At 50.0% G+C, this 144,179-nt stretch overlaps 1 protein-coding gene across 1 annotated transcript; it reads right to left on the reverse strand.

The window, feature by feature from the left end:
- Positions 1–11,260: 11,260 nt before the first annotated feature.
- BACE2 (beta-secretase 2) lies at positions 11,261–84,019 on the reverse strand. The gene is made up of 9 exons (XM_070407173.1): positions 83,611–84,019; positions 54,873–54,961; positions 47,100–47,316; positions 41,068–41,196; positions 39,534–39,668; positions 38,071–38,172; positions 33,343–33,492; positions 28,169–28,337; positions 11,261–12,977 (listed from the first exon to the last, which is right to left on the reverse strand). Exons 1-9 carry the CDS (start codon positions 83,908–83,910, stop codon positions 12,724–12,726), a joined length of 1,545 nt encoding a protein of 514 aa, XP_070263274.1. The 5' UTR covers positions 83,911–84,019; the 3' UTR covers positions 11,261–12,723.
- Positions 84,020–144,179: the final 60,160 nt, after the last annotated feature.

The following is a 144,179-nucleotide window of genomic DNA, read 5'->3' on the forward strand; positions in this document are numbered from 1 at the left end:
CCCAGTGGGGACCCCCACCCTAAAGGGGGTGTGACCAGATGCAAACAGCCATCATCCCTTCACCCAGGCTGGCCAGGCACCCAAGCAGGACCCCCACCCTGAAGGGGGTGTGACCAGATGCAAACAGTCATCATCCCCTCACCCAGGCTGGCCAGGCACCTAAGCGGGACCCCCACCATTCGTGACAGGGGGGAGCTCCTCAACCCGCTGATCGGCCCTGCTCTGTGCGTGACAGGCGGAAGCTCCCCAACCCCCTGATCGCCCTGCGGCTCTGTGTGTGACAGGGTGTGGTGCCCCAACGCCCCCCCCCCCCATCTTCCCTGCCCTGAGTGTTACAGTGGTGGCACCCCAACCCCCTGATCCGCCCTGCTCTGTGAGTGACAGGGGGGAGCTCCTCAACCCCCTGATCGGCCCTGCTCTGTGTGTGACAGGGGGGAGCTCCCCAAACTCCTGATAGGCCCTGCTCTGTGCGTGACAGGGGGGAGCTCCCCAACCCCGTGATGGGCCCTGCTCTGTGCATGATAGGGGGCAGCGCCCCAACCCCCTGATCGGTCCTGCTCTGTGCGTGATAGGGGGTGGCGCTGCAACCTCCCTATCCACCCTGCCTTGAATGTGACAGGGGGCGGTGCCCCAACCCCCCAATCGGCCCTACCCTGAGCGCGACTAGGGTTGGCATCGCAACCTCCCGATCCGCCCTGCTCTGTGCATGACAGGGGGCAGCGCCCCAACTCCCCAATCCGCCCTGCTCTGAGCCCGACCAGGGGCTGCACCTAGGGATTGGGCCTGCCCTCTGCCACCCGGGAGCAGGCCTAAGCCAGCAGGTCATTAACTCCCGAGCGGTCCCAGACTTCGAGAGGGCACAGGCCGGGCTGAGAGACCCCCTCTCCCCCCCTGAGTGCACAAATTTCTGTGCACCGGGCCTCTAGTGATAATATAAGAATGAACCCTGTGTTTTGTGTACTTACAACTGTAAACTTACTTTTGCCCCACCCTGTATTTAGGAAATACAGAATTTTTAAAAGAATATTTAAAATCACCTGTAATTCTGTTGGAGAGAGCGGCTTCAGTCTCTCTTTCTGTACATGTGGGCCTGTGTATGTTTGTGTGGGCATGTGTATGTGTGTGTGTGTGTGCGTGCATGTGTATGTGTGTGCATGTGTGAGAGTCCATGTGTATGTGTGCGTGTATGTATTTGTGGGTGTGTGTATGTGTGTGGGCATGTGTGTGGGGCATATGTGTGTATGTATAGAAGCATGTGTGTATGTATAGAGGTATGTGTGTGTATATGTAGGCATGTATGTGGGCATGTGTATATGTGGGTAGGTGTATGTGTATATGTGAGTACGGGTATGTGTATGTGTGTATATATGGGTGTGCATTTAAAATTGTTGATCTCACTGCATAGAGAGTTTGTTATTTTCCTCTTGATATAATATAATATAATCATTTCCTGATCTTTAAATTATTAAAACACTAGAGGCCTGTTGCATGAAGATTCGTGCAATAGGCCTTCCTTCCCCTGGCTGCCGGCACCCGTTTTCCTCCGGCACCCAGGACCCAGGCCTTCGCTCCAGCCGGCGCCGCCTCCAAGCCTTCACTGCTCCGGCCAGAGCTGCCTTCAGTCTTCACTCCGCCGCTTCTCGCCTACGTATGCAAATTAACCGCCATGTTTGTTGGCGGTTAATTTGCATATCTTGCTGGTTAGCCCATGGAAGGTGTAGCAAAGGTACGGTCAATTACCATGTTTGTCTATTATTAGATAGAATATTTTACATGGCTGCGGAGGACTCTACCCTGTGGGTGCTTCTTTCCTGTGGAACAGTTAGATCACTTTCCTTCCACATTGAACAGCACAGCAATGAATATGTTTAATAAACCTTTATGTTTCAATAAAAAAGTTTTAAAATATTCAAATAACCTAACTGAGACATTTCTGTAGTAAAAAACCCAAAACAACAAACCCTTAAACTGATGTTTAAATACATACGATAAAAATCGAAGGCCAAACTTCCAGTATGAACACGGAGCTCAGCAACTTCCTCCTTCTTCTCTTGGAAATCACAGAAGAGAAACAAGGAAAACGAAACAAAACAAATGAATCACAAGCCACAAAGCCTGCACTTTTAGTGAAAGTAGGAGGGAGAGATGAGATGCAGACTGCCCTGACTATGCGGAAACTGCCAGAAGCAGCGGAGAGAAGCGGGCAGAGGCAAAGGCCAGCAAGGGGCCTTGGGTCCCCCAGCTGCCAATCTCAGGAGACACCAGAAAACATTCTGTTTCCTGAGCAGAGGCTCCTCCTGCAGTCAGCCTGGCTCCCTCTCTCCAGCAAGAGGCAGGGAAGGAGGGTGAGCAGGGCCCAGGGCACCTCGCAGGGGCTCAGGAGAGAGGGCTGTGAAATGATGCACACACACGTTCCCCGTGTCCAGAACACAGTCCTCTTGCTCAGAGAACGGGAAATATGACTGTTGCGAACCTGGGAGGTCAGGTGGAGCCTATTTCCTTGCTCCATCGGAACCGCCTGCAGACAGCTGGCCCACAATTCCACAGTGAGTGTGAGAGAGATTGGAAAAAGGATCTCAAGCAGAACTGATGAGTAAATGCTCTTTAAAAAATGTAGGAAAGAGCAGCAAAACTTACCATTGAATGAAGGCATCAGAGAAAGGTCTTCAGAGAGCAAGAGAAAAACATGCATTTAATCACAAATTTAAAACACACACATAAGATGGAACTGCCATTGGACCCAGTGATCCCACTTCTAGGCATATTTCCTAAGAAGCCAGAAACACCAGTCAGAAAGGACACATGCACCCCTTTGTTCATAAAGCGCAACTTACAACAGCTAACATCTGAAACAGCCCAAGTGCCCATCAGTAGAAAATGGATAAAAAAGTTGTGGTACATTTACACAATGGAATATTATGCACCTGTAAAAAAGGATCTCTTACCCTTTGAGGAAGCATGGATGGACCTGGAGAGTATTATGCTAAGCAAAATAAGCCAGTCAGAGAAAGACAAGTACCATATGATCTCACTTATATGTGGAACCTAATGAACAAAATAAACTGATAGACAAAATGGACCTAGAGACACTGAAGCATGTAACAGAGGGAAGGGGGAGGGACAAGATCAACCAAAGAACTTACACGCATACATTCATAGCCCGTGGACACAGACAATAGTGGGGTGAAGGCCTGGGGAGGGGCTGTGAATGGAGAGAGGTGTCAATGGGGGAACAAGGGGGACACCTGTAATACTTTCAACAATAAAGATAAATTATAAATAAAAACCAAAACATTTTGGATCCATTTTTTCAACAGAGGCCCATAATGAAGAAAAACAAAAATTGGGGGAAGATACCAAAGTAACAGGAGATGAAATTCAAGCTGACCAAATTCCAGAGAGACAGAAAGAAAAAAAAAAAGACAAAGTCATGAGAAGCCCTAGAGAGCATAGATCTTGTGAAAACATAGAAAGGAATACAGTAGATAGAAATGAGGCAAGTGAAAAAATGTATGAAAATAAAGAAATATGCTTGAAATACTATAAAATGACAGACATAGAAGATAAGCAAAGCAGATCTAACATATGTAAAATTCAAGTCCACATAAGAAGAGGGAGAGGCTCTAGCAATAGAAGAGAAGAAATATTGAACTTTCCTGCGCCAGGAAAGTTGATTCCAAATGGATAGCATGAGCCTTCTCTCCTAGGCTTTAAAGATAAGAAAAGTATATTCTGGGCAGCTAGAAAAAAAAATGTCAAGTCACTTAAAATAAGAGGAGCCCGTAGAGCTGATCTCAGTTTCCCCCAAAGCAATGTTTAAATCAGAAGGTAGGGATGCCATACAACTTCCAGGACGAACACGGAAGAAAGGAAACCCAGAACAAGGCTTTTATATCCAGCCAAAGCTTCCTTTATATATAAAGGATGCAGGTGTGTTTTTTTTTCTTTTGTTAATCCCCACTCAAGGATATTTTCCCATTGATTTTTAGAGAGAGTGAAAGAGAGCGAGAAAGACAGAGAGACACATCGATGTGAGAGAACCACATCAATTGGTTGCCTCCTCCATGTCCCTCTACCAGGCCGGGGCCAGGGAGGAACCTGCAACCAGGGTACGTGCCCTTGACTGGAATCAAACCCGGGACCCTTTGGTCTGCAGGCTGCCAACACTTTATCTGCCAGGGTTCTTGTCCCTGCATCAAGAAGGGTTCAGGAAATCTGGAGAAGGCTGTGCATAGATGAAATAGGAGTCCAGAGACGAAATATAATTTTGAAAGGCATTTGGGGGTCAGAGGAGCCTAGTTTATAGGAAACTAAGATCTCCTGTCTCAGGACCCCATGCTTTTTATTGACACAATTTGTCCTGAGATGAGGCAGAGATATACACTTCAAAGGGTCAGGGTTTCATACAGAGTCCATTGTCAGAATGGGGAGAGTTAGCCTACGGCTGTTCAGGTGTTTGGCCAGTAGGAGGCAATAACATGTAGATTAAGATGCCCTGAGCTGTCTGGCAGCAAGCAATCAATTTAATGCATCCTTTTCTGGTTTGGGGAAATGCCATCAGCCATTCCCAGATGCAGCCCTGCTGTCATGCTGGAATTGGCTTCCGGCATTATCCACTGAACCAAACTGGCTAGGGCGTGGCTTCACGTAGTTTTAACAACAAGGACTCAAACTGTTAGAAGTCCTTTTTGAGGAGACTCCTGGAAGGACTCTATCCAATCCAGATGCAATTGGGGAAACTGGCAAAAATATAATGCTGAACACCCAGGGGTAAAGAAATATTTTTAGTAGCAATGTGTACCTGCTAGGGCTGTTCTGAGGAGAAATGTCGTCATATACCTAATATGCATAGCTAAAATTTGCTGTTTAATAAATGTTAGCTCCCATCCTTCTATATTTGTTACACATATTTTCTCCATTATTTCCCCCTGTAGCATTTTGACTGCAGCATACACCATTCTCAATTTTAAAAGTAATTTTCCTTTCAATTTCCAATGAGAAACCTTATGAAGACAGTAGCATAATGGTTGAGGTCAGATAAGCTGTTTATGGACCTGGACTTTGCCACCCACGGGGAGAACCTGGAGACTTCATGGCACCTCCGTGACTCAGCTTCCTTCCCTGCGGGACAGCGGGGTAGACAGGCCAGGGCTGGACATGTGTAGTGTGGATTACCTCCAAGATTTACTAGACATCTAGCCAGCATGTTTGCAGATCTGTATTTAAAAGAATGGAGGACTGGGCAGCTTTAACTAGCTGATGGGGTGTAGTTTAATGACATGCACACACTTGGTAAAAGCTGCCTTTAAAAGCCACACAGAATGGGGAAAAAAACAATAGCACAAACTTCCCGCCACAAAGTTTCACAACAGCACCACCTAGTGATAAACACACAAAATCACACCTGCAATGCCACCCGCAACTTAAAAGATGGCAAAATACAACAATCCGGCAAAAAAAAAAAAAAAAAAAAAAAAAAAAAAGAAAGAAAGTGAAAACTCACATCAAATGATCCCCTTCATTATTAGAAAGCAGATTTCCTATTCTGTTTCTCCAGTAACTATTGCTTCACCTCCTAATGGTTTGAAATGTCTTTTTTTTTTCATCTTGTCTGGGTATCGTCAAAGTGTCCAGTCATCAAAATAAACCTATTTCTCAAGGATTGGTTAGATCACAGCTTATGGACGGTGTCCATCTCCATTAATCAAGTATTTCTGACTCGCCCGACTCGGTGCAGACCCCTCCAGAGTGACCCACTAGGGGGACCCTTCCGCTCCGGAAGGTGAGGGCCAGCACCGTGAGGGCCAGCACCGGGGTGAGAGTGGGTGCAGACCAGATGTGCTTTGGGGGGGGGCGGGAGCGGGTGCACTCTCACAGCACACACTTGTCTTGGCTGTTTTGCTGGGCATGCGACTAGGAGCGGGTTTCTTGTCTAGAATTTGGAGAACACCATGTCCCTGCAGAGGGTTGTGTGTGGGGGGGGCGGGGGAGGAGGCGGGGAGCACAGGTGCCCCCCGAGCGGCCACATTCAGTCTCAGCGCTGGGCTGACTGCCCCGTCCCATCTTACGACACTAACCGTGCTTACTCGGTGTCTTTTCCACAGGCGCTCTCTCTCCACTCCCAGGATGGTTCTCACACTCCAGCTACTTTATTTCCCTCCCATTTTCAGTATACTCTACACCAGTGGTTCTCAACCTTCCTAATGCCTTGCGCGCGTGACCCTTTCATACAGTTCCTCATGTTGTGGTGACCCCCAACCATAAAATTATTTTTGTTGCTACTTCATAACTGTAATGTTGCTACTGTTATGAATCGTCATGTAAATATCTGATATGCAGGATGTATTTTCATTGTGACAAATTGAACATAATTAAAGCATAGTGATTAATCACAAAAACAATATGTAATTATATGTGTGTTTTCCGATGGTCTTAGGCGACCCCTATGAAAGGGTTGTTCGACCCCGAAAGGGGTCGCGACCCACAGGTTGAGAACCACTGCTCTACACCTTAAGGATCGAGCCTGGACCTCCCTCCATTTGATTTCATCTCTGCTCCTTCCTGGGAACCTACATCCAGTCGTGGAGGTGCGGGGACCATGACGCATCACCCACGGTCCCTTCAGAACCACGGCTTGAACTAGGTATTAAAAAAAAAAAAATTCCAAGCCCAACGTGTTGGAAGTATTATTTATTCAAACAAACCAAAGTCTTTTATCTCCTTTTCAATGGTTTACCCTTAAACTGGTGGGACATACAAGGACAAAAACACAATCACTTTAGAAAACTCGCTTTGAAGCGCACAATTTGGACGGTGTCTGCAGAGCACCCTTCGAGATGGAGCGAACACCTCCTTCCCCAGCTCTTGGTCCTACCGCGACTTTAAATCAGCGCCGTGTACTAAAGGCAGAGGGGAAATTCCAGAAGGGAGACACAAAATACTCTCAAGCATTTAGGAAAAATACAAGTTACACTTAAGAATTCTGAGAGATGCACAATACATTTTGCAAAGTGCAACCCCTGGCGGCTGCGTTAGAACCCAGGTTTGCAGCCTTCCTAAGGAAAACACGAGTGTCTGCTGTAAGTGGCAGAGCACAGGGACTTTCCACTTTCAGTATATTCATCTGTGCAATTAGCAGAAATAGTAGGACATACGCCATTTTAGATTACAAGAATCCAGCTTTCATTACATGACAAATCTGATTTCTTCTCTCTCTTCTCACAGGTACTAATGGCTACACCGAGAATTCCCGATCCCCACTGAGGAGAACATGCGTCTGCAATTAGGAGAGTGAGGGAAAAAATGCCAAGTTGATAACACTAGCAACAAAGAACACAAAATTATATAAGAAATGGGAGTTGAGGGAGTTTATTTTGGGTGGTTTTCATTATAGAGACCCTTCACGGACTTGGATCCCTTTTTCTTTATCACAAAAAGAGAAACATTTAATGTTTTCTTAACTTTCACTCAGAGGCGTTAACTTCAAAACTGCCAGGCTCCTGCAAAATTTCACTCCAGCAGATAGAGTGAACGGAGCTGAAACCTTGGTTCTCTTAGCGACCTTAGCCACCAGGCGCACATCCAGCCGACAAACACGCCCTGTGCCTGGGGAGACCCTGCCTTCTCAAATACCCTGATCCTGATCCGTGCCTCCATCACGAGTCAAAATACAAACATTCCAACCGAAATGAAGAACATTCTGTGGGAAAACACGAATGGTAAGGAGGCTAGGTTTCAAGGTACTGGAGGGTGCAAGGCCCCTTTCTGTGATACCAATAAGATGACAGCTGGGCTCAACGGACTCGCAATCTATTTCACAAACCTGTCACTTGTAACTACACAATCACACGTCTATAGTGGCAAAATACCCTCCTCAGATTGACCTGGGTGGGGTACCCATGTGGAACCTACAAATTTAGGCTTCGCCCAGTTGGTCTTATACAAATAATTTTCCACCTGCAAAGAGAGCCGCCCACTTGTCATCACTGCTTCGTAGGCACCGCAGACTCCATCCAGCAGGTATGGAGGGGCCAGACCGCCCTGGGACATCAGAGACCAGGTGTCCATGGTCACTCTCTCCTGGGCTGGGTCTGAGTTTATCAGGAACCTTTCCTTGCCTCATGGCCCAGCCCGATCTGACCCACGCTTGTTAAGAGCAAGCGTGCTGTGAAATCACACAGTACAATGCAGTTTAGAAACACTGGCCATCTGCATGTAATCATATCTGATTATAAGAAACCCAGAGAAGTTCGGGGGTCGTGGAGAAAACACTGTATTGATTGGTTGCAGCTGGTGTCCTCACCCATACAGGGATGGGCAAAAGTAGGTTTACAGTTGTGAGTTTAGTCTTGTATTATTATTTACTAACTAGAGGCCTGGTGCACAAAATTTGTGCACTGGGGGGTGGAGGCCCCTCAGCCCAGCCTGTGCCCTCTCACAGTCCAGGAGCCCTCAGGGGATGTCCCTCAGCTGGACAACCTTAGCGCTGCCACGGAGGCGGGAGAGGCTCCCGCCACTGCCACTGTGCTCGCCAGCCATGAGCCCAGCTCAGGACTTCTGGCTGAGCGGCACTCCCTCTGTGGGAGCACACTGACCACCAGGGGGCAGTTCCTGTGTTGAGCATCTGCCCTCTGGTGGCCAGTACGCATCACAGCGACCAGTTGTTCTGCTGTTTGGTCAATTTGCATATTAGGCTTTTATTATATAGTATTGTTGTATTATTTTCCCATACAAACAACTGTAAACCTACTTTTGCCCCACCCTGTATTTAGTTCCAGTAGCTGAAGGAACTAGAGGTTTGGCAGACACTCTGATGTCACTAGCAGGCCTGGCTCTGCTCTCACTTCCACACTCCACGGATGAGGCTGGCGACCACGGCAGGCTGTCTCTACCCGCCCATGATAGCAATCACGCTGACCCAGGGCCTTGCCCGAGGCCAGAAGCATGTCTGGGCTCACTAGAGTCACCTGGGGATGCTCATCCCCTGGCCTGGGCCATGCACAGTGCAAAGGTCCACCTTTCTCGCTGCCCATGCCGACACGGGGCACATGACCCCAGCTGGAATATTCCTGATGTTTGGGGTTGGCGGCTGTATAAAATAATTTGCACCTCCAATCAATTCAGCAACTTTAAGGGTAAAAGACATCCGTGGGTTCCTGGAATTGAAGCCACTTTTTTAAAAGAGTCAATTCTGCTTATTTTGTTCCATACGGTTATTTTTAAATTTTCCTTCCCCACTCTCAGCATGCCTTTTCCCCTCTGTTGTGTAATTGGTAAACAGCCATGAGTTTGAATGTGACATTCTCACGGCCCAACAGAAACATGCACAGTAAGTTCTGTTGCATGCAGTTTTCTTGGCACTAAACATCTAGTATCTTTCTTGGCAAAACTGTAATTTTATATTTTATGGTGTTTAGTTTTTTTTCCCCTAAAAAATAAAAATTCTCTTCGTGGCAGTTGTGTCATCAATTGTGATAAGTTTGCACAAACACACTGCGATCCCAGGCAATTATCTGGTTTCCCTTAATGAGGATCAAGTCTGTGAAACTAGATTCTTGTTGTTGATGAAGCGGGCTGCGGGTGGCGATTTATTCCCAGTGACATCACGTGGCACCAGGCCAGAGCTGAGAAGAGAACCAGGCTTGGCAGCTCCGCCACGTGGAGGCCCGGACAGGGGAAATTAACAAATTTCCATCCTCCCAGGGAACCTATTAAATAATGAAACACTCCTTCCTCACCTTTTAGATGAGATAATGCAATCACAACTGCTTTGCAAAATCTAGGACCCGGAGCTCCACGGAGTGAGGGATGCATTGCTGGGAGCGACTTTCGTAATTTTGAAACACAGTTAGTTAACCCCACATTGATCTCCAACCGAAACCTCCGCATTTCACGATGCATCAGGTAAAATCCTTCCCGATGTTAGGGGGCGGACTACGTTCAGAAAACCCCGGCTGTCACACGCAGGGATCTCTCACGCTGCGCACTTGTTTCAGGTTCAGAAGGAATACAGAATAGCGCACGGCACGTGCCAGATGACCCCGAGCCATCACTTGTCGTGCTTTCCAATTCCCGAGGAGAGAATGGGCCTGTTCTATTTCATAAACAGTTTTAGCTGCTGAAGACAGGGTTTCGTTTCAGGCTTCCAAACACTTCATCGGGATTACAGAGCATTGTTCCCGTAGAAGCAGCCATTGCCCACCAGAGAGCTGGCAAGGGTTTGACAACAGCCTCATGCTAAGCTGCAAGAACCATCTCCCAGCATTTCGCACAGTGTGTCACCAGCTAAGAATGACACCCTCAAACGGCTGCTACTTCCTTTCCTGCTCAAAACAAGCTCCTCGAAGGTGTCCCGAGCCAAGTCTCAATTTACGTAACGGGAGGAGGTGGGAGCCACTCACCGGGTTTTGACTCAGGGTCTAATTTTCGGCGGCAAGCTATGCCAAGAAAATGTCCCGCGTCCAATTGTCTATTTCATTCTCGGTGCTAAATTAGGCTTTTGTAATTTAAGTATTCCCATTAAAATGTCACATCCAATGACACCAGAGATGAAAAGGTAGAGAAACGTGAGACGAAATACAGAGAATTACAGCACACTTCATTCACACACGCCAGCTTGAAATCTAATTTGCTCTTATCACGTACGCCGGGAACGGTGTCTGCTAATGGGCTGCAATAGAAATATTCTGAGCTCAGACACCTAACGAGGGAAATGCCATGGAGGACACCTGCCCGAAGACACAGGAAGCAAAACTAACCAGGTCACACCGGCAACTCTCTCCTTACTTCAGGGGTTCGGGCTTTTCGAAGCAAGGGGAAGGTGCCATGGAGGGGCGCTGCCTTCCCTTCTAGGCAAAGTGGCCTGTGAGAAGGCCAATAAGGCAAGAAGAGGATTAGGCTTCCAGAGAGTTCTAACTCTGAAATGTATCTTACCTGTATTAACTAGCTGAGACCAGACATGATGACGAGCATCTGATAACAGTTTTACCCCACCATCCCCTTCCTAAGAGGCTCATTCCTGCCGTGCTTGAACTGGAGCGAGAATAACACAGGAAAGTCACGTTTTCCCGCACAAGTACCTGTGAGAGCTGGTCTGCGAGGCCACCGTGACAGGCAGTAAGCGACCTCCCATCTCTTCGGCACCGGCATATATTTCTAAATAGGGAGGTGACCCTGGGATCCAGTGAGCAGAGCAGGTGGCTGACCACCCACAGGCAGCCTATTTCGAACACAAATAACACGCCAGCCAGAGGAGATCCTCCACAGTTAGCCCTTCCAGTGGGATTTTATTATACATCCAACTCGCTGCAACAGCAATGCAGAGTGAACATTGAACTTGGCACACAGACAAGAGAGAAGGGAGGCTGGCCTTGAGCCCTTCTCTCAGTTACATCAGATCATATAAGGCTGATTATATCGAGTTACAGGTTTTTTGCTTTTCTTTGGCAAAGGCCTCAAATGATAGCAAGAGGGAATTTCCCCAAATAAAGACACCCCTGCACACGCAGCGGGGCACCAAAGACAGAACGCGCCCACGGGGAGAGCATGTGGGTCACCCGCTCAACCGGTTGGTTTAAGCAGATGCAGGCGGGTGTGCTGGAGTCCAAGGGGTTCTGCAAACGGCAACACGTGGTTTCCAAGCACAGGAATAACAGAAGGTCCCTCCAAGTCCTTGGCATGTCTTGCGTCTTCCTTCCCCTGAGAGCTGGTCAGAAGTGCAGGCATTTAGCCGTTTCCTACTTCTCAAAAGGGTGACCATCAACCTACCTTCGTAGAAGATTTGGGAAAAGGAACCACTAAGCCAGTGACATGGACTGTGTTTCTCTCACTGAAACGCTGTTTACTGACTTTAAATGAGCATATGAGCTAGAGCCCGGCGTGGTGGCGGAAGCTCCTGACGCACGTGCGGTTCAGAGCCAGCCGCCGGCCAGCTGGAAGGAAGGTTCTTTCAGGACAGGGCGATGGCTGGAACCAGCCTCCTGCACCCCCACCTGGGGTAGGACCCCGGGCGGAGTCTCGGTGGAGGTAGCGTCTGTCTTTTACCTTCACGCCAGCAACACTATGGAAGCACTGAGTACAACAGGGCGGGCTTCCTCCTCACTCCATCGCGATGGGCGAAGGCCTTGCATCTTCAGAGAGGCTGGTGAGGACCACTGGGTGCCGATCTCCATTCAGGGCCCAGAAACGGGCCTGCTGCTGTCTCCGACTCAGAAGGGTGGACGGTTCTATCATCAGGCCCCAGGCTGCTTCTCCTGCCATCGTGTCGTGAGCCTTCTTGGACCCCTGGGACCCTGGTGGACGCCTGGTGCAGGACACCCTTAAGTGCAATGGGTGCCAAGCTTCCCGGGAGCCGAGAGGAGAGATGGACTATATGCCCTCCCTTCTCCAGAGATGGGAGCGGAGTGCGGCGCGCCAGCCACGGCTTGCTTTTGATTTCGAGGCACATCGAGACGGTGTGGTATGCCAGTCCCATGGTCTGAAGCCCAATGCACTCTGTTTTGGTTTAGAATGAGGTGGTTTTTATTATCATTTTTCTCGGAAGAAGGACGCTAAGAAATCAAGAATCAAAATACAGTGAATCTGGAAGGCATCTGGGAGCAGAAGAGAGATTTAAGAGTAATGGACACAGGGAGCACCCTGGCCGGGCGCCTCCTGCCTGCTGCACTTAGGACTTAATTCTCTTAGGAGCTGAGTTCAAGGTTGCTGGAGTTCAGGCTTTGCTCTTCATTTCCAGCGATGCCGGACCAGGGAGGACTCATCGTTGACAACTTCGGGGTCCCGGGGGCAGTGCCGACACCGGACCGGGAGGAGTAGCAGGATGATTAAGGTAAGAAGGATGATTCCACACACACTCATGAGAGTATAGGAGACGATCCACAAGATGGGCTCGTTCAAAGGCAGGGTGGGGACACAGTTGCTGGCTATGTCGTCTGTTGAGAAAGGCCCAGAAATTTCAGACACCGGGGTACCTGCAATTTCTGAGGAGACAGAAGGGGGAAATGCACAGCTGTGAGATGGGCACTCCATCACTAACATACGACAAAAGACTTTTACCAAGCCACAGCCACATGGCACCAGGCGCAATGGCTCAGGAACCTGGGCGAGCCCTGGGGGAGTCTCGGTGGCAGCGTGCCTTCAGCAGGTCCTTCCCCTGGGTCTGGAATGACAGCAGGTTTCAAGGTTCAGGTGGGGAAACCGCCTGGTAGGAGGGCACCAGGGAAGCACCAGGCACGCCACAAGGGCAGGCGAGAGCATCGGTCCATGCCTGGCAGGCCCAGTTGGGCTGGTTGGTTTTGAGAAAGGAAGAGAGCAGCAGTACCCACAGCCGAAAGCTCAGCTGAACCCGCCTGCTTCCTGGGGACCTCCCTGGTGGGGTCACCTGGGTCCACGCTCTGGAGGACCCTAATTCTACAATGTGATAGTTTTACTTTTAGTTTTTAGAGGAATCTCTACACTGCTTTTTCATAATGGCTGCACCATACGACCCACCAATCCCACTTCTGAGTAGTTCTCCAAAGAAAAGACAAACACTAATTCGAAAAGACATATGCACTCCTGTGTTTATTCGGCATTATTTATGACAGCCAAGACATGGAAGACATCTGGGTGTCCATTCATAAATGAATTGACCAAGACATGGTACATATGTACAATGGAATACTACTCAGCCATAAAAAACAAACAAATAAACCAACAAACAAAAAAATGTAATCTTGCCATTCATGACAACATGGGTGGACCCAAAGGGTATTACGCTAAGTGACATAGATCAGACAGAGAAAGACAAATACTGTATGATTTCACTCATATGGGGAATCTAAAAACACCCACAAAATGAAACAAAACAAAAACCAAACCAAAAAGCCTCCAAACAGACAAAAAAACAGAGATCAAAATGGCCAGAGTGGACGAGGGCAGAGGGATGGGTGAAAAAGGTGAAGGGGGATATAGTGAGTGAATACTGTGATGTTTGCATGATGACAGAGGATCGCTAGACTTAATGTGCTGAGGTATGTAGACGTCAAATCGCTGTGTTGTATACCTAAAGCTAATATAATATTGTGTCAACTATACTTGAAGACAGTACTTAAAAGAGTATATTCAACAACCACAAAACCTCTACAATGGGCAGTGTCCGTGCTTCAGCCTGACCCACACTCTTCATGGAGTCCATGACCACCTGGGTGACACTGGCCCAGGTGCTCCTTCTCTACCCCACACTGGTCCGACGTCACACATACAGCGTACGGAGGACCCAGAATCGAGAGTGGTAAATGAGTGCACCGTGGAGTTCATGGCGAGTGGTGAACAAAGAGAAAGCCGGGTAAAACCGATCCCGTGGCTTCTGCTGGCCGATACTTAGACGAATCTCTCACCGGGGAGGCAGTTGCAAATGTCTTTTCACAGTAGGTCATCTGTCTTTTAAAACATTTATTTGCTTTATAAATAGAGATGCTTTAACACACGCAATTATGAGAGTGGAACATGCATAGTGCAAAGACCCTAATCCAGGAAGGCATAAAGAACTTAAAATGACCTGAAATCACTTCTGTTTCCAGACAAAACGGAGTAGGAGGGACCAGATTTACCCTCCCACCTGAAATAACTCAGAAACTGGACAAAGTGTATGGAAAGAAAACACTGGAGATCTTGGAAGCTGGGTGAGGAGCGACAGCAAGTCCTGAGAGGCAGGAAACAGACGAAGCGAGGACAGTCGCTCAGCTTACTGACTCGGGAAAGGTTCCGGGTTGTGGCGCAGGGAACAGAGACACGGGCAGAAGCCAGCAGAGCTCCCCGCGCTGGGGAGACAGTAGACGAAGCTGGTAGAGTTTGCAGGGAGTGTCAAGGACAGAGGGCAGCTGTGTAGAAGAAAATGCCACACTTCTCAGGGGCCTTCATCTGGGTGCTGACCAAAAAAAAGAGTGACGTCCAGGGCAAGAACCACTGGAGAAGATTAGAAGACAGTGCTTGGGGCTCACATAGGGCTGAGAAGAGTGCCTATTGCCAACTGTTTCCTGTTCACTCTCTTTCCCAGAGAGCAAGAGAAAGAACAAACCCAACTCACAGGGTATTCCTGAGAGCACTAAGAGTCTTTTGTCTGTCACAGGAAAAATTAACCATAGATTAAACACCACTCTCATATCATCGCATGATGCTCAAAGGCAAGACAGGACAGGATCAACACTTTTTAAGTAACTTAACCGATCAAGAACAAATCTCAGGAATATTTGTCCAGATACAAAAGTATTGAGCACTCTTTTGGGTTCCTGAGCCCAATTTCAACGTGCGGAGGGAGTGGTTCCAACACCAGTAAGCAATTCTTTCACCGTCACAGGGTGCCCAAGGAGTCAACTCAATGCTGACACTAGCTACTTTTAGAAAAGACCTAAATCAAACTTCGAGATAAAAACTGCAATGTGCGAGATGAAAAATACACTGTACAGTATTAATAGCAGATTATACACTGCAGAAAACAAGACTAGTGAACTTGAAAACATAATAGAAGCTATCCAAAATGAAATACAGAGGAGCAAAACATTTAGAGAAGCTCAGTAACTTGTGGGACTACTTAGAGGGGCTGAATATGCAATTAGACTACCTAAATGAAAGAAGGGGGTGAGGAGAAAAAAATACTTGAAGATCTAATATAATTTTTCTAAATTTGATGGAAACTAAAAACCACAGATCCAAGAGGTTCAAAGAACCCCAAGCACAAGAAACATGAAGTAGACTACACCAGTGGATCCCTGAAAACCAGTGGTGAAGAGAAAATCTTAATAGCAGAGAGAGAAAAAAGAAATATTTTGTACAAAGAGACAAAAAGAATTAAAGAAGATTTCATGTCAGAAATAATGCAAGCTATAAGACATGGGGTGGGGGATGGTGATGGGGGGAAACATTGCCAACCTAAATTTTATGCCAAGCAAAAATATCTCTCAAAAATAAAGATAAAATACATTTTCAGACACACATAAGCTGAAAGAATTCATCACAAGAAGATGCACACACACATACACACTGGAATATTATCCAGTTTAAAAAAAGAGGAAACCTTGTCATTTGTGACAACGTGAATGGACCTAGATGATACTATGCTAAGTGAAATAAGCCAGACACAGAGAGCAGATCTCTGTGCTGGGAGATCTCACTTATATGTGGAATCTGAAATAGTCGAACTAAGCAGCCAAGAGTAGACTGGTGGTTGCCAGGGGCTGGAGGGAGGGGGAAATGGGGAGATGTGGGCCAAAGGGTATATAGTTTCAGGTATGTGAGATGATTGAGTCCTAGTGATGTAATGTACAACACGGTGATTGTAGTTAACAATATTATATTGTATACTTGAAATTTGCTAAGAGGGTAGATCTTCAATATTCTTACCAACACCACACCCCCCCCCCCCCACCCAAAAAAAGAAAGAAAATGGCAACTGTGTGAGGGGATGAATGTGTTCGTTAGTCTGATTGTGGTGATCATTTCATAATGCATGTGTATACCAAAACACTGAGTTGTGCACCTCAAATATATATATCTTTTATTTTTCACTTATACCTCAATAAAGCTGAAAAAAAGAAAAAAAAACACATTACAGCTGACCTGCCCTATAAAATTCACTAAAGGAAGCTATTCAAGCAGAAGATCAATGATATCAGGTGGAAATCTGGATCTACACAAAGAAATGATAAACACCAGAAATGATAACTCGGCGGCCATTCGAACACCTGCATGCTTGACTGTAAATAGGTAAGAAGATAACCGACTTAAAGCAAGAACAAGGACAATGTCCTGGGTGGGTTAACATAAGGGAACTGTAGGACAGTGACCACGGTGGGGGGTGGGCAGTGGGGCGAAGCGGAGGTATACGGTTGTGGGTTCTTCTAGTGTATGAAGGGGCAGACTGTGATAAGGTGTACACCAGTGGTTCCCAAACTTATTTGGCCTACCGCCCCCTTTCCAGAAAAAATATTACTCAGCGCCCCCTGGAAATTAATTTTTTTTAAATTTTAATAGCAATTAAACAGAAAGATATATGTATTAATGTTTCTACCTTTTTCGTAAAATATAGTAAAGAAAGGTGTAAATTAGAAACATTGAAGTTTGAAATTATGAAACTATTTATTGAACTCAGAATAGAAAGGTAATACAAAAAAAGTTAAAACAAATGCACCTGTGGCCATCACCGCCCCCCCCCCCCTGGATCGCTGCAGCGCCCACCAGGGGGCAGTAGCGCCCACTTTGGGAATCACTGGTGTACACTATAAACCCTAAGGCGACCACTAAAGTAACACAACAAAGAGTGGTAGCTAATTCACTAGCTGAGGAGATAAAAAAAGAAATAGAACCCAAAAGACAGGAGAAGAGGAAAACAGGTGGAAAAAGAACAGACGAGACAGAGAAAACAAGTAACAACACGGTAGACTGAAACACAAGCATACCGATCATCACATTAAATACAGTCTACACGGGGGCTGGCACACTTTCTCTGTGAGGCCCACATAGAAAACATGGTAAGCTTTTTGGGCCACATACAATTTCTATCATGATCCTTTTTACATAAGCCCTTTAAAAATGTAGAAACTATTCTTGGTTCAAAAACAGGCTGCATGCCAGATTTGGCTGGCACACTGTTGTCTGCCAATCTGTGGTCTAAACACCCCAACGAGAAAGCAGAGGTTGTCAGATGAGATAAAAAGCAATATTTAGTTTCATGACTATATGCTGCCTACCAGTAACCCATTTTAAATGTAAATACTCAGAGATATTAAAAGATAAAGGATGGAAAAAGATGTCTCACGCTAATGCTAATCCAAAGAAACCCAGAGTGGCTATATTAATACTAAACAGAGTAGGTTCAGAGCCAAGAATATTGCCGGGGATGAGGATGGTAACTTCATAATGATAAAATGTTCAATCATAAATAGGACATAGCAACACTAAATGTTTATGTACCTAATAAGAGTTTCAAAATACATGGGAAAAGAATGATGAAACTGCAAGGAGAAATGAACAAATCCACAAAAATAGTCAAGAGATTTCAACATCCCTTTCTCAATAATAGATAGAGCAAGTGAACAGAAATAAGTAAGGACACAGACTACCTTACCAGCACTACCAATCAGCTTGACCTAATTGACAATTGATAGAATACGCCACCCACACAGCTGAATAGACATTGTTTTCAAGAGCAGATGAAATATTTAACAAGATGGGCCCTATTACAATCTATCAAACAAGTTTCAATAAACTTAAAAAGGCTGGGTTTATACTATGTCCTCTGACCACAGTTGGAATTAAATTAGAAGTCAATAACAGAAAGATATCTGGAAAATCGATAATCACCTGGAAACTAAATAACCCAGTTCTGAAACTGTAAGAATTCTATAAGGAAACACAGGAGGGAAAGTCCTAAAGTTAGGCAAAAAATGTCTTAGTTACAACACCAAAGAGTACCAACCGTAAAGGAAAAAAAGAATAAGTTTTACTTTATCCAAATTAAGACCTTCTCTTTGAAAGATGATATTCAGAGACAGAAAAGACTGGGAGAAAAATACTTGCAAGTTACATTTCTTATAAAGGATTTGAATTCTGAACATACAGAACTCTGAAAACTCAATAATGAGAAGGCAAAGAATTCAATATAAAAATGGGCAAGAAAATCTGAAAAGACACTTCAGCCAAGATGTGTGAACGGCATATACACACGTGAAAAGAAGCTTGAGGTTATTAAGGAAATGCAAATTAAAACCACAATGAGATAGCACCCAGTAGCTATTAGAATGGAAAAGGCTGACCAGCTCTGGCCGGTGTGGCTCAGTTGGTTGGAGCATTGTCCTCCTTGGGTGAGGATTTACAATTTTTTAAAATTAATTTTATAGAAAAGACTGAGCTCTGTTCAGCATGGCTTAGTGGTTAGAGGTTGGCCTACACCCCAGAGGGTCTCAGGTACGATTCCTAGGCAAGAGCAGGTACCAGGCTTGCAGGTTCCATCCATGGCCCCAGTTGGGGCACGTGCAGGAGGCAACCAGTCGATGTGTCTCTCTCACATGGAAGTTTCTCTCTCTCTCTCTCTCTCTCTCTCTCTCTCTCTCGCCCTCCCCGCCCCCCGCCCCCCCCCCCCCCCCCCCCCCCCCCCGCCATTCTCTCTAAAACTCAATGGAAAGAATATCCCGAGGTGAGGACTAACAACAACAACAAAAGGCCGACCATCTCAAACGTTGGTGGAATGTAGAGGAAGTGGAAGGTAACTTTGGAAAAGTTTGGCAGTTTCTTAGGAAGTGAAACATACCTGTCATATGAACTAGCCATTCCCCTCATGGATTTACCCAGGAAGAATGAAAATACATGTCCGAGGACGTCTACCACTAATGGAGAGCAGGGTGGTGACTGCATAACTGGTGATGGAAAAAATTAAATAAAAGAAAATAAATAAATAAACAAAAACTAGAATGGCCAGATCTTTTTCACCGTAGCATGCAAAAGCAAGTGGACAGTTTCCAAAGACTCGGTCCTGAGGTGGTTTCTGAGGAGGGCTCTGGACCTGCAGGACAGACATCTGGACCCAGGGCCATTTGCTCCGCAGGCACGTGAAAGCCACTGTTGCTGGGGCGCCGTGGTCCCTCCTGTGAAGGGAGGAAGCAGGGCTGCCCAGACTCTGCCCTTGGGGCCCTGTGGCTTTGACATCTTTTTTAAAATATATTTTTTATTGATTTCAGAGAGGAAGGGAGAGACAGAGAGATAAAAACATCAATGATGAGAATCATTGGTCAGCTGCCTCCTGCACGCCCCCTACTGGGGACTGAGCCCACACCCTGGGCATGTGCCCTGACTGGGAATCGAACTGTGACCTCCTGGTTCATAGGTCGATGCACAACCACTGAGCCACACCAGCTGGCTTTGACATCTTTTGATTGAATTCTAAGTAGAAGGCAGAGCACAGCTCTGCAACTCTGTTCTTGACAGCGAATGTTCCTATTTTTACACATGAACATGTACCAGATGATCCACTTTCAACCTGCAGCAAAGCAAATTCACAGTGACGACTGCCAAATCCACGATGCCTCCAGCTGTACAAGCTGAAATCCACACGGCGCTGGTGCCGAATGTCTCCAGCTGTAAGAAGAGCTGGGTGGTATTTCAGAAGCTGTGGACACAGGGAGAGAGTTGTCCATGTGAACGCTAGTGTTGTCCTGGCTGGAGGACGCTTGGCCCAGGAGACACGGGCCGTTGAAAGCCCGTCTCCAGGATCTGTGCCAGGCGTGGGAGACTATCTGCTGAGGATCCAGGTTGGCCAGCTCCGTGCCGCACCGTGACTGCCACCTTTTCTATCTGGCTCTGATCGGAGGCTGGAAGAGTGCCTCTCTGCAGGGTGTGGCCAGGGGGGCAGTTGAGAAGAGGCAGGGCAGCATAACAGAAGCATCTGGGGATCTTTTCCCCAAATGCCCACCACCCTCCTACCCACCGCCATCCTTGATAGACCTTGGCTGAGACAGCGGGTGAGGACGTGGGCCACGGGCATTGATAAAGCTCCCCAGGAGGTGAGCTCTCACTCACTGGCCTCCTTCCCACCTTGCCCCAACCCTCACCGGGAAGCCCAGTCCTATGAGCTAAGTGTTGTCTGTCAGACACAAATGAGTATGAAAACCAAAAGACACTGCGAGAGAAGGGCAGCTCCAAAGGGTTTTGGCTCCACCGTGTGCTGGTTGGCACAAAGGTGGCACTTCCTCCAACGATAACACACAGAAATGAGGATAAAACCTAATTCCCATTGTTTAAATATGTAGCTGAGCTCAGATATAGGCCCTAGGGATTACAAAGCCCAGGGGTGTGTGGGGGTGGGGATTACAAAGCCCAGGGGTGTGTGGGAGTGGGAATTACAAGGCCCAGGGGTGTGTGGGGGTGGGGATTACAAGGCCCAGGGGTGTGTGGGGGTGGGGATTACAAAGCCCAGGGGTGTGTGGGGGTGGGGATTACAAAGCCCAGGGGTGTGTGGGAGTGGGAATTACAAGGCCCAGGTATGTGTGGGGGTGGGGATTACAAGGCCCAGGGGTGTGTGGGGGTGGGGATTACAAAGCCCAGGGGTGTGTGGGGGTGGGGATTACAAGGCCCAGGGGTGTGTGGGGGTGGGGATTACAAGGCCCAGGGGTGTGTGGGGGTGGGGATTACAAGGCCCAGGGGTGTGTGGGGGTGGGGATTACAAGGCCCAGGGGTGTGTGGGGGTGGGGATTACAAGGCCCAGGGGTGTGTGGGGGTGGGGATTACAAGGCCCAGGGGTGTGTGGGGGTGGGGATTACAAGGCCCAGGGGTGTGTGGGGGTGGGGATTACAAGGCCCAGGTGTGTGTGGGGGTGGGAATTACAAGGCCCAGGTATGTGTGGGGGTGGGGATTACAAGGCCCAGGTATGTGTGGGGGTGGGAATTACAAGGCCCAGGTATGTGTGGGGGTGGGGATTACAAGGCCCAGGGGTGTGTGGGGGTGGGGATTACAAGGCCCAGGTGTGTGTGGGGGTGGGGATTACAAAGCCCAGGGGTGAGTGTGTGTGCAGGTGGGGGGCAGAAGATGACCCCAGCATCAAGGAGATGGACCCTAGAGCCGAGATGCCAGTGATATCCTGATCTACTGGTGGAAGGAGCTGGAAAACTACCAACATGGAAGGCTAACTGTCCGAGGACAGTTATGAGGAGTGTGTGTGTGGGGGGGGGGGGGGGGCGGGGGGGGGGAGGAGGGAGGGGGCGGAGGACAAGAAAGAATCTCCATGACAAATGGCGCCTCCAAACACAGCCTCAGGGTTCCAGGGCTGGTGCAGAAACCCTGAAGTTTTCACGATCCGAGGACACTCAGCAGAAGCAAATGCAAAAGTGCTTTTTTTCATAAAAAATGTGTTTTATTGATTTTAGAGCGAGAGGAAGAGAGAAATATCGACGAGACAGAAACACCACCAATCGACTGCCTTTTGCATGCTCCCCACAGGGGATGATGGAGTCGCACCCGGGCGTGTGCCCTGACTGAGAACCGAACTGATAATCTCCTGGCGCACGGGGTGATGCCCAACCCACTGAGCCACGCCAGCCGGGGCCAAAATTGCTTTTTAGCGACACTTTACAACCCAAGGTGCACTACAGTGAGGGCGGGGTGGGGACGCCCACTAAATAAACTCACAGCAAAAATTGCAGACCGAGTGAGAAAAAGTCCACCGAGAGAACAGTCAGCAGACACAAAAAGGAGGAGATTAACCACCCATCGATGACAGAAAAATACAATCGGCTGCTTGAGATTATGCAGTAGCCGTGTTTAAAGTGATTGAAAACTCACTAACAGACCAATAAAAAATTTTCTAACTAAACAAGCTGATTCAAAAGTTCACGAAGGAAAGGAAATTAAGAAAGACTAGGAAGGAAGTTTTGAAAAGAAAATAATAAAAAGAAACTAATACTATAAGACATGTCAATGGAACCGAATTGAGAAATACATAAATAAATATGTATCCTAAATATTTACTGGAATTTAATGTGAAATCATAGCGGGATTTCAAATTAATAAAGAAAAGATGGATTATTCAGTGTTATAGGCGCAATGGGGTAGTCATCTTGGGATAAAATAGTTCGCATACTGAGTACATTCTATGCCAAAGTAAATCAAACATGAAAGTCCTTCAATAAATCACAAAAAAATTTTAGTGAGAAAGACCATTTAACACATGACATGAAACCTAAGAGCCTTAAAGCAAACAACTGATATATTTAAATACATAAAAGCAAATATTTTCTATTAAAATTCATTATACGTTCAAAAATAACTTACCATTGAGATATGAATTAAAGTTTTTTTTTCTCCAAATGATTAATTTCTTAACTACAGAGGGAGCTCCTACAGATAAATACAAAAAACCAACAACAACAAAAATACACTAAAAACCTAACAGGAAAAAAAAAATGGGAAAAAGATATGAGTGGATAAGAAAAGGCAAAACAAATGCCCTTAGAAATACAAAAATAAACTCAACCTCACCCATATAAAGTAAAACAAATTACAGTCACACTGAGATCATGTTCTACGCCTATCAGATTGGCACAATTCCCCAGCATGTGGTGATACCACGGCGGCGAGGCTGCCTGGAGAAACAGGCCGAGAGAACCGGCATAGCCAGATATAAAGAAGCATCCCTCTACCGCAGCCATGGGACCACATTCATCACGGTTACGGATGAATCCCCTTTCACCCAGCAACTCTACTTCTAATCCTCTCGCCGAGAGGTACACTCCCGTGTGTGAGCAGACAGATATAAATGGTATCCATTGTTTCTAACAACAAAAGATTGGAAACAACCTAAGTGTCTACAAATACTGATTGGTCAAATAGGTTAGGGAACATCCACATGCTAGAAGACCACAAGGCTGAAAAAACAATCACGAGGGAGGCCTTTATGTACTCATATGTTTGTCCCTGAGCAGGGCACTGTATGATTCATTGTAGCTCTTGACTATTACCTAGGCAACTTTTCAAATTAAATTAAAAATGATAACGGAGATAAAGGAAATAGAAGCCACAACAAACTATAGAGCACTACAAAAACTGAGCTAGTAGGGTTGAAAAAGTGCAAAATAGTATTTCTAGAATGAAAAATATAGTCGATGCAATTAAAAACTCACTGAATAGGTTAAACAGAGTGGACACGGCGGAAGAAAGAATGGCCAATACATACATTAAAATTTTTCATAATAAAATATTGAGAGGAATCAGAGGGGAAACTATATATTCAGTAAATGATGCTGAGAAAATTGAATATCCTTATAAGAATTAGATTCCTATTTCACATGTTAGAAGAAAAAATTTAGAAAGTATATAGTATCTTTAAAAGCAACAACTCTATTTTCTTAGATTAAGGAAGAATTTCTTAAATAAGAGCAGAGTAAAACCATAAGAAAGATTAGTAAATTTTATTTCACTAAATTTAAGAAAAAATGTAAATAAAAGACACCAAAAACAAGCAAAAAAAAAAAAAAAAGGCCAGAGAGATCAGAAGAGATTCACCATGCACACAGGCCAGAAAAATTAATCTCAAATATAGAAATAATTCATATGTCAATAAAAAAGTAGAAATCCATGCAAAAGCTGTTAATAGAAAAATTCACCACCTGAGAAAAAGCTCAAACATTCCATACACAGATCAAAAGGTAAGTCATCTCAGATGTAATCAATTAAAATATGATACTATTTCACCCAGATTGGCAAAAACCAAAACAACTACCATAATACTTTGACAGAATGGAAATTCTGGTATAATTCTGGTGGTCCAGCTACTTCGAAGACCAATTTGACAGTCGCCAGTAATGCTGACGCCCGGCACACCAAGTCACTTAGAAATTCCATTTCCAGATCTCGTCTGCGTGCACAAGAGGGTCACCAAGTATTGTTTATACTCGCAAACGTTAGAAACCACCAGATGTAAATGAAGGCGGCACTGGGTAAGAGATCTGGGTATACTCCCGAAATGGAATACTATACAGCGGTCAGAATGAACGACCTAGAACTCATAGGAACATGGGGAACCTAGGAAAAGTAATGGTGAACAGTAACGCAAGAAGACAAAGGACATCCACCATACAGCAGCAATCGTGTAAATTACAAAATACCAAGAAACCCAACGACCAACTTGTGTTTTGTTGTAAACACTATTGATAGGTATATGATGGCCAGCTTCTAGGATGACCTTCAATGACACCGCTTCTGGTATTTACTCTTGTGTACTCCCCTCCCCCATCTACCAAAGGAATAGGGCAGAAGTGACACCATGTCACTTCCAAGATGCGTTTACAGAATGACTGCGGCTTCTGTCTTGGGTGCTCTGTTGCACACTCTCTCTGGGATCACTTGTTCTGGGGTGACCAGGAACCCATCGTGGGGACATTCAGATAGGCCTGTAGCAAGGTCCACATGGCAAGGAATGGAGGGGCCCTGGCAACCACATGACAGAGCTTGGAAGGGGACCCTCCAGCCTTCAGGTGCTGTAGCCTTAGGGGAGACCCTGGACCAGAATGGCCCAGCTAAGTCCCTCACCCCTTGATTCCCCACCCTCCCTCCATACAGGCTCGTTAAGTGCCGCTATACTGGGGGCAAGTTATTGCATAGCAATAGATCACAGTCCAGGGTACTTGTAGCGATGCAGTGAAATTATGAGAATATACACCAGCTTCAGGATAAGGGGTAACTCTGGGGAGTGCAGTGAGGTGGGGCTTTAGCTATACTTATTTTTTTACTATTATTTCTATAACAAATTTTTGAGGATGACAAAATGATAGCATTTGTTATATCTGGGTGTTCAGTAAGTACACGATTTCCTGTGATTTCAAGCATTTTATTTGTTACTTAAAACATGTTTTAGCCCTAACCGGTTTGGCTCAGTGGATAGAGCAGCGGCCTGCGGACTCAGGGGTCCCAGGTTCGATTCCAGTCAAGGGCATGTACCTTGATTGCAGGCATATACCCAGTGGGGAGTGTGCAGGAGACAGCTGATCGACGTTTCTAACTCTCTATCCCTCTCTCTTCCTCTCTGTAAAAAATCAATAAAATATATTTAAAAAAACAAAACAAAAAACAAACAAACATGTTTTAGCCCTGGCAGGTATAGCTCAGTTGGTTGAGTGTCGTCCTGTGCACCGAAAGGTCACCGGTCCGATTCCCAGTCAGGGCACATGCCCAGGTTGTGGGCTTAATCCCCACTTGGGGCATGTATGGGAGAACAGATGAATGTTTCTCTCATAGATGTTTCTTTCTCTCCCTTCCTTTCGCTCTCAAATCAATAAAAACATATTAAAGTAAATAAATAAAAAGTAAGATTGAAAAAATGTTATAAATAACCACTTGAAATAGAACAAAAGGCAGCACTTCATTCTGTTTATTATGGTACCACAGACCATGCCTGGCTCCTAACTGCAGCCCTGAGGGGAGCCATTACTTTAATGGCTAAGCGATTTGCACCGAAGAGGAGACTCAGCATGCATTCCCACCGCTGCTCAAATCGAAGGGCTGAGTGCCCACACCTTAGATATATTTTCAACAAACAGCAGAACCAAACTTCAATACAAACACCTGACCAGGAATTCAGGATGGCTCGCAGGAAGACGTCTCTGCCTCGAGAGGCTTCGTGTTAGCTGTGCCCACAGCACTTCCCGCAGCAGCAGACGGGATGGCGGGCTCCACGGCAGCCACTAAAGTGGACGATGTGGCGGCTGTTGCCATAGCAGCCTCCATCTACTTCGGTGGGTGGCGTTTAACCAGGGAACGGGAATTGTGGGGAAACTGCTTTGGTTCTGAGATTCCCTGGTTTTAAAGAAGTAAAACGCCCACAGTTGGGAGACACGGTGTTCCAGGTTGTGCGGCCCCAGGGAACGCAGGGAGAGAGGACCCCCTCAGTGGACAGCAAACGGGCTGGAAGAGTTAGCGCCCGTCTGAAAGGGTCACCTTTGCTCAGGACCAAGATTCAGAAACGACAAGTCTCCAGCCCCCGAGTCTGGTCACAAAGACAAGTCGAAGAACTCTGCGCTGACATTTAAGAAGGTACATCACAGCACCGCCCATACCTTCATGGATGGGGGGATTTTATTTATGTAGAATGGGAACTGGCCTAAGGATTCCAGAGGTAATTTTCCCTTCTCACATTTCTCTCCTGTTCTCCACATTCCTTTACTTTGTGGGGATGGCAGTGCGCTGGGACAAGAATATGACGCATCACTTGCCAACTTTATTTCCCAGGACTCCCATTTTGAGACCACGACTTCGGCAGCAAGAAATAACAGCTGGAATCTCTCCCTCCTGAACAAATCAGCCGTGAGAATTCCCGCTCACCCTCCTCTCCATGACTCTCCCCCAAACTCTGGTTAATTTTATTTTTTATTTTTGTTTTTTTAAAAATATTTTTTATGACAATTTTTAGAAACATCAATGATGAGAGAGAATCATTCATCAGCTGCTTCCTGCACACCCACTACTGGGGATCGAGCTCACAACCCCGGCATGTGCCCTGATTGGGAATTGAACTGTGACCTCCCGGTTCATAGGTCGATATTCAACCACGGAGCCAGACCAGCCAGGCAAACTCTGGTTAATTGTAGATCAGAGTGAAGGTCTGGTTGGTTAGCGTTCCTGCCTGTCCTACAACTATGTCTCAAGTTTAAGGCTTTCTTTCATCAAATTCCTGTTTCCTTTCCTCCACTACATGGTGATCGTGTATTTCACTTCACCCCAGTTTTCTTCTGTTCCACCTCCTGTCATTAGTTCTTTTTCCTACCTCACATCTGCTTAGTTGTTCTATCCCTGAGCACTTCATTCATTCTGTTCCTGACCCTGACCGACGCCCCAGACCTTTTCAGTCCTCTGACACCCGACTGGAGACACGGTGGCCTGACACACACTTCCTGGGGCACGCGCTTCCTCCACTGGTCTCCCGCTCTCCATCTATGACTTGCCTTTTCCTTACCAGCTCGACTGTTAGTCGGGAGTACCTGTGTGTGGTGGGGACACTCCATCTCAAGCCTACTGTCAACTCTGAAGACATTTTCAAGTTTAAGGAGTGTCACCATCCTATCAACTTGACTGTGCTCTTGTGGCTTCTCCGTAGATCTGGCTAAGCCTCAAGCCAGGCTTCGCAGAACAATGCTGCTCTGTCACCGTCATGCCATCTCACAAAGGACTTCTGTCAGAAGAACGGGCTCCTTGGTCTCATTATTTTAGGTTTTTGAGAAATAGCTGTGACAAGCATTGATTTCTTATTTTATAGGATTTCTTTGAGGAAAAAATATACATAGCTTATCTGTGAATTTTCTGTTTCAGTCCTTTCACTTTCACTGTCAAACACTGACGTTCCACCCCCAGGCCCCTTGGAGTATTTTTATTCCTGGGATGAGGTGCCCATGCAAGTTTAATATGAGGGAACAGGAATGCCAACACTTACTAGCCTTTTCCATGTGCCAAGAACGGCACTCAAAGTCTTACATGGGTGAACTCGCTTTTTCCTCTCAGCAAACCCCAGAACATTTTACCAAAAAGATTTTGATCACGATTACAGGCATGAGTGGATGAATTCAACACAACTGACTTGTTGAGAAGTGCTCCCAAGTGAGTGAACTGACAAAAGCTCTGGAGGCAGGGCTCCCTGTCCGACGCCAGCATCACTCACCTGCACAGGTGCTTGCGGCGAAGCCCACCCTCTTCCGAGCTCTGTCGAAGATCACGTAGAAGCCCTCCATCACGGTAGCACCAATCACCAGTGCGTTCGTGGAAGGTGAAATGCCGAATCGGTAGCACTCATAATTCAGGCCAGCCCTCATCATGGGCTGGATGTAAAGCTGTTGTTTAAGAGGAAAGAGGAAACAAGCAAGAAAAAGCACAAATCAGTCAACATCACACAACTGTCATGGTCACAGGGGGCTCAGAACTCTCCAAGATGCTATGGGGCGCTACAGATCTAGGAGCTGAAACCGTAAGCATGGTGGTGATAAACATTAGTGAGAGTGACAGGAACATGTACACCACCTGTAACTATATACAGGGACAACCATAAGCAGACTTCCATCCACCTATCTATTTAGTCATCCATTCATCAAGTCATCCATCCATCTAGCCATCTGCCTGTCTGTTTGCCCATCCATCCATCCATCCATCCATCCATCCACCCACCTATTCATCTATCCATCTGTCCTTCCATCCATTCAACCATCTGCCAACCAGTTATTTTTTGAGCCTAGACACTGCTCTTGGTACCAGCACTAGAAGGACGAATAACACATGGTTCCTGTCCCAGCCAAGCTTCCCACCTAAGGGGGAGACAGGTAAGTAAATATTGAGTCAGAAGTGTTCCAACAGTCCCTTCTATTGATAATGTTGACCTACTAGTTCTCTCGTCAAAACTCTCTTCCCTTCATCTCTAAGAGAGGGTCCTCTCTCCCTCCTCCTAACTCACTGGCTACTCCCTCGCAGGCGCCTGCACTGGATTTGCTTCACCTTCCTCACCTGTCCGTATCCGGGAACTGCGGAGCTCTGGCCTCCTCTCTCTTTCCTCCCAGGTGGCTCATGCAGCCCCACGGCCCTCAGTACCTCCCCCGCGCTCTATGCCGAGACCCCCAAATCTCTATGTCCAGCCCAGATCTCTGCTGCCACTGCCACGTGCTTCTGTCCACCTGCCCACCCACTCATCGCTCAGTTGGCATCTCAAATGTACCACTAAGAAAATGACACTGAACTTTGGCTATTGCCCCGATCTGCTCATCTCAAGGCTCTCTATCTCAGTAAATCCACACACAGCCTTTACTCCAGTCTCAGAGCACCAGGTCAGTATCTCTGACCTCCCATCGAAACCGCACACAGCGCCTGCAGCCTTCCTTTGAGACAGAACCTGAATCTGATCACTTCGCCCATCTCCATCACCACCACCCTGGACCAGGTCATCGTTGGCCCCTTCTGTCCTGATCTAGTACCACAAAGGTTCCTAACTGGCTCCAGGATACCACCTTTCCAAAGTGATGGTGTCTTCTAAGAAAGAGTCAGCAGGCACAGGTAGGATGATTCCCTCAGTGCGAGAGGGGAAAACCGTCAGAAACAGAGAGAAGACAGGGCATCCACGGATAAGAAGTTCTGACATGTGTGAGGCCCATGTCCTGAGGTCCCCAGGAGGCAAGAGTTACTGGGGACATGAGTTAAATCTTAAAACAATCAGTGAGCCAATCAATATCATATTAGTAACAATTCCTCTGTTTTTTAATGGAAAAGTATTAAAATGTAGGCAGTTAAGAAGAGAGAATGGCTTGGTATGACATGACAAATATTTGGGGGAGGGAGGAAAGCAATAAAGCACAAAATAAGTGAGGAGGACTTTACCCTAAAGGATGAAAGCGCTAAGAAAAACTTGGAGGAACAAGGCACTACTCATAGATAGGCAGTCTCGGGCCTTGTGGGGATGTGAGAGGGAGGGATTTTGGAGGGAGGAGCAAAGATTGAAAGGAGACCAGTGGGAGGGGCTTCCATATGATGATTGATGGAGGTGGAGGAGGAGGCAGACTGGGCCCTGCGTGGGTCTTTTGGATTGGTGGGCACAAGAACAGTATTTAAAATCTGAACAGAAAAGGAAGCCAGAAGTTGTGCTGGCGAAAACATAAGTGATCAAACTGACCCTGAGGAAGGTGAACGTCACTGTACTTCACCTGCAGGGCAGATGGGAGGGAGAGGAGCTGCAAGGCAGAGAGGGGAGCGAGGACACATGGTGGCAGTGCCTGGAGTAACCGACTGCTAGGCATCAAGCAGCTGCTGTGTCCAGGCAGCTGTTCCGGCAGGTAGAACCCTGCACTGATTGGTTTGTCTGTCTGCAAACCCTTCTTCCAGGCCAGGCATCATTCTATTCCTCCCCGTGTGCCCGGCGCCTAGGCACCCAGTTAATGCCAGGCATATAGGAAGACCTCAATAAATGCGTGTCAAATGAATGAGTGGGGCTAAGCTTTGATCAGTGTTAAATTAAGAAAAGGTGGGGGGGCGGGTGGCTTAGCTGTCACAGAAACAGAAACACACACACACACACACACACACACACACACACACCCCTACCTTTGAATGAACTAATTCCATAATGAAAGTATGATGCAACTGACGATACTGATGCAAACAGAATTTGTATCTTTTCCTCTGGCCTTTCTGTGGGTCCCAGTCGACTCCCAATAAAAATTCCAGACTGCAGATCTGTCACATGCTGGGAAAGCTGTGGTATTTCTGGATCTCAGAAGAAACTGTCTGCCTTCAACTGAGTACAAACGGGCGAACCAGTGGCACCAAGACTGAAACTATTTACACGTACAGGGTTATGTGAAAAAGAAATCAGAATTTGTCTGAGAGCTGGAAATGGATTTTTGAACAGGCCAAATAGAATTCAGCTAGTGTGTGTTTGGAAAATGGTGTTGGTGACAAACCGGACTCCCCTGCTCTGACTGCTGGTGCCTGGAAGGTCCCAGGTAGGGACCCCAGTCTAATGCTGCGGCGACAAGGAGCCCTGTGATTGCCCTGAATGTTAGGAAAGGGGTTGGGCAGGCAGAGCTGAGGTGTTAGATGACCCCAGTGCGACCTCGAGGGGTGTGGCCAGCATATGGAGTGTGTGTGGTTCTCAGCAGGGGATGGTTCCAACCGCCCATCCACGTCCCTCCCAGCAGGCACCGGGAAGCAAACATGGTGATGTTGAATAAAAACTCAGAAAAACAATGGGGAATGTCGGTTTTTAAAAATCGAAAATGTGAACATGTCAAAGTCAACCCCCCAAAAATCTAAGTGAGAATAAGACTGGATTCTTACTCAGAGATACCCACATGGATGCCACCTTCCCAACCTGCCTCCTATGTCCCCACACTCACCCCGTGCTCGACCTAGGAGCACTGACAATCCCCAGTGAACCTTCAGCTTCGGCGGCTATTACCTGTTCTGGACATAATAGGTTTTTCCCTGGTTGCCTGCTTTTCCCCTCCTGCTTCTTGTGAGTCCCTGCCTCTGCCAACCACCCACATGCCATTTATTTGCCAGAACACATCCACCTGTGTCCTCAAGCTAGGCTTTAACTTTAGTTACAAACCACACTGATGAAATAATGTCCACATTTGGCGGTTGGCAGGCCAACGTATAATCAGAAAGAGTACATTATTTTAAAGATGCTGAAAACACAGTCCAACATCACTCTTTGCAGTGCCGTTCATCCAAAGACATGGCCGTCTTCTGAAAATGGAAAATGCCACTGAAAGTATTACTATTTCTCCTTCATAGTTAAAGAGGCAGATGCAGACAGGGCGAGTACGTTCAAGGCAGTGCCCTCTGGCGGGCTGTATTTCAGTCTTTTCCCCAACAAGTGCCCATTTCTGGAATGCCACCCCCTCCCACTATGTAAAGTTGAAAATGGAGACAAGGCAGTATTATCACTTACTTCTTTCTTCTGAAATCATTCCTCCTTTCCTACCTCCCAGCCACACTCTTTTATCTCAAATTCACCAGATTATATGGCAAAGACACAAGGGCTTAGCCATTTAACAGTTACAGGGCCCTACCCTCCACTGCATGGCAGTGTTGGGGAAGGGAGGGTGGTCTTCAAAACTCATGGTTCTCATCTTCAAGGAAATAATTGAGAAAGAAACAGAAGTGTGTGTGTTTTTTCAGAAAACAGAAGTCAAAGGAAAAAAGGCAACGGCATAATATACACCCTAAAGACATGGCCCCGTGCCCGATGAGTAGCCTGGAAAACTCGCATTATGGGTTTGAAGGGCAAGCTCACAAATGGGTTATTCTGCTCAGCAGAGGTTCGACAAAAGATGGGTTGTTTGAGTCGGGTCTTCGAGGATGGGAAGAATTTAGATACACAGATGGAGTGGGGACCAGAGGGCATTTCAGGCGAGGGGTGGGGAGTGGCGAGGGGTGGGGACGGGCGAGGGGTGGGGAGTGGCGAGGGGTGGGGAGTGGTGAAAGCGAAGGTTAGGAGTTGGAGCAGGCACAGTCACCAATCAGTGGAGGGTCAAGGGTGCAGCAGGAAATAGGCAGGAAAGCAAGGAAGGGCCCAGCGAGGAGGTCCTGGAAGGCCACACCAGGGAAAGAGACCATCAGCATGTAAATAGTGGCACTGAAAGCTGCAGTTCAGGAATATTGACCTGGAATAGCTGTAAAGGGAAACATAGCGGTGACATGGGTGCCTGGAGGACACGCTGGAGGTTCCTGAGGTGATGGAAGGGGGAGTGAGTGACATAGTGAGAGCTGTGGGAAGAGATGAGAACATGACTAAGGAACACCAGGTCACGACCACGTGCTGGGCAGTGTTACCCTCTATCCCAGTGATGGCGAACCTTTTGAGCTCGGCGTGTCAGCATTTTGAAAAACCCTAACTTAACTCTGGTGCTGTGTCACATATAGAAATTTTTTGATATTTGCAACCATAGTAAAACAAAAATTTATATTTTTGATATGGATTTTATATATTTAAATGCCATTTAACAAAGAAAAATCAACCAAAAAAATGAGTGTCATAGGTTCGCCATCACTGTCCTAGACTAAGGCCAACCTAGACCAAGACCATCCTAGACTAAAGCCAACCTAGACCCAGCCAACGCCAGCTGACCAGACACAGGTGAGCAAGCCCAGGAGATCAGCAGACCCACCCAGGCTCCTGAGCAGGAATTAACGCTCACTGATAAAGCTGCTGCTATTCGTGCCTGTTTGTCACTCGGCACCACTGTATATCTGTGCCTGTGTTAGGTATCGATGATTAGATACTATGCATGAAGGGCTTTACTTTTGCATGTTACACGTTGAAGAGAGAAAAGCCCAAATCCAAGCTCATACCTGAGGCAGGATAGTGATGCGGAAGGATCTGCTGGAGTTCTCCTCTCTCAGGTAGATGGAGATTTTCGGGAAGTAAGACCAAGGTGTTTCGGAATTCACCCAGCATGCCAGCTGGGACCCAGTCCAGAAACCATCCGAGAATTCTGGAATCTAGACAAAACACGGTAACGTGAGAACTAATGACTAGTCTGGCGCGTCAACAGGAAACAGCTCCCGGCTTTTCTCGTCACCTCGCCAGATGCCCACGGGGATAAACAGGGTTTAATTTGGACAGCGCGGCGGAGCCATCAGTCCTCTGGGGGGTAACGGTGCTGACAAATAACAATTATTAAAACACTGAGGCTTGTGAAGCACTCGCCGGCATCAGGCACCTTTATAAGCGCTTTGCAGTCATAATTACATCAATCCTCAAACACCACCATCAGTGCGGTAACATTACCCCCTCTACTTCACAATGAGGACACCAAAGCACAGAGAGGTGAAGCGGCTTGTCCAAGGTAACACAGTAGTTGGCAATGACCCTTTAAAAGAGAGGCCAGATCCTAAATGTGGCCCTCAGGACCTTCCAGGCATCCCCTCTCCTTTGAATTCCCCGTGCCCAGCGAGCTTCCTCCAGGAGCAGAGCCCCTTGTGAGCTCTCCGCTCTTCTGGAACATCCTTCTCCTCTCCAGATCTCAGCTCAGATGGTGCCTCCTCCAGGAAGCCCTCCCTGACTCCCCCACATAATGCTGGTCCTCCACTGGGTATTCCCCTGTAGCAGTTATTTTGACATTTACTGTGTTTGGTTCACTTCTGTTTTCTGCACTAGGATCTGAGCCCTCTAAGGACAGAGGCCTGCTGTCTGCATCCACTTCCGGTCCTAACACCTAGCCCATCAGAGATTCAGGAAAGATTGTGGGAAATATGAATGGGCGGGAACACAGAACGTCCACCTGTGCCTCTCGTCAGGGGACTGGAAGGACAGTCACCCAGCATGTCTACTAGTTGCTGAATCTTTAAGTGAATGACAAGTTCCAGCCACGCCATCTCGCCAGGACCAGCAAAGGCACCAGAGCAGGCCTGCCGGCTCCCCGAGGGAGGACTGTGTGGGAGGCTCCTCGGCTACCACGCGTGCCCCTTCCAGCACAGAGCCCTGCTCGGGCGTTAGCTGGGGGCGTATGTGGTGGGGACAGAGCTAGGAGAGTACCAACGGGGAGGAAGGTGGGTGTTTATCCCTGAGGTAGGAATACCTGGGCTGAGTTGAGGGACGAAAGGGCGAAAGGGTGTTGGTGAGGTATGGTGCAGGGGGAGGGCAGACGAGAGCACTGGGGACACGGACAACAGCCACGGAGGCTGGTGCAGAGGACAGGAAGGCGCATGAGACAGGCACAGAGAGAACCAGGGCACCCCTGTGCATTTATCAGAAATCGTTTCTCAGAGGCCTGGGCTCCCTGGCACACCGGTGTCATTGCGGCACTCGAGTGGGACATGCAGGTCACTTGTTGCCGGAGTCCAGACTCTGGGGGCCGAGCCAGGGCGAGACGCTGAATTCCAGAGTCCCGGACAGGAGGGTGGGACGCGGTGATGTGGCCGTGGACAGACCACTTGGGGCCTAGGACCCACCCAGAGAAATGGGCAGGGAGAGAGACCCCCCAAGAGGGCCCAGGGCTGGGAAGAGGTGCCGGGAGGAGGGTGTGATGGAAGCCGAGGCAGTAAGCACGCAGCCGTGGAGAACACGTGGGGCAGGTACAGAGGACACCGTGGCGGGACAGCATGAACCGGGGTGTGTCCCTTGCTACACAACCGCACACACAGGCGCCAGCCCTCCGTCCCGCCGGGTACAGAGCGAGAAAATATCCTGTGTCTCTCCATCCATGAAGGCTGCCCCCTGGACCGCCCAGGAGTGACCTGCAAGTTCTCTAATGCGGGCTTTAATGCAGTTTCTCCTTTCAGAAAAGGGAAGTGGATTGGAAATGGGCATCCTAGGGACGATGATGAGGCGGGGCAGTCATTTTGCTGGAAAGGGTGGCTCGGCTGCCCCACGACCCACAGCTCTAACGTCAGCACTAAGAGCAGGTCCGGCCACAGATGGCGAATGGGGCTCAGAGAGGCCAAGTCACTGGCCTGAGGGGCCCAGCTCAGAACTAGCTCCCGGACCACCTGCCTCCAAAGGAGTCTGGAAAGCCTCCGGGGGCTAAGCCACGTGGGGGTTCAGGCCTCAGGTCACAGAGCTCTAATGCCAGAAGTCATCTGGAAGCGGGGTCCTCTGCTTGTGCGTGTTAGAGGTGCAGAAGCACGCGGCCTGAGACGCAGGGCGCCACAGCTGGGCAGGAGCGGAGCCCAGGCTCGGCCATACACAAATCCCCACTGGGCTCATTTCAAAATACAGACCCACCCACCATGCATTTCTAAAATCCAAGGTGACAGTCCACGCAGGAGCCAGAGCCCAAGGTTCGTCCTGTGTTCCCTCTCCAAGGCCAGCTTTCCCTGACCCGAAAGAAGACCAGGCCGGGGCGGCTCCCAGGGCCTGGCTGAGAGAGAACAAACGCGCCTTTGGTGCGCACACAAAGGCCCGCAGAGCAGCGCACACCCTGCCCCAGACAAACCGCCTTCCCAGGTTGCTCCTCCTGACGCAGGCTCCGGTTCACGGGATCTGTGGCGACAAGGCAAACAATGTCGTAACTGCCTTCCTCCACCTCGTGGTTTTCCTACAAAGCCAGGCACTGCCCAACCCGTGATCCGATGACCTCGGGGTGCCAACACCTGCCAGCCACAGCGGGCACTTCCTTGGCCCAGGGGAAGCGTTCATAGCTCAGAGCATTACACCTGACCAGCCTCCTGTGGACTCTGCTGCGGACATTTTCACTGTTGAGGGAAATGGGCAGATGGCTCCGTAATTCGAGCATCCAGCCTGGTCTGATCTGCCGCCAGCATTCTGAATGTCAGGCTCTAAAACTTCACCGCCGTTTCTTGTCTGATTCAGCGGATATTAGACGGCTCTGGGCTGCCACCTTGAAGACTTTTCAGTTCCAAAAGGGCCTCCACGTTCTTGCTTTTTTATTTCCGCTCTGCATTCTTTTTGTTTGCCTGCTGCTCTTCCCAGGGCAGTTTTATGTCTGTCTGTCTGTCTGTCTGTCTATCTATCTATCATCAATCCTAACTATCATTAATCCTATCTATCTATCTATCTATCTATCTATCATTAATCCTTACCGGGGAAATTTTTCCCATTGATTATTAGGGAGAGTGGAAGGGAGGGAGGGGGAGAGAGAGAGAAACATCAATGTCAGAAAGAGACGTTGATTGGTTGCCTCCCGCATGCGCCCCAACTGGGGCCAGGGAATGAACTTGCAAACCAGGTATGTGCCCTTGACCAGGAATACCCTTCAGTGCACAGGTCAATGCTCTACCACTGAGCCACACCGGCCAGGGCCCCATGGCAGTTTCAGGCTTTTGAAGTTTCTATTCAGGACAAGCCCTCTCTCCCTTCCCAGGTTCCCGCCATCACCTGTAATAAAGCAAGTGCTATGGCTTTTCCTATCAATCATCCCAGCGGAGCAGTGAGATAACCAGCCAAGTTAGTAACAGGATAACGACTCTGTGGGAAACACTCATTTCTGGTGACTTTGCCAGGGTGGCCCTGCGTGGACAGATGCTTATGATAAAACACCCAAGCAGCTGGGGGAAATGTGCATCTTGCATTCACACAGTAGCAGCACCGCAGTGTGGACACTGGCTAGCAGCTCCTCTTTCCCGAGCACCTGGGTGCCAGGCACTGGACCCCAGACTTCAGCACAACCCCGCTGACAACATGGAGCTCTCAGAGGGCCCAAGACCCTCCCCCAGGCACCCTACCCATACAGCCAGAAACCAGACTAACTTCAATTCCATCTCACCCCAAAGCTGTGTCCTTCCCAATCGATGCCAGCTGGTCCACTCCGATGCCCCTAACTGGAAAATTGGGATCACCCTGGGAATACCACCAGCCAGGTCCCCAAAAGGTACTTGTCTTTGACCGCGTTTTCAGTTGTGTTACTGAACGTGACAATACAGTAATGATTATATTGGCCAACTAGTCCTGGTCACCTATAAATCACATCCTTTTACAACAGAATTAAAATCCCAACATGGCTTTAATGAGGCCTGAAAGGAGTATGATTTTTGGTTTATTTCTTTAGTTTTAAAGGCTACACGCATATTCCTGGTTTACTATTTATTTTAACGTAGTATATTGCCAATTTTTTTTCTTAGATTAAAAAACTGTATTGCACCATCATTTGAAATACAAAAAAAGGCGCTGCACCTTCAAATCCCAGTTCTCCCAGGTTAAAATGAAATAAGTATTTGCCAGTTAACATCAAATAATAAGATTGTGAACTTAATAAGTAATAGTTAAAAAACACACAACCCTTAAACCCTCAGAGGGAGACCATTAGAGCAGTGATGGCGAACCTATGACACGCGTGTCAGAGGTGACACTCGAACTCATTTTTTTGGTTGATTTTTCTTTGTTAAATGGCATTTAAATATATAGAATAAATATCAAAAATATAAGTCTTTGTTTTACTATGGTTGCAAATATCAAAAAATTTCTATATGTGACACGGCACCAGAGTTAAGTTAGGGTTTTTCAAAATGCTGACACGCCGAGCTCAAAAGGTTCACCATCACTGGAATAGAGGGTAACACTGCCCAGCACGTGGTCGTGACCTGGTGTTCTCCAAGGTCCATCCGCGCCCTGAGACTCACCAGAGACGCGCGGGCCACGCCTTCGACCACCGCATCGAACACCTTGTGGGGCAGGCGCAGCAGTGTGGTGCCGCTGTCCACGATGGCCTTGTCCGCGTTATACTAAAAGGGGAAGGAGGGGAGAGAAGGCGCATGAGTGACACGGCACCAGCCCGCCATCACTGGGCATCCGTTACGTACAAGTTCGGGCAGCCACGGCCCCTCCTTGGTGGTTACAATGAATTTTACATTCTCAGAACTAACTTTTAGCCCATTCTCATTTCACAGATGAAGAAACTGAGGCCAGAAAAGGGAAGTGACGTGACCAAAATCCACAGCCCTCCCCGTGCAGAGCCTGTTCCTTATGTAGAGGAGCCCAAATGCCCTTGCCTGGGAGCCTCCCCGGGCGACCAGGGAAGACCCCCTTGTCCTCAGAGGGTGCGATGGCATATTAAATGCCATTTGCACACCTCACACAAGCCAACCCTCCCTTATGCTGCCCATGGAAAGAGAACCAGAGCCACATTCAGTCAGAGCATCACACACCCGCACACAGTCTGTATTTTATTTCAGGCCCTGGGGTTCTACCACTGGATTCCTTCATGGCCAGTAAGTGCCCTCTGACCTTAAACACAGAGCGGTGGACGCACAGTCTCGGTGGAACGGACCGCCATCTATCCCGTCTCCGTGGGTTTCTCAGAGGCGTCTGTGTGCATGGGCCTTTGTGGGGGACTGTGATGGGGCGTATGAAAGGGTGGGATGCCGAGGTTGGAGGCATGAGGGAGGGATATAATGAAATGCTGGGGGTTTTCATAAATCATTATGAGAATATGGTAGCAGACGAAGGCTCCCTCAAGTCATCATAATCATGATGCCATCATGTGCCACAAATACGCCACCATGCCGTGAGCAGTGTGAGCGGTGTGAGCAGGTTCGTAATGGCTCTGGTCTTGCAGCCCTGCACACCTGCCTCCTTTTAGCATAGCAAGCCATTCCCATCCTTAGGGCATAACTTTCCTCTGAGTGAGAATTATATAGGGGGGTGGGGGATGGTTAACTCTGAAGGAAAGATAAAGCTGATGATTCATTTTTGCTTTCATTCGGCTTATTTCTGTCCCCCTCTGTCCCTGACACTGATGAAACCCATATAATGCAGCCTCTTCAGCAGAGTCAGGGACCACCAGCCCCGTAGGAATGGCGAAGGTGTAGCTCCAGGTACTTCTCCTCACTCACCAGGTTGTGCTAATTTTTTCCTATTAAGCCAAGTGATGGTGAAAAAACATTTTTATTTATTATTTTAGAGAGGGGTCGATTTCAACTTGTCATACAACTAGAGGCCCTGTAACTTTTAATGTCATGAATCTTTCATTTATCTTGTGGTGTAATGTACCTTCTGATTTTTCATATGCCGGTCCCAGCTGCCATATTTAGGTGCCTCGGGCACACACAGACAGGTAGGCACAAAGAGCTCACAGGGTAGGTACCTCTCTGCAGTCCAGATTAAGGCTCTGGCCTCCGACTTCCAATTTCAGAATTTCGATCTGATAATACCACTCCTCCTTGATCGGGGTATACCAGATGTCTCCTTTGTACAAACTTGGTTCAATTCCTCCCAGGACCTAGGAAGGAAAATAGTAACAGGGATGAGAGAGAGAACACCCAGGCATACAGCACGTGACACCAAGCAGCGTGCCCTGGTAAGTCAGTCCCTCATTGGAATCGTACTTTCACTTCAGCCTGATGTCTCACAACAAATATACTAGTATATGCCTGAAAAGTGAACAGGGACCGTTAAGGGCCTAGTAGCCACAGGTCAGACAACACTCTGCCCCGGTCTAATCAAGATGCTCTGGGGTTTCCCTCCCCGACAGGAAGCACACGTAACTCCAGCTTCACCGTACGCAGACTGTGCCCCAAAGAAATGCAGTGAAGTGGTTAACCACCCAGCCCGACCGTGGCTTAGCCCTCAGAACAGAGGATGCCCTCCTCCCCAACACAGTGCTCGGAAGCAGAACACAAGGGAGCTTCCTTAATCAAAACTTCATTTTGCAAAAGTACAGAACCTTGCTCCACAAATCCTAGGCCCCCCTCTCCCCTGAAGAGGGGGTAACCAGGTATTAAAAGCAGCTGCACTGCCCTAACCGGTTTGGCTCAGTGGATAGAGCATCGGGCTGCGGACTGAAGGGTCCCGGTTTTATTCTGGTCAAGGGCATGTACCGGGGTTGCGGGATCCACTGGGTGCAGGAGGGAGCCAATCAATGATTCTCACTCATCATTGATGCTTCTATCTCTCGCTCTGCCTCTCCCTTCCTCTCTGAAATCAATACAAATGTATTTTTAAAGGAAAGAGCAACTGCACTGATAGCAAATGCAAGTGGCCGAGCCTGCTTCTCACAGCTGGAGAGCAAAGGCGTAGGCAGCACCCACCCTGAGGAAGGCGCCCTCCTGTGCATTCACCTGTCACCTCCTGCTTGAGACATCAGGGCGCAGGTTCCATCAAGGGACACTCAGGGCTGATGGCGTTGAATGATTCTGTTTCACTAACTAACACTTTAGCTCTGTGTGTGTGTGTGTGTGTGTGTGTGTGTGTGTGTATTGGGGGGGGGGGACATACAGGTGTTCTTGTCTCCCCAAACGTATGAAACCACAGGCACTGCCTTTGCGTCCCCTCCCCAGATTGAGGCCCACCTGCATACCCCCTACTATTTCTCACCTGCCCCTCCCTCACCCATCCAAACCAGTTACCTTTCAAAGGAAAACTTTAAAAAAGCTTTAATGGAATTGGGGGAGCCATGAGAATCATCTTTGGGATGGCAGGACAATTAGGAAAGGTAAAAATAATAGCTAATTTTCTTCATTTTTAAAAAGGTTCCATAATAAGGATTATCAAACTCTTCCAAGACCTGTGTTTGCCTACATGTCTAGTATTTCTATCAGGGTCTTTAATAAAATAAAATAAAAAGGAGCCCCAGTGGTTTGTGAGTTTCTTTCGCCTCTTTCAGACGGAAAGATACCCACAAGACTACCTCCGTTGGTACCAGATCCGTCCACGGGCAGTCCCGCCCCACACATCTGCATGGAGAAAACGTTGGGGATCCCAGCTTGCGTCACGAGGGAATCGAAGAACGTCTCCAGAGAACTCGATGGCTGCGGAGGGAGGACAGGGACAAGGTTTCAGACTCACAGGCCGGACGAGGAGTGACCCAGGGTCGACACCACTGCGTATTAATATTTCACGTTTCTCGCGGCTGAACAATAAACAAGCTTAGGATTAAGTACCTTCAACAATGACTCACAACCCTCCAACAGGACTTCCTACCACGTGGCATTTTTCCTGTTGGTTGTAGGAGTTAGCGTGTTCCCGGAAGCTATGGGAGGCTGTCCCATTTATCATCACGACTGCCCGGCGAGGCGGCGTGAGAAGCTGGGGAAGTGGGTTTCCGCGGTAGCGGGTGGACTCTAACTGCAGACATTTCGGAGGAAGGAGAGAGCAGGGTCTCCCGGGCCGGAGGTTGTCTGCACCTCTTTCAGCCACAGTTGTCTGTCCATCATGCAAGTCAGAGGTGCTGGACCGAGGGGACAGTTTGTCTCAGATCCCAGACCGTGGGACAGGGCGTGGCTCGGCCAACTGTCTGCTGAACTCTGGTGAGCGGGGATTTAGCAGAAAAGGAGCATTGCTCTGCTCCTTAAGTTACAGAGCTGGGTCACTGATTCCCCACCGCTGAATTTCACTCTATGCCTTCCTTACACGTAGCCATCCATGCCGAGGACGCCCCCATTGCTCCAGGACTCAGAAGAGAGAGGGACAGTCTACAGACAGCTCTGAGGTGGGGGTGGGCCACGGGTGCTGGTGGTCACAAAGGAAGGTCATAGGCTTGCATTTAGATTTTGGCTTTGACAGCTGGGAGATAGGAGAGTTAGTCACTGTGAGGGTTAGTTTTTGGTGGAAACTTAACTGTAGTAGCATGGATGCTATAGGCATATCCCAACAACGTGTGGCTCACAGAAGGCACGGTCATTTATTATCTACAAGATAATAAAACTTATGATCTATAATTCTTCAGGGAGGAAGGAGAGAGCCCCCGTAGCAAACATACATCTTCCCATTTGTTGAGCTCATTTGCACTGTCTCCCACTCAGCTCCCGTGGAGTCTGGCGAGTCTGGGACCATGTCTCTATGTCGTTGTTGTAGGACTTTGTGTTTGGGTCAGTGAGTGAGATGAAGTCGTCTCTGGACACGGGTTGGACTGGTGCTGACCCAGGGGGTGTGGACACGGGTTGGGCTGGTGCTGACCCAGGGGGTGTGGACACGGGTTGGGCTGGTGCTGACCCAAGGGGTGTGGACACAGGTTGTGCTGGTGCTGACCCAGGGGGTGTGGACACGGGTTGGGCTGGTGCTGACCCAGGGGGTGTGGACACGGGTTGGGCTGGTGCTGACCCAGGCAGGTGTGGACACGGGTTGGGCTGGTGCTGACCCAGGCAGGTGTGGACACGGGTTGGGCTGGTGCTGACCCAGGTGAGTATTATCCTGTCGTCCATCTCCCTGAGAGGCAGCAAGGTAACCACTGGGCAAGACTGAATCCTCACTCCACCCTTGCTTAACCCTGGGACTTGCCCCTTTGTTTCCCAATCTGTAAAATGGGATGATAATGGGCTCCTAGAGCAGTTCTCAGCTTAGATGGGTGTTATCTCATAAAGGCTGGGCGCAGAGCCTGGCACAGTCAGGGGTCTGTTACGATTCCATCAGGTCACTTTCAGTAGGACTGTGCCCAGCGCCCCTGTAGAGGTTTCAAAGCACACCGTTCCCACGACCAACAGAACCTGGTTCAGGGGTGTGCTTGGACCTGGGCATCTGCAGGAGGGGAGCCCCCGTGGGTGGTTCCTCGGTGGGAAGCATCTGGGGTCCACCAGGGACTGCCACACACCATGGCCACCACTCACTGTTCGTCAACCCACTTGGGGCCACCACCCAACCGCCCTGCCTGTCCCTGCTCCCTACACATCCTCTCTCTCTGTCTCCCCAGCTCCACGAGTGTGGGGCCAACTGTTGCTCGTCTTGGAATTTCACAGATGAAAAGATAAAAGGTCACGTGGAAAGTCTGGAAACCCCCACGGAGTCATTCCCAAGGGAAGTTTCACATGTTAGTCATTCCGGATCATTTAGCTCGCCTCTACCGTCTTCCAAATAATCAGCATGAAAACAGACCCACGTCTTTCACTTGCAAAGTCACGTGAAGATGGAATGTTTTGCCCGGGGTCACATGGTTGGTGAAAATATATTAAGAAATGAAAGTCACGCAAATCTCATACTAAGCTCAGCCTATGCTACCGAGAAAAGAGGGGGGTCCGGAACCGGTCCGGGCCCCACAGACAGTGAGACACGGCAGCTGGGGCTCTGACTGCCCTGGGCGAGCGGGACCTCCGATCCTCAGTAAACACACCTCAAAAGTGGGGTAAAGAGCTCGCGAGAACTGACATCTTTGATGTTCTCAGCCGCCTGTCTCAGGGGAGTCTTTCTCCTTGAGAAACCACAGGGCTAGGGACCCCCCGCCCCCCCCCCGCCCGCTCACTGTCCCCCTACACCCCCACCCTCCCCCGCCCGCTCACTGTCCCCCCTACACCCCCACCCTCCCCCGCCCGCTCACTGTCCCCCTACACCCCCACCCTCCCCCGCCCGCTCACTGTCCCCCCTACACCCCCACCCTCCCCCGCCCGCTCACTGTCCCCCTACACCCCCACCCTCCCCCGCCCGCTCACTGTCCCCCTACACCCCCACCCTCCCCCGCCCGTTCACTGTCCCCCCTACACCCCCACCCTCCCCCGCCCGCTCACTGTCCCCCTACACCCCCACCCTCCCCCGCCCGCTCACTGTCCCCCTACACCCCCACCCTCCCCCGCCCGCTCACTGTCCCCCTACACCCCCAACCTCCCCCGCCCGCTCACTGTCCCCCCTACACCCCCACCCTCCCCCGCCCGTTCACTGTCCCCCTACACCCCCACCCTCCCCCGCCCGTTCACTGTCCCCCTACACCCCCACCCTCCCCCGCCCGTTCACTGTCCCCCTACACCCCCACCCTCCCCCGCCCGTTCACTGTCCCCCTACACCCCCACCCTCCCCCGCCCGTTCACTGTCCCCCCTACACCCCCACCCTCCCCCGCCCGCTCACTGTCCCCCCTACACCCCCACCCTCCCCCGCCCGCTCACTGTCCCCCCTACACCCCCACCCTCCCCCGCCCGCTCACTGTCCCCCCTACACCCCCACCCTCCCCCGCCCGCTCACTGTCCCCCCTACACCCCCACCCTCCCCCGCCCGCTCACTGTCCCCCCTACACCCCCACCCTCCCCCGCCCGCTCACTGTCCCCCTACACCCCCACCCTCCCCCGCCCGCTCACTGTCCCCCTACACCCCCACCCTCCCCCGCCCGCTCACTGTCCCCCTACACCCCCACCCTCCCCCGCCCGCTCACTGTCCCCCCTACACCCCCACCCTCCCCCGCCCGCTCACTGTCCCCCCTACACCCCCACCCTCCCCCGCCCGCTCACTGTCCCCCCTACACCCCCACCCTCCCCCGCCCGCTCACTGTCCCCCTACACCCCCACCCTCCCCCGCCCGCTCACTGTCCCCCTACACCCCCACCCTCCCCCGCCCGTTCACTGTCCCCCCTACACCCTCACCCTCCCCCGCCCGCTCACTGTCCCCCCTACACCCCCACCCTCCCCCGCCCGCTCACTGTCCCCCTTACACCCCCACCCTCCCCCGCCCACTCACTGTCCCCCCTACACCCCCACCCTCCCCCCGCCCGCTCACTGTCCCCCCTACACCCCCACCCTCCCCCGCCCGCTCACTGTCCCCCTTACACCCCCACCCTCCCCCGCCCGCTCACTGTCCCCCCTACACCCTCACCCTCCCCTGCCCGCTCACTGTCCCCCCTACACCCCCACCCTCCCCCGCCCGCTCACTGTCCCCCTACACCCCCACCCTCCCCCGCCCGCTCACTGTCCCCCCTACACCCCCACCCTCCCCCGCCCGCTCACTGTCCCCCCTACACCCCCACCCTCCCCCGCCCGCTCACTGTCCCCCCTACACCCCCACCCTCCCCCGCCCGCTCACTGTCCCCCTACACCCCCACCCTCCCCCGCCCGCTCACTGTCCCCCTACACCCCCACCCTCCCCCGCCCGCTCACTGTCCCCCTACACCCCCACCCTCCCCCGCCCGCTCACTGTCCCCCCTACACCCCCACCCTCCCCCGCCCGCTCACTGTCCCCCCTACACCCCCACCCTCCCCCGCCCGCTCACTGTCCCCCCTACACCCCCACCCTCCCCCGCCCGCTCACTGTCCCCCTACACCCCCACCCTCCCCCGCCCGCTCACTGTCCCCCTACACCCCCACCCTCCCCCGCCCGTTCACTGTCCCCCCTACACCCTCACCCTCCCCCGCCCGCTCACTGTCCCCCCTACACCCCCACCCTCCCCCGCCCGCTCACTGTCCCCCTTACACCCCCACCCTCCCCCGCCCACTCACTGTCCCCCCTACACCCCCACCCTCCCCCGCCCGCTCACTGTCCCCCCTACACCCCCACCCTCCCCCGCCCGCTCACTGTCCCCCTTACACCCCCACCCTCCCCCGCCCGCTCACTGTCCCCCCTACACCCTCACCCTCCCCTGCCCGCTCACTGTCCCCCCTACACCCCCACCCTCCCCCGCCCGCTCACTGTCCCCCTACACCCCCACCCTCCCCCGCCCGCTCACTGTCCCCCCTACACCCTCACCCTCCCCCGCCCGCTCACTGTCCCCCCTACACCCCCACCCTCCCCCGCCCGCTCACTGTCCCCCCTACACCCCCACCCTCCCCCGCCCGCTCACTGTCCCCCCTACACCCTCACCCTCCCCCCGCCCGCTCACTGTCCCCCCTACACCCTCACCCTCCCCCGCCCGCTCACTGTCCCCCCTACACCCTCACCCTCCCCCGCCCGCTCACTGTCCCCCTTACACCCTCACCCTCCCCCGCCCGCTCACTGTCCCCCTTACACCCCCACCCTCCCCCGCCCGCTCACTGTCCCCCCTACACCCTCACCCTCCCCCGCCCGCTCACTGTCCCCCTACACCCCCACCCTCCCCCGCCCCTGCACCATTTGCTAGAAACTTGAGCTGGAACAAATGTCCTTATGAGGTGAGAGAGCAGGCCCTCCCTCTGGGATCCTCAGGGACCCTGGACTCTGTGGTCAACGGCCTGCTGCTCCTGCCTGGGCTCCCACCTAGCTCTGCTCAAAGCCTGACCCTGAGGGAGGAGGTGTGGTGCCCTGGCACAGGCAGGAGGGGTGACCTCCTTCTGCTTTGCTCAGGTGTCTGCAGACCTGCCCAGAGGTGCTCAGTGTCTAAGCCGCCTGCCCTTGGCAGCCCTTCCCTGTGGAAAGTCCCCGGCCTTGGCCTCGGCCAGCCCGCCACCTCCCGCCCGCCAGTGGCGCTTCCTCCATGGCAAACACTGGAGAGCGTGCAGCCCTGCCCCTCCTGCTTGCGAAGGTGCTGATGCTGCCGAGAGCAAGGGTCCCCCTTTTCCTCGGCCTGTGACTACTTCCAGTGGCCGGTGGTGCCAAGGCAGGCTCGCTCCCCAGGTGTCCCTGCTCCGGCCGCAGGTGTCCCTCACAGGCCCTCTCAGCCTGCCGGGCCACCCCCTGCCGAGGTCCCCGTGTCCCCTGTAGCTTCCATCTTCATAGGAGCGTCTGAATGTAATAAATGTGTTTTCTCTGATCCCTACACTAATAAAAACTCCTAAACAAAACCACAGAACGATTCAGGTTCTCAGTATTTTCAAACTATACGAGCAAAATAGATAAAAACAAAAGACGAACAATATGTAATGGTACCAGGTTATCTTGCAGGAAGGTTCAAAAATTGTGCCATGAACCTTTCATTTTAAAAATGCTTAGAAATTTCATAAACGGTATGATCATCTCCGACGGCCTGGACCCGTTCACCAGCTCCTCTGATGAGGGGTTTGCGGAACCTCCTCCCATCACTCCGTTCCTTCGGCCCCTGATGACGCTCACCTTGGCCAGGGCCGCGTAAGCGAGCCCCAGGATCCCATTCCACTGAATGCCAGGCAGGAAGAAATTCTCCGACTCGAAGATGGTGGCGACGTTGACGAGGAAGGAGGCGTTGAAGCCCTTTGTGATGGTGACCAAGTCCTCCCCCACGGAGCCCGTCCAGCTGCCTTGGGTGTACTTCACGGTGACATCGAAGTCCTTGGGGCGGTAAGTGCTGGACCTGGAGGGAGAAGAGAAGGCAGGGTTGTGTTCTGCCTGGTGTCCGTGTCCCGCCGGCCAGCCGTGGTGGCTGACAACTGTCCTAAACCCAGTCAGCTGCAAGTGGTTCCCACCAGTGCGCAGTGGACACAGCCACGTCTCTCCCACACGGACCGCTACTACTGTGTGGGTGACAGCTGTAGCAGGAAATACTGGGTTAACATGTGGCCCCTATGCATACCCCTCTCGCACCCCCGTAAAGGCCCACAGGCCCGCTGCTTCACGTTACTGCGTCAGCCTGTGAAGGCACAACTGAGCGTGGGCACCTGCCTGGCCGTCTGGCTGGGTGGGGGCCCTGCACCGGGCTTGGTGACAGAGGGAGGGGTGAGCAGTGCCACCAGCTTGTGCCAGCAGCGGCCGAGGGCTCAGATTCACACAACCAGTGAAGTGAGTAAAGACGAAGCCATTCCAGCCAACGCCACAGGCCTCCCTCCCACTCAGGCCCCACACTACCCCCTGATGTCCCAGGTTCCTTCAGGGCTCCCCCCAATGCCCCAAAGTTGATTAGACTCACAGTAGAATGTGGGGGGTGAAGCAATGGCATGCTGATACAAATCATTGCGACACCATCTCCCACCCCATATACATACAGCCCTAAACGTAGGAATTACTCAAACACAGTGACAGAACGAGGTAAGGCCATGGACAGGACGAATGACACAGACAACAGGTAAGTGAACACATACAACTCCTGTGATGAGAGCTGTCCAGGGGATAGAGCTACAGCAAGCATGTCAAACTCAAGGCTCACACGGGCCAAGTAAACATGGTTTAAGTTTATGCGGGCCGCAAAAAAACAAAAGCTTCAATTTTCATAGCAACGTGGGTTTATTTCGATAGAGACACAGCGAGTACAAAGGACTGAAATAAATGAGTCATCGTTAACATAAAATAATAGAACATTTTAATAAAAATTAATATTTTTTTCTTGAACATTAACTTACCAGACACTGAATAACTGCACAAATTAATAAGCGTAATGCAAATAAACCTATTTTTCTTGTTCTCCGAAAGTGAAATATTTCCTGTTGCGCACACCAAACAAGTCAGTCCAAGACTAATGCCATGGCCATCGGCTGCTAAAATATTCACTGCTGGTATTAGTGGAGAGAAATGGTGCCCCTGCGCATCAGACATGTGAGGGAAGTGAATGCAACACGATGATAGTAATCAGTCATTAGCGAATGTTATAGTTCATTATTAATAATTATGTATAACAGGATATTGTAAAAATTAAGTTACAAAATTTGTATTAAAACATTTCTTACATACCGTTATATTGACTGGGCCGCAAAAATATTCGTTGTGGGCCACATGCGGCCTGGGGTTTGTGAGTTTGACATGCTTGATCTAGACTCTAGATTCTAGAGTGTTCTTGGTGGCCTCCAGTTTTCATCCCCCCTCTGTCCTAATATTAAGTCTCTAAACATTAATGTTAACACGCCTTTGTGTTAGAATTCCAGGAATTAGTGCAGTCCTCTTTGGAGTCGGGAAGCAAAGTTAGTCAGAGATGACAAGACCTTCTTTTTTTTGGTACATCAGAGAGGTTTTAAAATAATGGCCTTTGATTCAGTAAATTGCACTCCTGAGACTCTGACCCTAAGGAGACACCCAGGAAACAGACAGAGGTTTATGTACAAAGACAGTCATTATGTTTTACTGAGAACAGTAAACAACTGGAAACCACCCACATGCCCAGGAGCTGCTTAGTAAATTATCATACACCCATATGATGGAATATTACACAGCACTAAAAAACAGTATTTACTGAGAAATTTCCAATGACAAAAAAAAAAAATTAAGGTAAAAAAATGTATACATGTGGCAGAATCTTCTTCAAGAAGCACAGTGGGGTTTGTGGGGGAAATGCTTGCTCCTGTGGTTAGGCCTTCATACACGTAACTTTTATATTTAGGAGAACATAAGTAACTTTTTAAAATATGTTTTTTATTGATTTCAGAGAGAAAAAGGGAGAGGGAAAAAGAGATAGAAACATCCATGATGAGAAAGAATCATCAATCAGCTGCCTCCTGCGCGCCCCCTACTGGGGATCGAGCCCGAAACCTGGGCATGTGCCCTTGACTGGGAATCAGACTCGGGGGACCTCCTGGTTCATGGGTTGACACCCATCCGGGCGAGAGAACCCGTAACTTTTATAATTAGGGGAATATATAACTTTTAAAAATATCTTCCCCCGAGGGTATGCTTACTGATTTTAGAGAGAGTGGAAGGGAGGGAGGAAGAGGGAGAGGGAAAGGGGGAGAGAGAGAAACACTGATAAGCTGCCTCCCATACCTGCCTCCACCAGGGATCAAACCGGCAACCTAGGTATGTGCCCTGACTAGGCATCAAACCTGCAACCTTTCAGTATATGGCACAAAGTTCCAACTCACTGAGCCACACTGGCCAAGACTACAACTTTCATATATGTATCCTTTATAATTAGGGGAAAATTATTTATAACTTTTGTCATTAGGGGATATATATATATATGTATATACATATATGTGTGTGTGTATATATATAAAACTTTTATAATTAGGGGGAAAAGTTATTTTAAGAATGTCAAGGCAGACAGATTTTGGAAAGACTTAATTCATTCTAACTTTGTAATGGAATGTAGACTATGAAGAATGCATAACTTTAATATTTACTACGTTAGCTCACATCCTTAAAGTGAGAGCTGCATGACGTGCACAGTCCTGACAAGGGCAGGTACAGAGGACACTCGAGAGTGGGGAGCCCTGGGCCTCTCCAGAAATGACTTAGGGAATGTGCAGAGTCTGGTCAGGGAAAGGTGGGCGCCTGAGGTCTGGTGAAATGCCAAGCGTTAGTGCCGACAGAAATTCAGGTGTGCTTGGCAGACAGCCGGGGCTGCATTCGTTTACGCTGAATAGTAATAAAAACAGTGAATTATTCAGTCCCTTCTGACAATTCGGGGTCATCCCTCAAGTTAAAAAACACACGACTGCTAACAGAAGATGCTAATTATTTTGAAATGCTCGGAGAATGTGATCTAGCACAGGGTCGGCACCCCCTTTCTGTAAAGGGCCAGAAAATACATGGTTAAGTTTTTGTGGGTCACATGACCTCCGTTTCAGCTACTCGGCTCTGTGAGGATAATGAGCAAGCAGCCTCTGACAATACATAAGCAAATGTGCCTGGCTGGCTGTGTTCCAATAAAACTTTATTTACAAAGCAGACAGCTAGTTTGCCAGCTCCTGATCTTGGAGATCAGCTATCTTCCCCAAACAGTGGAAAAGTACCATCACTTTCTTTTGAGAAATGGTTTTACTTTCACTGCGTCCAGGCTACAGAGAACAACAGAATCTGCTCATGTTCGCGCTGAGAGCCTGAACATCTACTGAATGTGTCTTCTGTAGTTTTCCGACCAGGCTGCCAGTCCTCTCTTGGCGGGGGACAATCTGGATGTTTTGTTGTCATTTGCAGAGAGATGAGAGGCAGTTGCAGCTACACTGCTCAGGTTCAAATACCAGTGCAGCCACTTATCAGCTGTGTGGCCCTGGGTCACGTCATTTAACCTCTCCATGCCTCAGTTTCCTCAACTCAAAATGGGGAGAATACAGCACCATACCTTGTGCGGTTAATTTTGAGGATTAAAGAGTGAACATGTAAAGCACTTGGAACAAAACCCTGGGACACAGCAGGTATACAATAAAAATAGCTGCTGTTATAATGATCTAATCACTTGTTACCTTTACTCAATGTATGAATTATTAGAGAACGTAGGAGTTTTTCCCCCTAGAAAATCTTCTGTAGAGCTACTCTTACTGAATATCCAAAACTGTCTCATTCTGAGGTCTAGCCACCCCCACTGGAGGGGGGAAGTGTGTGGGGAAGGCTTGGTTAAGGCGGCCAGGAAAGTGGAGGAGCCTTGCAGGTTTATAGACGGTACAGTTGGCCCTGGCTGGTTTGACTCAGTGGATAGAGCACTGACCTGCGGATTGAAGGGTCCCAGGTTCTATTCAAGGGCAAGTGCCCGGGTTGCAGGCTCGACCCCTAGTGGAGGGTGTGCAGGAGGCAGCCAATCAAGGATTCTCCCTCATCACTGATGTTTCTATCACTCTCTCCCTCTCCCTTCCTCTCTGAAATCAATAAAAATATACATATTTTTAAAAAGGTACAGTTGTGTTTCAGACCAGCACTGCCCACGAGACCTTGCTGTGAGAAATAGTCTCTGGATGCCGTCCCATACGGCAGCCATGGTGGCTATGGAGCACTTCAAAAGTGATTGTGGTGTGGCTAAACACAGAACATTTACTGAACATTAATTAAGGAGCCACACGTGGCTAATGGCGGCCCTTGCGGAAAGCACAGCTCCAGACAAAGGGAGAAAACACTCCTAAACCATATCCCCTGAGACCCGCAAACCCAACCAAGGGCCCAGAGACGAACCGTAAGCAGCTCTGCGGGTCATCAGCGCACAGTTTCCAGCACTAAATTAAAAAACAAGTGCGTTCCTTGCTCTTCAGGTTCCAACGTCCTACCTCTTGGCATTAAAAAGCCTTGGCTCTCAACTGCTCTGCACATTAATTAACCAAATCGAGAGGGAGCCCAGATCGGCTTCTTCTTGATAGCATCCCTCTGCGTGCCCAGAAACAGCAATCCATCAAGGATGCGGGGAGCCAGGAAAAAGTCCACGCACCGCAATAAAATCGCTTTGAACCAAATTCACTCTGATAAGGGTGTTCAGGGAACTTGGGATTGAAAAGTGAAATCAATGGGATGGAGGAGAAGAGAGCCCAGCACATGTTGTTATTGCAAAAGAAACCTGGATGGTTTCAGAAAACATGAAAGAGGAGGAGAGCTCTCCTGAGTCACGCCACCCCGGAGAGTCCCGCAGGACTCCGCCGACTCCTTCCTGGGGCGTCTCTGCACATTCCAGAGTTACCTTCAGGGTGGTTGGCCTGACCCGGGGACCAGATCCCCCCCTGACTCTTCCACGGTCCTGGAAGTGACTGGAACAGTGGGTCGCAGAAGGCCTGAGGGCTCTCAGTGAGCCTGCCTGACCTGGTGGTTCATCAGCATTCTCAACAATGACACATGCGAGTGGACTCCAATAGGGCCAGTCCCCCCGGCCACTCAAACAACGGGGCAGGGTCAATACCTTATCTAAAAAGTCAGACAAGCCTGGCCGGTGTGGCTCAGGGGTTGAGCGTCCACCCATGAACCCAGAGGTCACCATTTCAATTCCCAGTCAGGGCACATGCATAGGTTGCGGGCTCTATCCCCAGTAGGGGGAGTGCAGGAGGCAGCTGATTGAGGATTCTCTCTCATCATTGATGCCTCTCTCTCTCCCTTCTCCTCTCTCTAAAATCAATAAAAACATATTTGGGGGGAAAATGAATGAGACAGAAATGTCTGTCACTGTCACATGGACAAAGGAGGCATTTGGGCTCAGCCTCCTTCAGGTCACCAGGTACTTCTCGCATATTCTAACTCCACTGGCAGGCCCCTGTCGAGGAAAGAAATTGCTCCTGTGCCTCGCTGATCTGCGGGCTCCACCCCAGGTGGAGTGTGGGAGGCGGGGAAATGCTAATAGAATTATACTTAATTTCCTGAATAGATTAGTAGGTCAGGAAGGATGAGTCTATTGAATCTCTCATCGAGCCAACTGGCTGGAGGCTGTTTTATTGGCTAAAAAAGAAGCACATTTTGAAAAGCACACCGTCTCCCTTTTGCTGCAGAGTAGCTCGCGGGACACTCGCCGCCCTGGGCAGCGGGCCTCTGATGGGAACGCGGCACACAAATGACTCACGGTAGCCTGACGTCTCATCTCATAAATCAAAGAGACCTTGTCAAAGAGCCCCAAGCCCAATCCCCAATTACTGGGGAAATGCTTCAGGAAGCATGAAGCCTGAATACCCCATGTCTGGGGGACTTGAATCGGAGGCCGACAAACCCAACCGAGCCTCGTTATAACCGAGGGAGATCAGAGGGCCAAGCAAACAGAGGCATCACCGCGCAGGCGCCAAGCTCAGAGCAGAAGCCTCTGAAAAACTGGGGAAGGCAGCGAGAACCTCCTCCTGGCCTCCACCGAGTGCGATGGTGGCAAGTGTGCCTGAGGCCAAATGCCATCGTCACCTGAAAGCGGCAGACAAATGCATCACACAGCCTTTACGTTCACGGTCCGTAGCTTTGCAATAATAAATCTGTGTTCCTATAAGTCCATGAAAGCCTGGGAGATGGAGGACAGGAGAGGGAGGAAGGCAAGGTAAGCTGGGGGGGGGTTGCGGGGGGGCGGGCAGCTGACGACAAGACGCGCCTGCAGGTCAGCGATGAGCCGCCTCGATCGGGCTCAGCTGAGAGCAAACCATGGCCTTGCTGGAGAAGGTTCTCTTTACAAGAAAGGTGGGCTCAGGGACAGAGGCCCCAATGTGAGCAATGTTCGAAGGTTCTAAGGACATCTCAGGCCCTCGCCAGTTTGGCGCAGTGGGCAGAGCGTTGGGTCGGCCTTCGGACTGAAGGGTCCTGGGTTCGATTCGGGTCAAGGGCATGTACCTCGGTTGTAGGCTACTTCCCGGCCCGAGCCCTGGTCGGGGCTCCTGCAGGAGGCCACCCATGGCTGTGTTTCTCTCACATCGATATTCCTCTCGGTCTTTCCCTCTCTCTTCCACTCGCTCAATGGAAAAATATCCTCGGGTGAGGATTAAAAAAAAAGAAAAGGAAAGCTCAGTAATACTATCAAGCGAGTAAATCCAGCTGAGGTTTGAATGACAGAAGTGCCCATGGGACGAACTCCATGGGGGAACATCACCAAGACTCTGTGCCGATGAGGAAAATCCCGCCATCTCCCCAGGCTGCTCTGCGTGCCGGGTCTATCTCGGTCTGCTTTCTACCAGCCCGCTCTGGGCACCGGGTGCCCGCGGTGAGCTCACAGCCTCCCCTGCAGCACGCGTCTCCGACTGCAGTCGAACCGGAGTGTCTGCATATTGAGGCCCTGATTCCTTCGCTATAAATGACCCCCTTTTCCTCCCCAATGTAACATCAGGGCAATCAGAGCTGCACATGTAGGGAGGTCACATCACCTCTGCATTACTTGCAGGGCACCACAAAGAAACTCATCATAAAAACTCAGGGCAACACAAAGGCAATGTTCCCAGCAGGCCAAGCCCTGCGCAGTCTCCCGCTCACCTCTGGGGCCTCTCCCGGCCCCAATTCACCTCCACTTTAGGACCAGAGAGGCCACAGCAAACACTAAGGACCATGAGCTCTCTGCTCTCGGGTGTAACCACAAAGCTGCTGACTTGCACTTTTCTAAAGCGAATCTCATGAGCACGTACAGAGATGATTAGAATTTCCTATGGATTCCCCTGGAATGAACACAGATGCATTCACACACACACACACACACACACACACACTCACAAACGTATACACATACACACAACTATATACACACATATATCTTCCTTAAGAGGAAACAGGCTGTTTTACTCCAGGGAACTTTGAAGTATTGGTGTGGTGCCCCCAAGCCTGGCCAGACCCATCACTCACCTCTGGGTGTCAAAGTAGGAGTCTATGTAAGGATGCGGGGCGCCGGCCACGGCGAAGTTGCTGCTCCCGGTGTCAACAAGAATCTGCAGCTTTTATTTTTAAAGGGAAAAGAGAGAGACCATCAGGTTACTTGAATAAGACCATACTCTTGAATGATTCTTCTAAAAATTAACTCCTAATCATGTATTGCTTGGAAACACTTGTATCGATTAGAAAATTTTTAAAAAGCTGTTATAAAACTGACATGTGAACACAGCCCATGAAGAAACTTGCAGCAGGGAGGGGAAATGGTTTTGCCTCCGATCCACAGCAAGCCTTCCAGAGAACAAATTCCACAAAATAGCGGGGATTTCCTTCCTAAGCCATTGGCACGAACAAGGCAGACCCTTCTCACTCCGGCTGTTGTCCAGGTCTGTCACCTGGCTGGGCTCACCCACTCCCGCCTTTCCCATCTCACTTGGAAATCCTGATCCTGCATAGCACCTGGGAACTCTGGTCACAGGTCCCATTTTTTGTTTTAATGAGGTATAATTTACATATAATACAAAAGCAAGATCTTAGATTTTCCACTGATGCGTTTAGACATGATGTCCACTCAAACCAAGATAGACATTTCTACTCTTTCCAAAAGGTCCCTTTACGCCCCTTCCCAGTCAACCTCTTCTGTTCTGCAATTCCGATCACTTCCTATGTCATTTAGAGTTTTTATGGAGGCCTCACACTGGGCATAATTCACGAAATCTTTGGCCATTGGTGACTGATTCAGCTTCTAACCCCTCTCTCCCCCAGGGGGGTGAGGCTGAAAGTTCCAGTCCTCTATCCCAGGTAGCTCCCCATCCTCAGGGGCTCTCCAAAGGCCAGCTCTGCAAGGGTGTGGCTGAAAGGGGCTTGTTAGGAATAACAAAAGGCACCTTTATCCCCCTAGTCCAGTGATGGTGAACCTTTTGAGCTCGGTGCGTCAGCATTTTGAAAAACCCTAACTTAACTCTGGTGCCATGTCACATATAGAAATTTTTTGATATTTGCAACCATAGTAAAACAAAGACTTATATTTTTGATATTTATTTTATATATTTAAATGCCATTTAACAGAGAAAAATCAACCAAAAAATGTGTTCGCGTGTCATAGGTTCGCCATCACTGCTCTAGTCACTTAGGAACTTGCGAGGGTTTCAGGAGTGCTGCCAGGAACTGAGATGAAGACCAAGTATATGTTTCTTTCTTACACATCACAATAGCACACGTGATCCGTGAGAAACAGCAAGGGCCCGACCTGATCCGCCATCAGAATGAAGCTTGCCCAGCACCAGGGCCACTGTCCCAACAGGGGACGCTGGGTCCAGGCAACATGAGCGAATGCAGAGTGTCCCCCAAAAAGTATACAAAAAAACAGCTCAATTCTCGGAATGAAATGTATTTTAATAAACACTGCCTTTATAATGATTCAATGTGTGTGTACCCATTTTGGGGGGACACCCTATATATGTAGCTCCCAGGGCCCTGAGTCTGCATGGCTGTCTCCAGGGTTTAAATGTTTACTGGAGGCCAGGTGAGCTCTTCAAGTTGCCCGGGTGGGAGCAGCAGAGACGTGGAGGAGGAGGGGGAACAAAACACCATAATCCCTTCATGAGGCCAATTCAGGAATTTCAGGCCTTTCAGAGAAGGGAGCGCAGTGAGGATTCCTCTTTCTTAGTCATTAAAAGTCCCAGATAACAACATACAGATACCGGTACCAACATCCCTCCTCTCCGAGCTGGTGGTCGGTGAGGAAAGCGAGCCATTTCAAGTTCCCTGAGTCTTGCTGGCAACCACACAGCCGACAGCCCAGCAGAACTCTGGTTCCCAGGCTGGCATTCCACATCCCCGCCCCCGGCGCCTGCGCACGGGTGTGGCCAAAGTGGACACAAGACTATTGTCCTTGGCACAATGGCCCCAGTGACTGACGGGGACTGTCTTGGCAGACATTGCCCTTCTTTCCTGGGTGTGGAATTCCACCCACAGCCTCTGCATCATATCAGAACCACGTCCTGACACACCCCCGTCCTCAGGATCCTGCCACGCCACACACTGTGCCTGCTTCACAGAGGCAGGGCCACAAGAGTGGAGAAAGCTCCCCAAACACAGGCTGCGTGACTTCACAGACGACTCCAGGTGCCCGGGCCTTCTGTCCAGCCTTCCCGGCCAGCTCAGCAGAAGCCGGCTTTCAAGAAAATTCAGAGCCACGGCTCGGCAACGTTGGTCACTGCCTCGGCCGTTCCTCAGTGCGATTCAAGGAGACAGATCACCCCGATAATTGAGGCAGCCACCCCATCAGGCGAGGGATGGACATCCAGGGAGCAGTAAACACGCGGGAGGTGGGGGGTAGGGGTAGGGTTGCTTCTAGTAATGTTTCTGAGCAGTAAACCAGCCAACCCCTTCTCCTGCTCCATGATGCTGGGAATGGACATTTCTCAGGTTGATTTCTCCCCAGGGCCAGGGCAAGTAATGTCAACTGAAAAGGAAAAAAAATAAAAAAGGATGCCACTTGCCCTATAATTGTGCGCGATCCACTGTAAAGGGTCGGAACGCGGAGGCTCGGGGTGCAGGTTTCGTCTGGACACCACACCCCACTCCACAGGCGAGCAACGTCGCCTGCTGCTTCCTTTATCCCCGGAATTCCCCAAACCATTTCCTGCCTCCTCGGGTTCGACGCCACACACACGACAACCTCACCCCAGAACACACCAGTCAGCCCCGTAAGGGACACTGAAAGACACGCAGCCTCAGATTCGTGGAATGTTTTGTGCTTTCGAAGCACAACCATGCCTGAGAAGCACCTGAGGAAGATATTATTCATGTCCCACAAGGAGGAAGGCAGAAATGCACTATTTATTGTAAGTGTGTTGAGTGACCAGGAAAGGGCTTGGAGATGAAATTTGAAAAAGGGAAGCAGCAGAGATGGGAGACGTGTCCTGGCCCCTGCAGTTAGGAACCCGGCCGGGAGGAATGAGGTGCCCCCGGCCTTTCCCTAAAACCTGCCTGTGATCCCAGTGGCAGGACCCAGAAATGCTCAGAACTAAGGGCAGGAGCTGATGGCAAATTGTGGGTCCACTTCTTAAAAAACAAACGGCAACACCCCAAACACGCTGCCTCCAGCTCCTGCCTCTCCCCCTCTGCCTGGCCGAGCATCCGTGGGCCTCTCCTGTCTCAGTTCTCTCTCCACAACCTGCTGGGACTGGGCTTCTGCCTCATTGTCCAATGCCAGCCAAGGTCACACTGACCTCTGCGCACTCACCCCATCTCCCCCGCCTCCAGCCTTCCAGCACCACCGGCCACTATGGACCAGTCCCTCCTGGAAGCTCTGAAAACCCCACCTCCCGAGCCCCCCAACAACCCCCTTCCCAGCCGCTGTGGCAGATGTCTTCCTCATCGAACCTCACTCTTGGAAACACCTTCCACGTTGTTCCTAAGAATTCTCGGTCCCCAGACCCTGCTGTGTCATTTTCACACTGCAGCCCCACTGTCTTCTCCAGATTACGCTCCTCTCTGTGAGAGTGGGGCCCTGAATGGCTCATCATTTCCTCTCCAGCACCTCGGACAGTGTCCAGGGCTTAGTAGGTGCTCAAGAAAGAGCTGAATAAAGGAAGGAAACTAGGGGATAAGACAGCCTTACGCTGAGTGGAGACTACGTAGCAGAAATACATATTCTGGGGAAAAGGAATGTGCTTGTACATTTACGGCACAAATCTGCACGGCACCCCTACCAATCAGACACAGAATACTGAGAGGGCAAAAGGGTCTGAAACAATCTATTCCCAAGACGGGAGATAAGATCTGTGGAAATTCTATTACCCACCCCCAACAAAGGCTTTCTTCTTGGACAGTATCCTCAGTCCTACCGAAACCTGCACAATAAGAGCCTACGACCATGAATCAAGAGCCACCATCACATCCACGTTATAGGTGGTGGGAACTGGACACCTTTAGAACATGACAGGTTTTTCCTCCCATGTTGAGAGTGCTGCCTTCACGCCCACTGGCTCTTCACTCAGCGGAGCAGTATAGGCCACAGGGCCTGCCTGGGTCAAGGCCACTCCACCACTCAGAGCAGGCGTCTGGGCAGGTTCTTCTCCTGCTTGTGTCCGCTCCTTCGTTGGGGAGGGGGGTGGTCAACCCTCTCACGGGTGCTCATGAGGAGTAAACACAGTCACGTGAGCTAACTGCAGGCTCTCGGCCAGTGAGCGATAAATGCGAGTGTTGATGATAAGCCCAGCTTCAGCAGGAGGGGGGAAGACTGAGATCGGCCACTGGCGGCCATCGAGGCAAACTCCACGACATCCCAAGGAACTCTGGCCAAGGACTGGCTCCGGAGAGACTGGAATCCAATGACCCTCAGGAAGAGGCCTTTAGGAACATCGTTGGGGACAGTCAGGATGTTATCACCACGCCTTGCTCTGCCTGGACAAAGCTCACTCATCTTTAAAATGAAGTATTTTGTAGGGCTTTATTTTCCTCACTAGAGGCCCGGTGCACGAAATTCGTGCACAGGTAGGGCCCTTAGACCTGGCTGATCAGGTCTAAGGGCCGATCAGGTTCCCCGCCTCCCCACCTCCTCCTTCCCTCGCCACCAATGCAGCCACTGGTGCGCCGCCACCACAAGTTCCCCCCACCTCCACGTCTCCCCCTTCCCTTGCTCCCTCAGCGCCCCGCCACCGCTGCTAGTCACCTGCCATGTTCCACACCACCCCCTGGTGGTCCACGCACATCATACCAAGCAATCGAATTCCCGGTCTCCCGGTCGAACTCCCGAAGGGACACTTTGCATATTAGCCTTTTATATATAGATTTTGTTTTGATGCATTTTGTCACCTTTTGTGACAACATTTATTGCCTTTGACTTCCTCCAATTTGCCTATGTTTTCGCTCAGTGAGCTCCTGCATTGCTTGAGGACAACGTCCTTTCTCTTTGTCTCTTTCTGATGATCCCCAGGGCAAAGGCCAGAGGGACCCACTAATCCCCGTCCCTCAGATGAGGAGGAAGAGGTGGGAGCTCCCAGTGGGGGTGGGGGAGAGGCAGACAAAGAGGCCACACCTGCCAAGAAGCTGGAAGAAGCGGAGAGAGCTCACCAGGCCGAATTCCCACTCCATGTGTGCCAACATTTTACTTGGATTTTCTAGAACTGGCTAGGATGGACTACCTTAACTAAGGTCCCCGCTGCTCTATACATAAAGCTCTTAATTTTCAAAGGATAGCCACCGAGAAGACAAGGGAGGTGCTGGAGGTGCCCACCACGTGCCCTGGCAGCTTGCTCTGGCTGCAGGAGCAAGCCCCTCCAGCGTCCAGGGCCGGCTGAAGTGAGGGTCACGGAATAAACATTCCGGGGAACAGCTCTCACCCCCAAACACACAGCAGCTGATGGACCGGGACCTCCATTTGCTCGCTCCTCTGGTGGACAGCTTTGAGTGTGCCCATGCCGCTCCCTAGAAGTCCCCCAGCAGGATGGGCCCAGGTGCCCACGGCTCCTCCTTTCTGCCTCAGCTCTTTCCTCCATGCCTGTCTCAAGGGCAGAGAGAGGAGAGGAAAGGACGAGTCATGCACACCTCGCCTTATGCACCCCAAAGTCCAAATATCCTGTAACTCAGACCCAGAACAAAGCAAAACCAGAGTGGTCGGGAGGCTAAGATCCTCCTGGGGCGAGGAACCAGCCACCACACCGCACGCCTGCCACCGGCTGCCACCTGCACGCGGGCTGCATGCCTCCCACGGCCCCTTCTCCCCTCCTGGGGATGCTGGGGCAATCACCACACCGAAGGCCACGCGCTAATTGCCGCAATAGGTAAAGTGCTGCATTCAGGGGAAGAACTGGTTATGGATCCAGTTAGCGATAAGCAGCCCGAGACTTCTCAGATATCGCTGTCTCTTTTTCAGCAGGTTAATAGGAAAATTAGCAGATAATTTAAATAATGGCTCAGTTAACACAACGGCTCCTAATTACATGAGCAGCCCATCTGCCAGCGCCTGCTGCCAGAGCCCCCGCGCAGCGGCCTTTCCGGCCCAGCCACGCGGGCTGTTTGCCCACAGTTTTTCCACGGGATTGTCGGCGCCGGTCTGGTTAATCAGGTCCTTTCAGCGCTTCGGCTCTAGAAATGCATCTCATTCACTTCACACATCTTGTTAAAGAAGCAAAAATAACTGCCACGCGCCATCTCTCCACAATCTGAATTGAAATTGAGGTTGTTTCTCTAAAGAAGGGGGGAACCACTTCCAAAAGGGCTCCGCTTCACACAGACAGATGTTGAAGAACTTCGCGAGGAAGAGCTGGATGGTGCGGTTTATCCCGGCTCGGCACGTGCACGTGCGCGCGCGCACACACGCCTGTGCTTCTGCTATTGCGCCATGGGCCCGACTAGAAAAACACGTGTCAAGAGTCACGCCTTGGCTCCTTGAAAGACCACAGCTGCCAAGGGCACGGTGGGGAGAGGAGGGCCAGGCCCAGCTGCCTGCTTCGGGCGCGGTCCCAGCTTTCCAAGGAATGCCGAGCGCGTGGCAGGTGAAGACGGGCTGCAGAGGGTGAGGCTGAGAACAGGCTCTCGGTGTGGGAGGGTTGGTGCTGGGTCCCCGTTGGAAGAGCACGCCCAGATCAGAATCCTTCTGGACACGGGAGCCGCCACCGCCTCTGTTGCCGAAACCTGTTCCCGGGGTGGTGGGGCGGTGACTGGAGGGAGGGGTGCTCCCCGAGTTCTGGAACTTTCCAAAGCACCCCTCGCTGGTAGGAAGCGTAGAAAGGGTAAGGTGGCGAGATGTGATCACGGACCCATAGCTGGCGAAGACGGTCCATTCCTACCCAGGGTGCTGCTCTAAGTCCATCTCCCACCTGTGGCCCCAGGATGCACCCTGCAGTGTTTCTGAAGCGGAACAGCTTGAAAAAGTCCAGCGTAGGGTCTGCCACACCTGGGTCTGAGCCCGGGCTTCGCCTCCGTTGGCTGTGGAACCTCAGGGACATGGCACACCCTCTCTGAGCCTCAGTGTCCTCACCTGTAAAGTGGGGTCAGGAAGGGTGCTGCTCTGAGGAGCACCTGGCGTAAGAGTGATGCACCCAGGACAAGGCCTGGCCACTGGGGAGCTTTCATTCCTCAGAGAGGGCGGGGTGCCTCTGTCTTTCCTCGTTACAGGGCTGACTTCTCCCATCACTGTGCCGCCCGGCCTGTACCACACCACCCACCAGACCTCACTGGGGTCCAGGTGCAGATGGGAAGTGGGCGCACCAGCCGCACACCTGGCGAGTGTGCCCAGTGGTCCTTCCTGGGCACAGCGGCTGGTCCCGCAGCAGGTGAGGCCGAGATGGAGGTGACCGTGTGCCCGCCCTCAACCGGGACAGGCAGAGCTCCACTCAAGAAGCTCTAGTCCCAGAGTCACCCATTCTGTCCACCTTGCCTGCCTTTTCTCCCCACCCTGGTCAGCGGCCACCCTCTCGCCTGGCTGCCTAAGCTCCTCCATCCCATTTCCCCTGCCTCCGCCTCCATGGATCTGCATGTCCTGTCCCTCTACCTCTGGAATCTCCCTGTGGCTGCCCACGTTCCCTTTCCCTGGCTGCGCCATGAGTCACCCTGTGGCTCCGTGTTGTGGGCCCTGAGCACAGAGCTGGGCACACAGTGAGTGCTCAGGGAAAGCTGCTGAATGAATGAATGGACAGAGAATGAATGAATGGATGAATGGATGGATAATGAATGGATGAATGGATGGATGGATGGATGGATGGATGAATGGATGGATGAATGGATGAATGAATGGATGGATGGATGGATGAATGGACAGGGCCCGGACGCCACTGAGGCATCCTGTCCAGTCAGTTTGTGCTCTCTGGCCCAGGTTTCTCAGGGTCCTATGCCCTCCCGGGATTCTGGTGAGTCCGCGCCTTCCCATCCCAGAGCACCCTGGGCTCTGAGGATATAGTTTAACAGTAGCATAGTGACATCATCGCAGCAATCCAGAGAAGGAAGAGAAAACCACCCCTAAACCCACCGACTCCATGAAGCTGTCCGGTGTCCAGCTCCGGGTCTCATCCTGACATGTGAGAGCTGACCCCTGGCTTCCTCACTTAATATTCTAGGCTCCAGCTGTCCATTCAGGCTGTTGAGACTCAGAAAAGACATCCACACACAAGTCCCAGGGGTGTGAACACGCATCCAGGGCGGCCCCCGGGCCAGAGACCAGCAGAACCAGGGCCAGAACGGGGCACCGATGCACCACTCAGAGCTCACGGAGCAGCCAGGGCCACACCTGAAGGAGGCGTCCGGTTTGCTGTGGTGGCTGCAGGTGGGAGAGTTATCCTCAGGGATCCCAACATCTGGTGCCTGGTTCTCTGCCTCTTGGACGGAGAAGCCAAGCAGGGGCTAAAGGGGAGGTGATGTGTGCAGCCTCATGTGGGCCAAGCCTCTGGAAGTCAGAGCGGGAAGCGCTTGTTTGTTGGCAAGAAGACGCTCTGGGACAGGGGGCTGGCTGTTCCTGTCTGCTCGTCTGCGGTAGGGCCCTCCCTCCCTGTAGGTAAACTCGGGACAGGGCTGGGAAGCAGAGATGAGCATGGGGGGGCACCCTCTCCATGGAGCATGTCGGGCCCCCTGAGCACCTCTGCCTGGGCCGCAGGCGTCTCCCTCAGCCTCCGAGGTTATACAATGTACCTGCTGGCAGGATGCCACCCCGTTGATGGAGGAATGAAGGCGGATATTTAAATAAGTCACGAGTGAGAGTCACAAGGCTGGGCCTCACTGACGCCAGTGAACATAAGGATCCTTTTTCCCACGTTCATGGTAACCCGCGCCTCAGAGAGCGCCAGCCAAAGGGACAAACGCAGGTTCGTCCCCATGTTCTGGTGATTATAGGGGGAAGGGGACAAGCAGGGAAACCTCTATTAACAGAGGGCAAGCTAGTCTTTTCTTCCCCAAAGAGACAACTAAAAACACCCCCCAAACCCTTCCCGCCTTTTCAGGGATTTTTAGAAAATGTCACTTTAGCTAAAAATCAGCTCTTTCTGCTCATTTCCCACAGGAGCTGAAACAGATTCCCATCCAAGGTGCAGTGTCTTAACCGCAGGCTATTTCTGCAGGTGCCTTTAGCTTGAGTTGGTCATGGCAACAGAAAAGGATTTTAGGTCTGAACTTTCATTTAAAAACACGGGATTAACTTCATCTATTTCCCCACATTCAGATATTGTTAGCTTTTAGTAAATGTTGAAAAAAGGAAGATAACGCGTACACACTGCAGCAGCAGCAGGCACGATTTTCAAGTTGCTATTCCAGTCAACCTCAGTTCTGGAATGTCTCCCAGCTCCAACAGTTTGCTTCTCAGCCCGGTAACCCGTCATGCCCATACCTGTGTGACCAGCCAGTGTCTCTCAGGTGACAAACAAAGGAGAGAATGCACAGGTGTGGGTGGGTCAGCTACCGCTAAACCCCGCGTGGTTAACATCTCAGGAAATTGTGCTGTGAGTATTTTCATGTTTTTTGTTTGTTTGTTTGTTTGCTCTCAGAGGTCTGGAATGGATTAATTCAATTTACGTGATTTCTAATGGGAAAAACGATGTGGTTGGTTTCAAACAAATTGCTTCTCGAACGAATTAAGTTGGAGAACCCTAAGAGACAACTAAAACAGTGGTCCACTCCCCACTATTTGCTCACTCCTCACTATCATTCCAGGAATTAAGATTTCTTTTCGTTGTGGTAAAGGACACGAAACATACCATTTACCATCGGAACCAGTTCCGAGTGTACAGTTAAGTAGCGCTACGTCTAGTATTCACATGGTTGTGCAACCACCGCCACCATCCATCAACGGAACGCTTTCCTCTTGTAAAACTGAACCTGTCCCATTACACAAGTCCCGTTCCCCCTCCCCAGTGCCTGGCACCCACCCGTCTGCTTTCTGACTCTATGAACTTGACTTCTCTATGTCCCTAATGAGTGACTGGCTTACTTGGCTGAGCTTAATGTCCTCAAGGTTGGTCCATGCAGGGGCAGGTGTCAGAATGCCCTCCCTTTTGAAGGTTGAATCATAATCCATTATATGCAGAGGCCACATTTAAAAACCCATCCATCCATCCATGGACACTTGCTCGCTCCTTTTGGATGTGGTGAATAAAGCTGCTTGAACACAGGTGGACAAATGTCTCTTCGAAATCCTGTTTCAAGTCTTCTGGGAGGATTCCCCCCCTTTCTGCCCCCCCACCCGTAAATATTTAGTGAGCAGCTACCACATCCTTGGGCCACGGGGATGAAGAAGATAAGGTGTCCCTTACAGAATCCAACACCTAATGATCAGATAAAAGACCAGCTCCTCCCGCATAAGGTTTTCAGTCTGTTGAACTGACTGAAGAACTGGTGAGGCTTAACATGCAGGTACTAGAGGTAGTTCATTTGAGGTTTATCCATGATTTAAAAGTTTAATTTCCCAGCCCTTTTCCCCGCCACGCAACATACTTAAAAAAATAACACAGTAGTTATGATATTTGCCAAGGTACTATCACCAATTTTAACACTGTAAAACGAGAACCAGAAAAGCAAGTTTCCCAATAGGGAGATGGACTGCCAATCACACACTGTCACTCTGAGCTGTGCATACAGACGGCTACGTAATGGCTGTGCTGTATTTAAAACTCACCCACCACGGGACCTGCTAGGTTAGCCTCTCAGAGTTCTTTCTATGAAGATACACGTATGATACTGACCAACACGAAGGGCTTTGAAAGCAGAAACTACTACTTCAGTCCCAAGTGTCAAAGGCACAAACACCTCCCCGCTCCACTGATGCCTGAACCTGAGCATGTGGATGGAAGTGTGGGTAACCCAGGGTTCCTCGCGTGCAGCTCGGTGTGGGGGGCGGTGGCCCGCCTCCCCACGGGCACCTTCTGAAAATCTACAGCGTTACTCCATCTCCTGGTCTGAGCCTGCTGGTCTGGCCAGCCCACACACTTGGACTTGGAACCCGGAAAGGCCACTGCCTTCTGTGTTGCCGCCCTGTGCGAGTTCCAGGGCAGCCACTTAAGAAACAGGCTATTTCTATGTGGTTTGCAAAAGGCTTTGGTATTTCTTTCTTGTTAAGCCCACGAGAAAAAGGCAAATATTTTAAAAGGCATAGAGCAATTACAGACACCATTCTCTGCTGAGACTCTTTAAAGCCCTTCCAAGTACGTTCCTTTCAGAAAAGACCTTAAATCTCCATGGTGTCCAGCTATTGGAAAGAATGCTAACCCAGAGGAGAAATCACAGGTGCACTTTTCTTTTGCGTCCATGCCAGTGAAATACAGTGTTTTCCTAACTCGGGTATAGAACAGTCACAGGGAAGTCTTTCAGAACATTCTAGTGATGAGAGACACTACGACTAGGCAAAAAAAAAAAAGCAACATCTTAACCTTGGCAAAGTCTTCCTACCCCTTCCCATCATGCACCTTATTATCACTGTTCATACATGTCACCTAGACATTAACCAGGCATGACACGCACAGCAAACATGGGTTGCAGCCACACCTGCCCATTGAGCACAAAGACCTGTGAAAATAATTCTTAGTAAAAATTGTATGATATGATTTCACGAGTCCCTAAAACATTGAAAGCAATATAAAAAGCAACATGGGGCAAAGATGGGCTTTGCAGAAAGATTCTGTAGCCCTCCCATACACCCGCCCCATCCGATCAGAGCCTCTAACTGCTACCAGCCGTGGGCAAACTACGGCCCGTGGGCCGGATCCGGCCCGTTTGAAATGAATAAAACTAAAAAAAAAAAAAGACCGTACCCTTTTATGTAATGATGTTTACTTTGAATTTATATTAGTTCACACAAACACTCCATCCATGCTTTTGTTCCGGCCCTCCGGTCCAGTTTAAGAACCCATTGTGGCCCTCAAGTCAAAAAGTTTGCCCACCCCTGTGCTAGACCCAACTGAAGTCTTAAAACAATCAAGTTTTAGTCACTGACAGTAATTCTTTTCAAAAAATATATTTTTTTTATTGATTTCAGAGAGGAAGGGAGAGATAGAAACATCAATGATGAGAATTATTGATTAGCTGCCTCCTGCACGCCCCCTACTGGGGACCAACCCTGCAACCCAGGCATGTGCCCTGACCAGGAATCAAACCATGACCTCCTGCTTCATAGGTTGACGCTCAACCACTGAGCCACGCTGGCGAGGCCACTGAATTGATTCTAAACGATGCTGGGCTTGCTAGTTTGGGAAGTATTGATGACTCCTGGAAACTGCCCACATTAACTCAAATGATCTCCCCCAGGGCCAACACAAATTTCCCTCAGAAGTGAGTGTGAGTGCAGACTTTGGAAAAAAACTCAGCCCTCAATTTCCTGAAGTCTGATTCATAGGAAGGGTCTCCCAGCCTCACTACAGGGCGTGACCACGCCCCCACCGTGCACACGGCCACACGTCTGGCTCCGGACAAAGTGGAGACGTGCGCACGCTGCTCAGTCTGAGCGTCCTCTCCTGGAGGGGCCAGCGGGGATGGAGATCAATGAAGTGCCCAGATGGCAAAGAGACGGGAAGAGTCAGCCAAAAGCCTCACGCGCTTAAGGGCCAGGTTTCACACTAAACATCTCAATCCTCTCTGCTTCAAGAGCTCAGAAGGGCAGGCAGCTAAATGGTCTGGGCCCCCGGAGAAGCAGCCGTAAAAGAAGCCATCATGTTCTGGGTCACCCGAATGTCACGGTTTCGCCCCAGGTGGATGTGCCTTGACTTGTGGAAAACAAGCTTAACTCCAGTAAACGCGCTTCTCCTCCGTCTGCCTTCAGTGTGGTAAGAGCAGGTGCGCAGCAGGTGCTCGGTGGCTTCTGTTATATTAACACGCATTTATTGAAGAACAAAAGACTTAATAAGACAAATAGTTTTTATGATCCAGAAAATAAGCTTGGGGGATGTCATAGCATAAGCTCAACTCTGTCCCAGGGGGCCCCGCCCCCTCCTTCCTGCCAACATAAAACGGTCGGGCAGGGATCATGGACCGGAGGGGTGGGGGACCTAGGCCGCCCATCCCTGGAACCAAGTGGGGGCGGAGGCAGAGTTGGAAGGGCATGTGCTGTAGGACCTGCCCGGTCAGGGTCTGGGACACCAGCAGGGTGTATTAGCTTGCTCATGACAAAATACTAGACCTGGGCGGCGTCAAGAACAGAAATTCCTTTCGCACAGTCTGAGGGCTGAAGTAGAGATGCCCTCGGGTCCTTTTCTCCTGGGGCCCCCTGCTGCCTCTCCACGTGGCCATCCCTCTGTGCATGCGCACACCTGGCGCGCCCCCCCCCCCTCTCTCTCCCCCCCTCTGTCATCTGTTCTTAAGGGGCACCAGTTACATAGGATGAGGGCCCACCCTGACAGCCTCGTTTTAAGGTAATTACACTCTAAAGGCCCTCTCTCCAAATGCAGTCACATTAAGGTGCCGGCGGTTAGGAGCTCAAGTCATGATTGGAGGGGGGAGGGGGAGACATAATTCAGCCCACAGAGGGGGTGGGCCAGCACACCCAGGGATGAGGCCCTGAGCCCCTGCAGGTCACATGCCTTCAATCCAACCCCACGGGCCTGCAAACGCTTCAGAGATGGGGTGAAGGCCAACTGGACCGTGACTTTGGATCTCTGTTTCCCTGACCTTCTGCAGCTCAGTATGTTCAGCTATTTGCTGAGCACCTGTGCTTACCTAAGAACGGGCTTGGGTACCAGGACACTGGCTCTGCTCAGCAATGGGCTGTTTCTCTTGAACCAAACCAGGCCCACCCTTCCGTATAAAGGCTCCTAGATTCTCACAGACTAGTGATTCTGAAATTTTTAGGGTAAACTATACCATCAAGCAAAATATTTCTCAGTACTCAACCCTATGTGTGTACACATCTGTAACGTATGTGCTAGCAGGTGGCTTAGTGCGGTGGTTCAGAGCCCACAGTGGAGGAACACCCACCCGTTTTCAAATCCTGCTCTGCCCTCCGGAGTTGTGTTGCCTCACAATGTAGCCATCTGTGCCTCGGTTTCCTCATCTGTAAAATGGGGACAGTGAACGGTAAACCCTTATCTACCCTAGCTCTAGTGAACTAACCAGAAGGTACTACTTCCCTCTGTTTGTTTTTTCTTAAAGAATTGAAATTGTTTGGAAGATTTTTACACAGGTCATAAATTTAGTGTCTGGACTGAAGGTTCAAAGAGTTTTTGCAGGCAGCAAACTTCTATCATCTCCGGTAGTAGACAATCCAATAATGATGGAAACATTTAAACATCCTATATAATAAAAGCCTAATATGCAAACTGTCTCCTCAAGGGAGAGTTTGATGGCTCGCTATGACGTGCGCTGAACACCAGGGGGCGGCGTTGAACATGGCGGGCATCAGCCACATGGTGCTGGCAGTGGGCGGCAGTGGAGGTGCTGCCAGCCCCAATGGGCCCTGATGAGAGCAGGACCGCGGCAGGATGGCGAAGCAGGTGAGCAGGTGGCGCCAGGTCAAGGCGGGGTGCCAGGCAAGGCTGCAGGGCTACGAGGCTGGGAGCATAAGCTGGGGCTGCAAGCCTGGGGCACGAGCTGGGGCCCGATCCCCACAGGCCACCCCGAGGGACCCCACCGGTGCACGAATTCATGCACCGTGCCTCTAGTATCTTTATAAGACTCTCTCCACAGCTAGATTTTCCTTTGAAAAGCAGTTTCTAACTTGGTGTGAAAAGATCAGTCCCTTTAATTGTATTTATATTTTTTCAGTGTCTACTCAGTCGCATACCTCTGCCAGCCCATTGTGGTCCCCGTAAAGGCAGCCCTTCTGGGCTGTGGCTTTCTGGGTAATAAACACACGCACCTTGTCCTTAAAAAGCACACCACACGAAGAAAGTGCTGAGTCTGCTGATGGTCCAACAGGCTGAGGGCAAAGGAACGTGCGAGGGACAGAGGCCATGCTTGCTGAGCCGCACAGTCACTGCCACTCTGGAGACCTTTGTCCTGGACAGTCTCCCAAGCGAGACGCCTGGCAAGCATGTCTGCTCTCCTAGGTGAACAGACACATTAACCCATTCTCTTCTCCACCTGCTCTCCTCCCCTGAGACTCTCTAAGATGGTCCTCACTCATTCCAGCTCCAACACGCTCCATGGTCTATGTCCTACATCCCACCAGTCAGTCCTTTTTCTTTTTTTTTAAGTATTCTTTTTAAAAAAAAAAAATATATATATATATATTATTGATTTCAGAGAGGAAGGGAGATTGAAAGAGAGACAGAAACATCAATGACGAGAGAGAATCATTGATTGGCTGCCTCCTGCTTGCCTCTTAATGGGGATCAAGTCCACAACCCAGTCATATGCCCTCAACTGGAATCGAACCCAGGACCCTTCAATCTACAGGCCAATGGTCTATCCACTGAGTAAGCCAACCAGCTAGGGCCAATCAGTCCTTTTTCTATGAATGCTGTTACAATCACTTGCTATTACAGTGCAAGTACCGTCATAGTGAATTGACTTGTGAATTGCTTTTCATAGTTTTTCCCAACCTAACTTTTGTGCAAACTCCTAGAAGTGGATTTCTGAGTTGAAGGATAAATGCGTATGCATGATGAGATAGCATTTTAATAGAACTTTCCCTTGTCCTACAATTAACTTCAAACAAGCTCTGTAAATTGTTCTTCTCCTTCCTTGAATGAAATCGCAGGCAAAGCTTGTATTTTTTCAATAGCTTTGTGGTCATACATTTATTTTTAGGCATGACAAGTCCAGTCCTATGCAACATCAACGCTGCTATCTGGCATCCAGTATCGTGGGCTTGTCTTGGACGCCGAGACCTCCTGAAGGGAAGGGGAGGCGTGGTGGGGACTCTTTTCTATGTCCCCACCTTGCTCATGACGACGCCTGATTCCTTCAGGACAGAGGAGGAGCCGGGGGAGGATCATCCTTAACTTCACGGATGGTTCTGGGTCTGGCTGATGTCTATTTGCTCAACCTTCCTTTTGTAGGGTATGCAGTGGGCTCCTCAGAGCCACCATCTCCCCTCCCCATACCCACCGGGGATGCCCCCACCTGCAGCTTCCTGATGTGGGCAAGACTGCTGCTGGCCAGTGGCCACTTGCGCTCCCTCCTTCATCTCTCTGGAGCACCTGACAGTCTAACCCTGAGGACAGCAATTGTTTTCTGTAGAGAGTCAGGCAGTGGAGGGGGGAGGCTACCGCAATGTGGTGTCCGTCTCAGCTACTCAGTTCTGACATTGTGGTGGGGAAGCAGCACAGACCACGTGGAGAGAGGTCGGTATGCCCACGTTCCAATGAACTCTATTTACAAAAACAGGCAGATCTGACCCACGGGCCTTAGTTTGCCGACGCCCGGCCTAGCCCATACCAAAACCCCTCCGGTGGTCCTCTCATCTGGGGCTCCTTTTGTGGTGAGCAAAGTTTAGATCCCTGTGACAGGGTCCACACCTTGCCCACGGGAAATAAGGGCCTTGTCCATAACAGCAGCAAAGACAATAACAGAAGACTTTTAGACGTGTCCTCTTCTCCGGAGATTTCCAGGAGGGGAAAAAGATGGCAAATTTCCTTTAAACTAATTTTTTAAATTATTAAGCTTTCTCCCCCCCACCCCCCCTTTCTCAGGTTATGATGATGCATCATTTGGAATGTTTTTAGACGGAAGTAAACAGGAAACTATAGATTTAGGGTGGATCAAACAAGTAGAGGTTTGTTTTTCTCCAAATCAAGACGTCTCTAGGGATTGTTGCGACTGGGTCAACATCTCAAGTAAAATCAGGGGCAGACCACCCTGGTTTCCCCTGACCTCTCGCTCAAGGTCAGAAGTTGGCTGTCCCTGTTGAAAGCCTTACATTTTTATCAAAGGCAGGAGGCAGGAGAAATGATCATTTCAGCCTTACCTGCCACTTTTATCAGGAAAACATAAGCTCTCCCTGAAATCCCCCAGGGGACCTCCATTTAGGTCCATGTCCAGAGCTGTGTCCTTGTCACCAAGGAGGCCACAGTGAAAGCTTTGGGTCAGAGAGAAGGCCTGAGTGTTGGGAAGGTGCTTGGGTTTCATCACCCAACTGAAAACACCTGCCACAGGTCAGGTACCAGAACCGTCATCATTGCCATGTTTCAAAAGTTAGACTTGAATATAAATAATGAAAATACACTATATACTCTGCCTACACGGTACAGCCCCAGAACTTTCAATCGGCCCTTTAAATGCTTCTCTTTTAAGTACAGACAGTCAATACTTGCCAGGTATTTGAGGAAAGCCTCTAGTGCGAGACAGAGACCATGACAAACACCCCAAGGAAAGGAACTCAGAGACAAGAGAGAAAAGGCAAGAAGCAGAAAGAAAACTGCCAAAAAAAAAAAAAAAATTATAATTTCCTCAGAGCAATAGAAGATTCACAACTCTGAAATAATAGGGAGCAACAACAAAAAACATTCTGAGGGGAACAAAGTGCTGTTAAAAAGTAAAGTTAAGTTGGCAGAAATGAAGAGTGAGAGTCAAATTAAAGACAAAGAAATGCAGAATAGGAGAAACCAAAGTAGAAGACCCAACACATGGATAATTGGAGGACTGAACAGAGAGAACAGACATTTTACTAGAAAATTTCTCAGAACTCAATGTCATAAGCTTCTATACTGAAAAGACTCAGCAAGTGCCACAATAAAATCTATAATAATAAAAGGATAATATGCTAATTAGACGGGGCATCCTTCCAGACATCCTTCCAGATGACCTTCCGGACGAAGCTAGGGTTGAGGGAAGCTGATGCCGGCAGCTGGGGGAAGGAAGGCCTACTCTTGCATAAATTTCGTGCATCGGGCCTCTAGTAATATAATACTATTAAAATAAAAAATTAAAACATAGAAGGCCATCCTAAGATATTCTCATGAAAATTTAGAATACCAGGTTTAATAATAGCACATATACAGTATCTCCTATATCTCAGTACAGTGAGTTTAATTCGTTCCGTGATGGAGCTCATAACTCAAATTACTCGTATGTCAAATCAACAGTGAACGAGTGAGACACGTGATGCTGGGCTGATGTTGTGGCGTTCACTGTGACGTTCGCTGCGCCAACTAGCGGTGGGGTATCTGAAGCTGGCTCGTAACCCGAATTTTAGCTCGCAACTCAAAGCAAAAAATCAGCCGAGAGACGGCTCGTATCTCGAAAAACTCGTTAGCCGGGACACTCGTAAGTCAAGGCCCCACTGTATCTCATATACAGTTAGCATACAAAGAATCAAAAATCCCAATTTCACTAGGCTTATCAACAGCATTGATGTAGAAGATAATGTGAAAACGGCATCAGGACTCTGAGAGATGGTGGAAACACTGTCTGGCCAGTGAAGCCAGGATGGCTGGGCTCTATATCTCCGGTCACTCACAGGTAGGGTCTGAGGTGGTGCAGCCTCCAGGAATCACAGGAAGTGGGAAGGAGCGCCCCCTGCAGCACAGGCCCTGCTAAGCACCGGGCACCTAGAGGAGTTCTGGTGAAGCTGGGCAGGAGCAGGAGGCCGAGTTAAGGTGTCACAGGTCCCTGTCTTCCCTGAAGCCTGAACACAAATACTGGGATTTTTTCTCTGGACAGCCTCATGGGTCCAAAACCCAGCACACTGAGGTATGTGTTCAGAGAGACAGAGAGGAGCAGCCCCCAGGGAGGTGTCAGCTGGACTTGGAGGAGAGGCGAGGCCCGTCCTTGGGCACACAGGGACGCCACCTTCTGTAAACAGCCCAGCGCCTGGCACGCAGCCTCTCCTGTTTGGGCGGAGTGAGCAGGAAGGTGGGCAACTACAAGTTGATTGCCCATGTCCCTCATGGCTAACATCCTAAATGTGCTTGCCTTTACTGATCGAAGGACGATGAAAAATATTTTATATATTTTTTGAAATTTGTACGTACTTAAGAATTGATGTTATATAAAACATCCACAAGCTGTTCGGTAATCAATCCTTATGCATACAAAACATACGGGAGCCACGCTTCGGTAAACTCAGTTATGGCTCCATTGAACTTGTGGGATCAGGAACCTGGAGGATCAGGTGACTACTTGGAGGATTAGTAGGTACCGGGCACTAGCCATTCAGAAGTCCTAGGTTCAGAGCACTCAGCCATCAAAGGAGGTTCTGTGGTTGTTTTTAACCTCAATCTCCTCCCACCCCAGCCATGTTGTCCTGCTCGGTGCCTACATATCACATCTTCCTCTTCTAGAAAAGGGTTCAAAGTGCATGTGGTCACGAGAGGCCCAACCAGACTGGCTGCGGGAGCTGGACCCTAGGTCGCTTTAGGAAGGTTCCAAGGCAGTGGTTCTCAACCTTCTGGCTCTTTAAATACAGTTCCTCATGTTGTGACCCAACCATAAAATTATTTTTGTTGCTACTTCATAACTGTAACGTTGCTACTGTTATGAATCGTCATGTAAATATGTGATATGCAGGATGGTCTTAGGTGACCCCTGTGAAAGGGCCGTTCGACCGTCAAAGGGGTCTCGACCCACAGGTTGAGAACCGCTGTTCTAAGGAGAGCCTTAAAACTGTTTGGGGTTCCTCGGTTGCAATGATGTTCTCAAAAGCACTCGGTGGTAGAAGGTATTCGTTTTTTTATTCCTTGAATGTTAGCCTCTCTTCTGCTCTCACAGCCCAGACTATGCCTCCTCAGAAAGGTCTTCAGCAACCCTCTCCAAAGCAGTCTTGTTGGTTTGTTTCAGTCCACAGCATTACCAGCTTGTACTGTCTTCATAGTCTTTGTCTGAAATTCTGTTTGCCTTCTTACAGTCTGCCTTCCCAACAAGCACACGGGTTCCACAGAAGCAAGGAACACCTTTGTCTAGTTGACGGTTGCCTCCCAGGGCTTAGAACGGGATCTGGCAGTCAGTCAGTGCTTCATAAATACACTGAAGGAATGAAAGCATGCTCATTCCTTGAGTCTGGTTCAAAACTCTTCCTTCTCACCCTGGCTGGTTTGGCTCAGTGGATAGAGCATGGGCCTGCAGACTGAAAGGTCCCAGGCTTGGTTCCAGTCAAGGACTCATGCCCGGGTTTCGGGCTCCATCCCCAGTAGGGGTTGTGCAGGAGGCAGCCGATCAATGATTTTCTCTCATCAATGATGTTTCTATCTCTCTCTCCCTTCCTCTCTAAAATCAATAAAAATATATATTAAAAAATTCTTCCCTCTCTTGAATACCCAATCACTTCAGTTTGAGATGATTTTTAACACTCCCGATGCGCCTGGCTGTATCTGGCAAGAAGCACATGATACTAGGCAAGACCAGACTGTAAAGATGGGGGCGGGGCTCAACGGGTGTCAGCTGCCCCTCCCCAGCTTGCTTCCGACAGACACCTTCCCCTCCCTGCTCTGGGCAGCTGCTCCCACCTACCCACTAGATGCCAATGGCACCACCCAAGTTGTAACAACCAAAACTGTCTCGGAGAGTGCCAAGTCCCCTGGGGGGCACCCTTTCCTGGGTTGAGAACCACTGAGTTAGACCATTGGCCAGCCCTGGGGAAAGCTCTAGCCCCAGGCCCCCTCGAGAGGGCTGGGAAGCCCAGAACCCAACCCCACATTTTCCGCTGGCTTTAGCAAAACAGCCACTGTCCTGCTGACAGGAGGAGGCCCAACAAAGCCGTTACTGGAACCATTCCCAACAGCTTCTCATTTGTCCTGCCCCTCATCCAGCGAACACTTCTTAGAGCCCCACGCACTCTGCTAAGGCACCAATCCACACGCAGTGACACATCTTCAACGCGGTGCCCTAACCCACAGCCAGGGAGCAGGGAGAGGAGGAAGCCCCAGAAACGCTGAGACCCGTGCAAAAGAGAAGTGGGATGTCTGCTGAGTCTAACAGCTGAAGAAGTGGCGCTAGCATTTGCATGTCTTTCTTTCCTTTTTGTTTCCCTAGGAATTCATGTTTATTGAATTACAAATTATTGCTCGGGAGACTAGAAATTTGAAAGGCTGCCATCAGCATGGAGACTGAACGGCCCTGCTTCCGAGCGCTTCCCCAGAACACAACTCACTCCAGGTTCCACCTGCCAACTTGAGGAAGCTTCGGGAACACAGGCTGCGTGAGGTAGAGATTTTCCAACGGGCAGAGGAGATAGTTAACCAGACAACTGCGTTCGGGAGGATGAAAAGCACACCCATTTCGCACAGAAAACCAGGAGCAGAGGAGCACCTGGCGCCGTTCGTAGTGTCCAAGGGCTGGGCCGGGCGGCTGCTTATGGGGAGCACCATCGAACGCAGACTCTCAGGCCGCGGGGCAGCAGGTCTCCCCAGGAAGTCTGGATGGGGTCGCGGGAATCTGAGTTTCTCACCAGCACTAGAAGGCTCTGCCACTGTGGTCGGCTGAGCGCCAGCACCATCCACCTCCCCTCTCCCTGGCACTGAACAGGTTCTGCACCTGAACAGAACCCGGGGCTTAGCTTAGCTGCATACAGCGGATGCGAATCAGCTCCACGGAAAGCGCTCACAAATAACATGCACTGTGGCGGTGGCGGGTTCGAGCTTGGAGCTTCTCGGCTCCCCTGGTCCACTCATCTGGTTTACAGGAGAGGAAATGGAGGCTCCACACCCAGCACCTGGCAAGCAGCAGGCCTGGGATTGGCACCCGGAACACCCAATCCCCAAATGACCGCACCAACCACGCAGTAGCTTGTCTGATTGGGAAAAGCCTATGAATCGCCCCAGGAGCAGCTGATGTGGTGGGAAGGGCCCTGGGTGCCCCTCCGAGGCTTCTGGCATGCTCGCCCACCTTCTCAGCAAGCAGCTTCTGTTCCAGCAACCGGTCCCCACCTTGCCAGAGCCCAGCCAGATCACCCCGCCCTCTCTGCTCTCAGGGAAAGGTGTCCATTCACGGCCTTCCACCTCTTCTCCCCAGGGCACCACCTTCTGCGGGGGCTGCCCATGGGCTGGCATCTGGCAGGGGTTTGCACGGGTGGCAAGTGGAAGTGCTTCCCTGTCCGCTGCTAATAAGGCCATTTATCGGCTGGTTTGGGAGGGGCTGGAGATGTGCGGTGGGAGCAGCAGGTATAAATCTCCCACTCTGTTTAGTATGAAATGGAAGCGGGCTTCCGCAGCCCTGCACGGCTCCCTGGAACGATGGAGCTGGCCCTCGGCACTGGGCCTCACTCTCCAAACAGCCCCCCTCCTCCTCCTACAGTGGCCGCCCGAGACCGAGTACCTCCAGCCACAGGCATATGACGTGCCGTACAATAAACACCTGCAAACATCTGCCCGGGACTTGCGCTGCGAAGCAAGCACTAACTCAAAACCGAACCGGCTAGTGTTGTGCCCTTAATGTGCCCATTTCAGCACTGAGAGTATTTCCCCCGCTTGGAGAGTTTCAAGAGCAAAACGCGACCCTTTTTTATTGAGTAGCAATAGGCAAAGCCTCAAATAGCCCATCTGGGCCAGGAGAGGGCGAAGGGGAGCCGAGTGACAGGCAGGCCGACTGTGCATCACACACAAATTCTCCACAGCCAGGGAAACCAGCCCGCAATGCGGGCCTCACACCCTCACGCCCCTCCCCTCCGCCCCCATAAATATGGATGCGCGAAGGCACAGGGGCCATGGTGGACCAGCCTCACGGGTGTGTTGGGGCTCCCGGGTGGCATCTGCAGTCACTAGCGTACAGTGAGCCCCGGTGCCAACGTCAAGTCCAGCTGGACACGCAGAAGAGTGTGTGAGGAGGAAGCTGCGGCAGATGGCCTTGGAGCAGAGGCCCACTGTTAGCAGTAAAAGGAGCCCTTAGGTGGAAGGGACGGTGCCTTGCTCACTGACACACAGGACTGGGCGCCTACTCCTGCTGCGCTCCGCGTGGGGCTGGGGCAGAGTCAGCAGCCACCACCCCCACCCTCAGCCCAGGGGGACGCTGAATCCAGGGCCCAAGGGCCGGGCCTGCTCCACCCAGTGTCTGAGATGGAAAGTCAATCCCAGGGCACGCTGCCAGGCGCCACAGGGGAGCAAACGTCCCCCGGAGGTCCCCTCCTGAGGTCCTGCGCAACTGGGCACCACCACGACAGCTGGCCTTACTTCCCCTCTGGCTTTTAGTTAGAAGGGCGGGCAATCGTTCCGGGGGAAACAGGAAGCCGAGAGGAAGGAGGTGCAGCCCAGCTTCCTGCAGCGAAGGAAACCGGACAGAAGTCAAGAAAGCGCCAGCGATGGTGGGAGGATGAACTTGAGGAGAAAGGTGTGTATTTCACATCAAATGCATCTGATTGGAACCGGGTGGCAGATGCCTCCCGGTCTTCCAAACACGGAATCCGAGCTGCAAAGCCTTTCTTCATCTGTGCTGTTGGGAACATGAGAACCTGTCTGTCATAGTATGTAAACGCCAGGGGCCTGGGAGAGTGGGCTTTTCCCACGCTACACCGTAACTCCAGCAACTCCAGAAGCAGTGCGATAAGATAGGAGATTCTTTAACATGGTAAGCAATTACTCTCTAGTGAGGAAAGGGACACAGAAATACAGGAAAGAATCTAAAACCTGCCTTTCCAGCGTGGCTCAGTGGTTGAGCATCGTTGACCTATGAACCAGGAGGTCACAGTTTGATTCCTGGTTTCGGGCTCAGTCCTCAGTGTGGGGTGTGCAGGAGGCAGCTGATCAATGATTCTCTCTCATCATTGATGTTTCTATCTCCCTCTTCCTTCCTCTCTGAAATCAATAAAAAAATATATTTTTAAAAAACAACAAAAATCTAAAATCCGCTCTCATTCTGCCACCCGACTGTCCCCCAGGGCAGGACCTTGTCACAGGCTCCATATGATGGCAATGCTACTACCTTCAATAAAAACAATATGTGAATTCCAAGTCAAAGTTATTGGCAATTAAAAGATGGGTTAGAAACAAAGAAAAAAAATCCATGGAACGATAAACTCAGAACAAACTTGTGCGTTGAACTGTGTCTCCTCAAAAAGACAGGCTGGAGTTCTAAACGCCGGTACCTGTCTTTACAGATGTCATCAAGCGAAGACGAGGTCAGAACAGATCGGGGTGGGCCCCAGCGCAGTGACACACACACACACACACACACACACACACACACACGGCAGGGAGACTGTCATGTGAGGATGGAGGTGGAGATCAGAGTAATGCAGTGAAGAGCCAAGGAAAGCCAAGCCCTGCAGCAGCCACAGGGGCTGGGAGAGGCAGGAAGGACCCTCCCCTGGGGCCCCTGGAGGGAGCAGGGCCCTGCCCACACCCTGATTTTGAACTTCTGGCCTCCAGAACTGTGAGAAAACACATTTCTATTAAGCCACCTAGTTTGTGGTCATTTATTGCAGCAGCCTCAGGAAAAGAAAAACGCAAAGATCATTAACTAATGAGAAAAGGAGAACACGGGGGAGAGGGGGTTGATCACCTGCCTGTGACCTTGCGTGCAATGCCACCCGCGTCCAGGCCCCACAGTAAGTCCAGGACGCTTCCCACTACACCCACACCACTCACAGCGAAGGAGGGTGGTTGGTTATTTATTTTTAAAAATATTTGTATTGACTTCAGAGAGGGAGAGGGAGAGAGACAGAAACATCAATGATGAGAGAGAATCATTGACTGGCTGCCTCCTGCAAGCCCCACACTGGGGATCCAGCCCACAATCCAGGCATGTGTCCTGACCGGGACTCAAACCGTGACCTCCTGGTTCATAGGTCGATGCTCAACCACTGAGCCACGCCATCTGGGCCAGGTGGTTATTTAAAAAGTCCACGTGCACAGCAGGAGCAGTGGTGCGGGGCTTGGACTGTGGACCGGGCAGACCCGATTGCTCTCCCAGCTCGGGCACTCGCCAGGGTGGCCTTGGACAAAGCACTTGACCTCCCGGGCTGACAATGAAGTCAAATAACTATACACACTTCAAGGGCTGTTGCGAGGATGAGATGAGGCGACCTGTGCAGACCACCTAGCGTGGTGCCCAGCACGCTATACACCTGAATTAAAGGTTGGCAGTCAATGCCAGGGTGGTGAACGACTTCTCAGACCACGTCTCCCAGGTGATTGCGCCCATGTCCTGGGTGGGCCTTTGCCGTCCTTCCTAGCAGGGCCGCCCATGTTGAATTCTGTCTCCAGCTCAGAAGCTGCCACCTTCACGCACAGAAGCCGCGGAGACGCTAGCTCTGACTTCCTTGTTCTTTTAACCCCAGTAATCTTATCCTTTTCCCTTAATTGTTTACCTTCTCGGTTTCTTCTATCACATCTCTTCTTGCTGGCCACCGCCTTCCTGTTTTTCAGCCTGGCTGGCAGGGAGCTTAATGCAATCTGGGGACACTGGATGGTTTACTCCTAAGTTGCATAGGCTTGGTTCGTATTTTCAGTTCAAATCCTCCCCAAGAATTGCATACTAAGTAATAACCAAGCCAATGCACCATGATTAAAATGCGAGTCCCCAGAATAATGTGGGCTTCTTCCTTTACATTCAGATGTTTAACTATGAAAATCATTTTGCTGCCTGTTTTACCCATATTAGCGGAGATGACAGAAATCTTTCAACAGAAACCCCTGAAGCCTTTTCAAAGCCATTACCAGGTATAGAGACGCAGACCTTTAGCATCTTCAGTTAGATTTACTGTGTTAGCATGAAAGTCCTTTTTTTTATCATGGAAATTGCTGCAATTATAATCACTTTAGGACACCATTATTATTATTAATAAGACCACACTGCCCGGTTCAAGCAGACTCTACCTCAGAAGTCACATAATGGTCACAAACACCCAGCTCTCATCTCCATGCCAACGCTGTCCTGCTCTCCCAGGGCTTCTGGGCAGATCCCTGTCACGCCTTGAAGAGTGTCAGGCAGAACAAGGAGCCCCAGTTCTTGATGAAAGCATTCAGGGAACCAGCCCATGTCCAACAGCTGGTTTTCCTAAGGGGGTGGGGGTGGGGGGCGGAGGAGCTCTGGTTCTTGTTGAATCTCCTCTCTCACTTTCTCTCCCATGCAAACCTGCATCCAACTATTCATTATGCCCAGAAGGAAGAGGAAGAGATGGGGGAGTGGGAGAGACCAGGTTTGGTTGCACATTGAATCCCTAACACCTTGGGGTGTAGGGTCCAGGGATGTTTGAAGCCAAAATGCAAAGAAGCCATGAGGCAGGAAGGCAAGGGAGCAGGTTCTGCCTGGTGGTTCAGAACTTGGGTTCTGGAATCCGGCTCCTGGTTCAACTTCTGCTTCCTTGTCCTGTTGCCCTGGGCAAGTCTTTCAGCCTCTCCAAGTCCCAGTCTTCCCACCCCATCAACAGGGATGAGGGATGAGAACCATGAGGTGGTTGTGAGGCTCCCCTGGATCAACACACACACACACACACCATGGCACTGTGCTGGCCGGAGGGGAGCCTTTCACACCGTCTATAACTATTACTTAATTCTCCCAAAACTCTTGGCTGTTTACCGCTTGAATTTACAATTCCATTTTTCTCTCAACCTAAGCAAGTTTTAGGCTTCAGAGAATCCACAGAGAATATAAATCATGAGTCTTGGCCACGAAGGGAGCAGGAAGGCTCACTCTGGGTTCAGAAGTCACCCCATGGTGCAGGCTGGGTGCAGGCTGGCTGCGCGGCGAACCTGCTGCAAACACCTGCTGGGGGTCAGACACCGCAGGGGAGACTGGGAAAAACCAATCCTAATGCACCTGTCACCACCACCGAAGAGTTCACAGGAGGCATTTGCAAAGATCACACACATAGATCTGCTATAAAGCAGCTTATTACTAAATCGGGCCAGGAAAGAGGCACAGAATATTTCATTTCCTGTCAAATGTAAAAGTTATGGGTAGATTGTTAAAAACAGCCTTCCCTGGAAACATGCTAACGTTTCTCTGAGAAATAACCTTGAGTAAACTTCTTCCTTGGACTAGGTAAAGATATGATGAGCATTAGGTACTCAGTACATTCCTGTAACTGAAGCTTCCTCGTTTTAAAGCAAAGATTATTGATTAATAAAGACAAGCTATTATTTATGGATTATTTTTGTTTTGGGGAGCCCAAGAGAAATATTTTTATTTTGTTTTTTAATATATTTTTTATTGATTTCATAGAGGAAGGGAGAGGGAGAGAGAGATAGAAACATCAATGATGAGAGAGAAGCATTGATCGGCTGCCTCTTGCACACCCCACATTGGGGATCAAACCCATAACCTGGGCATGTGCCCTGACCGGGGAAACGAACTGTGAGCAATTTGGTGCTCCACCACTGAGCCACGCCAGCCGGGTGAGAAATATTTTTCAGTTCTTCCTTAGGCTTTTTCCCTTCCCCTCTTCTCTGGAGGGAGACAGGCAACAGGACCCATTTATCACAGCCTCAGTAGAGAGAATTCCCACCTACTCGAAAATAAACACAAGTTCTTCACCAAGCCACGCCTTTCCCAAATGGAGAGGCATTTAGGGCCTGTTCCCCAAGGTTATCCTTAGGCCACAAAGAGGTCCATCCTCAATATCGTGTGAGATCTTGTGAGACGGAAACGTACAATGCTCTCACCACCAGCACATGTTTTCACGTGGATCTCACCAGCATCTTGTGGTCCCTTAAGCCTCCTCAGCTGACTCCCTCCCACTCCCTGGACTGCACTCCCTCCAGCCTCCAGCCACCCAGGAGATGGCAGAGACAACAGGCAAATGAAAGGAACCAGAATCAAAGTTTTGAGCAGAATCCATTTTTGAAGGTTTTTTAAAAGACGAATTAAACAAGTATGGAAGTTATTCAGTAGTTTCTTTTTTAAAAAGCATTAGCATGGCATGCCGTTTCTCTTAAGAAAGTCTTGAATAATTTAATTAGAATTACACCGAAGTCATGAGTCTGTTCTATTTATGGAGGAATCACAGCTGAATTAAAACCCAAATGACAATGTTAGAAGTAAATATAAAGTATCTCCAGACAATGTATTCTGATAAGAAAGATCTGACTTCAAATCACACTTTGATGAGGAAGGAAGAGGAGGGCCAAATCGATTCCTGGGGTGTTGTTTTTCTTGAGATGACCGAGCCTGGCGACATTTATTTCTTGCTACAGAAAGTGCTGATAAATGAAAATCCTTCTGAGAAGGAGAAAGAACGCTGTTCGATGTTACTTTGTTACCGGGAGACCGCTGGGCCCCCGAAAGCCTGGCTCAGCCGCTCTGCTTCCCCAGCAGCCTGACTGCGTTAACACTTTTCACCCGCGCGTGCGGACACTTGGTTCCGAGCAGAGGGGCCGGGCGGCTGAAGGAGCCGGGAGGGAGCAGAGGAGCCGCCTCCGGGAGAGGAACGCGGCGGAGGGAACGCGGCTCGCCCCGCAGACAGCTCGCCCCGCGGACCCGCAGCTTCCCGCCGAGCGCACGCACCAACCCCTCTCCACGCTCACCGCGCCGCCGGAGCCGGCCACCTGCCTCCTTCGCAATGCGCCCCGCGGGAAGGGTGGGGTGTCAATAGTCACACAAAGCGCTTCCCCCGAATCACAGCCTCGCGCCCAAGGCCCGAGGCACGGTCTCCGGGCAGGAAGGGGGCGTCGCCGCCAGAAGGAATGTCCCTCCGATGGAAGTTACAGGTCTCCCCTCGCTGCCCGGCCAAGCCGAGCGGGGGATGAACAAGTTCCGAAACACGTGCGCACACCCCTGGGCTGCGCCCTGGCAGGGCTGCCACCGCTCCCGAGGGCGCGCGACCCGCTCTGGCCCAGAGGAGCCCTCTGCGCCCCCCACGCCCACCCCCCCCCCCACAGCCTGCCTTGGGGTCACGAGCCCCCCCAGACCCCGCGGCTACAGCCGGAGGACTGCAGGGTTGGCGGGGCGCCGGTCCGGGTGGGCGGGCGAGCGCCCACCGACCTACCTTCTGCGGGGGGGTCCCGATCAGCACCTCCAGGTAGTAGCCGCGGCCAGAGTCCCCCTGCAGGTTGTCCACCATGGCCAAGAAGTTGGCCGCGCCCCCGGCCGGCTCCAGGGCGAAAGCCAGGCCGTCGGCGCGGGGCGCGGCGGGGGGCCCGGGCCCGGGGGTAGGCGCAACCCCGCGGCCAGTGGCTCCGGCCACGCGGAGGGGCAGCGTGAAAGGCGCCGCGGCCAGCGCCGGGGCGGCGCGCAGCAGCCACTGGGCCAGCAGCGGCCACAGCAGCGCCCGGGCCAGCGCGCCCATGCCGGCGGCGGGGCCCGGGGGACGCGCCCGACCCGGCCCGTCCTGTCCCGCCCGGCGACTCTGCGTGCGACCCGACTCGGCGCGGCGCGGGGCTGCGGGGAAGGGCTGGGCGCGCCCCGGGCCGGCGGCGGCGGCGGCGGCGGCGGCGGCGGCGGCGGCGGATGGGAGGAGGGCGGGGGGAGGAGGCTGGGGAGGAGGAGAGGGAGGCGCCGAGCCGCCACAGCCCGCACCGCCAAGTTGAGCAAGTTGGTCGCCGCTGCCCCCTCTGGCGGGCGGTGGCTGCCCCGCAAGGGCCGGGCCCCTCCGGCGCGGCCAAGGTCGCAGCGCGGCGCGATGTCCCCCGGGCTCCACGGGCCGGCCCTGCCCACACGCGCCGGCCTCGGGCCGCGCCTCTTCCCCGGGGAAACTCGTGTCCTGAACTTCCTCGGAACGCGCCCCGGCGGCCCCGGCCAACGGATGTGACGAGGCTCATCTGATACCAGGGGGGAAAGTTTCGGAAACCCTTAAAGGGGCAGCGAGGGCCTGAGTTGAATCCCCGGCCCCGCGCGGAGGGCGCCCCGCCGCTGTCCTCGGGCCCCGCAGAGGCGGGGCTGCAGGGGTGACTCGGCTCCGAGAGGAGAGCAGGGAGTCGTAAAGGAGGCTTGAGCATTGCGGAGTCAGCGAGTCTGCGCCCCCCCCTCCCCCCGCCCCGCCGCCAAGTGCATTAGGGCCGCCCTCCAGCCCACCCAAGTCTGGCCGCTTCCCGGGGCATCTCCCCTGCGCCCATACCCCAACGCCAGGCCCGCATTCCTGCCCGTTCCCCTCCCTCCGCCCCACTGCGGCCTCCGCGATTTTGAAGTGGTCGGATCAAGGTCTGGGGGGAGGCAGGCGAGGACGCGAGAGCTTGGGAGACTTCTCCAAGGAAATCCTGGGGCCCCGGGATAGGGGGGCGTAGGGGGGGGAAGGGCTTGGCTGCTCTCGCTGCAGCCAGACGCCCACCGTCTCCCGCTGGGGGAGGGGGTCTCCGAAACTGGCTTTGACCCTGGACTTCTCCGCCCCATGCTGCTCAGCGTTGCAGATTTGATGCTGCTGGGAGCCGCCTGCTCACCGCCTGCAGGACGCCCTGAGTCCACCTGGCAAGTTGCTGACACCGTCCCACCATCCATAACCAGGGCTGCGGAGTCCCTCTGCACCCCACCCCCAGCCGCTCTAGGCGGCGGATTATCTAATTAACACGTGCTTGGCTGTAGACCCCCGGACCGCAGAGATGTGTTTAGTGATTCAAGCAATGAGGATTATTTTATTTTAGCTACTAAACGCAGGGAGGACAATTACACAAGCTAAGTCCATCGATTTCTGCCGAAACAAGGAGTAGAAAAATCTTTCTACCTCCAACAGCTGAATTATGTCAGGTGTTTAAAGGAAAACAAACAAGTCCATCCTCACACACTGGGGTGGCTGGCACCCAGCTTCCCTCCTCACTGCAATTTCCAGCGACTTCTACTCTAGATTTGACTTTTATTCCTGGCTTCTCAATGTTAGAATCAGCTGTAGCTCTTCGAGGGACCGTGATGCCGGAGAGCTTCAGCTGTATTGATTTTTAGATGACTTTAACGCTACATCGCATTTTCCCCAAACTACATCCCAACTTTAACAAATCCCCAGGCACACGAAGAGAGGCCCAGTTGGGTCCCCTGATAAAAGCGAAATGGCTATTCTCCATAAATCTGCATGCTTATTCCGAGCTAATACATTCATATATTCGCATTTCAAAATCAAGGTTGTGGAGGAGCTGTAATTTAAAAAAGTGATATACTCCTCAGTGTCCAGTCTTGGAGGGTTTGAAAGGCCACGCAGCCAGCTCTCAGGAGAAGGTAACCTCATAGGAAGTACGTGGGATGCATTAAGGACATTGACACAGAGGCCACGTGATGGGTAAGTTCAACATCAGAGACATTTGCTCTCTCTAATAATTAAAAACCACAAGGGAAATTTTTAAAAATCAAGTCTAATTAAGGTCTGTCCTTCATGAAACTCCTGGCTCCATCTAGTGTATGGGTGACCTTTTAATCTGAAGAGGGTCAGTTCAGGTTTGCAGATAAGCTGGTGCATTAGAGATCTAGCGTCTGCAGCCTTAATGGATGGCAGAGCTGCCTCCTCAGAAAATGGTGCGGCAGGAGTGACAGCCCCCACGTCTGGCCCCCTGGTGGACTCTTCGAGTTCTGGATCCGGACTGAGAACGACGGTGCTGGTGGGATTTGGGGAACAATGATTTTCTTTCCAGGTGTTTTAATGGCGGTCACATGCGGCCGTCCTCTTGTGGGTAACATGGGTTTTCCTTCCTGTCATTCTGGAAGCGCTTCTCCAAGAAGGAAGCCACCTCCTATAGTATTGGGGAGCCATGCAGGGAGAGGGAGGAGAAGTGAACCCCTCACTCCCTGATAGCACCCTCCCCCCCCCACACACCTCTTCAGCTGGCCTATTCTCCCTCACTGCACCTACAGGTTTCCCCTCCCCTCTCCTCCTCCCTCCCTTTCTCCCCCCTCTTCTTCCCCCCCCCCCCCCCCCAGCCTTTGTGCCCGCCTCCCTTGGCAGCCACCACTTCCTTGGTCCACTCAGGGAAACCAGAGCCTGGAATGAGATGGGCCTCCCTCCTTGCAAAGAGCCAGTGTGGTCACTAAACACAGCCCTAAAGGTGAGAAAGGGGCCCCCCTCCAGCCCATGGAACTAACCAGGGGTTTCCTCCAGAAATCGGAGGTGCTTGGCCGGAGAGACTGTCCTCACGGTTTGTTGGTGTTCACTGGCTCTGGCTGCTGTGACCCAGAGCTTTGGCTCCCTGTTGCACCAGCCCCCCTCAAATGTTGGGTTCTCAGGGCCCCTTTATGCTCTCAAGAACTGAGGACCCCAAAGAGCTGTTGTTTATGGGGATGGCATCTATCCATAGTTACAAAATTAGGAAATAAAATGAAGAGATTTAACCCTAACCGGTTTGGTTCAGTGGATAGAGCGTCGGCCTTCGGACTGCAGGGTCCCAGGTTCGATTCCGGCCAAGGGCATGTACCTTGGTTGCGGGCACATCCCCGGTAGGAGGTGTGCAGGAGGCAGCTGATTGGTGTTCCTCTCTCATTGATGTTTCTAGCTCTCTATCCCTCTCCCTTCCTCTCTGTGAAATATCAATAAAATATATTTTTAAAAAAACATGAAGAGATTTAAACAACATGTAACAGCTCATTTAATAATAAACCCATCACACAGCAACGTAAGTAACATTTTAATTAAAACTATACTTTAAAACCTAGTGAGAAGAATGATGTTTTTTTTACAGTTTTTGAAAACCTCTATCTGGTATTAATAGAAGGCAGCTAAATTCTCCTGTGTCCTGCATTCAGTCTGTTAAGAAACTTCTGGAAAATTCTACCCAACATGCAGGAGAGAATGAGCATGGAAGATGGAAGTAACATTTTAGTATTATCATAAAAACTAGAGGCCCGGTGCACGAAATTCGTGCACAGGTGGGGTCCTTAGGCCTGGCTGGCAATCAGGGCCGATTGGGGCCTGAAGGCCCCGGCGGGGTCAGGAGAGGAGGTGACGGTCGCCAGGCTGGGTGAGGAAGGAACGGATCCCAGACGCAGATGCCACCCTCAGTGCCCCGCCACCGTGAGGTTCCCTGCCTCCTGCCCTCCTCCTTCCCTCACCACTGCACCGCCACCAGGGCTTGCTGGCTAGGGGAGGGGCCGCAGGAGGTTGGCCACAGGCACCGAGGAGGGAGCTGGCCCTCGGCCCCCCTGGAAAAGAGGCCATGCCTGTAGCCACCCACCCCTAGTTCCCCGTCCCCACTCAGGGCCCAGCCTAATGGGGCAATTGGGGCCTGCTGGCCCGGGAGAGGGACCGCAGGAGGTTGGCTGGCCGGCCCTGCCCCTGATCAGGCCAGTTGGCTGGCTGCAGTGCGCGTCATAGCGACTGGTTGTTCTGGTCATTTCAGTCATTCCAGTTGCTTGGCTTTTATATATATAGATAGTTTGAACAAGTTGATTGAGCATAGTCTCATGTACCAGGAGGTCATCAATTCAATGCCAGGTCAGGACACATGCTGGGGCTGTGGCCTCTATCCCCCGTAGAGGCATAGGGGCATATAGCCAATGGATGTTTCTCTCTCATTGATGTTTCTATCTCTTTCTCTCCCTTCATCTCTCTGAAATCAATAAGAAGATATTTTAAGCAAAATAGTGTAAACTACAAAACCCCCTTGGAAAAACTGCTGTTTTGTACTATCTTTCTTTGGTTTCTACATTTACGCCTTGTGTGTTAAGTCATTGTCAACATATGACTATTCCTGTGTCTCAGACACTGTGTTAACAATGAAGAGAAAAATGCAAAATGAGACTGAGCCTTAAGTTTGCAGATGATGGGAACCAAAGGTTTGCCATAGCCCCCACCCCCTCCAGAAAAGCCTGTGCTTTTGGGATATTGATAGTTAATCTGGTTATTAAGAAACAAAAGACTCAGCCCTGGCTGGTGTCGCTCAGTTGGTTGGAGTGTCATCCCATACACTAAAAGGTGGTGGGCTCCATTCCCCATTGCACATACCCAGGTTGTGGGTTCGAAACATTGATGTTTCTCTCTCTCTCTCTCTCTCTCTCTCTCTCAAAAATAAATAACAAATCAATTTTAAAAATAAGAGAAGCCCTAGCTGGTTTGGCTCACTGGATAGAGCATCAGCCTGGGGACTGAAGGGTCCCAGGTTCGATTCCGGTCGAGGGCATGTACCTTGGTTGCAGGCACATCCCCAGTAGGGGGTGTGCAGGAGGCAGCTGATCAATGCTTCTCTCTCATCGATGTTTCTAACTCTCTATCCCTCTCCCTTCCTCTCTGTAAAAAATCAATAAAATATATTTATAAAAAAAATAAGAGAAGTGAAAGATGAAACAAGATATATATATGAAAGAAACAAGACTCAGAAAGAATCTTGACCCTCCCCCTTTCCTGCCCAAGAGGTTCAGGTAGAAATACCTGCTTCAGGAAGGGAACCTTAGCATAATCACCTCAGCACTGGACTTGACAGGAAGTCTGCAAGCAGAGCCTGCGGCCCACCCCACACCTGTGTCCCATTGTATCTGGGTTGCCCGACAGGAATTTTCCTGCCACGTGTGCTCTGCTCTTCCTCAACTACCTGTAAATCCCCCGTTTCACTTCTGAAAGCTAAGACCCTGCTCCCTCCCACCATGTCTCCTTTGTCCAAAATGTCATACATACGCAATGTTGCCTCCATGCCTTTGGAATTCTCATGCTTATGTGAATTCCCCATGCGCAATGGGCCAGGAGACCCTACAGACAGCATCCCCGTATCCATATTGCTCAGGTAACAGACCTGGCCACTGGGGATGTATATCTGGGATTTGGGGGTGCTGATCTGCATGTCGTCCTTCCTGTTTACCCCATTCCAGGGCTTGGTTCTGTTATAGGCAGTTAGACAGACATGAGCAGAGCAAGTACGATGGGCCGCGGGCAGAAAGCCCTGGGTGCTTCCCAAGGGGGGAATCAAGGACCTGGCCCCCAGCGTGGCCTTTCCTCCCTGACCTTTCCTCCCTAAAGATAGCATCTAGGCCTCACTTGTATGTCAGCTCCAGGCCCAGAAAGGTAGTAAAACCAGACAAGTGACACCATGGCTGCCTCAGGACCAGCTGCATTGACTAAGGACCCCCTGCCCTGACACTGACCAATCAGTGGAGACCAGGACCCTGAAAGAGCACACCTGGGAAGCTGATGAATATTCTATTGAAACCCTCCCCTGAGACCTGCCCTAAGGCCCCCGCCTGCAAGAGAGAGAGCAATACACTCAGGACACAGGACCCAGTGAGCACTCTTCCTTAGGGGAGCACACCTGTGCCATTCCCTTCCCCTTTCTTCCCTCTAAGGGGCCCCATGAGGTTTGCAACCAGGGGAGCAATGGACAGCAGCAGCTTGTCCCAGGCTCACCCCCTGAGCCTGTCTGAGGCCCCCTTTTCTCTGACCTCCCAGTGAGCCAGAGCAGCCAGCCCAGGCTCTCCTGCTGCTACTTCTACGCCCTTCCTTGTTCGCTGTCCTGTGTGTGATTTTGCTTTGGCCAAGGAATTCTTGCTTGCTTTGCTGCACATTGTCTCTTGATTGAAACCTTTCCTTCAAGAAGACAAGACCTGAGGTCCCGTTGTCTCACTGGTAACAGTTCCACCGTCCTCTTTTCCCGCCGTGACCTCACTCTTCTGTCTTCCCCGTTGCTCCCCTGAGGAAGATATGGGCGAGGAGGCTGGGAGACACCGGCGAGGAGCCCACGGAGCAAGTGGACGCCTCTTCCCGTATCTCGTATTCTTCTGGAGTTCACAGTTCTCTTTTCCATTGTCATGATTAATTAATATTAATGGCAGTGCGGGCAGTGGCGAGACCAGAAGTGGGTCGCTGGCCGCAGACCCATTCCTTTGGCTGCACAGGCGTCTTCCGCCAAGTGCTGGATGCGTTCTGGTCACCGTCTGAAAGTCTCCAGCGCTTCCCTTCCCTGCTGCGAGTCTGGCGGAGGCCAGATACGAGGTGTGCCTGCAGAAGCACCTGCTTTGAGGGGGGCCGCTTGGGGACAGAATTGTCCTTTGTGTGGATTTATCTGTTTGTCGGAGGAGGAAGAAGCAAAAGAGTGAAGGAGGGAAGGAATGAAGGAGAAAATGCAAGCCAGGCTGCAATGGGGACATGTGGAAGCTGCATCGTCACAACCCCTCCCAGGGCATCCCCGGGCTCAGTGGGGTTTCAGAACTCCTGTGGGGCCCAGTGCCATCAGGTCAGCTTCATCCTCCTGGAGAGAGAAGCAGCATGGGCCCCGGAAACCACCTCCCATCAAGCTCAGGGCACAGAGCCAGCCCGAGCTCAGGTGCAGCTGAGTCGCCCTGGTGGGTCATCCTGTTGGGGGTCAGGGTAGGGGAAAGCAAGGGACCTCAAGAGACAGATAATCAGGCAGGGTCCTTGCTGTGTAAAGCAGCCAACGTGGCCCTTGACCTCCGATTGTCCCCAGGGGCTGCCTGCTATGAGGCGAGGGACATTCTCCGGTCTGGCAAGGCCCTCAGCAGGGACCCAGGGGGCGAGGGCAGCGCTGCAGTGCCCTTCGGGTGCCATAATAAAGAAGGCGGGGGAGGGTCCCAGGCAGCAATGGAGGGCCCACGCATGCCCGGTCCCTGCTGTGTGTGAGCTTCTCTGGCCTTCCCCTTGACCTTCAGGGACATCCCCAAATCCCACCGGCAGAGAGAGGCTGGGAGTGTGGGTGGACAAACCTGGAACAGGTATGGGAAACTCATTAAAAACCCAGGAATTCTACACAGTGACCCCCAGTCTTTGTCTGCAGACTGAAGGGCCCATGGCCACCCACCTGGCTCAAAAGTGCAGCCAGCCCCTGTGAGCTGCTTCTTAGCCAGCCCTCCTGCCCCGCCCCCCATCCTCTGCCCCATCCCCAGAGCAAGCATGTCCGCTGACCCCCACCCCCAGTTCCATTCTCTACTCTTTCCCAAAGACTCCCCCTCGGTTGCTTGCAGAGAGAGCTACACTACTACCAAATCCATCAGTCTTAGCTTTGACCTACACATCGGTGCAGACAATGAGAGGTCCCCAGACACAGGGCCACAAGACATGGAGGACCTAACATATCGTTCCAGTATGCGTTCCCTGAGGAAAATTTCAGGAGCTATTAAAGGAAGGAAATGAGAGCTTTTGCTGTTAAAATATGAGCAATTGGGATTAAAAAAAGATGTCTTGGAGATAAAACATAATTTTGGAGAATAAAAGAGAAATAGTAGAGGCAATAGATGGTAGGATAGAGCTGAGCTCTGGCGCGATGAATTGAGCCCAAAGCAGTTCAAGGAAATGTGGCCACCCCCCGAGCGAAAAGGCAAACAGGTTGGGACTACAGGGACTATTTATGAAGAAGGGGAATCAAGAGGTCCTTTTTGTTTTCATGTCTCAGGTTCCAGGAAGGGAGAACGGAAATGGTGGCAGTGAAGCAATGATCAAAGAAACAAGATGTTTTCCTTGAGCTGAAGTCAAAAATGCTCCCCACCCAGCTGGCATGGCTCAGTGGTTGAGCATCAACCCATGAACCAGGAGGTCACTGGTTCGATTCCCAGTCAGGGCACATGCTCAGGTTGTGGGCTCGATCCCCAGTGTGGGGTGTGCAGAAGGCAGGCAATCAATGACTCTCTCTCATCATTGATGTTTCTCTCTCTCTCTCCATCTCCCTGCCTCTCTGAAATAAATAAAAACATATTTTTAAAAAATGCTCCCCCAATGCTGGGTGGAATGATTTTAAAAGGCACTTAGGGATTCCAAGGATAAAGAGGAACAAAATTTAAATGTGTGTCCATCTGGGGGTGTCCCTAGAAGAGGACACAGAGTCAGCAGAACAGTGGGGCCACATTAAAACCTCATCTTTCCTGTGGACCAGAGAGAGGAAAGCATGGTGTATAGAAACGTGCCATTTCTCATGAAGACCTGACGCATGAAATACTCCAACCGATTGGAAAAGGGAATCAGGAGGAATTGAAGGAGAGGAAGGTGCCCTTCATAAGACAGAGACCAATGATACGAATAAAACTCAGAATTGAATCTGAACAGCTGTTGATAATGTGACTGAGAGACTTCATACAATTTTAAGAAAAGATTGCTTTTTAAAAAAATATTTTTTAAAAATATGTTTTATTGATTTTTAGAGAGAGAGGGATAGAAAGATTGAAACATCAATGAAGGAGGATCATCGATCGGCTGCCTCCTGCGTAACCCGCACTGGGGATCATGCCTGCAATTCAGGCATGTGCCCTGACCGGGAGGTAATGGAACCTGGGATCCCTTGGTTCCTGGGTCAATGCTCAGCTGCTGAGCCACCCCGGCTGAGCTAAGAAAAGATTCTTGAAACAGGAGGCATGATGTCAAAACACAAGACCACAGACCCATGGAGAACCAAATTTCCAGGTTATTTCACCAAGTTCAGGCAGGAGGGGTGGGAGTGAGGGGAAAGGGTCAGCGTCAGCCTGATGGAGTGGGGGGGGGGGGGGGCTATCGAATTTGGAGAGGAAGGGGAGACAGCCCATCCCACAACAAGGACTGAATCCTGACCCTGGATTCACATACTGTTCTGCCTCTTCACACGGCCTCAGCCTCCTTATCTATAAAATGGGAGATAAAGTGTATTTCGTTGGAGATTGTGAAATTAACACATAACATATGCCAATCACCTCACAGAGAGCTGGCACATTTTAAGTGCTTAATAGTTACTAGCTATTATTTTAATTAATTAATGATTATTATTATTGATGGTGATAGGAAAATATAGGCTCAACCATATTTAGTTTAGTGTGTATGTGTGTGTGTGTGTGTGTGTGTGTGTGTGTGTGTGTTTTAATTTAAAAAGCCGAGGACTTCAGTTAGGCCATTATAGAAACTTACTGGAAACCCTTTCAATGTTCCATGCTGGGTTTGAAATATTGACCTTCCCTTCCTGGTGACAAACCCATGTCCCCTGGGGTCCTGTGGAGTGAGAGACTTCCCTGAGGACCTGGATGGGGGGAGGCAGGCAGGGTGCCCTGTGCTAGGGCGAGCTGTGCAGGTGCAGCCTGGCTGACCACAGTTGGGTTGGGTTGGGTTTGGAGGCTGGAGTTTGCTTGCTTTTTCTGTTGGGTTTGGGCGTCTCCTCTTTAGGCGTGTGGGGGCCAAGTCCAGAGCCAACAAGAAAGAACCTGACAAGGAACGTCACGGGTGCCGGACTGTGTACACAGCGGATGGCAACGGTTAGTTTCCGACCGCAGGTGTGGGATGTGACTCAAAGCCAGCACCTCACACAGTGGCCCCTCAGCCAGCCACGTACCCGCAAAGGGCCTTCCTCCCAGCATGAGGAGAGCAAGTCCTGAGTGGCCCCTCCCACAGGCCCGGTACCAGCTGCTTTCCTCTGGGTGGTCCTCCCTTAGGGATCCCTGGGGACAGCAGGGGTTTGGGTTGGGGGCAGGGCAGACCCAGCAATGTCAGGAGTGGACTTGGGGCTTTGTGGGGGGTTGGAAGATCTCTGGTAGAAATTTATCTTCTGGGGACGTATGTTTAAAGCCTGACAGTTATAATGATAACTCTTATCAGGGTTACTATTTATCAGCTGCCATATGCCAGGCTCTTACACACTGTATCTCACTTAATTCTTGAGCACGGCGGGCAGTGGGCATGATCATCCCCGTTTACACGAGGGCACCAGACACCCTTCAAAGTTGAGGAGCTTGCCCACAGTAGGAGGAGGAGAGGCTGGACCCAGCGCTGGAGTAGCTGAGCCACCACGTAACTTCAGGGTGATTTGGAGGGCAACGGATTTATTTAGGCTTTTCCTTGATCAATACCCTTAGATTGCTTTCTTTTATTTGGTTTTGAAAGAAAGTGCTCCAGTGGATCCATAGTCTGTGAGGGTTCAGAACAGCAATGCCGTGCCCCCGAGGAGTGGAAGCTCCCTCGCCTTAGTGGCTGGAAGGCTGGCGCTGTCTGTGCAGGTGGCGACTGGTGGTGACCTTGCCTTTCGCGCTGCGTGGGAATGTGATGGCCGCAGTGCTTTTATTTTTCTAACTCTTTGTGATAACCTTGGGCTGGCCGCTTTGTACTGGAAGCTCAAGTCTAAATAAATAAGCTCATATCTTTAACTCCCTATTGTCACCACATTGGACATTGAACTTGATGGGGTCCCTTGATGGAAACCAAGTGTGAACCCTGGGGATGAGCCTTCACAACCCAGGAAGGACAACCAAGGGTATGAAAGAGTCTGTGGCTCTGGGCCCCAGGATGGAGTTGGTGAGTTCGCATGTCCACCTGACCTGCGTCCTCATCAGCATTTGCTCCAGGGCTGCCCATTCCCCTTCATTCTCTCCACCCCCACCCCATCCCGAGTTCCCCGCCTCCTCTCCTGGATTTCCTCTGTCCTCTGGCGTTCTGGTTCTCCCCTCCTCAACCCCTTAAGTTGGAGGTGCCAGGTGCAGTCCTGGCCCCTCCTGTGCTCTGTGGGGCCTCACCCAGAACCATGGCTTGAAAGATCATGTCAGTTTAGAGTTGCAGCTCAGCCCCTCCTCAACTCCCAGCCCTACCACTCTAGCCTCTGCCTCCTGGACAGTCCAGTGGGGTGTCTAATACATCCCAAGTTCAACAGGACCCACTGGAGCTTCTGCTTCAGTAGCTGCTCCCCTCACCCTCTCCCTGCCAGTCTCCTCCACTCATCCTTCCACGAATTCAAGAGAACCTGGACGCTTGTTGCCCTCACACCCCACATCCAAGCATCAGGAATCAGACGGCTCTACCTTCCAATTTCCCAGAAACTGACCACTCATTTCTTATTCCTCTGCTACCACCTGGTCCGACCTGCCATCTCCCACCCACCCTGGCCTCCTAGCGGGTCTCCTCACTTCCTGCGAGCTTTGCTCAGAGACTACTCCTGTCTACTGGCAATCACACCAGCCCCCTTGCTCCCCACCCTGCCCAGGCGCTCCCTGACCGCCCCCTCTACTGTTTCATCTTCTAACCAAACTCCCTCCCTCCCTCCTTCCCTGCCTCCCTCTCTCCCTCTCTCCCTCCTTTCCTCCTTTCTTCCCTTCTTTATTTCTCTTTCTTTCCCTCCACAGTGCTTATCACTTCATAACAAATCATACAAATGAATCAGACAAATGACTCACGCATTCTGGTCACTCTTCTATCTCCCTGCACAGCTCCCTCCCACGGCCACACAACTCCAGGTGGGCAGCAGCTGTACCTGTTTTCTTTACTGACATCCCAGATGCCTCAATAGAGCTTCACACTCTAGGTGCTCTGTGCATATTTGTGAAGGAAGGAAGGAATCGCAGGGGCCCCAAGATTGCTCCCAGGACCCCTCTTCTTCCCTAGAGCCCAGCATGTCCTACAGGCCGGGAAGCCCTTAAATGTTCTCTTGGCTGCTGTGGTTCCTGCCACTGCGCATGCTCTGAGGTCTACTCAGCCCTCCGGCCACTCTAGAGCCCAGCGACATTGCTCTGGGGAGGGGGAGGCTGCACTGCTTCCAAGTTGGGTTTGGGCCCCACAGGTGTGGACACGCCGGGCAGTGAGGAGAAGTCTGTGGAGGGAAGGCTGGAGGGACAAGCTGAGTACACGGAAATCTTGTTTGTTTCTGCAGAAGAAAACGCTAGTAAGTGAAACTTTCATGAGCAATAGTGGTATAGGGTTTTAAGCCATCCTCAGGTGAGTGGGCACGAAGAATTGCAATTCTTGGCAAAGATCAATGATACGAGTTTTCATCATTTTGTCAGTAAGATGTAGGAGGTATGGAAGTCCCCCTTGACACGCTCCTATAAAGCCAGCACACAGCGCTGCTGGACACTTTTCTGAGGCAGGATTCTTCTAAGTCCATTTATTTCCCATAGTCTATGCTGATTCCCTACTTAGGCACTTTTGTGCTAAAATGCCTTTGACAAAAGTTGTCTTCTTTGAGTTAATGTGAGCAGACCAGTTACTGCTGCTCCTCCCCGGGTCCTGCCCTGGCCTCACAGCCTGGGCCTCCGGGTCTGGTTACTGGAAGGAGCTGGGCCTTTCTGACAACAGCTCAGACAGGCTCCGTCCTGCCTGTTGTTCGAGAAGCACTACCCAGTCCCAGTGCCTAACCAGCCCAGTCCGCAGCCTCCCTTGCCTCCTCCATGTCACATGCACATACACACACACCACAGACACACACCACACACACTACACACATGTGCATAACACACACCATACCACACATGCATAAATAACACACATATGCACACCAAAGACACATGCCACATACACCTACATAAAACACATGCCACAGACACACACCACACACAGGTGTATAACACACATACCACACATACCGCAGCACACGCACGACGTGCATAACACACAAACACTATGCCATACACACACCACAGACACCATATACACCACACACACCACACACACGTGCATGACACACACCACAGCACACACACACTACACACACACATCACACTATAGACACAAAACACACCCCACAGACAGACACACACATACATAACACACACACACACACACACACACACAGAGGAGCAGACGATCTGGGAATGATTGTAAGTCATCAGCTATTTGGCATCTGCTCTCTGTGAGTTGGTGCAGGTCCCACCTGGCCGTGCCCAGTACTGGACCTGGGGCCTGCGTCTCTGGAATGAATATAAAGCAATTCTCCCCAAAGTGTCAGCAGAAATGGGCTAGGAGCCTCTCTGGGCACTTGGACTCATGGTTTGGAACATGGGAGGGGGGAGGGTTGCTATTCTCAGGGGGCGGGGATAGTAACCTACAAGTTGTGCCATTTACCCTGCAGAGGGGGTTCAGTCTCTACCCCCACTGATATGTCTCTCCCAACACCCCTTTCTATAATAGTAGCCCTACCCTGAATGCACATGAGATGTCTTGTGTGCAGAGAAAATGAATCGTGTTTGTTCACCCAAGATGAATCTACTCATCAGAGGAGTTTATGAACTTTGGACCACACTTCACCTGCAAATATTCTCTGCCGTCCCAACCACTTAATTGATGCAGGTTCCGAAGAGCCACCAGTCTGGCTGTGGTCACCCAGCAATGGCACCTTCTCTGTAGCAGGTCTGATTGGTCTCCAGGGCTGAAGGAATCAGCAAGACCTTTTGTTTTCTTTCAATTTTATTTTGGACTAGAGGCCTGGTGCACAAAATTTGTGCACTGGGGGAAGGGTGTCCCTCAGCCCAGCCTGCACCCTCTCCAATCTGGGACCCTTTGGGGGATGTCCGACTGCCGGGATCAGGCCTAAACTGGCAGTCGGACATCCCTTTCACAATTCGTGACTGCTGGCTCCCAACAACTCGCCTGCCTGCCTGCCTGATTGCCCCTAACTGCTTCTGCCTGCCAGCCTGATCACCCCCTAACCACTCCCCTACCAGCCTGATCGATGCCTAAGTGCTACCCTGCTGGCCCGATTGGCCCCAACTGCCCTCCCCTGCAGGCCTGGTCCCTCCCTAACTTCCCTCCCTTGCAGGCCTGGTTACCCCCAACTTCCCTCCCCTGCTGGCCATCTTGTGGTGGCCATCTTGTGACCACATGGGGGTGGCCATCTTGTGCGAGGGCATGACGGTCAATTTGCATATTACCTCTTTATTATATAGGATTGGTTTCAGGGGTACAGCTTGGTGGTTAGATAATCATATCCTTTATATAGTGCCCCCTGGGTACTCAGACCCTCTTGTCTGCAGTCCACCTTTGGAGCTGTGGACAGGGCTAGCAATCACTCATGTGACACTGGGCTGGTTTCTGAGCAGGTGCATCTTGGGAAATCTCATTTGTGGCAAATGCTCACCTGCCCCAGGGCCCCTCCTTCCACTGGCAGAATCGTCATGCAGGGGGTCGATTGAAAACTATGCTATGGCTGCGGTATCAGATCCGTTGGAGAAAGTTCAGTTTCTGATGGATTCTTCCTCCCTTGAAGCAACCTCTTTTCCTGGCTAGAATATTTGGGGAAGGAGGGGGGAGTGTTAATGAAAGGATTTTCTTATGTTTCCAGTCTTTGTTTTCAAGGAACTGCAGAGAGCGGGTATTTCCAGGCAAGTGCGTAAATTCCCAGAAGCAAGTGGCCCAGGCGTGTGAAACCCGGAGAAGAAAGTTGAGTTGAAACTGTATTCCACTTGTATGACTAAGCTGCTTGTTTTCTTTCCTCCCCAAACAGTGACTCACCCAGTTCCTCCCTGACAGGTGTGCACAGGGCCACCTGCACCACCTGAGCCTGCAGGAGCCCGGCCGGCTTCCAGACCCTGCTCAGGGTGGAGCCCACTGGGGCCCGACAGCCTCTGGGCACCATTCCTACAGGTCCACGGGAATGAGGACCCTCAGCTGGTCTGTCCACATCAGCTCCCGGAGGCCTCATAGGCTCCCAGCCACGGGGAAGTACCAGTTCCATCATTCTAATTAGATTCATGATCCATTGGTCTTTTGCTGTGAGAAGCTTTAGCCGCCCTGCTCAGCACACCCACTGGTGAGAAGGAGGGAGCTTTCTGTAGACAGCCCCCTGGGGAGCCCGTGCTGCCCTCATTCCCAGGAATATGCCCAAAAGCCATCAGCTCCTGGGGTACGAGTCCACTGTCCCAGCAGTCCTCTTAGGTGTCACCTGCTTCACCATGCTCTCCTGGCGGGCGCTCTAGGATGTCAAGGTGATACTCCAGCCAGCCGAGTCGGGTCATCCGTGTCAAAAACCACCGTGAGAAGGATGACGAGTTTGGGCAGCTGTGATCTCAAAGATCAGGAAGGAAGGTGGGAAAGTCCTTGGTGTCAGGATGTTGACCTACCGCCTGGACAGTGCACCTGAGGCAGGGCAGGTGTCTCAGGACCAGTTCTGGTTCCAGACCTTCTCTGGACCCAGGGCTCCCGATGTTTCTGTCCTCTGCCCAAGGGAGGTCCCCTGCTCAGGTGTGACCAGAGTCTAGTCTTTTGAGAAAGGATAAAGGTATCCATTAGGGGCCGGGAGGGTTCCTCTCCCACCGAGGGAACCTCTGGGCACTCTGTCCCCCTTCTTTCTTTTCCACCTTCTTCCCCCTCATGCTTGTCATCCAGCCCCCCGTCCCACCCACACCTCTCTCCGCAGCTTCTGGTGTGTTACCTCCCTCTCTCTGTGGCACTCAAGACGGGCACGCTGCTGCCTCTGGGCTTGCACCACCACTGACCACAGCAACAGCTGACACGAATGGCTTTTCAGAGTTCCAGGGAGGCCGCAGCTCCGTGAGGTTCTTGCTCCTCCCAACAGCCACGTGAAAATGGAAAGAGCATGGATTACTTTTCTAAAGATGAATTTATCAGGTTTTAATAAACATTTTTACATGTTTTAAAAAAGATTTTTTGTTGTTGTTGTTGATCAATATACAATAAAGCTTTTAGGGATTTATATAATCTACACCACGTCTTCACTGTCACAAAGTCTAGGAGGAGAATGTGAATATAAAAACACTAATTACTCCCATCTTCCCTCACTGCAGGGCAAGAATAAATACCTTACATTTTTAAAGTGCTTTCTATTTTTTAAAAAACATATTTAATTCACAATATAATTGGATCATCTCAGCAATGCTGCAAGAGAGGGGCAGCAAGAATTATTATCTCTAGTTTACTTGTTGAGAAACTGAGGCTTCTGAATACCAAGTGATGTGTTTGGAGTCTCAAACACTCGCAGATACCAGAGCTGGAATTCCATTTTAGATTTTCTGGCTTTGTCTAGTATGGACCTCAATGCTTTCCTACAATTACAGTTTCTGATGTAGATACAAGACAAAAAGCAAGCGCCCTGCACACGGTCCCTCTCTGGTCTCCACACGCGGCCATTCTGGAAGGCTCCGCCCACTGCCCGCCTCCGATGGCCTATGACCCCATCCGCTACAGCACACGCCTCTCACTAGCATTTCACACCCTTTTTCGTCAGTTTGTGCCACGGAAGCTAACATATAGGCACAGTCTCCGATGGCTCCACTGTCCCTGGCGTGGCGCTGGGGGTGGAGCTGCCCCTAATGTGGCAGAAGTGGCCTGGCTGGACTGGGCTCCGGGCCTGGGAAAAAGGGGGCTTTCTGGACACCTTTCCTGAAGAATGAATGAGAGAAACCACATGAGTTGGTGATTTAAGAAAATCATCGTCACCCATATCCTATTTGAAGCACTGGTATCGAACTGATCTCAATCATATGGCCCTTTTTACTGGACAGTGACAACACGTGATGTCTTGTCCACCCAGTGCCTCAGAGCCCCTCTCCCACCACCACAGGGCCCCGGGGTGGACTTGGCCATGGTAGGCTCAGCAGGAGCGGAGCCCTGGTGAGCCCGGAAACCCATGTGGGGGCCTGCGGCCAGCGCCCTGTGCTCAGGAGCCCGGAAGGAGTAGCTCAGGTAGGAAGTGAGGTGAAGGCAGGAGTGACGCTGTAGATCCGAGACTCTGTGCTCAGGAAGGAATGAGGGGAAACGGGGAAGAGGAGGAGGAGACTCAGTGAGGGCCCCTCGAGGTCCAGCTGCTGACGGGGGTCATCTTTTTGGCCTGGTCCTTGCTGAGCGAGGAGGCCTGCTTCATTCCCAGGCCACTGAGCTCACCTGGAAATGTTAGGGAAAGCCAGACCAACCAGTTTGGCAACTGGACATACCTTCTTGTCTGTACTTCTCTCACTGAGGCTGAAACTTTCAGGTCACCCCCAAGGTGACTGGCCCTGCTCCCAGCGCCCCGCCCAGCAGGAGTCCTCCTGCTCCACAACACCCATCAGCTGGGTCCCAGCTGCCTTCGCGTCTTCCATCGCCGAACTGCGCTCACGAGGATTGAAAGCCCCTCGATTGTCCTCCCTGTTTATTTTCTGCAAACGTTCGATCCCACAATCCCATTTGTGCAGGAAGAATCACCCCTGCGCCGGCCGCCCTGGAGGTGGGGTTTGCTGACTCTCACCACGGATGCCCGGCTTCGTTTTCACAAAGGGCACAGCCTGGCAAGGCAAACATCCTGGTGCCACCACTTCCTGCTGGAGGGACGTTGGGTTCAGTTTCTCACCCCCTCTGGACCTCCTCTGTGAATCGGGGCAAATGGTAAACATGGGCCCGGGGCCTGGCACGTGGGCTCCGCCACGAAACCTCAGCCCCTCTCCCCCCCACATTAGCCCGAGACGAAGAACACCTGAAAAATTCACAGTTTATTCTGTGAGTCATTGAAAAATGTCAACACATCACCGTTTCATTGTGAACAAAGGGACAATTCAGAAAACTTTTGCTCCTGCAAACCGGGTGGGTCAGATGCCAGATCGTGCCGGCGGTTGAAGGGAAGGAGGATGTTTAATGAAACGTCTACTTGGCTTCTTCTCCAGCCGTCCACCTGGAGCTCATGAGCAGTGCGGGGGGGGGGGGGGGGGGGGGGGTGAGGCCAGGAGACCGGAGGCTGGAGGCTCCAGGCCTGACTTCTGCACCCACGGCCGAAAGCCCTTTGGACCAGCATGGCCGTGGCCCGTTTAGCTGGCCCCTGAAAGACCTTTGGCCCTGTGCTCTGAAGTCACTTTGTCAGATGTGGAGGGAGCATAGTCAGGACTGTGACCTGAAGGATGATGGTGGGGTGCACCACTGCTCCTGGTGGCCCCAGGCAGTCACCACACCGCTCAGCTTCCCCTGACTGACAGGGAGCACTTGCCTCCACCTCTGAGAGCTTTATCTAACCTGCCAGACTGTGCTAGTCACCCTGGCCTAGCTTGCTTCTAAGTCAGGCCATGGGAGCTGACCTGTCAAAAACCAGGCAAAGCCCTCCGGCCAATCACACCTTCGAGATCCCGAGGGCAGTGACTGGCTGTCCCTGCAGTGCATTCTGGTGAAGGTGATGGCAAGGAGGCGGGGCTGCGGCTCCCGGCGGGTCAGGACAGGCGAGGGTGCCAGGGAGGCAGGCCCGCCTCTGGGGGAGCCCGGCCCTCACCCTGCAGGAGCCCATGGCGCCCTCATGCTCCAGCGCTATTGCTGCCGCTTCAGCTAGGGCACCTTCGAGACAGCGAAGCCCAGGTTTGGCCAAGGGGCCCTGGTGTGTGCAAGGTACGGCGGCGGCCGGGGCGGGGGGGTGGGGAGGCACTGGGTTATTCCACAGATGGTTCCACAGCCCGAGGCTCCGTTCCCAGCCAGTGGGTCCTTCTTTATCTAGAAACTAAGCTTCTTGCTTTTTTGTTGTTGTTGTTAATCCTCACCTGAGGATATTTTACATTGATTTTTAGAGAGAGTGGAAAGGGGGGAGAGAGAGAGAGAGAGAGAGAGAGAGAGAGAGAAACATTGATTGGTTGCCTCCCACACATGCTCTGGCCAGGCCTGAGGATCAAGGATCACGCTTGCCTGGTCTAGATAGGCTTCGGAGCAAGATTTATTGGGAGGGAAACAGTCTGTGGTGGAAAATATTTGCACACAACCGAGCCAAGCCCGGCCTTTCTCCCCAGGTGACAGGACTCGCCTGGGTCACATTGACGCCTATCTTTTGACCTGTCGTCCCTGGCTCGCTCCTTCCATCCAGGGGCCAGAGGTTGTGAAGGACAGCCCCGCCTTCTGGGCGTGAGGTTATACTGGACAGCCCCGCCTTCCGGGCATGAGGCTGTACTGGACAGCCCCGCCTTCCGGGCGTGAGGTTATACTGGACAGCCCCGCCTTCCGGGCGTGAGGTTGTACTGGACAGCCCTGACTTCCGGGCATGAGGTTGTGCTGGACAGCCCCGCCTTCCGGGCATGAGGTTATACTGGACAGCCCGGCCTTCTGGGCGTGAGGTTGTACTGGACAGCCCTGACTTCCGGGCGTGAGGTTATACTGGACAGCCCCGCCTTCCGGGCGTGAGGTTATACTGGACAGCCCTGACTTCCGGGCGTGAGGTTATACTGGACAGCCCCGCCTTCCGGGCGTGAGGTTATACTGGACAGCCCCGCCTTCCGGGCGTGAGGTTGTACTGGACAGCCCTGACTTCCGGGCATGAGGTTGTGCTGGACAGCCCCGCCTTCCGGGCATGAGGTTATACTGGACAGCCCGGCCTTCTGGGCGTGAGGTTGTACTGGACAGCCCTGACTTCCGGGCGTGAGGTTATACTGGACAGCCCCGCCTTCCGGGCATGAGGTTATACTGGACAGCCCCGCCTTCCGGGCATGAGGTTGTGCTGGACAGCCCCGCCTTCCGGGCATGAGGTTGTGCTGGACAGCCCCGCCTTCCGGGCATGAGGCTGTACTGGACAGCCCTGCCTTCCGGGCATGAGGTTGTGCTGGACAGCCCCGCCTTCCGGGCGTGAGGTTGTACTGGACAGCCCAGCCTTTCAGGTGCACGGCCGTGCTTATTTTCAAGCCTCACTGCTCTCTCTGTTTCCCATCCCTCTTACTTTTCAGAAATGCCTGGGATCCCAATTCTTCTTCTCTTTCCTCCAAATGATGACCTAGCCACCATCCTCCCTGGTTTGTTTGTCCACATCCAACACCAAGTGTTTCTGCAGTCACGGTGCCCCGGGGCTGACAGCCAGCTATTTGGGAGCCAGGTGGGCATTTATAATCAAATGAACATAGAAATATCCACAAAGCAAATGTTATTAGTGACCAACAGCAAGAAACCCAAGGACACGGGAGACTGTGCCTTCCCGATGCTCTGTCCACGACCAGCTGCCGACCTCGGGCCTCAGATGCTCTGAGAAACCTCCTCGTCCCAAACAGACAGTGCTGCCCCCCTGCTCCCCCCCCCCCCCCCCCCGCCCCGCTCCCTATCATCTGCCCAGCAGCCCTGAGAACCAGCAAGGAGAGACGGCTGCCTTGGATGCTCTGGAAGGACAAGTGCGGGAGCACCTGGAACACAGTGGCCCCTTGACACAGGTGTGTTGGTGTAAAGGAGCCAGAAAAATCTCCCCCTGGGAGCCCTGCTTCCGAGTTTCAGGGACAAATGGAAGAGAGTCGGTTCTGGAAGACCCCGGGTACAGACCCTTCTGGAGATTGTCTCCTGACTCCTTCCCATTAGCAGAGGGCGATCTGATCGCTCCTTGACCACCGTGGGCCTTGAGGGGCGAGATGCGGGCTAGTCCACCTCAAGGTGGAAAGAGCTCCGTGCGGTGGAGCGTACGGACGGATCTGGAGCAGAGGCCGCAGCAGGAAGCCTGCCTGCTGTGCGGCCTTGGGCAAGTTTCTGAACTTGAGCCTCAGTCTTGTCATCTGTGAAATGGATCTAATAATAATATCAACCTACAGGTGGTATACTGTTCACATACACGAGGCACTTAGAACAGTGCCAGGCCCAACACATGATGTGAAATGAGACTATAAAGCTGGCAGCTGGCAGTGGGCAGCGTGGGGCGGAAAGGCAGCTGCCCAGGATGCTGGGCGACAAGCGGTGGGCGTCTGGGGGAGCAGCGCCCTGCAAGGTGAATGCTACCTGCCTCCCACGCTTGTTTTCTGCCTGGTCCCCTGCGCCAGCCAGGATGGCAACATCACGGCAGACTCACCCGCCATTCCCTTTCCTGCCAAAACGCCTCCTCCAGGCCGTGAGCAAGAGTCGCTGGCACAGGCGAAGCCAAAGCCCAGTTGGCAAGAAGGCTGCTTGGAAAGTGCTCAGCACGTGGGCCGGCTGAGGTCTCCTGCGCGTTCCCATCACCTCCTCGGCCCCTGGCTGAGCCGCGTTCCGCTGCGTGGAGGCCGGCGCCAGATGGACAGAAATGATCCCAGACTTCTTCCTGAACAACTTCAAAATACAAAGAGGAAAAAGCCTTGTTGTCCCTTTTCAGTGGTGAAGTTTCAGAAGGAGAGACAATTTTGAATTTCTTCCCTCCCCCCCCCCCCCCCCCTTTGGAAGTTTGGAGATGGAGGGACTGGGAAGACACTGGTATTTGTTGAGGAATTTCTCACCCCAACACCCATACCCTTCCCTATACTCTTCACTGCCAATAACTCAAAAGTAGGTTTTTACTAAAGAGAGAGTGTGACAAGCACATAGACGCACATAATTGATTTGGAGAAGTGGTCCAAGGGCCTGGGGAGATGTAAGGCCCCGGGGAGGTGGGGGGAGGAAAGCCACTCTGTAGGCGTGGTCTCAAGTTCCCACTTAGGGCCTCTGGGCTCAGTCCCACAGGGGAGTGGGGAGGGGTGATTACCCCCCACCCCCCACTTTCAGGGGTCACCCCAGCGCATGTCCCCCACTCCCCAGATGTCCCCTATTGCTCCCACTGGGCCCAGCCAGCGGGCTCCCTCGGATTCCCCACCTTCCAGCCGCCGAGAAGTCCTGGGCAGGAGGTGAGGGTATGTAGGGCCCGGCTCAGCTCTCAGCTCCTCCCGTGGGCAGCTGGCTGGCAGCCATGGCCAGAAGAAGGCGGTTGAGAGGGCACACAGTGACATGTGAAAGATGTCTGGCACAACATCTGAAAGAGACGCCCTGTGCACGGTTGGGCATGTGAGCCTGGAGCTCAGAGGGGAGGCTGAGCTTTACATGCAGGAAATCAGGGCAGATGAGATAAGTGGTGTCATGGAACCCTGAGAAGTGATCTGAGGACAGAAGAGTTGTCTGCGAGGCCCAGGAGCTTGTCAGTCTGGTGTCAGTGCAGCAGCGAGAAACCCTGACTGGAGGGTGAGGAGAGACTCCGGTGGCTCCGAAGGTGCTGGTGCTGATGGAAGAGACAGTGAGGCAGGAGGGGGCTGAGCCTGCTGGGGGGCTGGGGTGCAGGACAGGCCCCCTGTGTGCCCTGAAGCTCGGTCTGTCCCCATGTTCTGTGGGTATTCCATCCCAGGCCTCACAACCACCTTCTGTGTCACCTGCTTTTATCATATTCACAGAAACGTCAATTTTTAACAAGTTAGAGATGGAACAAAAAGAGAACTCTTCAAAAGAGGAAGAGCTGAAAAGAGGCAGGAAAAGGGCCCAGAATGTAAACTGGGGGATGGGGCCCGGGCTGTCTCATTCTCATGACACATGACGAAGAGGAGGGGATACTGATGAGCTCATTCTCTGGATATGAGAGTCAGATGGCCCTGCATCTGCTAACATCTGTCTCTCAAATCTTAGCTCAGCTTCTTGGACTCTGAAGGCCTGGAACCTTTAATGCAGAATTCCTAGAGTCATGGACAATATAGTAGGAATGGAGACGATTGTCTGATAGACTATATTTATTTCAAGCGACTTGATTAAGTTTACACTGAGATGGGATTCAAACCTAGGTCTTTCTGACCCTAAAGTTCAGAATCACCCTGCAGTGTGGTCCAGCCCACAGGAGCATCTTGGGGGCCTTGCCACCGCTGTACCTGATTGGCTACTGAACAAATAGGTGAGTCCTTGCCTAATCCCTGAGTCCGTACATTAATTCTCTTCAGGAATAAACTACTTGCCAGTGTTACTTCTCAATTTTCCCTTCTTGGAAGTAAAACCCAGCTCTGTCAATATGAAAAGAACCATTTTATTCACATCACTAAGCCTGGGCTCCCTCCACAGCCCTTCCTTTGGTGTCCACTCCTCTCTAAGCTGCTAAATACTCAAACCAGCCAGCGAACAGGAGAAAACGGGCCTTAGGGCTCTTTTCAGCCTCCCCTCTTTCTGCCAAGAATGGCTGGTGGTTTATTGCTACCAGCCATGCAGAAGGCTTGCCCCTGTCTTCCTTCCTCCCTCCCTCCCTTCCTTCCTTCCTTCCTTCCTTCCTTCCTTCCTTCCTTCCTTCCTTCCTTCCTTCCTTCCTTTTCTTCTTCTTCTTCTTCTTCTTCTTCTTCTTCTTCTTCTTCTTCTTCTTCTTCTTCTTCTTCTCCTCCTCCTCCTCCTCCTTCTTCTTCTTCTTCTTCTTCTTCTTCTTCTTCTTCTTCTTCTTCTTCTTCTTCTTCTTCTCTCTCTCTCTCTCTCTCTCTCTCTCGTCCTTTCTTTTTTTAAAATATATTTTCATTGATTTCAGAGAGGAAGGGAGAGGGGAAGAGAGATAGAAACATCAACGATGAGAGAGAATAATTAATCAACTGCTTCCTGCACTCCCCCTAGTGGGGATCGAGCTGGCAACCCGGCATGTGCCCTTGACCAGAATCAAACCCAGGACCCTTCAGTCTGCAGACCAACGCTCTATCCACTGAGCCAAACAGGCGAGGACAAGGCTTGCCCCTTTATGGGGTCATTGCTCCGAGCTCTCACCTCTGGGCTGCGGGTGGTGGGGGCTGTTCTGCCCATGATTGGCACCTGCCCCCTCACAATGCTTCATTTAAGTCTCAGTCCCTGAGCTAGAAATGAGTCTGCCTTTGTCCACACTTGCTCCCTTCCCCAGTCTCAGTGTGATTATCAATAGCTCTACGAGTTCGAGGACAAGTAATTCAAGACTCACACTGCGGTTGCCATTTGACTGTAATTATATAACCACATCTGTGCTCACCGCGTGCGTTTCAGCAGGAAGTGATAAATACCAGCTTGCTGACGCTGGGGACTGGGACAGGGCTGAGGTGGTTGTGTTTCTTCCCATCCCCAAGAGACGGGTGTCAGGCCAGATGTTCGGCAATTACGGAATATTATGCATGCGATTCAAACTGCCACTTGGAAACACTGGGGGAGGCCTTCTGGTATGCTGGAAGCTGATCTTTCCTGGCATGACTGAAAATACTGGCGGGAGAAAGCAGGGCACGGGTATCTATTGATTCAGCCACACAAACCAACTTAGTGCTAGAGACGGCACTGACTTCCTAAAGCCCGTCCTGTGCTTGGGTGTGGATGGCCATTTTAATGTTCCTGTGTGCTTGACTTTTAAATGTCTCACTGAAGATTTTGTCAAGGGCATCTTATGGGCACACATACTGATTTAGGGCTTGCTCTAGCGACCGGATGCTGGTCCGGTGCTGGGGTGTATTTCTGGCTGGAGTGAAGCGCAAGCAGCTATTTCTAAGATGATAGTTTTTACGTGATGTATACTAATTTCATGTTAGCATCTAACATCGATTCCTGGTTTTGACTTGGTATTAAATATTGGTCATTCTCCCTTTCCTCCAAAGGACAGAAAAGCTAATGGGAAAGGGCTTATTTGGACACCGGATGGGCTCATCCCCAAATTGATGTAAAATCATTATCGGTGGTACATGCGCTCCTGGAAAGATTTATATTCAAAATTTGAAAATAGCAAGAGGCTTGCCTTAAACAAGTAACTCGTGTATTTTTTCTTTATCCTTTTGGACAGCTGCCTCTGCACTCTTGGAAGATGCTCCTTATTGCAGGCCCTCAACCCCCTCATTGGCTGTGAACTCCCAGGAAACCAATTGTCCCTGGTCCATTAGTTCATTCATTCAGTAAACATGAAGCATCTATAACTATCATCACTGTGGGCCAGGCTGTGTTCTAGATGCTGAACAAAATTTCAACCTTCGTGGCAGCTACATTCCAGGGGCTGTTTTTATGACAGCAGAGAGGTGCCGGGTATCACTTCATCAAGGCTCGAATACCTCCTGCCTCATCTGCGCTGGGCTGTGGTTCCCTCCGGTCCTTCTGTGCAGAGAACATTGTTACTGACACCGGCATCTTGAACACCATCAGTGTCACTGTCATCTTGAACACCATCACTATCACCATCATCCTGAACACCATCGCTGTCACCACCATCCTGAACACCATCGCTGTCACCACCATCTTGAGCGCCATCACTGTCACCACCATCCTGAACACCATCACTGTCACCATCATCTTGAACACTATTGCTGTCACCACCATCTTGAGCACCATCACTGTCACCACCATCCTGAACACCATCACTGTCACCACCATCTTGAGCGCCATCACTGTCACCACCATCTTGAGCACCATCATTGTCACCACCATCTTGAGCACCATCGCTGTCACCACCATCTTGAGCACCATCGCTGTCACCACCATCCTAAACACCATCGCTGTCACCACCATCCTAAACACCATCGCTGTCACCACCATCTTAAACACCATCGCTGTCACCACCATCCTGAACACCATCACTGTCAACACCATCTTAAACACCATCACTGTCACCACCATCTTAAACACCATCACTGTCACCACCATCTTGATCACCATCACTGTCACCACCATCTTGAACACCATAGCTGTCACCATAATCTTGAACACCATCACTGTCACCATCTTGAACACCATCGCTGTCACTACCATCCTGAACCCTATCGCTGTCACCACCATCCTAAACACCATCACTGTCACCACCATCTTAAACACCATCACTGTCACCACCATCTTAAACACCATCGCTGTCACCACCATCCTGAACACCATCACTGTCAACACCATCTTAAACACCATCACTGTCACCACCATCTTGAACACCATCACTGTCACTGTTATCTTGAACCTCATGCACAAACACACATAGCATTGGGTCACTACCACTAATTTTCATAACTGTGTACACATTTTTGCATACCCCCTTCTTATTTTGTTGTTTATTAATTAATGTATTCACTTCTTTTTGTTTTCATACCCCACTTCGTCCCACCTTGTCCACAGGCAATTATCTATAACAATAAAAGTGTAATATGCTAATTAGATCAGATGTCCTTCTGGACAACCTTCCAGATGAAGCCTAGGCTTTGAGGGAAGCCTGGGTCCCAGGTGTCTGCCAGTCGCTGGAGGGAAGCCTGGGTCCTGGGTGCCAGAGGGAAGCCGGTGCCGGCAGTTGGGGGAAGGAAGGCCTACTCTTGCACGAATTTCGTGCATCGGGCCTCTAGCACTATAGTCATGTGTTTAAGGTGTGTCTTTTAACTTGAAGGCTATCTTTGTAAAAGGTGTACTCTTGTTCTATGGGTACATATTTTAATTCCATGTAAATGATGAAGAATGTGGTCTCCTGGGCCAGACAGCCTGATCTTTGTATTTCCCACCAAAACAGAGAAAGAAACACGAATTAGTTTAGCTGATTAACACGTGTTAACCTGGCCCCTCATTATCTCTCACCAGCTGATGCGTGAGACCCCAGTCAGTTGCTCAGACCCCAGTGGCCACATAAGTGACCCCTCCAGGCAAAGAACAACTTACTGACATTCCCTGAGTAGGGCCTTTGTGGTTAGAAGTCTGAGTCTAATGAGGAGATTGAGGACACATAGTGGGCAAAACAGGGAAGCTGAATGTAAAGAACTCCTCGCAACGGCAGCAGAATAACTATGACATAAGGGAACACCAAGGAAGGACAGGCTCAGGAGTCCAGATCTCATGGAGAAAGTGAGGTTTGCCCCCTGGACGGCCAGGCCGAAGCTGGTGTGGAGCTGCTAGGCTGGCCACAGAGCACTCCCGGGGATGCAGCGGATGTGGGTGCCACAGGAGCCTTCGAGCCTGAGCACGAGGTTGCAGGAGAAAGCTGCAGAGAGCTCGTCACCAGGCCGAGGCTGCAAGAACTCAGAGGATGGGCTCTGGGCCCCAGTCTGGCCCCAGATCCCCGGATGTCCTCGCACCTACACCTGGACCCCTTTTGTGCTGGAAATAGCAGGAAGCCTTTTCCTTCTGGCGTCCCTCCAGCGCCCTCTACTGAGAAAGCTTAGTACTGTGCTTGCTTTAAAGGAGGCCGGCTGAGAGGAATTCTGTGGATGCTCACAGAGCAAGACACGGAGCAGGTGTGTTCACTTTTAAAAGGCCTTTCCAAGTTACAGGCAGACAAGCACTGATTTGAGGTCAGTGAGAAGAGCTATTTGGGAACCTTTGATTCAGGCAGAAGTCCACATTACTGTGAAAGGCCAGGGGCCTTGATGGGAAAGGGAAGGAGGAAAATGACATCACAGAGGGAAGGCACTGCTGTTGGTGCAGATAACATAACCCAGGGCTGCTAACTCTAAATAATGTTTTAACTTTCAGCCCAGTAGGCACCATACCTGCTTTCTCGTTATCCCTGCAGCAGGTCTTTGGGAGACAAGGTTGCGCAGGTCCGGTCACAGGTTGTCTGGCCTGTTCTAACATCCCAGGTCTGTGAAGTAAGGCGTGCCGGCAGGTCCGCTGGGATGGCAGCTCTGGCTCCAATGGAACGCGGCTCTGTTTTTATTATTGTTTACAGGTGTGTTCATTGCCAGAGCGGCAACACACTCCCACGCTCTATCCACTGAGCCAGACCAGCTAGGGCTGCATTTTATTTTGATGTGCATGTTTAACCCTATGCACTCCGCTGTCCCCTCTCAGGGGACATCGCAATTCTAGCATATCACTCAGATGTCCCCTCTCAGGGGACATTGCAGTTTATTAGTGATTACGGGGAATTGAGTTATTTCAACGCAACTTTTTGAGACATGCATGTTTCCCTGAAGTTTTATCTTGAAATGGCACAAGAAATTAAATCAAAATATCTTAAAATTACTAAGATATATACAAGAAATGTCAGCGGGTTTTGTGTCGGATTAAACAATAAACTACATATTCCCGATGTGGGACAAAGAAAACGGGACTGCATTGTGTGTTCTAACAGGAAAACACCTGGTGGCAGGCGTCAAACCACTTATTACTGTCAAACATGCACTAATCAGCCTGCAATGCACATTGGGGAGTGTTACAAAACTTATCATACTGTACAAAATTATAAACAATAAAATATTGTTTTTTTTGCAAATATACATTCCTCGATGTCACCCAATTCATATAAGTCCAATATCATTATAATACGTTACTTGGTTCCAAAATTATACTAAATAATACGAGGGTCTGTAAATGCACGTTTCCGCCGCAAAGTAGCGTCGAGTAGCTGGTAGCCAATGTCCAGAATGGTTCGGAGTGCAAAGGGTTAAAAAGCAACAATTCTTAACTCGGGAGTCTTCAGATTTTTCCGGGTAAAATGTATTAGTGGCTCCACGGCGGGTCTGCTCACACAGGGTGCTCTGTGGGGCCCCCCGCCCCCATCTCTCAGAGACAGACACTCACTCCTCTCCGCCTCGCTGTGGCAACCATCTCCGAGGTAACCCACGCCGCGTGCTCCTTCCACAGAAGTCTCCATTAGCCTTTTCCCCTGAGAAGAGTGCGCGTGATGAGAACGCCCTCATCTCTCCTGCCACCTCTCCCAGCAAATCTGGCGTCCGGTCAATTACCACCTCCCAGCCAGCCGTCACCAGAACACGGGCTGCTGCGTGTGTGCCAGCGATTAGGGGCCGACAGACTGTGTGTGTGACTGAGTCCCAGGTGCGTCCGGGACAGGGAGGTAATTCTCTACTGGGCACCTTTGGCCTGAGCCACGGGCAGCGGGAAGAGATACCCGTGGGTCAGGCAGAGCGTGTACTCCTCCGTGTAGGCTCCAGGCTGGAGCCAAATAAAGCAAAACGAGCCCTTTTTTGTCCTTGTGTATGTGATCCAGCGGTCTCACTGTAGTTTCTGTCCCAGTGGACTTACTTGTACACACACACACTCAGAGCAACAAATGAATGATAAACAAAATGTGGTTCACATACAGTGGAATATTGTCCAGCCTTAAAAAGGGAGAAGCCCGGCAGCGTGGCTCAGTGGTTGAATGGATCTATGAACCAGAAGGTCTTGGTTCGATTCCCGGTCAGGGCATATGCCCGGGTTTCAGGCTTGATCCCTGGTGTGAGGCGCGCAGGAGGCAGCCAATCAATGATTCTCTGTCATCATGGATGTTCCTCTCTCTCTCTCTCTCTCTCTCCCCCTTCCTCTCTAAAATTAATTAAAATTTTTTTTTTAAAAGGAAGGAGATTCTGAAACACGCTACCACACGGATGAACCTTGAAGACCTCATGCGGAGTGAAGTAAGCCAGTGGAAAAACGATGGACACTGTGTGATTCCAATGATCTGAGGAATCCATAGGAGTCAAGTTCACGGAGACAGAAAGGGGAACAAATGGAGGTGCCAGGGGCCGGGGGAGGTTGGGGAGGATGGGGAGTCATTGTTTAGCGGGTATAGAGTTTGGGAGGATGGACAGTTCTGGGGGTGGCTGCACTACAGACTGCATGTGCTGGACACCTCTGAGCTGTACTTCAAAATCGTTAAGGTGATACAGTCTATGTTATACTGGTGGCCCTGCGCACGAATCCATGTGCCAGTAGCTCGCTGCACTTGCCTCAGCTGGCCACCCTGCTCCGCAGCTCGTCGCCCGCTGCCCCGCCCTCCTGTAGCTCTCCGCCGCTTGTGGATTGGTTGTTGGGCCGTTACGGTGTCTTCTCTGCCCTGCCTGGGCAACCTGCTCTTCCCTCCGCTCCCATCCTTTGCTGACCCAGCCAACTCTTGTCATCCTTCCGTCAGGACTGACTTCACCCTCTCCCAGGAATGTCCCCAGCCCCACACGTCATGCTCCCTGCTGACCTTCTGTGACACGGGCATGCCCTTTACCGAGGCCTCCTTACAATGGCTCCCCCTCTAACCCGTCAGCTCAGATCTGTCTCCCTGTTTGGTTCACTGCTCTGTTCTCAGACAGCAGCCCATCGGAGGTGTTTAATAAGCATTTGTTCAATGAATGAATGAACGGGGGTTGTGAGGGTTAAATGGGATACTGCACATGGCCCACACCCAGATCATCCCAAAACAGGCAGACAGTTTAACTAGACTCCTCATATAAGCAGGATCATACTGCATTTGTCCTTCTGTCTGGCTTAATTCACCCAGCATAATGTCCCCCAGGTTCCTAATTCTGTATTATATACTTAAACATTTGCTAAGAGGGCAGAACTTATGTTGTGTTCTTACCACGCACAGATAAACACGCACAAATGAAGAGGGCAGGAGGAAACTTTGGGAGGTGATAGATGTGTTTATGGCAGTGATTTTCATGATGGGATCGCAGGTGTATATATAACCTCCAGACTCATCAAGAAGTGTGCATTAACTATAGGCAGCTTCTTCTAAGTCAATTTTACTTCAATCAACTGGGTGTTTGTTTTTTGTTTTTTGTGTTATTCCTATTAGAGCAGTGATGCTAAGCCCGAGTGTGTGGAGGTCACTGCCACCCATGCAGGGCCTCAGAGGGCACAGGAAGGTCACAGCAGGGCGGTGCCTGTGAGGGCTGCTGCTGCGGGCAGAGTCAGGGCACATAGCAGCTCAGCTGCCCTAAAGAAATGGTTGCTGGATGCAGCTTCCTGTCCCTCATGGGAGATGTCACCTTGTTTTACATCAAAGTGTGTGCGAGCCACGGCTCGCAGCGTGAGCCCTGGGAAGGGGCGTGGGTGGTCAGAGAAGACTCTGTCTTGGGTGACCTTTTCACCTTCAGATGGCACTGGGCTGGTGGGAGGCTGGAGGTCGGGAGGAGGAGGCAGAGGAATGTGGACATTCACTTTTAGGGAATTTAAAGACATATTGAAGAATTTTTAGGACAGTGTTTAAAGACGTCTCACACTTCACTTTGTTGTAGGAATAATCGTCTCTGATCTCGGACAGATTGCTTATATTTTCCCACCCTGCGTTCTCTCTTCTCTAAAGTGGGGCGATTTCTCTCATCTCAGAAGGGCGCACTGCAGACGGAAAGGACCGAGAGGGGACACTGATCTGTGCTGGGCACCTTGCTGTGTCCTGTTCACTGCACACCCCGGGCCTGGGGTGTGGAGCCCACGGGGGCACGGAGTCCCAGGTGGAGACAGGAGCACCTGCTGGGGGGAGCCCTGGGCCCGTTACCTGGCTAACCTGCTCGTGTGGGAACCGGGGAGTGCGCCAGGGAGGAGGTGTCTCAGCTTTCCTCTCCTTTCTGTCCTCTGTGAGCTCAGTTTGCTTCCTTCTATTTCTAAGCATGATAAGCAAGTTATTGTATTTCCACGAGTTCACTCTCCACCCAGATTGTCATATTTATAATAAATTACAGCGCGTGTATGTGTGTCAGCAGAGAGGAAGGGTGGGCACGGGAAGAAAGACTGCTAACGTGCTATTCAGCACTGTCTGCTGGCTGAGCTGAGGAGGGAGCTGCTTCTGCCACAGTCAGACTTCTTTGATTGACGGGTGTCAGTGAAGTCAGCTAAAATGATAATATGCAGATTTTAGTCACAATGTATTCATTCATCTAGCCAAGAAGCCCGAATTGATAGCTAATAAATGTTATGTCAACGATTCTGGAAAAATATTTTATTCTGGAAAATCCTTTTCTTCTGGGGGAAAAGAGATGTTCAGTAATCCTGTTTCTACTTATTTCCTGAAAATGATCATCCTTTAGGTCAGTGATGGCGAACCTATGACACGCGTGTATGTCAGAGGTGACACGCGAACTCTTTTTTTTGGTTGTTAAATGGCATTTAAATATATAAAATAAATATCAAAAATATAAGTCTTTGTTTTACTGTGGTTGCAAATATCAAAAAATTTCTATATGTGACACGGCACCAGAGCTAAGTTAGGGTTTTTCAAAATGCTGACACGCGGAGCTCAAAAGGTTCACCATCACTGCTTTAGGTTGACCTCAGAATTATAAATGTGGCTGCACATTTCTGCGCTTTTCTGAAGTGTGTGACTCTAATAAGGAGTGTGTTTCTGCTAAACTTGCTGATGTGTTGGGACCAGGGACGTGGCTTTGTAACAAGGCGACCCAGAGCGCGGGTAAGAATCAGTGGGCCATGGGCCATCTTCATCGTGAGAATTAGATGATCTATTATACAGCACATTCACTGCATCCACAGGCACAGAACCAGTGCATTTCCGATGGCTTTTCCCCTGATGGCTTTTAACTTGCATTTGAAAACAGTGACTTGTTATAAAGTAGTGAGTCCCATCTGACAAGCCAAGGCGAGCTTGCGGCCAGCGGGTAGTGGCCATAATGAATATTTGAAGCCACACTGTTTTCTGTTGGCGCAGCAGCCCTGGTAACGATCTGTCCCCGCCCAGCCCCGCAGGAGGCCACGCCTGATTCACGGTGCAGGTGTTCTCTGCTCTAGGCTGGTGAGCCTGGCGAATGGGACGTGGCCGGGCTTTGCCTGTGGGAGGCAGGGCTCGCCTCCGTGGGCGGCGTTCCCTCCAGCTCATTAGCGCGCTGCCTGGATGGGGTCCCTGCCTTGCAACACGGCCCTTCAGCAGGGACACACGCAGGGACAGTGAGGACTTGCCACAGCCCCCGTGGGCTCCTGGGAAAAGCAAAGCCAAACGAGGCTGGTTTGTGTGTTTGCTGGTTTGCAGCAGCAAAGCCAAACTCAGGAGGGAATCTTCTGGTCCCGAGGTCCCTGGTCCGCATGTCAATGGTCACGCGTGCATTTACCTGGCTTGTCTGCAAAGAGCGGCAAGACTAGACGTTGTGTTTGTTCCAGGGAGTTTCTGCCAGATGTAGGTTACATTTCCATAGCAAAGCGCTGGCCCGTGGAGAGCATCCTCTAGCTCTGACGGGAAGGAACGCGGCACCTCAATGAAGTGAGAATAATTTAGTTAGTGACCTGGGGACTGGTTTAGCGGATGGGAAGAGTGTTACTATGTAAACAGGAATACATTTGAGTGTTTTTAAAAAACGTATTTTCATTGATTTCCAAGAGGAAGAGAGAGGGAGAGAGAGAGAGATAGAAACATCAATGATGAGAGAGAATCATTGATTGGCTGCCTCCTGCACACCCCACGCTGGGGATGGAGCCCACAATCCAGGCATGTGGGCATGTGCCCTGACTGGGAATCGAACCGTGACTTCCTGGTTCATAGGTCGAGGCTCAACCACTGAGTCACGCCTGTGGGGCTGCCTAGTATCTTCATGCCACATCTACTCCCCACCCACTACTAGTCTCTTAGTAGCTGTCTCTGTTATCATTATTTATCATTCCTCTGTTAATCCAGATTCATGGTTATATGACACGTGAGATTCAAGAGGAATACGGACAGATGTACCTATCGCAGTCATCGCTCCTCTTAGTTTTGGGGAGATATCCCCTCCCCCCAGAACCTAGGTTCAGTCATCTCCTGGAAAGAGTCCCAAAAATCAGGGGAACACAAATAAGACAGTTGCTTTTCATTGACCTCATCTCATAGTCTTCTCTTTAAGGGGAGACAACCTAGAATTGTACCCCAAGGTAGCAGCTGGGGCAGGAATCCTCTGAGGTTAAAAGAGCAGTGAGAGCCCCGGCCAGTGTGGCTCAGTGGATAGAGTGTCGGCCTGCAGACTGAAGGGTCCCAGGTTTGATTCTGGCCAAGGGCACATGCCGGGGTTGCAGGCTCAATCCCCAGTAGGAGGTCTGCAGGAGGCAGCCAATCGATCATTCTCTCTCATCACTGATGTTTCTATCTCTCTCTCCCTCTCCCTTCCTCTCTGAAATCAATAAAAATATCAAATAATAAAATAAAAAATGAAGAGCAGTGAGAGTTTGCAGGGCAGGTTCCAACAGGGGCTTTACGATGACAATTTGTGTGCACAGCCTCCGTGTTGTGGTCCACTGTTGGGAAGAAAGGGGTTAAAGTCCTGCCTCACCTCCATTCTCTCACTCACCATGAACAGGTTTAAACAGTTCCCATCTTGTCAATGTGCGTGCAGCTGTGCCCTGTGGGGAGCCGATATAGGGTTAAGCCTCGGACTGACCTGTTGGCAAAATCGCAAACGGGTCTTCTTCTGAGTCTTAAATGGCCCAATCTGAGAGGTGGCCGCTGATTTACATGCGCTGTCATTTAAAAAATAAAAATGGGGGAATTTGCAGGAAGCCAGTCCACCCTTGCTGCTTGACATAGTCGCTGCAGGGAAGAAACATCTGCACAGCTTGTGTTTCAAGGGACCTGGCATGTATGGCATATGTTTGCTCCCCCCCTCTTAGCGCTATGTGTTTTAAACAGGGCCACCTCCCCAAGAAGGGTTGTTTCCCCAGGTTAGGGATTGGCAGGACTAGGAAGAGAATGAATCAGTAAGACCCCCTAGTGTTACAGAAATACCATGTACTGCTTGTGAAGAACTTGGACTAAGACTGTTGGCAATAGATTTGGGACTTGTTGGGCCCACATCTTCAGGGGTCTGCCCACCAGGGAAAGCACCAAAGCCTATACACCTGGACACCCACCGACACAGGGCAGTCCCAGGGAGGGCAAGCAGCGAGGCTGGGAGGACATAACCTTTACTGGGTAGGATAATCTCCTTCAGTCACTTCCTTGTAGCCTATCAGTAGAGCAGTGACCTTGGAATAGCCCTTGTAATGGAACACAGAGATTAACCTAGACAAGATTAAAATCAACAGAACTAGGTAGAGACAGGATTTTTGGCAAAGGTCAGATAAGAAACAAGGAACTGTAGGACGTTACCCAAAACATACCATGATGTGATTATAGAGGCATGCTTATAGGATCAAATGGTAAAAATATGGATGTAACAGGACAATAAAAAGAGAGGATGATCAACTGAACGCTGCCTCTGTGTCATTCCTTCTTCGTCGACTCCGTCCACACCTTTGGGAACTCCTGGACCTGCTGGGGCTGGACCCCAACAGTTTAAACAGTTCCCATCTTGTCAATGTGCGTGCGGCTGTGCCCTTCAGTCAGAGCGCTCCCGCCCGGAGACAGTGGACAACAGGGAGCTTCCTGGCTCAGCCCTGAGCATCTGGTGGCCTCTGAGTGTGACGGCATGTCGTTACAGCAGGGGCAGCGGGAGGGTTGGGATTCCGGTTTAATCTTCCAACATATGTTCCCATTAACCTCTCTCCTCTCCACTCCCACTCTCGGGGAGCCTGTCGTAGCTGCTGGGGAAGCCCGCCCTGGCGGGGGGGTCTCCTCCAAGCATCACTGGGCTTTCCTGAGGAACCCACAGGCAAACGGTTCACAGTTTCAAAGAGACCATCTCTTGCCTTTCAAATGGTGCCTGCTTAACACCTTCACACTGTGCCTTGTAAACGTTTCCATGCCTTGTTCAGAAGATCGGTGGTCTCACAAGTATGATCAGGACCCAGAAGGTAAAGAGCCTTACAGTGCATCGCTTCTTCACCTGGAAAACATACCAGTTCTTTTCTCACTATAGTGACTGCAGCATCACATGTAGCCGGGTCTTGCTGACACCCTTTATGCAAGTCTTCATGGACATTGTGTGTGTGTGTGTGTGTGTGTGTGTGTGTGTGTGTGTTAGGAGGTTTCAGAGCCAGACATGAGCCATATTTCCTGGGGGAGATGTTGAAGGTACCTTGTTGGAGGTATGATGCTCCCACCAGGATAAAAGCCAGGGGAATTGTACAAACTACTAGGCACAGATGCTCTGATAGACCTCAAGTTTTCGCAAGCATCTCTGAGTCCTCTTCACATGGTTGTTCTTGGCATATGGTGGGCGCTGAGAAATGGCAGCTGTTATAGATGTGTGGAGAGTGTGAAATGGCTAAAACGTAAACAACCGATTTGAAAAAGAAAAGGGAATGGGAATGTTAATCTGCAAACTGAAGACGCAAACCCATATTGTCTGACATTTTTCTCATTCTCCCACAGGTCCTTGGCACTGGGCAGTCCAATAACCAAAAGCTCATCACACTGCCCCTCGGATAATAAAGGTTAATGGTAGATAATCCTTGTCGTTCACTTGCAATCCTGGGCTTTATGTAGAACTAACATGTTGGGAAAATATAGTAACAAAGTAAGTATCCACAAAACTGTCACAAAAACCAGATCATAACTCTATTCTCTTCAGGGTTCTAGAGTTTGTAGTGTAGGTGTTGGAGACACTAGTCAGGGCAATAGATGCTACTGGGATGTGCAGGAGACATGAGAGTTCACAGGCAATTCTTTATCGAAGCTTGGCTTCCAGCTTCTTACCAAGCCATGGCTTCTATTCTAGCTTGTCAGACTCTATCTACTGCTACCAAAAAAGTTCTCACCTGTGCCCTTGGAAATCTCTATTTCTGACTTTGGTGGGTTGAATAATAGCCCCTCGAGATGTCCACCTCCTACTCTCTGGAACCCCTTCCTATTACCTTACATGACAGAATTTGTGGATGGGGACAGATGGGGAGAGCATTCTGGGTTTCTGGGCTCTAAGTGCAGTGACAAGTGTTCTTATAAAAGAGAAGCAAAGGAAGATTTAAGTAAGAATAGGAGAAGGCCATGTGACCGTGGAGGGAGAGATTAGAGTGATGCGGCCACAGCCAAGGAATGCTGGCAGCCACCTGAAGCTGGAAGAGGCAAGAAATAGATTCTCCTCAAAGCCTCCAGAAGGGCCACAGCCATGCTAACACCTTGATTTCAGCCCAGTGATGCTGAGTCTAGACTTCTGGTTTCCAGAACAGTGAGAAAATGCATTTCCGTTGTTTAAAGCCACCATGTTTTGGTAATGTGTCATAGCAAACACAGGAGACTAATATTTTGACTAACATGAAGTTGATGGACATAGGACGTATTTTTTCTTTTTTTGTATTATGTATTTTTCCATTTACTTATTCTATAAAACAAAAATTGAGAGTCATCATATACATATACAAAGTATGGGCTAGGTGTGGAGAGGCATAAAATGTATAAAATAAATAATATGTTGAATTATATTAAATTTCTAATATTTGATCATTTGACCTACAAAGTGGCAGGTTCATAAAGTTCATTGTAATACTTCCTCACTAAGCTTGTTTGGAAGGTTATCTATAATAATAAAAGCATAATATGTTAATTAGACCGGATGTCCTTGTGGATGACCTTCCAAATGAAGCTGCGGTGGCAGGGGCCGAGCAGAGTCAGCCGCCATGGCAGGCAGGAACCGAGCCCCTTGCATGAATTTCGTGCATCAGGCCTCTAATATATATATATATATTTAAAAGCCACGAAAATCTCTCATTTTGTATATTCACATTTAATGTGACTTTGACATTCTTCCCACCAAGAATTGGGGGTGTTGATATTTCCTCTCTTGAATATATGCAGAAATGATGCCACATGCCTCCCAAGACTAGGCCATCAAAGGCAGCGCTGCTGCCACCTGGTTCTCTTAGACACTCACCTTTGGAGACCTGAGCCAGCTTGTAAGAAGTCTGAGGCTGCTATGCCCTGAGGATGCCCAAGCCACACGGAGAAGTCACATGTAGGTGCTTTGGCCAACATCTCCAGCTGAAGTCCCAGTTGACCATCAGCAACATCTTCCAGACCTGTGCATGAAGATGTTTCTGAAGAAGTTTCCGGTATTGTGGGAGGAATTATTGGGGAAGACTGCTTTACCTACTGCCTTGTGTCGCCTTTCACCACAGAGACATGGGCTCCATTAATGAGGACCCTGGCAGGCTGGAGCATTGCTGTGAGAAGAAATGGAACACTTCTAATTACTTCTGAGAACCGAACCATCATAAAGCTAATTTCTCCTTAACTCCATCATCTCAAAACCTGAGTCTCTCTCATGATTCCAAACTTACCTGATGCTAGACATCTATACCTATCTATGTATCTATGTATTTTTTATGTGTATCTCTATCCTCGATCTATTACTTTTCAATAAAGAGGTTCAAATTAGATTTGATAGAATCCTATTCTAGTCTGGATAGGCTAATTTTAAAAACAAATCACTCCCTCATCCCAGGGGCTCAATATGGGTTTATTTCTTGTTCACATGAGTCTGATGTGGTCAGATGGCTTTCTTGGGTGGTTCACTTCCAAATGCTAGCTGAAGAATCCAGGTTTCCTTCATCAGGGGGCTCTGCCACCGTAGAGTCCTTCACGTTTGGCACCGTGGCTGAGAGAATGAGAGCGTGGAAGACCACGTGGGATGCTTTAGGGGCTGGGTGGAAGTGGCATTGCTCCTACATTCATTGACCAGAGCCTAGCAGATGGTCCCACCGAAATCCTAGCTCTTCCTTGGAGGCACCTAGGGGTTCGGTATGTATCTAGCTGGTCTCTAGCACTCATCATTAAGGAAGATTTTATGTCATTGAGGACTGTCAGTTACGTAGGTGATTCCCACAAGGTCACATGTGTGCTGTTGTTTTGTTCCTTTAGGGCAGAGTTGGGGTCATAACACTTCTAAGATCCTAGCACACTCTCATCATTACCATGTGGGGGGCTCATCTTTCTTTACCTTCCTCCTTATACCAGCCCCCCTTTCTCCCTGCCTCTCTCATAGTCACCCCTCCAATGTGTTTATTGTATGTTCTTGAATATTCACACATCTTACAGAACAAGAATGTATGACACAACGTTTCCATGTCTCCAAATATTTCCCAACTCTGGATATCACCATGTTTGTACAGTGGTCTCTCACTGTGGTTTTATTTGTGTTATTGTGAGCATTAATGATTTTGATACCTACTTATACACAGCCTTCTGTAATTGTTTATGTTTTTTATAGTTTTTCAATTTTCTCTAGGGTTTTTGTTTTTTCCCCATTGATTTAAAAGACTCATTGTATATTCTAGATATTAATATGCTGTTGATTTTTGATTTGGCAAAATATCTTCTCTTAGTTTGTCATCTCTCTGGTAATTGTCTGTGGTGTTCCTCAATTAACAAAAAGCCTTACTTTTTAAAAAAATAAATTTTTATTGATTTCAGAGAGGGAGGGCAAAGGAGAGAGAAATAGACACATCGATGACGAGAGCAAATCATTGATCCACTGTTTCCTGTACACCCCCTGCTGGGGATCAAGCCCACAACCCTTGGTTCATAGATCAATGCTCAATCACTGAGCCATGCTGGCCAGGCAAAAAGCCTTAATTTTGATGTAACCAAATTGATCCATTAACAAATTATTTCATGGTTTGTTCTTTTGGTTCTTGTTTAAAACACCCTGTGCTAATTTTGAGTCATGAAGACATATTCCTACATCTTTGCAATTATGTTTAATATTTAGATTTTTAAACAGTTGGCAGTTTAAATCTTTATAGGGTATTAGCTGGGAATACAGCTTTATTTTTCGCCATAGTCAGTTTCTCACAAGTCATCTACTAAGCAGTCCCCGTTTCCACCGTTGCTCCATGATGCTGCCTTTACATAAAATTGGTGTGGGGCTCCTCTGAGCTCCTCCGCATGGTCCATGGGTCTACTTGTCCAGCTCTGTAAAGAGCCAAATCGCTTTTACTACAATTGTTTTCTCAAGTCCATCCTGATCCTCACCTTTGTTCTTCATTTTCAAGATCCATTTAGCTATTTGTGAACCTTTATTCCTTTATATACATTTACAATTATGCTGAATTTGTAAAAAAAATCTGGCTGGAATGTTGATTTGGATTGCATTGAGTATACAGATTAATTTAGGGAGGACTGGTATATCTACCACATTAGGCATACTGTATCATACTAATTTATACTAGAAACATGGCATAAATCTCCATTTATTTAGATGATTAATATCCACGAATAATTACATTTTTCATAAAGGTATCACGTACTCACTTTTAGAATAATTATTTTTAAAGCATAGACATTAGTTGTAACAAATGTCATTGAGGCTGCATTCTTGAGGGTGGCTCCTTCCACATTCCATGACACACGCCTCCTCTGCCAGAGTGGGCGTGCCTTCTCGTAGTTCCTACCCTCCTCTTAGATGGAAATCTGCAGAATCTGTAAGGAGTGCCAATTAATTAAAATAAATGAACTGCACCCTGGGGATATGATTAAGGCATGAACTCTGCCTGAGCAGGAACATTCCAGCTACGGAGTCTTCACCAGCATTTACTCCCCAGGGAGCCCTGCACCCTTTGTCTTGCTGATCAAACACATGCTTTCGGGAGTGAGGAAGCTGGGAATGAGTGTTCTTTTGGGGAAAGACTCAGGGCTCCTTGAGCTTCTCCATCGTAACTTTTGCAACAGAGAAAGGAGAACACATGCCCTTAGGGTGTCTAAGCATCCAGACGAGGGTGGTCTGAGGCCAGTGCAGACCTTATGTTGACGTCCTGTGCTTCAACAGTAAGATTTTACTCAAAATTTTAAATCTTCTTCAAAATACGCTGATGACATTTTTTCTAGGCAGAGCGTAGCGTGAAGTAAAATGGACTTTCTAGGAGGCCGTGGTGCTCTTGACCTGTGGCTGTGTGGACCGCCAATCCCAGGGGGCCAGTTTGAAGAGAATGATTCCATGAATTTTATTGCTACTTTGCTTAGGGATTGTTATGGGCTGAATTGTGTCCCCCAAACATTCATATGTTAAAGCTCCGATCCCTGGTATTGCAGAATGTGACTGTGTTTGGAGATATGACTTTTAAATAAGTGATTACATTAAAATGAGGTCATGAAGGCAGCCCTGTTCAATTAGTCTGGTGTCCTTGTAAGAGGTGATTGGGACACAGGGAGAAGACAGACATCTACACACCGCAGGAGAAGTTAACCCTGCCCACACCTTGATCTTGGGCTTGTAGCCTCTAGACTGTGAGAGAATAATTTCTGTTGCTTAAGCCGATCAGTCTTGTAGTTTAGATTTCTAAGAAGCTATCTCTGCAACCTAGTTCCCTACTTTCCCTCGGCTCTTCTACAAACCATTGGGTTCTTGGAGTTAAAGACCAGGAAGAGCTGTGCATGGGCCAGAGGAAGGAAGAAGAAAGTATGAGGGATACTAGGTAGTTTAGGGTGTGCTACGTACCAGTTGACAAGAAGACAGGAACTCTCTCTAGAGGTGAAGTGGTGACTTTCTAGAGAATTCTGAGGAAAGTAGGTCACTGGTCAAACATGATCATAATACTAGGATTAGAATAGTAAACGAGAAGGGGCATTCTGTCAGGGTCAGGGCCTGCGTGGTGGACTGGACTCAAAGGCAACGCAACCCCCAGAAAAGGGGGTTGGGGCAGAACAGAGTTTGGGCCATAGCTGGAGTCTAACCCAAGGGTACGGTCGGCTAAGGAAGATCCATGGAAGATAGATTTCCCCGCATGAACAAAGCAATAACTCAAGAAGAGCTCAGGTGCCAGTTGTGGGGAGCCTGACCAGGGCATCTATGGTCTGGAAGTGGGGGACCCACCTGAGCATGGCTTTGCCCCAATTCTGTGGAAACTTGGCTCAAGGCGGGGCTTGGTGATAAGAACTGAAGACATAAGAGCAGGCAGGGTGTTGCTCAGAGCTCATGTTTAGGCAGTGACTTTTAGGGGGGCTTCCCTGGATTCAGGCACAGGGGCAAGTGCTAGAAGATAGATTAGCTTGCTCCCAGTCACATCAGCTACTGAACTGGGACTTCCTCACCTTCCTTTCACTAGACACAGAATAATCTGGAAGCTTGAGCTGGGATCTAGCCCAGAGGTAGGGGAAGAGGGGCCGGCTTTTGGAAGTTAAAGAATGAGCGTAAGAACAGCATCCAGGTCAGTTCGAGGAGGGACTCAGCCACAGTTTTGGGGTGAATTTCGTGCTGAGAACAAGGAGCCTGAAGCTCTCTAAATGTGGACCCTGTGGCTTGACACGTGGAATCGGTCTATAGGGAGAGGGAGGTTGGCAGTTAGTAATATCACCATACCCAAAGCTGTAAGATTTGAAAACAAACAATTATTTTAGCAGAAAATGAGAGACCAGCTTCAAGTATTCTTGTTAAGGACTTGTTTCTAAACAGCTGAATAATTACTGTCATCTATTTAAGATTTCCAGATGGTTTCTAAATTTTTCCGCTTTCTTCAAAATTTCTCAGCCTTTTTACACTTGTCTCAAAGATTGCTATAACATTTCTAATTGGATCACTGCATTTACAACAAACATTTCTTCAAGGCCCGCTTGCTAAATGCTGCGGAGTGAGATGCGTGAAAACTTCAAGGGCTATTTTAAGGAGAGGCAGCGACTTGTACGATTTGATATTATCAGTGTTCTAGCCCCCATTACATTCACTATTAAGTCAGTATTGGCCAAGCAAATATGAATTTGATAAGTTGTCTAATTCTGGATAAAATGAAAAATTTCATAATTTTTTTTCATAAAAATTGTATTTTAAGTTGACTTTATTATTTGTTTGTTGTCTGTTTATTTATTTGAGAGACTTTTCCTGACATTTATTCAAATGTTCCCAAACCAGAGTTGCTATGAAATCTCCCTCCCATTCGGTTGACTTTGAAACACAGAGTAGTAACAATCTGTGTTTATGATCCTGCAGGAGCACTCTGAGTTTTCCCTATCTTTTGCAGGAAAATGAAGTCTTTTTGAAGATTCTCTAGTTTCTGATTTTTCCATTCCAGAGAGGCCGCCACCCTCATGATGTGGCGTGTTACACATATTTGTCATCAATGCTGTGTTTCGGGTCCCTGGGTTTCATGAATCAAATTGCATGAGTTCTCAACTTAATGTGCAAAGCTTGGTGTGAACATGCCGTTACATGCCACTTACATGCCACTTGTCTCTAGCTACGAAGTGCACAAAGGGTCTGTCGCTTGTGGGCATGGAGTTTCAGGGGGTGTGAGGGTGGGCTCTGCCTACATGAAAGGCTCAGGGTCGCCCTCCGGTCTGGGCAAGGTGCTAGGACACGGTCTGTAGGCCGCCTGGGCGAGGCTGCTGTCGGCTGCTGAGGGTTCTGGAAGCACTTGCTAAGCGTGTGGCTGAGCACCGTGTTCCACGGGACCTATAGCTTCTGGTAATCGTAGCTTTAGCCTAATTTTTAGGATGCTGCCAGCTGTGGCCTTGACAGATAACAAGTACACATTGTTGTGTAAGATGTGAATTTACCAGAACCTTGCCAAATATCTCACAATCCTGTTTTCTCCTGGATTAAAAAAAAGAAAGACAACCCCTCTGTCTAAAAAAAAAACGCAAAAAAACCCCCACGATATTTTGGGATTGTACATTAAATTTAGAGTTTAAAGTAAGGACTGCATTGAAGGAATACATTGAGGGCTGGTTTGATAATTTATTTTTTCTCTTTGATATGTAATACCTGCTTTAAAAAAGCCAATGGCTAATACAGTGCATGCGCGCGCGCACGCACTCACACACACACACACACACACACACACACACACACACACACGTGCACCCTTCCACCTCCCTGCTGATTCGGAACTCACAGGCCCCCCTTCTGCATGGACCAGGGCGACTCGGCTCGGCCTCCACCTCCCCCTGAGACACGTGCAGAGCCTGAGCTAATGCGGGGCGCGGGGTCCAGGTAGACCAGCCGCCTCTGCTGCCTGTTCCCGGTTCCCTTCTGCTACTTTGACTTCTCTTTCCTCTCCTCTCCTCCCCGCCGCTCCCGGCCTCCCCCTCCTCTCCCTGACCTTCCTGTTCCTGCAGAGAGAGCGGCACAGATGGAGGCAGGCCTTTCCTCTGCGATAGCCGAGGCCCGTTTTTTTCCTGTTTTGAACTTGGGCTCCTGGGCTGTGACATTTTCACTGTTTGATTACACTTCTTTGGGTGACTCCGAACGTGGGTCATGGGTCATCTGCACCTCCCATGTGTCTCTTCTCAGCTGTTCAGAACGTCTGAGTCCTTTTTTCAAATCCCCTTACCGCTCTCTGAACACTTAAAATAATAGTTTTCTTCGCAGCTATTTTTTTTTTATATACCATGAGTCTCTTTTACATTCTGGAAAGAGTGAGGAGGCTGATTGAGAAGAGGGACAGAGGGGTACTTCCCGCCCTCTTTTTCTCTTCCTCATCATGTGACCTTCCCACCCAGGGACCATCCCTGGGTACCTGCTGTGACACCTCGTCCGCGTGGACCCGGCCGACAGTGAGTCATCAGGGACACATTTGACCCGCAAGCATAATGCGCTCTTCATTCCACTTGTTCTCACGGGCGCCAGTTTTCTTTGTGTGTGCCATTTTTATGTTATTGTGGTGAAATACATGGCACCTAAAATGTACCATTTTAACCGTTTATAAGTGTACGGTTCAGTGGCATAGCGTCCGATCACGTTGTGCCACCATCGCCCCATCAGGGAGATTTCTGGGCAGTGATGGGTGTTCCAAATAAAGGAGAGGTTTAAGTGAATGGCTCTGCAGGGAATAGACTCAGCGAGGTTTTAAGCGGCTGGTTCGGCCGGGCCAATTACTCTTCGCTGCCAGCAGAGGGCGCCAGTGAGCCAGCCTTGCAGAGTGCCGAGCCCTTCACCAGCAGTGAGCCTGGGGGAAGACGGGCAGCCAGGGGCAGAGAGCATCAGCGGTTACCAAACAAGCTCCGCGACACAAGGAACACTGGAGCAGAACCGTGTTTAGGTAATTAAAGCAAGTTTTCCCACCAATTTTCATTGGTGAAAGAAATCATCAAGGAAGGATAATAATTCTCCCCCCTCGACTGGGTGCTTCTTTCTTCAATTCTGAGCCTTCTGCCCTGGGGGGCAATTAGCAGCATTATTTGGGTATTGTAAGCCAGGTGGACTTTGGTGGGTGCCGCCGGAGTCAGGGAGAGAGATCCACTTTGGCATGGAATTGAATTTGATTTAGAGAAAGTGAAGTAACGGGGTGGGGGGTGGGGGGGCATTTCTTGTGCCTGGAACAGCATGGATACTATGAACACTGGGACCTGCCACTGCTAAGTGTTTCTGCATGGAGCCTGCAGCCACTCATCACAGTATTTATTATTATTATTATTTAAAAAATATTTTTATTGATTTCAGAGAGGAAGTGAGAGGGAGAGAGAGAGATAGAAACATCCACAATGAGAGAATCATTGATCGGCTCCCTCCTGCACGCTCGCTACTGGAGATCAAACCCGCAACCCCGGACATGTGCCCTGACCAGGAATCGAACTGTGACCTCCTGGCTCATGTTGACGCCCAACCATTGAGCTACGCCGCCCGGGCTCACCACAGTAGCTAGATATGGCAGAGAAATCGGGGCTTGCAGTCGCCCGGGTCCCAGAGTGGATCTGGCTGTGAGTGACAGGCCAGTCCCTTCGCAGGGAGGGTTCACGGGGAGCAGCCACACTCATTGTCCACAGGCAGCTAGGACATTTTTAGCAAATTACCCACCGTCCCCGGAATCGTTCCTTAGGAAATAAACCCCTGGCAATTACAGCCACAGATGGTCAGATAAAAACGGAGGGGTACTGTCAACCGAGAAAGTAAAAAAGACAACTCGACTATTTTTAAACCTGATAACCTAGAATTAGTTGAGAAGAAAACTCAACTTAAACACAGAGACAAAAAAAAAAAAAAAAAAAATCCCAGCCAGGAAAAAGCCACGATTCTTAACGAACCTTTACTAGAAAACAACTCATTACCTAACATATGCAGAAGCACTTTTTCTCCTGCGGAGAGTTTCTGGAGTTAAAGATAAAAACAATAATAACAACACAAAGCAGACAAACAAAAGCCCAGCAAACACCAGCATCTATTCTGAGTTGCTTTGCTTCATCCATTGTGACCCGCACTTGAATGGCCACCTTGCTTCGATATTAGCAAACAGGCACTGAACTGGGGATTCTCTTTCTTCCCTCTGCCCGGCTGGAAAGGAAGTTCTTTATGCAAATTATTGCCTTACCGCTGGCCGTCTCGAGTCCATGTAATGGGGTTGCCGGCATTTCTTTGACCTCCTAGTGGAATAATTAGGTGCTCTGGTTACCAAGCAACAGAAAGTCGGATGACCCAGGAGCAGAGAGACCTGGGCAGACTCTCTGGAAGGGTGGATCGGCTCCACCAGAGGTGGGTGGGGGTGGTGGGGGGGTGGTGAGGGTCCTGCCACGCACAGCTGATACTCCCAGGTGGCCCACTCATCTCCGCTGCCCCCAACGGGGCACTGGCAGGATGCCAGCTCCTGTGCAGAAATCAGTAAACCCTTTGTGTTTGTACTTCTTATTTTTCTTATGGCTGAACACACACATGCATGAGATCTACCCTCTTATAAACTGAGTGTCCAGAACCGAATCACTGCTATAAACACGATGTAGGGAGATCTCTGCCATTCCCACGTGCCCTCTCCGGCCACTGGGCACCACCATGCCACGCCCCGCGCCTATGAGTCTGACCACTTCCGAGGCCATGAATGGGGGGAGGGATCATGCATAGTTGTCCTTCTGGGACTGGCGTGTTTCACTTCTCATCAGCTCCTCCGAGTGCCTGGCTCTGGGGGGACACCAGTTGTTTACTTCTCTGGAATGAAAACCTCGACCAGGCAGAGTGAGACTGACCCATTCTCTGAGGGGATCGGGGGTGGGGGTGACTAATGAGTTTTATGATTCAAACCCCAAAACCCCTAAGAGAAAAAACACAGCCTCAGAGGATTATGTCTTCCTTCCAAATTTTGTCTCACAACTCAGGGTGGCGGGCATGTCAGGGCTGACCCAGAGCGTCATGCCGTTGGGTGCATACAGTGCATCTGGCGCAAAATGTATGTGATTAGGCAAAATAAATAAATAAAATAAAATAAAAATCCCGGCCCATTAGGGCCCTGTCCCAGAGTGCCAAACGTGACTATGCCTGGTGTTGAGATTGTGTGATTATGAGTAACTCCTAATTATATTTACACCTGTTAAATGTTCTACACTTGGCTTTATCTTTACATTAGCTAATATAAACATGTATGTTTACACGTGGTGCCTGTTGTATGTGTATATATGTATGTACACACACATGTATATGTTGTATTTGTGCATAATATCCAGGGGCTTGCTTTCCAAGGTGTGATTCTCCTTGTAAAAATGAGTTATTATCACATAAGTCTACTTATTCTTCCAAGGGGAGGAGTAGAAAAGCCACTTCTGAGCAGTGGGGGCTGCCCTAACAGAACCCCAGAGACCGATGGCTTATAAATCACCGACACTAACTGTCCACGGTTCTGGAGGTCGGAAGTCTGAGGTCAGGTGCCATCACGGTTGGGTTCTTGGGATGGGACCCTCCTCCTGGTTTACAGACGCCTGGCTTTTCCCTGTGTCCTCACATGGTGGAGGGAGAATGAGCTACTCTAGTGTCTCTTTGTCTCTTCTTATAAGGGCATTAACCCCGTTCGCGGAGCTCCACCCCTAGGACCCCATAACCTCCCAAAGCCCTACATCCACCAGCACCACACTGGGGATTAGGGTGTCAACATACGTATTTGAGGGGAACACAAAGATTCAGTTCATAGCACTGGCCTCTATAAAATACTTCCCTGAAAAGAAATTTGAAGGAGAAGCTTCATGTTAATAATTTTAACTACTCTAGAACACTCTAGCAACCACTCTAGAACAATAATAGGAGAGCTGAGTTGGTTTCTGTCTGTCGCAGACACTCACAGAATCATCCGTCTCTCTGAAGACTCAGATTCTTCAAAAGTGATGGCTAAATTGACTTGAGACACATCACGTGAAACAGCAGCGTGTTGGAAAGAGCTTTGGAAGAGGCTCCCAGAATTCTGACTCCTGGGCACCTCTAGTTACTGCATGACTTTGAAAGATAACAACAACTCAAAAATGCTCCTTACCTCTAAATTCAATGAATTCTGACCACTGTATCAGACATTAAAAAAAATACCACTTTGCAACTATTCTTCCCGTCATAGGTGTGCAAAGTCTTTTGGGTCAAAGGCAAACATTCTGTGGTGATATGTGGCGGTCTCTGCTCAGATCTGAGCACTCATTTATTCAGTTAACAAACATTTATTAAAATACAAAGAGGAAGCAGAGGATAATTCTCTGTCTTTGGAGTTCTCCCAACCCTGTGGAAATGTCCACAGCCCTGGAAACAAACTCTTTCCCCTCCCCCCTTCCCCCGCCCCCTCAAGGATAAGAGATGGCTTGGATTTAACAGATACATTTAGGGACTAAATGTGTCTCTCCAAAAGCTTCTTCATGGTTTTGGAGCTGGCCCGGCCATGCCAGGGCTGAGCACATATAAGGTTTAAATTATGTGCAATTAGAAATTTCCCTCCCCGCCCCCTTTGTCTGGCTTTTCTCATTTCTAATCCCATTTCTTACTCTCATGCTTATCATTGAGCCTGGCATCAACTGAGCAGGACAATGTCTATGAAATTAAATTCACAAAAGCCTTGGCAGCTAATTCCAAATCCAGCCTTGATCTGGTCTTGATCCTGGGCTTCAGCCAACTGGTAGACCTGATCATAGGGCTGCAGGGCAGATAGCTGAGCACCCATTAGACTAGTTTTTCAATCTTGTTGGGCAGGGTTGGGGTGGGGGGGCACAGAAAGCCAGCGGACGGACACACAGAGAAACCCTGGGGATGGTTGAAAACTCTCAATTTGGTTCTTCTGGAACCCTGATCCCCAAGTTTTGAGCGAGGAAGGGGAGCCTGACCTCTTGAGTAACATTAGGCCCCAGGGTTAGCAAGTTGTTTCAAAAAACCCAATGCCAAGAACCAGCATCCCAGGAGCCAATTTTCATGATTTTTCACTCTGCCGAGTTCCTGAGGGCCCGACAATCCCCACCATCCATGTAGTTCCCCCTTCTTTCTCCAGCTGAATAATTTAGGATTTGTAAAACAGAGTTACAAAAGGTGATTGTTTGGGGGGATTGGCTATATAACAAGCCTTTTTATTCCCAAGAAAATTGCTTGCTCTCTGCAAAATGTACTGTACCATTCACTTCTCAACTCAGCCATTTCCATTCTGACCAGCAGCTTCCTTTCACATTCGATACACCGCATGCAAATAGGAGCCCACAACCCAAAACTCTGCTCTAAGATGGAGACTGGGCATGTGTTTCTTTGGAGATCCTCACCTCTTTCAGACAGGAAATTACTGTCAACATTCTTGCTGCCTGGCAGTCATTAGCTGAGCTTTTCTCCCACTTTGGAAGGGGAATAATGTGCCAGAGACCATTTCTAGAAAGATGCCTACATTTAAAAATCATTATCTTCAAAAACTGGCATCCAAAGTCATTGACGGGGCTGTATTCACACCAGAAGCTAAGCATCTCCCCATTGTGTGTGGACTCGGTAACTCTGGGTCTATTTTAGAAGGCTTTAGTTCCGTGTAATTACTACGGTTTCCACAGGAGTTTCTGTGCAATTACCACGTAGTTTATTTCATGGGAACTATGCAATTAACTTGTCCTGCTTCTCTAAATGGAAAGTACTATAATTCTCCTACAAATGGTTTGGATGCTGGTTTTCTCACCCGTACTTTAAAATATCTATATTTTGCATGCTTTCTTCATTTTCTCCCTTTTCTTTCTTCAAATAACGTATGTGGTTTAGTTCATTCTTTTTTTTTGCTTTCATAGACCCGAGGAAAACAAGATTGCTGAAATGTCATTGGGCAGCCCCAAGTGATCAAGGCATCTATTGGGACAGAAAACAACAGCAACAATGGGAGTGAAATTATTCCCACAAATGAATGCTCGGTCAAGGTCTTGAAAGAATCGGTGAAGGTCTTCTGATGGAAATCAGGTCATGAGCCCAGAAGAAAATCAACACATTTGTCTTTACCTCTTGTTACGTTAGAATCAGCGTGGAGAGGGAATTGGTTTGATTTGGGCCCTTCGCATTTTCTGCTGTGAGGGTGAGGGTGGCTTTCAGAGATGCCCCAGGGCGCATTCCCTCCTATTGTTTAAGGCGCAGGCTGGGGAGATGGAACTGGGCACTCATAAGAGGCTTTGAAAAGTGAAAGTAACCCCAGTGCTAACTACAACCTTGGGGACTGATAGGAAGTGTTAACATACAGATACTTTCAAAAATTCATCTGCTTGTTCCTGTCTGCATGACCAGGTGGGATGGCTTTTACATGGTCCATTGTGTGACTGGTGCTTAAATCCTAAAAGCAAATCACCTTCCCCGTCAAACCAGGGGCCCCAGGGCCAGCCCTAGGCATAATTCTTGCTCTTCTAATCTAGTAAACACACCTGTCCAACCATCTATCAAACATCGGATATACTAGTATATGGTCTGCAAGGTGCCGGGGGTGAAGGAGACGTTCTCTGCCCTTGAGGAGATTTGAGTCCAGTGGGGGGAAATTAAGGCAACAGCAGGTAGAGTATAGCAGAGGGCACTGAGAGGGCATGAGCAGATGAGCTGTGAGAACAGCTCTCCCATTCCACAGATATTCTGTGTGTACTGAGCACCTCCTTGGTGCTCTTGGTTGGGGAGATGTAATAAGGGATGAGACGCATAAGACCCTGATCCTCATGGTGCTTCCATTGTACTAGGGAGACAGAAAATAAACGGGTCCATGTCAGGGTCGCCAGAGGAGGTATCCATGTGGCCGACAGTGGTAAAGAATTATAAATTGATTAGATCGTCTGGAAACCCAGATGGGCTGAGACCCAAATGGTGCCAGCCCCCAGGGATGGGGAGTTAGAGATTTTAAAGGATTCTAGGCAGGCTTTTCCGGCAGGGAATTCCCTGGCTGGGTCCTGATGCTGGGCAAGTTCAGAGGGGAAAGTTACTGGTCTTAGCAAATGGAATGTGGTCTAAGCGAAAGGGAATGTCGGTTGTGAAATGGTCCAAAGGTCAGTTTCCCAGGGGACGGAATGTCAATTCGATTATTTGATCAGACCTAACAGTCAACAGGTAGAAAGGTGCACCAATTGCAGGCAAAGACATATTCTGAAATTTCACCCAATACCCCCGTGAGTATTAACATCACGATTGATTGGTATTTTATTTTTCAAAGCACGTCCAAGTGTGGCTCTGGTGAGGGGGCGAGGGGGCTGCGTTGTGGGGAACATGGGAGGCAGCAGGATTCTCTTTGGACTTGGGACTCTTTGGAGGGAGAAAAGCTGTGCTTTCTGAGAGCTGAGATGACTGGAGGAGAGGGCAGCAGGTCGGGGCTCCTGAGATGTGGGGAGAGGCAGGGAGAAGGGCTGTGGGACAGGGGGTGTCACAGATGCATTGCTCTATTTCTGGTGTGGGCCTGGGCTGAAAGCAGGACCTTCTCACCAACCGGGCAAACACAGCTTTTCCAGTGGCTCCCAATGGAGGTGGGTGGCTATTTTGCCTCCCAGGCGCATTTGGCTACATTCAGAAACCTCTTGGGGTGTGATTAGGGGTGGATGCAGGTGATAGTCATCTAGTGAGTAGAGACCAGGATGCTGCTAAACATCCCACGATGCACAAGGAAGACCCGTGCCCCCTCCCCTCGAACACACACACACACACACACACACACACACACACACACACATCCAAGCACATATACAGGAAAAAAGATAAAAAAGATCTCTGGCTCCCTAGGTGAGTGGAGCTGAGGTTGAGAAACCCTGATCAAACCCTGGGCATTTCCACACACTTCCTCTGCCATCATCAAAGGTGCCCGGAGAGAAGCTGCTCGGGCGAAGGTACCTGCTTGGCTGGGCCTCGTGCACATCTCTGCCTGGGAGATTGCAGAGCAATTAGATGGGCGCACATTCTGTTTGGGAAGAACGGGAAGATTATCTTGTCACCACGGGCAATTATCCTGTGAATATTTTGGCAGCACGTTATGTTTTTCTATGTAATTGCAATTAACATTGAAAGTGATCTAGTACTTCTGGTGTGTGTCATGCCTGCCCAGAAAATACGTGACTCACGCTAAGGTGACAGCTACACACGTGTGGCATATACCAGAATCTAAAGACCAGGTGGCCCGGGAATCAGCCACATCGTTGGCCTTTTGCCCAGCCAGCGCCTAAGCTGTCACATGGCCATGTTTTTAGAACGAAAAGCAGCGGCAAATTAGCTACAGTGAGGGTGGTCATGCAGAGATGTGATTCCTGTCTCTTAGAAACACTTTCAGGTCCAACGCTGATGGCTGATTCTTTTGAAAAGCCAACATATTCTTTAAAAAATTTTAAAAATGCTATTTTAAATTATTTTTTACTTTCCAATGATAGTTGACATTCAATATTCCTTTATATTAATTTGAGGTGTACAGTGTAGTGATTAGACATTGATATAATTGACGATGTGATCACCCCAATAAATCTAGTCCCCACCTGGCACCATACATAGTTATTACAATGTTTTTTTACTATATTCCTAGGCTGTACTTCACACCCTTGTGACTATTTTGTGACACTAACCTGTGCTGTTTCATCCCTCTGCCTTTTTCATCTAGCCCCCAGCATATTCAGGCCAGCATATTCTTGATGGCAGACACTATTCTATCTCTTGTATCAACAGAATGCAATTTCTCTTCCTATACCTTTAAATGTTCCAATCTGGATATATATATATGGATATATACACACTAGAGGCCTGGTGCACAAAATTTGTGCACAGGGGGCGGGGGTCTCCTCAGCCCAGCCTGCACTCTCTTCAATCCGGGACCCCTTGGGGGATCTCTGACTGCTGGTTTAGGCCCGATCCCAGGGATCGGGCCTAATCCGGCAGTCGGACATCCCTCTCACAATCCTGGACTGCTGGCTCCTAATCGCTCACCTGCCTGCCTGCCTGGTCACTCCTAACTGCCCCCCCACTAGCCTGGTCACCCCTTACTGCCCCCACACCAGCCTGATTGCCCCTAACTGCCCCTCTCCACTGGCCTGGTCACCCCAACTGCCCCCCCTGCCAGCCTGGTCGCCCCTCACGGCTCCCCTCTCCATGCAGCCTGCTGTTCAGTTGTTTGGTCATCCCTCACTAACCCCCCTGCCGGCCTGGACGGGGCAGCCATCTTGTGAGGGTGTGAGGGTTAATTTGCATATTACCTCTTTATTATATAGGATAATTTACAAATGTAAATCTCATTTTCCTATTAGAATTTTTAGGGTGTAAATTTTTCTTTAGTGCTCAGTTCTGATACAGTTCCCACCATTGTGTGAATTTGAGAATCTTCTGAAATAATTCATAGTCTGAATTTCAATAGTGATTTGCTAATTTTCTTCAGTGAGTAAATTTTCAGAAAGTTTTATTTTGAATTGGATTTCTTTTCTCCTTCATAGACAGTCCTAGCAGCAAAGTAGGGAAGTTACCTTGTATGTTTGGATGTTGAGTGGAGCCCTAGCCAGACTTGGGCACATGGCCATGTCTAAGTGGAGTGTCCTGCTGGCGGGTGTGCTGGGCTCCCTGTGGGCCGCTGGCTGGAATTAGGGAGGAAGCCCTGGCTGGTGCTAACCCTGCTTCCCTGTCATGCACGTAGTTGAGAATCAGGCTGGTGGGCACACCCAGCCTGCTGCCCACCCTCTGGACCTGGGAACTTCCTCCCTTAGAGCCTGTGACCACCATCAGGGCCTTGGAAACCTGACTCACAGGCACTGGGCCTGGAAACTCTCAGGCGTCCCCAGCACGCAGGCTCTTCCAGGGCACTGAATCAGCTGTGGTCCCTTGTCCCACCGTCCACACCCCCCAGCCTGGCTTCCCTCCAGAGCCACCTAATTCTTTGGCGAGGACAGCAGCATATTTTAGTAACAGGCTCCCGTGGGCTGGTTTCTGAGGCCGGAGGTTTTAATGCCTGTATATGGTCCTCCAAGTTGTATGATTGCTGTCACTGTTTCTTTATCCAGCCTCCTGGGGCTGTGCACTTCCTTTTGGTTCCCACAGCCTCACCCCCTAAGTCAGGTTGGAGCTGCTGCAATGAACCCTAACCCAACCAGCAATCCTGGACGCAGCAGCTGGATTCATGGTCTACAGCACACACACAAAACTCAAAACACCAGGAAAAAGCATCGTTTTACACAAGAATTCTTTATTTCCAGGAGACATAATCAGCATTTGTTTTACTATCACTGCCATTTTACACATTAGGTTTTTTAAAAAAACAACAACCCTCAGTGCCCAGCCACTGTAACTCAGTGGTTGGGCGTCGACCCCATGAGCCAAGAAATCACATTTCAGTTCCCAGTCAGGGCACGTGCCTAGGTTGTGGGCTCGATCCCCAGTAGGGGGTGTGCATGAGGCAGCAGGTCAATGATTCTCTCTCCTCATTGATGTTTCTATCTTTCTCTCCCTCTCCCTGCCTCTCTATGAAATTAAATAAAAACCTATTAAAAACAAACAAAAGAAATCAAATTAGAACGAGGGCCACAGATTAGCTGTGCAGACCTTGTCACTAATCACTGACATTTTTGTATTTCAAACATTTTTAAAAGCAATCCATTGTGTATGTTATTATCTCCTCTGGCCCACTTAAAGCATAATTTGCTTTTCTGTAAAGAATTATTTACACATGATTTTTCAGGAAAGTACAGAATATACCCGGTATAATTGTACAGTGATATGTGCGCACTGTAGGTGAGTTTGCAGAGCTGGTCTTCACTGTACACTTTATGGTCAGGCACGGGACCGAAGCTGCACCTCCGACGCTGGGCCTGTTTGCCAGCTTCGCCCACCCCCAGGCCCCCGTGTCCTCGCTAATTGGAGGCCGACCCTGCCACCTCCTTCGCACAGTCATGTCATGATGGTGGCATCCAAGCTGCTAGTTTAATAATCGAGATAATAACACACTTTGTGCGGAGTCATTGATAACTGCGGCGTATTCGCAATCCACGCTGTGAATGCTTTCATCTTTAGAAACACAATGATGTATTTCTCGTACCAATTTGGAATCCCTACAGGATATTATTTTCTTCCCAACGGCTGGTTTCTTCTCGCTGCTGTCGCCATTCCCACCAGTGAGCATGCTGGGGGACACCTCTGGCTTATCGTCCACATTCCTGGTGCGTGGCCTGGGTCTCTGCTTCCAACACCCCAGGTATCAGTCCATTCATTCCTCTCCATCAGCACGTGCGGCCTCCAGGAGACGCAAGGACATCCAAATGCCTCTGGCTTTCTCTTGTACATTCCAGTGTTCAGAACTAAACACTCACAGTCCAGCTTCTGCTTATTAGCGCGGGCCCGACTAAAGTTTTGTGGGATGCTTCCGACACTGTCTCATCTCTGGGGAGGTGACATATTTGCTCATGTTGATGGCACCCTGGTTGTCCTGCCCATCTGGGCAGAATCAGCCACACTCTGATTCCTCCTGGCACATCCAGGGGAACAGTGGGGACCCTGGATGGACCCATGGCTCATGGGGGTGACACAGCTGGCCTCGCAATGCTGATCTCACCAGTTACATCTTGAGTCATTTATAAAAACGTTAAAGAAATCTTAACTGTCAGTTAACTATTTTGGTCCAGGCAAAGTTGGTGTAATATGTTTATGAGAAAAGTACAGCGGCCTCCACCCGCTGATGTGAACAGGTAGTAGACGTAAGATCTGGGTTTAGCTAAGCATTCTTTTTGACGCGAATTAGCCATTAATCCGTAAACCAAGGATTCATGTCAGAGGTGGCCAGCAGGTGGCTTAGAAGGACATTGAGAAAGGGCCTCCATCCCCAGGAGCCGCCACATGCAGAGGCTCTGTCCAAACCATCAGGTGGATGAGGTCCCTCCGGGCAGTGAGCTCTGCAGCTCCCGGGGTACGCAGACCACGTCACTGCCCCCACACTTCTCCTGACCATGTTCACATATATGTATAACTAGGGCCCCTTAGTCTGGCCTGCGGGGATCGGGCCAAAACTGGCTCTCCGACATCCCCCCAAGGTGTCCTGGATTGTGAGAGGGCACAGGCCAGGCAGGGGGACTCCACAGGTGCACGATCAGGGCCCGGAAGGGACTACGGGAGGGTTTTAGGGCATGTCTGGCCCTTCTCACCCAGTCCTGATTGGCTGGACCCCAGCAGCAAGCTAACCTACCCATTGACACGTCTGCCCCCTGGTGGTCAGTGCATGTCATAGCGACTGGTCACATGGTTAAACAAACAGTCGGACTCTTAGCATATTAGGCTTTTACTATATAGTATGTTGGCAAAAGTAGGAGCCTTACAGTTGTGAGTACGCAAAACACAGAGCTTGTTCTTGTATTATTTATTAATTATTGTAATAGTTTCTAGTCAAACAACTGTAAACCTACTTTTGCCCACCCCTGTACGTACACACACACACACACACACACACACTCACACCACACACGGTTAAATGTTATTGTTATTTGAAATTGTGACAATTTAATGGTAATAAATTGTTAAAACCAAGTCAAAGTTATACCTCAAATCCTGCATTAGCTTTCGAGAATATGAACTCAGAGCATTTACCACTGGCATCCACACACCCACTGAGGAAGTAGGAGGGTGGGTGGCAGAACTACACATTTTCTTTATAAGTGTTTGCCTTTTCATTATCATTATCATAGAAATACCCGCTTACTGTAGAATATTTCAAAAGTAGGACAGACATGAAGAAGTAGAATAAGTCCTCCCAAACTCACCATCTTGGAACAACCTCTGTTGATGATTTGCATAGTTTTTCCATCCTTTTTTAAAAAATCACTTTCATTTTTTAACATAGTTGAGGGCAAATGCATGTATCCACCCTGACAAAAAATAGAGGGCAGAAATCAATAAAAGAAATCCAAATAAGAATGAATAGAGTTCTGAGATTTCGTTCAGGAAGCATTTTTACAGATACCAGTTTAGGGAGGCCTGGACTAGCATAGTATAAGTGAAGAATATCTTGCATTTTTCGTTGATGACAAGTGAGTGTGGGGAAATATTGCCACCCCAATCTTAAAATTAGGTGAAGAAGATACTGTGTCCAGGCCCACGCAGGTCATCTCGGACACTTTGGGTTGTATAGAACCACTTGGAAACAATATTGATCATGGGCTCCAAAATACATACATTTATGTGTATATTCATTCATTAATTATATAAATATAACTACAGTAATATATTTTACTTTCATGCATTATCATTTCTACTCATCATATATGTGTACATACACATACATGTAATTACATAAATATATAAAATATATCTATAATTTCAATATGCATACATAATATGTTACATATAAATATGTGAATATAGAAGATATATTACTATAATTACATGTATGTGATTAATATATATATTTGTATGATATATGTATGTATATATGTATATACATAGGATGGGTAAAAATTATATTAGATAAAAGCTATCATATTTATTTCCCACATTCTGGTTGATCATCTGGCACTTATTGATGTAACATCGTATGCTTTGCTCTGGGCGCCCAGTATGTAACTTACTAGAGGCTGTTCCCTGGGATGGAGAGATCTGGGGCAGCTGGGAGACTGGGCCTGCTTTCTGCCACGGCCACATAAGTCCCTGTGTTCCCCTACACGCCGGGCGGCAGATTCTTCCCTCCCTGTTGACTTTGACCTCGTCTGTGCCTATTCCCTGTGTGTGCAATGTAACATTTATAACTGCGCCCTAGCATTTCTGGAACATGGGGAGGCCTGTTTAGTCCCTCTGAATATTAAAGAAGACCCACTGGAAGCATGCCATGATCACAGAAGTGGCTGTTACATGTGAACACTCAAATCATAACACATCCACATGATCAAGACACGTATTTAAAAAAATCACATTCTCATTCCTGGCCATTTTAGGCATAATGGGTGGGGGCGGGGGGGGGGGGGGGACTGACATGAAAGACCTCTGATATTCTTTTTTTTTTTAGATCTTTGATATTCTTAAAAGATATGTCTTGAGATCTTAATACAAACTTCTATTCTCAGATGCAGTGATAACACATAATTCCACCCATGGAAGGGCAGGTGGTGGGCTTGCCAGAGACCCAAGCCCTGCTGAACACCCCTCACTCTCAGCACACACGGCACCTGAACCCTAGGAAAGAACTATTTTTTCCCGGGGTGACTCCATTGCAGACTAGCCAGAGGCTCGCTTTGTGGCCACTCCCTCCTCTAGGGGGAGGGGGGAGGGGTCCCATCAGTGCCTAGGAGTTGCTCACTGAGACAGGGAGCAGAGACCCACTTGGGCTCCTGCAAATGGGGGTGCTGGGTGGTTATCAGGCTCATTCTCCATCCAAATGATTTGCTCCAAAGTGCCAGCTCCTGGTTGGCAACCAAGTATGGGCCTTAGCAGAGTCACAAATTATTTTATATCATGGACACTGGGGATTGGGAAGAAGAGAAAATGGCGTTCTTGAAGGTTGAAGGGCAAAGGTCATCCCTGTGATTTCTCCTTGGATCTCTGGGTTCCTGGGAATGCCCTTGAGAAGTAGTCCTGCAGTAACCGAGGCTCAAGGTCTCCCAAATATGATCTTATTACCATCTCATTTGGCAGAAGAGGAATCTGAGGCTGGAGATTGTCACAGGGAGTGGGTGGGAGAACCCCAACCTTACCCCACAATGGCAGGGTGAGGGCGAGATCAGAGGTCATTTGCACAACACACCCAGGAATCCTCGGACAATCTGTAGAGTAATCATCCCACCTTAACTAGAATCTGAATTCCCGAGTCATGCTCCCCCTGCTTCTTCAAAGCCACAGCTATGGTGTTACAGAATTTACCAGGCGACTGAAAAAAACACACAGGAGTCCCTGGAGATACAGGAAAAACCCATTTATTTCCAGATGTACTAGTACCATGACTCAGGGAAGCCTGTTTCCAAATGCTGAGCAAACCAATATGGAGGAAGCTTTCTCTTTATGCCCTTTGGTCTCTTTGTCCCCCATATATGGGTCAGACTTCCGGACCTTCCACGGGCTTTGCAAAAAGCCCCGTGTGTTGGGATGGGGGCTGTGAGGCCACACCTAAAGGCCTGGCCTGGCGCCAGTGCTGATAACCCCCTCCAGGGGTTGTGTATTGTTCATGGTTTATGGCCTCTGTGAAATGTGAGTATTTAGGTAAATAGGTCTTGTAAGACCAGATAATTAAGGAAGGGGCAGTGACTTGATTATAGGCGAACAGGAATGTGCATTAGGGATACTGACTGACTAGGTACAGAGTCAGGCTGCTGGTCTCCCCTCCAAAAATGTCTTATTTTCCTCATCAATGGCATTGCCCACCTATCAAAGGCTACCAGCCTGACCCGTGGCCACGGAAACGGCTCTTCACTCTTAATGACACGGTGGCACCATCTTTCTAAAAATCACTATTTTCTCTCTTTATTTCTTTCTGCATCGTAATTTGTGAGAGCCCTCAATGCAGAGGGAAGAATGCCATGTGTGAATTATGCGAGTCGGTACAAAATTTCCTGCTAGTGAGATATGAACGAAAGTCTCTCTGCAATAAACAAAAAGTGTTGTGTGTAATTTCCCACTGGTCTTTTTTGTTAATTGGGCTCTTACTGCTGAAGCCTTTAATGTAGAGAATAATGAATAACTGGCTTTTGTGCACAGCCTCTCAGATGTACAATGCCCCGAATTTACAGCGAGCTATTTTTAGATTTTACATTATGATATAAAAGATTGCTTATTGCTGGTAATGCAGAAAGCAAATTGCATTTCCGCCTCTGCGTGTGTTTTCTGTGTGGCTTGCATGAGCCTCCACTCTTGCTGATTCATTATGCCCAAACGACTTGCATAAAGTCTGGGAAATTTTAATGTGGAAGATAGTTCTCGAAAATTTCTCGTACAACTCAAGCTCAAATTCTGCTTTGGCCGGTCAGGGGGGTGGTTCTTAGATGAATCAAATTAAGATTTTCTTATGTGAGTCCTGTTGGGGTAAAATCACAGGACGTGGGATATTATGTAAGAGAGAGAAAGAAAATCCTCATGGTGGTTTTTGCCCTCTCCCTCCTCCTTCTCCTCCTCCTCCTCTAGCTTCTCTTCTCTCCTTCTCCTTCTCCATCTCCATCTCCTCCCAATTCATGTCCCATTATTGACACTCTTTTTTCAAAATTTTCTAAAAATACTTTTAAATTGGTTTTGAGAGAGAGAGGAAGGGAGAGGGATAGAAAGATAGAACATCAATAAGAGAGAAATATCATCAACCTGCTGCCTCCTGCATGTCCCTTACTGGGTGGGGATAGAGCCCGCAACCAGGGCATGTGCCCTGACCGGGAATAGAACCAGCAATCTCTTGTTTCATGGATCGATGCTCAACCACTGAGCCACACCAGCTGGGCTATCGCTCTTATTTTAATGTGACAATGTCATGGAACCTATCTGTCCAAGGTCTTGTATTCTAGAATCTGCTGTCTTAAAAATAGAAGCAGCACACAGAAAACGACTACGAACTCAACAACCCCTCCCATGAATTTTATTTCATTCACTACAATAGCTTCTATATACATTTAAATAATGGTCTACATAAATGTGCGAAGAATTATTTTTTCAATTTATGGGCCAATATGGCCCAAGGACACTTCTCAACAGAGCAGCAGCTGCCCGAGGGCTGGGCGCCAATGAACTCACGAGGCATAATTTTCCGTTTATTTATTCATTAACTGCTCACTGGCTGCCACTGATGACCTGGGCACGGTGGGTAAACAGACGGGCAGG

This window comes from Myotis yumanensis, unplaced genomic scaffold (genome assembly GCF_028538775.1).
Source record: "Myotis yumanensis isolate MYYU_CA2020_CCGP unplaced genomic scaffold, mMyoYum1.0.hap1 SCAF_2, whole genome shotgun sequence".
NCBI classification, from domain to species: domain Eukaryota; kingdom Metazoa; phylum Chordata; class Mammalia; order Chiroptera; family Vespertilionidae; genus Myotis; species Myotis yumanensis.

What these genes read in the sequence shown, in the direction of transcription:
- BACE2 (XM_070407173.1), bottom strand. Translation starts at nt 83,910, where the DNA reads ATGGGCGCGCTGGCCCGGGCGCTGCTGTGGCCGCTGCTGGCCCAGTGG. An exon ending in CTTACGCGGCCCTGGCCAAG is followed by an intron (nt 41,197 to 47,099) that starts GTGAGCGTCATC and finishes CTCCCTCCGCAG; the next exon opens with CCATCGAGTTCTCTGGAGAC. An exon ending in GCATCACTATCCTGCCTCAG is followed by an intron (nt 28,338 to 33,342) that starts GTATGAGCTTGG and finishes CTTAAACAACAG; the next exon opens with CTTTACATCCAGCCCATGAT.